Source organism: Apodemus sylvaticus, chromosome 15 (genome assembly GCF_947179515.1).
Source record: "Apodemus sylvaticus chromosome 15, mApoSyl1.1, whole genome shotgun sequence".
NCBI classification, from domain to species: Eukaryota; Metazoa; Chordata; class Mammalia; order Rodentia; family Muridae; genus Apodemus; species Apodemus sylvaticus.
The window spans coordinates 22,177,307-22,321,485 of record NC_067486.1 but is presented as its reverse complement, the minus strand read 5'-3'; the positions used below and the strand labels follow the sequence as shown (position 1 = coordinate 22,321,485).

Sequence of the window (144,179 nt, the reverse complement as noted above, 5' to 3'; positions counted from 1 at the left end):
CAAAGAGGGAACTACCCTCTAGAAAAAGCAAGAAAATAATATTTTAACAAACCAAAAAGAAAAGAGCCACACAAACATAATTCCACATCTAACAGCAAAAATAACAGGAAGCAACTATCACTTTTCCTTAATATCTCTTAATATCAATGCACTCAATTCCCCAATAAAAAGACATAGACTAACAGACTGGATACATAATCAGGACCCAACATTTTGCTGAATACAGAAAACACACCTCAGGCACAAAGACAGACACTACCTCAGAGTAAAAGGCTGGAAAACAATTTTCCAAGCAAATGGTCCCAAGAAACAAGCTGGTGTAACCATTCTAATATTGAATAAAATTGACTTTCAACCTAAAGTAATCAAAAAAACAAGATAAGGAAGGACACTTAATATTCATCAAAGGAAACATCTACCAAGATGAACTCTCAATTCTGAACATCTATGCTCCATATGCAAGGGCACCCACATTCATTAAAAAAAAAAACTTTACTAAAGCTCAAAGCACATACTGTACCTCATACAATAATGGTGGGAGACTTCAACACCCCACTCTCTTCAATGGACCAATCATGGAAACAGAAACTAAACAGAGAACAGTGAAACTAACAGAAGTTATAAACCAAATGGATTTGACAGATATCTATAGAACATTTCATCCTAAATCAAAAGAATATATTTTCTTCTCAGCACCTCATGGTACTTTCTCCAAAATTGACCATATAATCAAAACAGGCCTCAACAGATACAAGAAGAATGAAATAATCATGTGCATCCTATAAAGTCACTACAGACTAAGGCTGGTCTTCAATAGCAACAAAAACAACAGAAAGCCCACATACGCCTGAGAGCTGAACAACGCTCTACTCAATGGTAACTTGGTCAAGAAAGAAATAAAGAAAGAAATTAAAGACCTTTTAGAATTCAATGAAAATGAAGGCAAAACATACTGAAACTTATGGGATGTAATAAAAGCAGTGAGAAGAGGAAAACTCATGCCTCTGAATGCCTCCAAAGAGAAACTGGAGAGAGCATACACTAGCAGCTTAACAGTACATCTGAAAGCTCTAGAACAAAAAGAAGCAAATGCACCCAAGAGGAGTAGATGGCAGAAAATAATCAAACTTAGGGCTGAAATCAAGAATATTTTGAATCTTCACTTCAAAAGCAGAATGAGTCCTCTTTACTCTGAAACCTTTTCAAGTGGAGCACAGGAGAATCAGCAGTGTTGCATGTCCAACATGAATGTTCAATATGCTAAGATCTCAGACTCTTGTGTCCATCTCAAGAGTATAGGAGGCAACCCCAGAATGGTTTCTATCCTTCTTGCAGCCCATTTCTCACCTGAAGTTTCCCATAACCACTTAGCCGCCTTTATCTCTTTTTGCTGGCAATTTGTCTAACAAATAAGCAAATGCAATCAATCTGATCTAATTGATTCCTTTAAGTTTGGACTTCTACGGGAAGGACTGATAAAATAATGTATCCTGTCCTTTGGCCAGATATAGGTAAGGGATATAAATTCATCCCAGAAATAAAAATAACTTGCTTTTCTGTGAAAGAATGGGCAACTACTGGAAGCTTCTTAACGTAATACACATTTTGTTTCAGGTTATAGGTTCTGGAGGCAGTAGTTTCCCATTTCTAAGCATCGCTTACCATCTTTGTGACCTGGGAGAAGCTACTTAGCAACTCTGGGCCTCAAGTTTCTTAATTTGTAAAAGTAAGAAAGAGCCCCCACAACGGTAGTTGTGAAGTATAAATGGGATAATACATTTAAAGATTGTGTAACAGAGTCTGGAATGTTATAAGTGCTCAGTAAATGTTGGCTGCTTTGGTTATGTGGTCGTGGGCCATTTACTTTTGTAGCTTTGAATACAGCACACATGCATAGACGTGCTATTTTATTTAAATAAAAAGAAATCAACAGAATAAATTTTAATTAAGTCGGCTAATGGCAGAGTGTAGATCAGGTAGGAAAATGCAATTACTTCAAAAATTACTTCTGGGCTTGTTGCTCATCAAACAATAAGACTGTACTACATATATACACTTAAAGTGAACATTAAAAACATGATGTTCAGAGAGTCAGGAAAGTGCCAGCCATGCAAGTGTGAGGATATACGTTTTAATTCTTAGAGCCATACAAAGCCAGAGGCTATAGCCTTCAATCTGTAATCCCAGTAGTCCTGTGAGGAACTGGGGATGGAGAGGCACAGAGACAGGAGAATGCCAAGAAGCTAGTAGGCTACCTAGCCTCATAGACACAGTGGTTAATAGCTAGAGACTAAGTATTAAACTAGGAAAAATGGATGCCTGAGGCTGTCTTCTGACTTCTATGTGAATTCCATGTCATGTCCACACTCATAGAGATGCAGACACATTCATACACACACTGACACAGAGATACACAGACACACACACACTGAGACAGAGATATAGACACACACACACACACACACACACACACACACACACACACACACTAGCCAGATGTAGTGACCTACATCTATAACTCTGGCACTTGGGAGGGTAAGGCAGAGAACACTGTGAGTCTAGGTCCATCCGAGGCTATACAGTGAGTTTATGGTAGACCACCCAGGGAAACTTTGCCTCCAAAAGAAACCAAAGAAATAAAAGTAATGTTTAACCATTCGATTTTTGCCAATGGCTGCTGCTATAATTATTTTTAAAATGGATTTTAGTTTAAGGGATGAATGATTTTCTCAAGGAAATTGATAACTGGGCTCAGTCCCTTGAGATCCGTGTGGTGCAGCAACTGCCAGTAGCACACAGGCATTGGGGAATGTTCAGGAAAAAAGGCAGGCTGAATCTTTGAAGTATCCTCAAAAAGGAGAAGGGCAGATTGAAACAATTAATCATAAACAAGTCATTAAAATTAAAAGTGTATTCTTAAATAGTTTCTTGATTAAGAACAAATGCCTCATTAATCTGGAACATATTGACTTGAGAACACAAGTAAAGTCAAAGAGAGTAATGACGGACATGACACGGAACACAGCACACCGTGTGTTCCCATCTCAAGAGCTTGGGAGGAACAGACACCACAGAAGGTCACTGGATACGGTGTTTGAGCAGAGAGCCCAGCATTGCCACAGGCAAATTTTTAAGTCTAGAGTACAGTGACCATTTGCATAACTGAAACACAGGTACTTTAATCTATCTATAGACTCAGGGCATATTCCCTTTACTTTACAAATGGAAACAAACCCAAATTCAATATCTAAAAGGGAAAAGCTAAAAAACATAAAAAAAAAAACATACTTAATATAAGCAATGAGTCAAGAACTTAATCCTTTCTTTGTGCCTCCACTTAAAGATTTTTTCTGTATCCTTGAGACATTTATACATGTGTATACACCTTTACAAAATTGCCTGGATATTAAACATACATCTGATAATAACTACAATCCTTTTGGGTAAGTGAAACAATAAACTGTTTTACAGTATCAAAAGATGTGGCCTATTGTTTGAAAAGCCTCAGTTTCACCTTCTAGAAAGTAATGCTACGTGAAAAAGAGATTTTCCTGTGTCAACTGTTGTAACATTACTTAAGGACACCAGAGGCCCCTTGTGTCTCTAAAGACTCCCTAAAGACTCCATCCGGGGCTGAAAGCTTAACCTACACATAGTTATTAACTTGCGGTCTTTATACTCAGCCTCAGGACTTCCCATTTTTTAGTAGCTCTCATCCATACCTCCTCACTGAGAATAGGATTCTTCACAGTATAGGATACATCCATAAAGTATCACATTTTTTTTTGAGGAATATTATACAAACGTACTTTCCCAAACGCCACTCTCAAAAGTTTAAGGTACAAAATTCGCACAATGTTTTCACAACTAAAATAAATTCTTCTGAAGAACAACAAAATTTTGACACAATTTTCAGTTATAGTCCAATATATAATTGGTTATTTTTTTACTTAAATAAGTAAGTGAAAATGGCAAAGTGGGCATTACTTAAATCATTAAGTAAAAATAATCTTCAATTGCAGACTTCAAAAGAAGGAGAAGAGAAAACTTTTTCTAGAGAGAAAGAAATGTGTCACAAAGAATGATATGAGAATGATCTTTAGCACTCTAAAGGAACTATAATTGGACTTTGTTTTCAGCAATGCCTAAGCCCTTTCTTGTCCAGGGTTTTAATCCCAGGATCTGGAACAAAGGAACAAATGGAAATGCTTTCCCATCAGAAGACACATTTTATATCATTCTCATAAGTAGAATACATGCTGCTTTTCAGGATTTTCAGGGAAAGGAAGCAACAATTTTCAAAAAACGACCAGGACAAAATTAGAATGTTAACTTAAAATCAATGCCATAGAAGTGTTGAATAGACCAGCCAACTTTCCCTCTCAAAACTCATATCTCTAGAATTCTTCTGAATTATTCCAGAAACTATGAAATACCATGTATCATAGTGAAACACTTCTCTTAGGAGAAGTTCTTTGTTTCTGGAAAACCCTACCCAGTACAGTGTCATTTTCAGGGAGAGCACAAGACTGGGAGTTAGAAATTTGGGTGTGTATCACTCCTAATAAACTGACCAAGTCTAATAGAGCATTTTTCTAGTCATCCTCATTTAAAAGATTAGAGGGTTAGAGACAAGAATCTTCAAGTCTTCTTCAGCTTTAATAGAGTCTTGGGGAAGTAGTTGTAAACTCCCACTGAGTACTGCATACACATGCTTTAGAACTAAGCAGGGATAGAGCTCCATGATAGAGCACGTGCCTAGTGCTTGTAAGGAATTGGGTTTCGCCCCCTAAACCACAGAAAAGCCTGCAACATAGAAGTAAGAGGATTAGCTAAAACTAGACTTCGGTTCTCATATCTAAACTCTCCTCGTGTTCTTGCCACAGATACAATATTGATCACTCTATATATGGTTCTCCTTATTCATAAATCTCCTATATGGTCTACAGAAACTGAACAGAAAACACTCATCACAGTACATGGCCCTTTATCAAATCAAGTTTCGTGGGCAGTATTGTACAAATATAACTTTTTCCATTTTCAGAAATAAGTCAAACCTAAGGTTCAGTATCATAATAAAGAATACTTTAGTAGCACCAGGCATGGTGCCAGAAACATCAGAGTTTTGTCAATAGATATGCGATCAACAGATGAACAAGTGAGAGAGCAAAATAAACCACCATTTGTTAGTAGGGACCATTTTCTTCAGATATTATATGTGGTCAAGGCATGTGTACCTACTGCCACTTCTGCCTGATGAACAGAGATCCATCTTAATTCTGGCTGCAGCTGATTGGATGTGAGAGAAACACGTAATGAACAAAATGGTCCCTGTCTAGAAAAGACCTGCTTTGTGGCTCAGCCAGTCAGATTGTCCTTCTTAGGAGCTAATTCCAGAAGACTCCAAGGGCTATAGCCAGTGAACTGTCAGCACGAGAGCCCAAGGCAGTGCCAACTGAGGGCAGCTATATGAAAGGTCTAAATCACTATTCTGTAAGCAGAAAAGCCAGTCTAGTACAGGGAAACATAGAATAAATGCAGTTAGGAAGCAACATCCAGAAAACATGTTTCTAGAAAAGGAGGCATCTTGTATTTATTCAAGTTTTCAAATTCACAAATTTTACTTTGAAATAAAACTATCCATAAAATAATAATACAGCAATGTCATGTGTATCAGTGGAGAGCATGTTTGTGCTTAGCAGCCTAAAAGTTATTTGAAAAGTGGTATTTTACTAGTCTTGTAGAGCTTTGGGGTGAATTTATCAAATCTAACATTGACACAATGCCCAGGCACTGATGAGAGACTTCTAAAAGGCATTTAGTTATGGAGTTGTTACAGGTCTACAATGCAGGGCCAAGGCTGGGCAACATTTTTCCATCAAGCTGTTCAGTGCTGCTGCTACCCTTACCCTTTGTTGAAATATCCTAGGGTCTCCCTGTTGGAAAGATTACCCCAGGTAGGCTTTGGGTGTTTCATGTTTGCTTTGCTTGCCCAAGGCTACATTGTGATTTACACATATCAGTCATATGAGAGATCTGGGTCATCTGAAGTCATGATTTGCTCTAGGAAACTCAGCCGTCATCCCAGGCATACTGAACCAAGACCAAACAGGTGAGTCACAGAGGGAAGAAGCCACCTGGCCCTGTTTAGTGTACTTTGCCCCTGGGAAGCATCATTACGCAAGTGCATGAGGGTACATGCTTGATAAAAAAAATAGGTCCTAGAGTCCTTACTTATTTCTAGCATGGGAGATTAGGAAGTAATGGTCTCTTAGAGTGTGAGTCTGACATGTCCAAGCTAAGAGGAAACAGGATTTTTAAATGACATCTTGGTGACCATGGCCATGAGTAGAAAACAGAAGTCTGTTGGTTCTGTTCTTAGAATATTTATTCCATGAAGATGCAGTAAAATGTCAAAGGAACAGTGGCTTGTTTCGTAAGAATTAATACAAACACCTCAATGGTCTAGTAGATTGAAGAATTTATGCCACAGTCAAAAAGGGTGTTTTGGCCTTGCTCAATACTTATGTACATAGGTAGAATCCATTTGCATCTATATTTTTCAATACAGCACCTCAAATCTCTTATCTCCACCAAAGAAGCCATTTTGGAAAAGCTACTCAAGAACTCCAATAACCAAAGAAAGAACTTCAACAGCTGACAAATGGACTTTATGAAATTTAAAAGGAAACAGTCAAGAGACTGAAGAAATAGTCTACCCAATTGGAGAAAGCTTTCGTCATGTGGACATTTAGTTGGGAATAAATACCTAGAATGTATAAAGAACTCAAAAAGAAAACATCAAAAACTAAATTACCCAATAAACAAGCAAATCAGTTGAATAGTCAGTTCTCAGAAGGAGAGCTACAAATAGCCAGTTAATATTTTTAAGTCTTCACCATCCCATAGGATGGTGGTAGCGCATGCCTTTGATCACAATACTCAGGAAACGGGGGTAAGGAAAGCCTGGTCTATAGAGTGAGTTAATTACAGTATAGCCAGGGCTACATAGAAAACCCTATTTGGAAAAACAAAACAAACAAACAAAAATACCACTGCCAACAACCTCAAAATAATTTTTCCACATCCTTAGCCATTAAAGAACTGTAAGTTACATCTGTTTTAAGATTTCACCTCACCCTTCTCAGAAGGCTTTCATTAAGAAAAAAATCAAATCATAGTAATGTGTGGGGAAAGGAGGACCTTTATATATTGTTGTTGGGACTTTGAACTGAAGCAGTCACTAAGGAGATCAGCCTAGAGATTTCTCAATTGAAAATAGAACTACCATAAAGATCCAGCTGCATCACTTCTGAGTATAGAACCAAAGGACATTAAGTCAACATGCTGCAGAAAGACTGCCCATCAATGCGGACGGACACACTACTGACAACTGCTGTAGCATAGACTTGGCCTAGTGCACATCAGCATATGAAAGAACAAAGGAAATGTGCTATGTATACACAGCCGAATCGAACTCAGCCACAAGTAGGAATGAAATTATGTCATTTATAGGAAAATGTACAGAACCACAGATGATCATGTTATGAGAAAAGAAGCCAGATTCAAGGAAACAACATGTTTTTTTACATACGTGGCATTCACTTCTTATATGAAAGCAGAAGGTGAATTTACTGGTGGAGAGGAAAGAATGTAGGGAGGGTGTTGATAACAAGCCCTGTATGTAAGAGAGGCACAACTATATACATCTGTGAAAATGCCCAAGGAGAAGTCATTATTGTGTGCAATAACAAAAAGTATAGCTTTTATAAAAGATTTATTTATTATATTTATATGAGTACATTGTAGTTGTTTTCAGACACACCAGAAGAGGGCATCAGATTCTATTACAGATGGTTGTGAGCCACGATGTAGTTGCTGGGAATTGAACTCATGACCTCTAGAAGAGCAATCGGTACTCTTGACTGCTGAGCCATTTCTCTAGTCCCTTAAAACAACAGTGGGTTTTTAAGTTTTGCTCATAAAAATCTAGAAACAAAAGCAAAACAGATGAAAGGAACCAAAGAAGAAAACAACTAAAATTGGAAATCAATCAAAAGAATTAAATGATAGAAATGATAACAAACTAGAGGTTAAAGGATTGCCAAGATGTACACTCTGCAGTTAGCTGGGCAAAAAAGTATAGCTTTTTAAAAGCTACCAAAAAAATAAAAAAAATTAAGAATTAAAACACATTGGACAGGGATGGAGAGATGGCTCAGGGGTTAAGAGCAATGACTGCTCTTCCAGAGATCCTGAGTTCAAATCCCAGCAACCACATGGTGGCTCACAACCGTCTGTAACGGGATCTGATGCCCTCTTCTGGTGTGTCTGAAGACAGCTACAGTGTATGTACACAAAAGAAATGAATGTTTAAAAAAAAAGAAAAAACAAAGTTTAAAAAAAAACCACATTGGACTAGAAAAGTAAAACTCAGTTTCAAACAGAGACCCATGGAAACACATGGTTCCTTTCATTTATGCCCTATTTCCTCAAATAATGGACCCAGTACTACCTTCTTTCCACATCTGTGACTCCCCAACGTTCCTGAACCTCGTAGTAAATAGTCATATAGACAGAAGACTTGTAAGACCTGCTTTCTACACATAAAACTCTTATGGATGACCTAATGAGTTCCACCAATGTTCCACCACCATGAAATTCTGGCACTTCCAGAGAGTGCCTTCAGTGGTAAGTATCTGAAAGTTAAGACTGTTTCAGAGCCTGCTGGCTTTTTACCATGGTGTGTGTGGGGACAAGGATCTGCCTGTATTCAGCCCCCCATCATTGAGGAGAACTGTGTCTTACCCACAACAGCTCCAGGCGCCCCGGTTCCACCCAGCAGTGTGGCACATGGTACTATGAGCTCTCCTTATCTTCCTCACTGCATATAAGCTAGCACCTGCTTAGAAATGAATAAAGGGTGTCTAATTTCTCAACTCATAGGAGCTGAATTTTGCAGTCACCCTTTCCAGAATGGAGAACATCATACCCTATTGCTACATTTTCATTTTCTGAAGCCTTCTCAGGCCTTCAGACCTGACTCCTCTTTCACCCTCCTCTCTCTTCCCTTTTCTATACGTCCATATCAGGGTTTTCCCAGATTGCCAAAAAAATTTTTTTGAATGAAAATGAACTGAAAGTAAAGTCTGAGCTGACTAGATAAAATGACTTGATGTTATTCACAGAAAATAATATTAAACAAAAATATTGTTCACCTTGTCAGTCACATGAATAGAACTGGATTTAAAAACTGAAAAATAAGATAATTACCAGCCATGAAGACCATCAACAGAATTAATAGGGCTTTGTACAGCAAAGAAACAATAGGCTGTGGTGATTATAACTATAGGGCTGTGTAATCTATTTTACCTGCATAACTTCATATCATCTGGTATTATGTGTGATAGAAACAGTGTGAAGGATTTTGATATGGAGAGAAACAGCTATTCAGTAGCAGCCGGCTCCTCGGATATGCTGCCAATTGGTGATTTCTGATGGACGTGTAAGAGTGAGCCAACTAAAGATTCGTAAGGGGCGACTAAATCATAGAAGACAGGGAGGTGGATGCTTTAAGGGTGTGCCCTGCAGCTTGAAAGGAAAAGGAAAGATTGAGGCAACAGCAGGAACGTATTGTGTTGAAAGTTAGAAGGGATTATTTCTTCAAAAAAATTATTTTAGAACATAGTATATGTGTTCTGTAAGTTCTCAGTTGTTAACCACAATGAGGATGATTTTTTAAGTAAGTAATTAGAAAACATTTAAATTATCACTCTCCATCTCTGAATTCAAAATTCTTTGGAACCTGTTTTTTGTGATGCTATGAAGATGAAAACTATACATTACCTTGAGATTCTGCTCATTTGAATTCAGATGTGTTGTCATCGTAGACGGAAACTGGGTCATCTGGCTCTGTTTCTTTCACAGGGTCTGAATCAGTGCCACAGTCTTCTCAGAATCAATATCAGAAGATGTTTCCAAGGCACCACAGTATTATGTTGGTCCTTGTTAATCTCTGCATAAGTATTTATCCCAACATGATTACCAGTAGAGTGACAAGGAGCCTTCAGTCTTTAAACATGCCCAAGAAAGGCATGTGCGATGGTATAAAAATTGGTATAAGGCATAAACTAGTGTGGTTAGAAAAGTACCAGAAATTCACCGGTTCAGGTGTTTGGTTCTTTTCAAAATCTCCATACAGGACACTGCAGTCTTGTCCTAAGAAGGCTACCACAAATCAAAGCATCCTTTTGAATTCTTTGGAAAGACAAGCTTCATTTCCTGTGGCACATTCTTTAACTATGTAGTGATACATCTGCATTGTTTAAGCCTAAATTTTATCTGCAAACAATGAACAGTAAGTTGTATGGGAAACAACACAAATAGGAAACGGTAACAGCATGAAGTAACATGGATGCTATAGGTGCTTTCTCTGAGTGTTTGCTTTCAAATGCACTGAGACTTTGTAAGCTTTCAATTTCATTAGACCTTATGCTTTCAAGAATTTGAGATGAACTCTTCATCCTCAGTTTCTAAACTTAACAAGTGATTGTCATGTATATGTATCTATATATTTCATTATTGAATGAAAACAGTACCTCCACAGAACTTAATCATTTATGTTTAGCAGGAAAAATTGCTGTTCAACATTTAGTTTATCAGCAAATGATGAATAAAAATAAGGCTAACCACCTTATAAACTCAAGAGGTATCACACTACAGTGTTAAACTTTAATGAGTTCTTTCAATCTTCTAAGGGAAATTTCAAACTGCAGATACATTGACAAGAATTTTTAATTTTCTTTATATTATTGCATCCTCTTTCTGTCCACTTAAATGTACTATTTTACAACTCATGATATTTAATTGTGACTACTAGTATTTGTACATTTCTCTATGATCTATATAGGACATTTTTATTTTTATTTTATTTATACATTTATTGTTGTGGTCCTGTTGCTCAAGTTCAGGCCTTCTGTAACTGACACACACTCCAGCTAAACACTTTGAGAGTTAGTAAAACAGTTTTGTATCTTATTCTGGATTTTGCATTTGATGTAATACCTTTCTCCTAGAATTATATCAAATGAGCCACCTTTTCTTATGCACAGTTCTGTCACCCTATCACAATGCTTCTTGAGAAGGACTACTGACTCAGGTTTTGTAGCTTCTAGAATAATTGATCAATACAGTATTGGGTTGTAGAAAAGAGTCAGGATTCCCTAAAGTCTAAACAGAACCTCTGGGTTTCAGTCCACTGTCTTTCAACTTTACTATGTAGACAGAGGGATTCCCAAGCTATCCCTAGATATTCACCTTGCTTTCTACAATATATAACATTTATTTTTAAAGTCCAGTTGCATCAAAGTCAAAAGTGATGGAAATAGTACAACTACAATAAAGCAAAAATGTGTAGTAGGGTGTCAGAGTTTAGCCTAGAAGACATTTGGCTGAATGACAATACATTAGCAGGCCAAGTTTTCTGTCATTTTAATGTACAGTGTGGGTACTTTCCCAAAGACTTGAAAGGAAGAAATCTCCCTCGGATTTCGTCTTCTAAGCAGAGTTTTTCTGCATTCACATTATTGGCATCTGAACCTGGGGTTTGGTGGTTTGTATGAGAAATGTCTCCCATGGTCTCTGTTCTCTGAACCCTTGGTTCTCGTCATTGGTGCCGTTGGGGTCAGTTTGGCGGTGCATCCTTGCCGGAGGAATTGCATCACTTGGAATGAACAGGCTTAACCTAGCTCTCTTTGCTTCCTGCTTGGATTTGAAAATATGAGCTCTCGGCTTCTAGCCTTGCTTTCACACCATGATGGACCCTTAGCCTTCTGGAATGGTAAACCCAATTCTCTATAATCTGCCTTGGAAATGGGGTTTTATCTCAGCAGCATAAAAGTAGCTGGGACACCTCGTAATCGTTGGCTAAGGACCAGTGGTGAAGGCTGTCAGGTTGCGTGCTCTAAGATGTTCAGCTGGTCTCTGTTCCTCCTCACTACCCACTTGATGCCACTGATGTTACTTCTCCCCAAGTATGACAACCAAAAGCATCTATAGAACTGTGAAAGTGTCAATCAGAGACACGCCCCCTTCTCTGCTTCCATGGGAGACACGCCCCCTTCTCTGCTACCATTCTGTCTTTTTTCTGGTAACTTCAGCTCTAAACTAACTCTACCAATACATAGAGTGATCGCTTGGTGCTGGCTTTATATAATACAGAGAGATTCGGATCATCATTATTTGTCACGTTAACTCGTTGTTTTACCACAAGTAGGTTAGGGTCCATGAAATATATTTCGATCGGCGTCAAGTTTTACCCACTGACAACCTATGCTTCTTTTAAGCCCTCTTCCCAGAGTTGACAGGAATATTCAGAAGCAAGGAGTAACATACAGATTATCCACAATAAAAATTTAATATGGCCAAATATAGCCTAGCCCAGCTTTATAAACTACATCATAAAGAATATTTGCAGCATCTCACAGCACCAAAAGTTTCTGTAGAATAAGTGGGTCAGAATTACCATCCGGAAAGCTGCACTCAAAATATCTGTGGATTATTATAAGCCAAGTCAAAGCAAGAAGTGCTCCTTTAGACTGAGGAAGCACCCCTTCCAGACTGCAAAAGTTTCAGCAGTCAAACAGCATTTGCAAGAAACACAAATCCGAGTTAACCCCGTGAGCGCCTAATAAGACTTCAAATGTTCTGAAAAGCTGACAGTGCGGCGCAGGGCAGGCAGAATTTTCAGATTCAATCTTACTCAAACTAAGGTTTTAGGTAAGCAAATAACAAACAGATGAACTCCAAAAATCACCAGGAGGAACATTAGGATTTACAGACCATGAAACTTATGTCGGCGCAAAGAAAGTCTTGACTAAAAAAATCAAACTCTGACAGAAAAATGATTTATTTAAAAAAATGCAGTTGCTTTCCCTTTTCCTTGGCAACCATGTAAGCAATTAACTTTTAAAACTCACAAATATAAATACTTGACACTCTGAAGAGAAAAAAAAATGAAGAGAATCAGGCTGTGTGGCAGCGTTCAGATAAGCTCCCTACAGCTTCGCAAGTGCAAATACATTCATTCAATATTCTTACCAAGACAGCATCCATGTGTACTGAAGGCCATTCCAAACTGTGTAGACGTTTGCCTGTGTAAGGAGTGGAAATCTGGCCTAATAGCGCCAGGATCCACTCTTTGCGACCTCTGACAAAATGCATGGTGCCAGAGAAGACCGCGAGAGGACCTGGCTGCTTTACCTCAGGTTAGAAATATAGGAATGAGGAAGGAATGAGTGACAGATTCTGTCATCTTTTGCAAAAGATGCGTCAGAAGGTGGAAAAGAGATACCAAAGAGATCCCATTACCCCTCAAATGTTGACGCTGGCTACGGTTTTATTAACCGCAACTCAGATTTTATTTGCAAGCGAGATCTTTTCTTCAGGGCCTGACACCTCGTTCTCAGCCAGTATTTATTTTCCTGCCATGGGACTCCGTTCTTCTGCTAATTGTTCTTGAGTGCAGCAGCGTATTTTGTAACAACCCAAGAACACACTGATCCAAAACTGATTATAAATAGTTATAATCAAGCACATCAAAAAGTTGAAAGTAAGAGTGGGCTGAAACCAAAGTAGAAAGGCAGAATAGGAGATTGGGTAAAGTGATAACGGAATGAGGGGAAAGGAGTCATTTTTGTGGATGAGGTAGGAGAGAAGCTATTTCCTTAGGGTTCGGGGGTGGCGGATTTCCCACACTGAAGGAAAGGTGATACAGACTGTTCTATGCCCTTTCTGAGTGCTTCTGAAACTGTAATTAGGGTGTGGGGAGCGGAGATTGAAGGCATCATTTCCTTTATATGCACACGTTTACAGAGGCCAGAAGGCAATGCTGGGCGCTTTGCTTACCTGCTTTCCACACCCTTCTTTTACACAAGGTTTCTCGCTCATTCTCTGCCTGACGAGCTTTGGGGACTAGCTGGCTAGCCCGATCCTCTTGTCTCTACCTACGCTGGGCTGAGTCGATACGCATGCGCCGTGATGCCCACTTTTTTGACAAGGCGCTGGGACTCGGAACTCCGGTCCTCCTATCTCTACAGCAAGCATTTTACTGATGGAACCATCATACCAGCTAACTTTGTTTTATAAACATATTTCAGTAGCTAAGAAGAGGTAAGCTTCACAAACAAGGGGTTCTTTGGGAAATTTGAAAAGCCCAAATGTAACAAACAGAAGAATGGTCTAAAAATCATGTAAATTTCATGTCTATAACATGAGTCACGCCCAGCATGTACATCTTGCATAGATGCTAAAGGGCAAATCCCTTTCCTTGTGCTTTCGTGACAAGCATGTGATGAACTCAGCCATCTCTCTAGCCCTCGGATCCTGTTCAACCCCATCATTCATCGTTACTTCATCCCCCATAACGTGCGGACTGTTCCATGTCTCTCTTTTGGGTGTATGGTGGTTTGAATCGGAACGGTCGCCACAGGCTAAATGTATTGGAATGCTTGGGTCATTAGGGAGTAGAGCTACTTGAGTAGGATCAGGAGGTGGGGCCTTGTTGGAGAAAGTATGTCACTGGAAGTGGGCTTTGGTTTTCAAAACCTCAGGCCAGGCCTAGTGGCCTCTTTTTTGCTGCAGCCTGTAGATCAAAATGTAGAACGCTCAGCTACAACTCGAGCACCATGTCTGCCCATGTGCTGCTGTGCTCCCACCATGACGAAAATGGACTAATCCCCTGAAACTGTAAGCAAGACCCAATGAAATGCTTTCCTCTGAAAGAGTTAATGTGGTCATGGTGTCTTTTCACAGCAATAGAATTTTGACTAAGACAGGGTCCTTCAAATATCTCCAGGATAAAAGTTTACAGATGCCTGGAGAAAAACCCAGAGACTGATCTGCTTTCTCGAATCTGCGGAAACGGATCACAGGAAGGCAGATGCAGACAAGCTGATACTGTACAAAGACTATTTTGGGATTGAATCCTAGTCATTTTAAATAACAATCGGCCCAATATAATAGTTCAGGAAAACTTCTATCGTTGAAATATAATTTCTTGGGGGCTAGAGAGATGGCTGAGTTCATCACATGCTTGTCACGAAAGCACAAGGAAAGGGATTTGCCCTTCAGCATCTATGCAAGATTCAGGTGTGGTGGATCATGTTTGTGATTTCAGCAATGAAGAGAAAGAGTCAGGTCGTCTGCTGCTCTCTGGCCTGTCAACCCAGCCCAGTCTGTGAACTCCAAACCAACGAGTGAGAGACGCCTCAAAAGCTCTTGAGGAATGCACCTGAATTTGACCTCTGAGACACACACACACACACACAAACACACACACGCACACGCACACGCGCACACACACACGCGCACACACACACGCGCGCACACACACACACACACACACATACACACGTATGAACTCTTCATCACACATTCATATACATATAGATATCTAACTTCAGTTTCTTCCTTAGGTATAATTTTGGTATTGTTTCTTTAAAAAAAAAATCTGTCCACTTAACATTTTTAATTTATAATTCCCATCATATGTTACTTAAATTATATGTCTGAGAGGTCTTAATAATTTTTACAACTACCATTATAGGAATATTAATTTCAAGATACAATCTGAAACCTTTGGTAATAACTTCATAAATAACGGCTATCTGAAAACTGCAGAGAATAAACACTGGTAATTCACTAAAAATATATGTATATATAGACATTCAGTGTCTTCTTGTATTAAGTTCTTGTGGTCGCCAGATTTCACTGTTAAAGGGGTGAGGGGAAGAGACGATGAGAACAGCTACAAACTGCGTGTGGAAACATATGGTGTCCATCGTGTCAGCATACGGTCCTGGATTCCTTGCCACCTTCCCTGTGCTCAGAGAAGCTGGAGGAGCCACTGGGCAATCTGCCGTCTATTGAGAAGAGAGCCAGAGCCAGGTGGGGCTGACCTCATCCTCTCCGTCTTCCTGCCTGCACCCTGGAAAGCCTGTGCTCTGCGTCCCGGTGCTCTGGAGACACACTCGGAGGAAACCCAAGTGTGAAGAGTGGCTCGTCACACGTGAAATTCCTGTTTCCTCTCTATACGTTTTTGGGTTTTGTTTTTGTTTTTGTTTTTTTCAAGACAGGGTTTCTCTGTATAGCCCTGGCTGTCCTGGAACTTACTCTGTAGACCAGGCTGGCCTCGAACTCAGAAATCCGCCTGCCTCTGCCTCCCAGAGTGCTGGGATTACAGGCATGCGCCACCACCGCCCGGCTTCTCTATACGTTTTTAATGGTGTGATTTTAGAATTGTGAGAAAATATACATGGGATTTTATATTCTGCTAGGCTCCAGCAATCTATTTTTCCAACAATAGCATCTGACTTCAGAAATCCAGTATTAAGAAACCATAAATTGTGTTATTTTTGTTGTTGTTTTTTTGGTTTTTTGGGGTTTTTTGTTGTTGTTTTTTATTCGATATAATTTTTTATTTACATTTCAAATGATTTCCCCTTTTCTAGACCCCCACTCCCCGAAAGTCCCATCAGCCCCCTTCCCTCCCCCTGTATTCCCACCCAACCCTTCCCACTTCCCTGTTCTGGTTTTGCCCTATACTGCTTCACTGAGTCTTTCCAGAACAAGGGGCCACTCCTCCTTTCTTCTTGTACCTCATTTGATGTGTGGATTATGTTTTGGGTATTCCAGTTTTCTAGGTTAATATCCACTTATTAGTGAGTGTATACCGTGATTCATCTTTTGAGTCTGGGTTACCTCACTTAGTATGATGTTCTCCAGCTCCATCCATTTGCCTAAGAATTTCATGAATTCATTGTTTCTAATGGCTGAATAGTACTCCATTGTGTATATACCACATTTTTTGCATCCACTCTTCTGTTGAGGGATACCTGGGTTCTTTCCAGCTTCTGGCAATTATAAATAGGGCTGCTATGAACATAGTGGAACATGTATCCTTATTACATGGTGGGGAATCTTCTGGGTATATGCCCAGGAGTGGTATAACAGGATCTTCTGGAAGTGAGGTGCCCAGTTTTCGGAGGAACCGCCAGACTGATTTCCAGAGTGGTTGTACCAATTTGCAACCCCACCAGCAGTGGAGGAGTATTCCTCTTTCTCCACATCCTCGCCAACATCTGCTGTCTCCTGAATTTTTAATCTTAGCCATTCTGATTGGTGTAAGGTGAAATCTCAGGGTTGTTTTGATTTGCATTTCCCTAATGACTAATGAAGTTGAGCATTTTTTTAAGATGCTTCTCCGCCATCCGAAGTTCTTCAGGTAAAAGTTCTTTGTTTAACTCTGTACTCCATTTTTTAATAGGGTTATTTGGTTTTCTGGAGTCTAACTTCTTGAGTTCTTTATATATATTGGATATTAGCCCTCTATCTGATGTAGGGTTGGTGAAGATCTTTTCCCAATTTGTTGGTTGCCGATTTGCCCTTTTGATGGTGTCTTGGAAAGAACAGGAATTCAAGGCCCATACCTAAACATAGTAAAAGCAATATACAACAAACCAGTAGCCAGAATCAAACTAAATGGAGAGAAACTTGAAGCAATCCCACTGAAATCAGGGACCAGACAAGGCTGCCCCCTTTCTCCTTATCTTTTCAATATTGTACTTGAGGTACTAGCTCGGGCAATTAGACAACATAAGGAGGTCAAAGGGATACAAATTGGAAAGGAAGAAGTCAAACTATCATTATTTGCAGATGATATGATAGTCTACCTAAGTGACCCAAAAACTCCACTAGAGAACTCCTACAGCTGATAAACAACTTCAGCAAAGTGGCAGGTTATAAAATCAACTCAAGCAAGTCAGTAGCCTTCCTATACTCAAAGGATAAGCAGGCTGAGAAAGAAATTAGGGAAATGACCCCTTTCACAATAGCCACAAACCATATAAAGTATCTTGGGGTGACTCTTACCAAACATGTGAAAGATCTGTATGACAAGAACTTCAAGACTATGAAGAAGGAAATGGAAGAAGACCTCAAAAAAATGGAAAAACCTCCCATGCTCATGGATCAGCAGGATTAATATAGTTAAAATGGCCATTTTGCCAAAAGCAATATACAGATTCAATGCAATACCCATCAAAATCCCAACTCAATTCTTCACAGAGTTAGAAAGAGCAATCCTCAAATTCATCTGGAATAACAAAAAACCCAGGATAGCTAAAACTATTCTCAACAATAAAAGAAATTCTGGGGGTATCAGTATCCCTGACCTCAAGCACTACTACAGAGCAATAGTGTTAAAAACTGCATGGTATTGGTACAGTGACAGGCAGGCAGATCAATAGAACAGGATTGAAGATCCAGAAATGAACCCACACACCTATGGCCACTTGATTCTCGACAAAGGGGCTGAAAACATCCAATGGAAAAAAGATAGCCTTTTCAACAAATGGTGCTGGTTCAACTGGAGGTCAGCATGCAGAAGAATGTGAATTGATCCATCCTTGTCTCCTTGTACTAAGCTCAACTCCAAATGGATTAAGGACCTCCACATAAAGCCAGACACTCTGAAGCTAATAGAAAAGAACCTGGGGAAGACCCTTGAGGACATCGGTACAGGGGGAAAGTTCCTGAACAGAACACCAATAGCTTATGCTCTAAGATCAAGAATTGACAAATGGGACCTCATAAAATTATAGATTGTGTTATTTACCCATCGTTTTGTTCTGAGCCCTTGCACCTTTAGACTTTTTTTTCAAGACAGGGATTCTCTGTATAGCCCTGGCTGTCCTTGAACTCACTCTGTAGACCAGGCTGACCTTAAACTCATGCCCACCTCTGCCTCCCAAGTGCTGAGATTAAAGGTATGTGCCACCACTGCCTGGCTAGACTTTATATTTTAAAAAAGCTGAGAATTATTTTTTTAATTGAGAGTATATCAAATGTATAAATGATTTCAGGGATATAGAGATATCATAACAATTTTGAGTCCTCCAGTTTCTGAATATAAGATTTGTTTGGCTATTTTTAATGACTATTAGCAATACCTTAAAGTCCACTCATTTTTTTCTGTTTTTAAAAAAATATCTCTATGCATTTAGTGGATTTTTAAAATCTACAAAATATACTAAAAGTAGATATGTTATGTCTATGCTTTAAGGGGTTTATGAAATGTTATTCAAAGCTTTTCTTTCTCCTTTTCTTCCTGTGGCACTCGGCCCTAGTGGCTCATAAGCAGCCTACCACGGTGCCACACGCCGTAAATCAAATTTGGGTGGTGTGCATTGAAAACTGTCCTTTTAAAAGTACACTTTCTGCTTGTATACTTTTAGCAATTGAAAATAAAACTGATCTTAAACATTAGCCCTAAATATGCTAAGTCATTAGTTCTTGATATGTATGTGTTGAATTGCATTGGAGATTTCTACACTCACACTCGTCGTGCGTGCATAAGAGTATGTTCAATTCTTTATCATCTTCATGTCTCTTTTTTTTAATCGATATATTTTTAATTTACATTTCAAATGATTTCCCCTTTTCTGGGTTCCCACTCCCCACAAGTCCCATAAGCCCTCTTCCCTCCCCCTGTTCCTCCATCCACCCCTTCCCATTTCCCCGTTCTGGAATTCCCCTATACTGTTGCACTGAGTCTTTCCAGAACCAGGGGCCACTCCTCCATTCTTTTTGGACATCATTTAATATGTGTATTATGTCTTGGGTATTCAAAGTTTCCAGGATAATATCCACTTATTAGTAAGTGCATACCATGATTGATCTTTTGAGACTGGGTTACCTCACTTAGTATGATGTTCTCCAGCTCCATCCATTTGTCTAAGAATTTCATGAATTCATTGTTTCTAATGGCTGAATAGTACTCCATTCTGTAAATATACCACATTTTTTGTATCCATTCCTCCATTGAAGAAACCTGGGTTTTCATGTCTCTTTATTCTAGATTCATTTCATAAGGATAAAGCGAGAACTTTATTCCAGTGTTGGATATGTGTGACAAAATAACCATTATGTGTAGATTCTTTAAAGTTTTTCTTTTTCTTTTTCTTTTCTTTCTCTTTTCCTTCTTTTTTGTTTTTTGTTTGTTTGTTTGTTTGTTTGTTTGTTTTTTCAAGACAGGGTTTCTCTGTGTAACCCTGGCTGTTCCTGGAACTCACTCTGTAGATCAGAGTGGCCTCGAACTCAAAAATCTGCCTGCCTCTGCCTCCCAGAGTACTGGGATTACAGGCATGCGCCACCACCACCCAGCCTTTTTTTTTTTTTTTTTTTAAATAAATTCTGCCTTCCTCATGGTATTACTTCTTCATAGTTGAGAAGATTTCTTTAAATATTTATTATGGTTATGATCCACTACGTATTCTCAAAACCTTTCCATTTTATTTCCCTGTTCTTTCTTTTTCTTGTTTATTCATTCATTTGCTTATTCAGTTACTTTTAAGAAAGTGGGCTTTTAAGTACAGTAAAGGAGGGGCAGGGTTGCTCAGTGCTAAGGCCACTGTCCACCTCAGCCTCCCTTGTCTCTGGGAAATGATTTCATCTTCATTTTGGAAGGTCATCCTTACAAGATATGAAATGAAAGTCTGATAACTTTTTGTTTCTTGGCACTTCAGAGGCCTTCCTCAGTTACTGTTCTAGTCTCTGTCCTTCCTGATAAGGAGGTAGCCATTATTCTCATCACTGTTCTCCATAGTCTATACCTGTCTTTGTAAATTGTCTGTGTTTAAGACACTCTGTATTTTTTTCTTCAGTTTCCAATCAGTTGACTATGATGTGCCTAGATAAAGATGCTTTTTATAGACTCCGCTTAGCAGAGACTGGTTATACTTCTTTGGTGTCTTTCAACTACTTAGGGAATTTATTCCCTCATTATGTCTTCTTATATTTCCTCTACTTCATTTTTGTCTTTCTCTCTTTGAGCTCCGGGGGGGACATATTAAATCCTTAGTATTTTTGTCCATAAGCCTGTCCCATTGTTTGAATTCTTTTGTCAACTGCATTTTACTTTAAGTGATTTCTAATGATCAATATCATTCGCCAATCACCTTCTACATTCTGGTCACTTGTCAATAAGCTCCTTAAATGAGATCCGCCTCATTTAGAACTCATATCAAGTTCTCATTTTTGAGTGTTTCAATTTCTCACTACTGCAAACTGTTCACATCTTAAAAAAAAAAAAAGGTCCTTTCTGTTTACACATATCATTTTCCTTTCCTGTATTGACTCTACTAATTTTCCTGTGTGGCAATGCCAACTTTGGGATGTTTATTTATTGTTTTATTGTTTTAATTGACTATATACTGAGGCTTTTCAGCTCACATGCATTTCCTTCTTCTGTTACTTGTCCAGTAGATATTTGTATTGACTAAAATAAAAAGGAACAGAAATGACTAAAGGAAAAGTTTTTCTCCTACAAAAACCATGTCATTTGTCATGTCTGAGTGAGGGTTCCTGAGTTGAGTCAATCTAATACTTGACAAAACTATGTTGTATACTTTTTTTCCAGGTTTAATGAAATTTAGTTTACCACTGGCTTTAAAATTACATGAGAAAAGGAGGCAGGATTTCTTACAATGGTGCCTCGAATTTCAGCACAGATTTTCTCCTATATCTACACAGGACAGGGGTGAGGAGTGGTGGTGTCGTGCTTTCCAAAGGAAGGCAGGAAGGCAGCCAATAACTGATAGGGGTCAGAGTCTCTTCTGCATGGTGGCTTTCAGGTCAAACTGAGGTCATAACACTTGTTCAGGAAGATCCTTTATCCACTGAGTCATCTGACCACCCCCTTATAAGTGTTACTCAGAATCTGGAGTTCTGAAGGATGATGTCTCCCTCCCTTCCTCCCTCCATCCTTCCTCCCTCCCTCCCTCTGTCCCTCCCTCCTTCCCTCCTTCCCTCTCTTCGTCCTCCCTTTCTTCCTCCCTCTTTTCCTCCCTCCTCCCTTCCTCCCTCCTTCCTTCTTTTCCTCATTCTCATCTCTCATCCCTCTAAATTTATAGAATATATATGCATTTTTACTAGGCTTTATTTAGTCTCTGAAATGTTTTATTTGCACTTCTATCAAATTGTCTGACTTTTAACTGCGGACCTGCCCAATACAGATTATTTGACTTGGGTGAAGCCAGTGGGCTTTCCCATCTTATTAATAAAATAAAGGAAAAAGCATGATTTTCATGATAGGAACTTTAAATGTATTAAATAGCTAATACACAGAAGGAGCTAGTAGCATTCCAATTGACCTTGATCTGAAAAGGGTCAAATGTGGTGCAGAAAATCAAAAGTTAATACTTCACTCTTCTCCCTATTGTTCCTATTTTAAAATTGTTTAATCAGCAATAATTACACTATATTTCTACTACAGGGCCATCTCCTTATAAGTAGGAAAATACTAAACCATTCTTATTTATCATAAAGAAGACAGGAGCAATAGGTAAATTACCACTGAGTGGATTGCTGAATGAGTTTATTGTTTGCAGTTTTACTGATTCCCCTCATCATCTAGAAATACACTTTTTAAAAAAAATTGGGTAAAAATGCCAAGAGGCAGGTATCTTGACATTGCTTTGTCATGCATACTTTGTGATATAGCCCTTAACAAAGGTTAGAAATTGAGGGAGAGAAGGGTAAGTCTGTGAGATTAATATTCAGCATCATGCTATCAACCACCTACAAGGATCACATCTACTATCGTAGCAATATAGAGAGCACAAAATGTCTTTGCTCTCCCTGTAACTGCGGTTAAAAGAACCAAGCTTGCATTGTTGAAATTAGACCATATCCACTGCCAAAAGTACATGATCCGGTGGCTAACATGTAATGATGCTATTTCTGAAAAGCGTGTTGTAATTAAATGTCACAGTCTTGCATATATTTCAGACAACTCAGCATGGAAGTCAAGTCGGGTCACTGATAGAAAGTTACTGGTCAATGATCCCATTAAGCATGGGAAGGGATGCTCTATATTCAAAATGACTTCATCTTCTCTAAGGATAAAACCACCGCATAATCCCAAAGGATATATCCTTGTCCTCATGAGAACTCCATTAAAAATTAATACCTCCACCAATTACAATAAACTGGAAGAAGATTTTGCTTTTATTGTGGTTAAACTTTATTATAATGAGAACACTGCTAGGAAATACCATCTCAAAATAGCAGGTTATAAGGTCAAGAAAAGAATTAAAGGCACCTTGTCTTCACCTTATTGCTTTATAGTAAGATGTAAGAAAATATTTGTGACCCAAGATTGCTGCAGTATGTGATTTACCATGCCCATATTTATGAAGATCAGTTCTGGATGCTAAATGAACTCTTGAATTAAAGGGTCTTCTCAGGACTTGGAGAAAATAAAGTATACTTTTTGTAAATCCTTCTTACAAGGACATCCTTTTAAAAGAGGATAGACTGAGTTTGTATTTATATTTTCACTTCACTCAAAATCAAATATTTATTTAGAATGGCAAAACATTTTATTTCAGTATAAAGCAGAATCAGTCAACCACATTCATTATAGGACCTTAGGGAAATGGAGAATTTGTACTATTGTGCACAAAGAGAAGGTTTAAAGCCCAGTTTCAACAGTTTCAAGATTTCCGAGCAATTCAGACAAGAGCCATAGGAGAGAGAATTGTAAGCTGCATCTGGGGAGACAACTTCCCCTATTCCTTCCTCTCTCTGTCTTCTATGCTTGATGACCTTAACTGGCTAGAAAAGAAGGTCACAACTGTGGATGACTTCTGTATCCAGTTCTAGGAATTATGTCAACCTCAACATTTGGAAGAAACATTCATTCTCAGTGTAATTCCATGTGCATTGGACCATGCAACAGAGATTTCAAATACGAAGTTAGAGACATCTAAAAATCTTTAATGTTTTTAAAAAGTCAATAGTATAGAAACAAGATATTAACAGAACTAAGAGCAAGCCCATCTCTATGATAGCTTTGTCAGAAGGTATAAGTCATATAATTAAAAAGACTTACAACTGCTTGCACGTAGAAGTATTACTTAGGGATCTAAGAACTTACAAATGAAAAACAGGCAATGTGGAAATGTTGATATGTGTCCAATAGTATCAAGAACACAGGTTGAGCTGTTAGGTCTTCCTATAGAAAAGTCTTTGTATAGAAAATTGTTTCTATAGAAGATTTCTATGTGAAATGTCTTTTATTGGGTATTTCATTACTTCTTTCCCAAGTTGTAGTACTATCTGAGACAATTGTGGAACCTTCAAGAGGAGAAATTTATCAGTAGAGGGTGAGCATTGACATTGCAGAGTCTGGCTTCACTTTATCTTCACTCTTTGCCTCCTGTTTCACAAAAGTATGAGTAATAGACCCAGCAGCATACAACTGCCACCATGCAGCCACAAGTGACCAGGCCTTCCTCTCAAGGAGAGACTGTGACTCCTCAAACTGTGAGCCCACATAGCCCTTTGTTCTTGCCAACTGCTGACTATCAAGTAACAGAAATAAGAAAAGTTGATATTTGGAACATATTATCAGGCTGTTCAATAAATTCTTGGACTGAAAGATTGAGCTTAAGCATTTTCAGATGAAACAAAACGTTTAGTATTTATGGGCATATTGGTACTGGAACCTCCCATGAGTACCACAATCTACAGACCCTCACAGCTCATCTAAAGTACATTCATATTGCATATAGCCTTTATACATCTTTCTATGTATTTTAAATCATCTCTAGATGTTTTAGAGTGCCTAACAATGCAAACATTTGTTAGAATGCATTAGGGAATAATGACAAAAAGGCGCTATTGTTTTTTTCCCAAATATTTTCAATTAAAGGTTGTTTGGACTCCTGAACATAAAGTATCAACTTCAGTTGTAGATATACAAAACAAAAGTAAAATCTATTTATATATTGTGATAAAGTTAGTAGAATATATTTTTTTCCTTTTTTTAGGGGAATGGATATAGATATTAAGCCTACATAGCAATAGGAAAATACAACCTTTCAAAATTACGATAAAACTTTAAAGAACAGTATTTAGAAAGGCATCTTAGAAAAACAGACAGATGTAAAAGGGTCATGCTTCCCATCTTTCTCTTATGCCTTTGAGACTGATGCCAAGTGTGGTTATTTTCTGCCAAGAATGCACTACCTGTACTGAAGTGTTTGCTAGCCATTTGTCTATGGAACTGTATGATTTTACAATATATGCTGCACCTTGCCAATGCCAAGAAAGCCCTGACAACTTACACATCTCTGAAGCTAAATGAGGTTATTTGATCTACCCCAAGTGTGATGGTTTGAATATGTTTGGCCCAGAGAATGTCACTATTAGGAGATGTGGCCTTGCTGGAGTAGGTGTGGGCTTGTTAGCAGAAGAGTGTCATTGTGGGGGTAGGCTTTGAGACTTTCCTCCTAGCCACATGGGAGCCAGTCTTCTCTTGTTTACCTTTGGAACAAGATGTAGAACTCTCAGTTCCTCCTGTGCCACACCTACCTGGATGCTGCCATGCTTCCTGCCTTGATGAAAATGGACTGAACCTGTAAGCCAGCCCCAAGTAAATGTTGTCTTTTATAAGAGTTGCATTGGTCATGGTGTCTCTTAACAGCAATGGAAACCCTAATTAAGAAACCAAATTATTAGGTACAGACTGTCTGAGTCTTTAGCTTTTTTTCAAGCTAAGTTTGACCAGTGGTTTAGCTGCAGTGGACTTGAAAAGCCTAAATCTCTTCCATTCCAGACATTGCTATCAGGTGGGACAGGTTGCCAACAGAATTATCAAGGTTTTAAAAATATGCTCTTTTTTTTAGATTCTTTCTTTTTATTTGATATATTTTTATTTACATTTCAAATGATTTCCCCTTTTCTGTCCCCCCACTCCCCGAAAGTCCCATTAGCCCTCTTCCCTCCCCCTGTTCTCCCATCTACCCCTTCCCACTTCCATGTTCTGGGTTTTGCCCTATATTGCTTCACTGAGTCTTTCCAGAACTAGGACACTCCTCCTTTCTTCTTGTACCTCATTTGATGTGTGGATTATGTTTTGGGTATTCCAATTTTCTAGGCTAATATCCACTTATTGGTAAGTGCATACCATGATTAATCAAGAAAGAAAGAGGAAATTTGTAGAGGAAAAAAAATATGCTCAACTCACATATTGTGGTACAGACTCCAGAATGAAGGGCATTCCTCTGGATAAGAAATATATCTTGGGACATAGAAAGTAGTGTTCTCATGCATCCATCCAGATATATGTAACAACACATGATACATGCTCATACATGCCAAACTCAGAAAAGGAAAATGGAAAATTCTTTCACTTCCAGTATATTGGGACAGGCATCCATTTACAAAAATAGCAGCTCTTTTCAGGATCTCAAAACAAGAATCCTTGGAAAAGAGAGGACTTAAAACAAAAGCTGATCTCTTTGTTACTCACAAGTATTAGCTTACTTTTGGTTCTGGTCTTGGGTCATACTAAAGACTGAACCTGGGCCCTCATTGCCAAGCAAGCACTTTATCAATGTCCTAGAGCCCAGCTCGGTTTTTCGTATATACCTGCAATGTTAATAGCATTTTTTCTTCCAATAGCTCTATAATTTGCATCAGTTTCCATGAAATCTATAATAGTTTAAAACAAAACCTTCTCTGTGCATTTAATGTAATAAACCTAAGGAACAAGTGCTGTATTACTGAATGTGGTTTTCAATAGATCTAATCCTCAGTTCCATATGTGAAGAATACCTAGACTTTACAGAATGTTATTCAACAGAGAATACAGTGCTCACATGACAAAGGAAATAGTTGGTTTATATTAGTACACAGAAATCCCACAATAGAAGATCTGCTATATATTGAATCTAGTCCTTGGCAATAAAATAAGAAAGACTAGAGTCTGAGTTAATTATCCTCCCACTAAGACCCTTCTCACAGGCCAAGCTTTTGCTGTCTAACAACAAAAAAATTAAAGAAGTAATCAGAGAACTCGGGTACATAGGTGGGCTCTGGGGTCCACATGACCAAATATCATGGGGAATCTGGGTCTGCATGTCCTCCCTGATAGTCCCAGGAATTGTAGAGCTGGCATTACATTTCAAACAGTACCAAATGCTGAACTTCTCGGTGTGTAGAAAAGTAAAGCTGAAGTTGGAGAGGGGCCCACTGATTTGTGGGAGTAGAGCAATCCTACTCCGTACATGTTTGTTTTGGAAGGTGTCCCTAACGCAAAAGCGAGAGGTTTGCACCGAGGGGAAGGTGAGCAGGCTTCACTGCCTCCTAGGCAGAAACATGCACAGGAGCACAGAAATGGCCACAATCATCTTATAAAACACAATGAGGTCTCACTAATACCTACTTGTGACTCTACTCTGTACTGCCCAAGCTGAGTGAGGATTCTAAGAGCAGCAGCTGCCTGCCTCTGATTATGTCTAGATGCAATAATGAATTAGTATGTTAATAATCTTGGCAGTGATCCCATTATGATTTACTATTCCTTTTCTAATGTTTATTTTATTTTTAGTCATGCACATGTATGTGTGTGAGCTTGCGCACATGCGTGAGATGTACATGAAATCCAGAAGAGGCTTTCATAAACTCTGGTGTGGAGTTACAGGTAGCTGTGTGCAGCCTGACATTGGTGCTGGGAAGGGAACTCCAGTCTTCTGCAAGAGCAGTAGATGTTTATAACGGACCCACATCTCCAGCCCCTATGATTTATTTTTAATGAAATTAAACTAAAGCTCATAGAGGTTAAGTCATCAATTAAAGTTATATCAGCTAGTAAGTGGATAACCACACTGTAATGTGGGATCACAGCCTCTAGTGTATGTATATGTGTATGTGTGTGTGTGTATAATATATATGTATATGCATATGTATAAAGGTATATGTATATGTATGTATGTGTATGTGTATGTGTATGTATATGTATATGTATAAAGGTATATGTATATATATAAAGGTATATGTATATGTATATGTATATGCATATGTATAAAGGTATATGTATATGTATAAAGGTATATGTATATGTATAAAGGTATATGCATATGTATATGTATAAAGGTATATGTATATGTATAAAGGTATATGCATATGTATATGTATATGTATACATATACATATAAAGGTAGATTATATATATGTGTATGTGTATGTGTATGTATATGTATATGTATAAAGGTATATGTGTATGTGTATGTGTATGTATATATATATATATGTATAAAGGTATATGATGTATATATGTATAAAGGTATGTGTATATGTATATGATATATGTATAAATGTACTTGTATAACTATGTGTGTGTATATATGATGTATATGTATGTGTATGTATATGTATATGATTTGTGTAAACATTATATATGTACGTATACATACAGAGACATACACACATATATGTATGTGCATATATATATATATATATATATGGTCATGCCTACTATAGTGCTTCTCAGTATTTGGAACTGCTTCTCAGCAACATTGTGAAATAACAGAAATACATGATTTTTTTTCCTTTAAGATGTAGAGAAGAATTAAAGAATAGACTTTTCCTATGGGAGACATTTTAGCATCACAATAATATACAGATTATGAGGAGGGGAGGTGAGCAGAACAATCAAAGCAACAACCAAACTTCTTGCTTCTTAGAAAGGGTGGGGACAGTCCTGCAAGTCTCATCAGGAGCTGCATTATTTATGCTTGGTTGCAACACTGAAGCAATTTTCCAAAATATGATGGGTTGCTTCCAAGATCCACTTATAAATGTTTACATATTCATTTGATTTAATCTTTAAAATTGTATTTATACTGTTGGAAAATTAGCCAATTAACTTAAGAGCCTCCCTTCCCCCCCCCCCTCCGCCACAGTCTCTTCCCGACCAACTGCACCTATCTGTGAGAGAAAGCACAGGCATTTCAAAACCTGGATTCTCTCCCTGTATTTTCCTGCTGTATGTCCCCAAGCAAAGCCATTTTACTTGGCTTTATAATCATAAAGTCACAGGGGGTTTCTTCTACATCTAAAACTCTGATCTCCTAGCTCCCAGAAGCTTGTACAGAGATTCCTGTAACTCCCATGGGTGTTCTGTAGTATTAAAAAAACCTAAGAATACAAACCACATTCATCTTAAGCACAACTGCATTTACAGAGTTCAGGACTTGACCAGTTTTCATATCTTTCCTAAATATAAATAAGGTATTTATTCCTTAAATGGAAAACAAAAACAAAAAAATAAAATAAAATGTTTCTAAAGAAAGTTCCAAGGAGAAATTGATATTTAATTTATAACTGACACTTTTTTTGAGGGAAATATTTGGTAATGATTTCTGCTCCTTCCCATAGATTTAGTTTTTTTAAAAAGGTTGAAAGACCTTTTTGTTTCCAACTGCTCTTGATTAATTCATGGAGTTAGTCAGACTACCATCCTTGTGACAAAACACATAAAATAACCAACCTAAGAGAAATGAGGACAGATGTAGGCTCACGGCCCCAGAGGCTTCTGTCTGGTGAGGCTTGCCCCTGTTATGTAGGACCTGTAGAGGGGCAGGACATTGAGGCAGGAAGCAGAGAGTAGAATGGAGCTACTTACCTGATGACTTCTTAGAGACCAGAAAGGGGGAGGGATGAAGATCCCAAAACCCCTTCAAGCACATGCATCAAAGTCCTGAATTTCTTGTGCTATGCACCACCTGTTCTAGCCTTGGGATGACGAATAAACCTTGAGTCTTGATGGCCATTTAAGAATTCAAATGCAATGTTTGCCAAAGACTAATCATTGCAAATAGACATTATCTTACATAAGCAGAAAATGGGCTTTCTTGTCATCACTACGATTGTCTTTACAACCCCACAGATCACACTGGGCAACTCACATGGTTTTGGATGTGTGCACTGGATCTAAGCACTCCTGCCTAACCAATACCTAGCCCTATACCATCTCCTTCAATTTGATCCACCAAGGTCAGAGGTTGTATACACAAAAAAAGTCAGTAGTGTTCTTGTAATGGTCCATACATCTTAGGGACTCAAGTTGGAGTGGCATGAACTCTTCAAAGGGATTCAAACAAATTTTGTCATCAAATCCAAATGACTGAAAATCACTTATCATCAATTTTAACTCTTCCTCTTTCCTCTGCATTAATGAGAGAGAGAGAGAGAGAGAGAGAGAGAGAGAGAGAGAGAAAGAGAGAGAGAGAGAGAGAGAGAGAGAGAGAGAGAGAGAGAGAGAGAGAGCCTTTAAAAAAAGTATCCCAATAACTTGAACTCAATGATACAGGAACAAAAAAAGAACCGATGTGTAATTTGTATTATTGTGTTTATGAAACATTCCTAACATATGAAGTCTCATGTCTGCAAGGTTCTTCAAACTACTTGTGAGGCAACCCAAACAGGATTAAAAGGGGATAATGGAATTACATCTCAAAAATCAATAAATACTTGTTTTCATATAAGCATTGCCTGCAACGTTACATTTTAATGTGGGATCAAATGTTCTTCAAGATGCGAACGGTAAAACTTCATGCATTTGATTTCGCCTAAAGACTAAAATTTTATAAGTAGTGATATTTACTTCATCTTTAAATGTGTATGCACCACCGCCAAGAATATTACTACTTAATAGCTTCTACTCCGATATATTAAGAAATACTTTCTGTGGGGCCAGAGAGATGGCTCAAGAGTTAAGAGCACAGACCGTTCCTGCGGAGGCGTTCTGTTCACTTCCTAACACCCAAGCAAGGAGGCTCACTGCAGCCACTTTGGTCTCCCTGAGTGAACTGTGATCCTTCTCTCCCTCCTTCCCTCCCTCCCTTCCTCCCTCCCTCCCTTCCACCCTCCCTCCTTCCCTCTGCATCTTCAGGATGCTCACACCCAGGGTCTGAACTGCTTCTGCTTAGGGGCCTCAACGTCAGGCCGTCGTCACTGCCTTACCACAGGTCACCCTGTGAACAGCTTTGCTGTTCTTCACATCACCAGCCTTCCCCACCAAAGCTGAGAGCTGAAATCCCCATACCCTTTCCTTCCTTTCCCCAGGCCACCTAGGATTTTTGTCTGACATTGGTAGTCATTTATCATGAGTATCCTCAGTTTTCTTTCTTTACCTACTAAATGGAAACCCTTTGAAAATAGAAACTAATGTTTTGAGTTTCTAATATATTTTAGGCACTGTAATGAGGGTATTATAGGAATACTATAAAGGTTTATGATGGGTGAATGTACAAGCAGGCATATATTCCAATTCTAGCTATTACTTAAATACATTTTTTTCTTGACTTACAGAGGAAATCTCCAATGTCGTGGCTGTTACTGTCATGGCTTCATGCTTTAACAGGGTTACAGCAGGGCCATGTGTCTCAAACATGTCTTGAGTCTCGACATTCCAGGCATCGTACATATAGCCAGGGAAGGGAGAGTGAGAAAGACTATTTTTGATTATTTTCCAGGAGGTTAGAAAAGCTTCCTTTCTCTTAATCACTCCTGCAGACTTCTAACTGGTTTAAATTTTGCTAAGCAGAACTAGCTCCGAGGGTCTACCTCAGGCCTACAGAGCCTGGAAAGGAGGGCCAGAATCCATAGCTGGATTAGACCACTCGTGAATCATAAGCTTTAGATGAAAATGTGGCCAACTGCTCCACTGAGCTGGGCATCACTGGGAGACATCAGGGAGATAATGGGCAAGCTCCCAATCATGCTCTCTGTGCTCTCGGAGATACTGCAGTCTTCCTGTTGAGCCCAAAGTTACACACACACACACAGAGAGAGGGGGGGGGGATACAGAGACAGAGGACAGAGATGGAGATGGAGACAGAGACACACAGAGACACAGAGATAGAGACAGAGACACAGACACAGAGACACAGAGACAGAGACACAGACACAGAGACATAGAGAGAAACAGATACAGACACAGAGACACAGAATAACAGACAGACACACACACATACACAGACAGAGAAAACCATGCAAAGAAATAAAACTATATAAAGAAGGACAGGAAGTGTGCCTTCCTTGAGGAAGGCAGACACAGATACAGAGACACAGAGAGAGACAGAGACACAGACAAAGAGACACAGAGAGAGAGACAGAGACACAGACACAGAGACACAGAGAGAGACAGATATAAACACAGAGACACAGAATAACAGACAGAGACACACACACAGAGAAAACCATGAGAAGTAATAAAACAATATAAAGAAGGACAGGAAGTGTGCCCTCCGTGAGGCTCCCATTGGGGCGCCATAGAAGGCAGCTCTTGAGTTTGTCCTTAGATATCTTACATGGGATTCCCAGGGGGTGGCAGGGAAGAGAAAAACAAAACAACTTACTTAGGGGCTGATGGAGAGATGTCTCAGCAGTTAGGAGCACTGGCTGCACTTGTGAAGGACCCAGATTCACTTTCTAGCACCCACATGATGGCTAAGAACTGTCTTATGTCCAGTTTTAGGGAATGCAACACCCTCTTAGGGCATCTGTGGGCTCCAAGCACAGATGCTGTGCACAGACATATGTGCAAATGAACAAACAAATGAACTCATATGCATCTCTGAGCACTGTGTCTCCAAAGTCAAATGACGTCTGATTATTGTCTTTGCTTCTGCCCGCCTCCCTTAATAACTGTTTGTACCTCTGCATCTTCCCTAGCGTCCTTTCAATTGATCAGGTAAAAATGTTTGGACTGTATCAACTTAACAAATCACTATTTTCTACTAACACAAAAGTGAAGAAAGTTACCAAATAGCATCCGATAGCTCTAACGGAGTTTTCCTCTTTCGTCATGTCATATCCCGGATATTCCCACCAACATATTTGAGACTTCTTTGATTTATGACTTCCCTCTGCTCTCTGACTATAATAGTTCACCTACCCACATACACATTGGCCATGTTATTCAGAGCACTCCGCCTGAGTCCCTATTCCTGGTCCACAGTCATTCAGACTTGGCCCAGGATGAATTAGGTCTTATTCCCGTGGAAGTGACAGTTATTTTGTGTGGACAGACGGAAAGAGACATGAGGTCCCAAGTGGGAGTGTCATGAAAACACTAAGAGAAAACACTACATGAACTACAAATAATGACCAAATTGGCCAATTCAAACCCAATTGGCCAGTCACAAACTAAAGCAAAACTGCAGCCTCTAAGAAACTAAGGCCACAGAAATGTCACAGAAAAGATAGACCTCCTGTGACTTTACACCTCCTAAAAGAATCTATGGCTTTCAAGGGTGTGGTTGAAAGCTGTTGGTCTAATCCAGAGTCTTCGCTGTGAGAATAAGGAAGCCAAAGCTCAGAGCTATGAACTGATTTCCTCAAGTTTCCTGGGAACTTCACTGGCCAAGACAGAAGTGGAGTCATGATCTCTATTACATCAATATTTTTTTTCAAGTCTCATTTAGGACCAATACGCCCCCTTCCCAAACATTCATCACCACATAACAAGATCCTGTTGTTTCCCTTCTGACCTGACTGTACCCAGTTATGGCTGAGACATTTGTCAGTAATAGAAATGTGTGCAAGGCTTGGATAAGCCTAAGGTAACGCATGCTTAATCACTTGGCAAGCAATTCATTGATGGGAAATTGGTCAAGGAAAATCCAGCATCTACCTTCCCAGGCAAGTGTATCTCTCACTATAGATGGAATGGCTACAAAACACAGAGCCTTGTTTCTGAGAAATAATGCATTCATGAATATTATAGTATCCCAGTCATTGTGCCCACACTGCACTGGGTTAAGATTTTTCTAATATTTGCAAGCCGTAAGGGTTGCCTCGACTCAAAAGATATTATGGAGAATTGCTGTTCTGCTATAGAAATTGATCTTTTCCCCTACTTATTCAACTGAACTGAGTGAAGGGAGGTGCATCCCAAATATTCTAAAAGGCTCTTGTTAGAATAGATCAGAGGAAGGAGGCAGGCAGGGCGCTGCACCCCACAGAGAGAAAACAAATATCTTCAACCAAGAGATCGTTTTGTACTGACCTCAAGGGGTTCCCTTTTCTTCAAGACTCTGAGTTGTTCCCATGGTGCGGGAGACACAGCTATCCCACTTGACACTACATGAATAAAGTGCCTGCAGGACTGTGACCGTGGGGAGTGGAAGGGGCTGAAACTCCCTCAGTCTAAGCATTAGGAAATGACATCACAACTCAGTTTTTGGTCCTGACCCTGGGCTGATGGTTGACTTTGGAAGGGACATGACCTGCTTAGAGCTATTTGGTGTCAAGGGCCACCTGGCATGTTACATGTCACTGAACAGGTAACAAAGCACAAGGAGAGAGGCTGGGGAAATAGGCGGAAAGGTGTATATCGAATTACATTCCGAAATCGCAATCTTTCCCAAACAAATGTAAATCCTTACACGCCTCTGAATCATTCATTTTGAAAGCCCAGCAGAGTCTTTCCTGGTCAGGTAGGACAGATTAAGCAACAATAACCTCTGTTTTGCTCAACTGACTTTCTCGATTGGTCTAACGAAACTTCTCTGGCGGAAACTTGACTCTGCTTCCTTCTGTCTAAAGAATTACAATGCCCCCTCTCCCCCACCATTCTGGTGCCAGAAAAACAAAGACAACTAGGGAACTCAGAGGACAGAGTGGCTGGCAGCTGAAAGGGTAGCTTTGGGACCACACGTTGGTCATTTTTAGTGGTGGTATAATGATACTATTCAGATTTAGATACTCTAGTTTAGTCTAGATTTAGATAATTTAGTTCACCTGTGACTTTGCCAACATCTTGCCACCCAATCTAGTTATCCTTCTGGTGGCTACATATGTAGGACACAAATGCCACCTTGGTCAAGGTGGACGTGGTGTATGTGACATCTGCCACAGATGCCTTGTTGCCAGATGTCCTTTCTGTCATAAGCAGAACGAATCAGCAATCGTTTTTAACTTTTAATCTGTTCTTTACTTTTAAAAAGGCGGAGGACGGAAGACTGAGAAAGTGTATTTTTTTTTTTTGTCTCCATGAGGAGATAAAAGCTTTCTCTCCCTTAACCACTCCTACTGATTTCTAATTGGCCATCAATTTGTTAGTTTGTTTTTCCTAATTGTATTATCTCATTCATTTTTTTTCCTTTTTGTTATGTGTTCACTCACTCTAACTTCTCCTATCTGTATTCTTAACAAAAATCTTTGAGAGTAGAACAGGAAGACTTGATGCTGATCATGAGAGAGAGAGAAAAAAAAATTAAAGCGCATTGCACCTGTCAGATGCTGTGAAGAAGACCCTGGGGCAGATTCGATCAACTGGAACCTCACTTGGGGGTGGGGGGAGGGGGAGGGGAGAGGGAGGCGTCAGGGCTCTGAACAGAGCCAGTGACCTTGAAAACTAGTAAGGAGAAGACAAAGAAAAGAATCCGGGAGGAAGACTACTGTTAAGGAATGAAAACAACAGGCCCAAAGATCGCTATGCAACAAGGTACTAAGCCCTAGTGGACCTCATGAAGCTTCAGGCTAAAAGAAATATTTAGCATGCTCAGAGAAGAGGGTGGACACTCAGGGCTGGAGCAGAAGGTTAAGCAATGGCTAAAGAACCGGAAGAATAGACTGGTGAAGCCAGTTTTTCTGCACACTGGCTTCTCAACTGACCCCGGTAGGTAAGGTCTTCCTCCTCTCCTCTAAACTGCCTTTGTCAAAGCAACTGGTGACCTAATTAGGATGTCTCCAGGGATGAGTCTCAGGGTTTGTTTTACTGTCTTATAGGCTGTCATTGCAACAAAGTTTGGACAGTGAGATCCATGTACCTTGTATATACAGGGAATAAGGAAGTCCCTTCCCTGCAAAAACTTTTAAATTAATAGATATGATGTGATCAAATGTATTAGCTTTTTATGATCACAATGCATGACAAATTCTAAGCAATGCTAGTATAAAAATGCTTCCCCAAACTCCTGTTAAAGAGCATGGTAGTTAGATTTACATTAAAGAGTATTATCATTTATGCATGTTACTCTATGATACAGTACATGCATGTTTACATAGCTATACACTTTCTTAAAAAAAACATTTAACTTTGTTTTTGGTTTACTTGTTTTTGTGTTTATGCTATGTGTGTGCAACTGCCCTTAGAGAGCAGAAGAGAGCATCAGAGCTCTGGAGCTAAGTTTTCACTGTTGTGAGCTATTAGACGTGGGTGCAGGGAACTGGACCTGGGTCCTCTAGAAAAGCAGCAAAGTCTTTTAACTGCTGAGCAATGCTTTCAGATCTAAATTTTTAATAAACATAATTTTGTAAATTCTTAAATATGTCTGATCCATACCCAGGAGTTGGTTTTTCCAGAACCTTTGGTTATTTTGTCTACCCTACTACACACTACTACACAACACTATTACATACTCAACTCCATGTGATCATGACATATAGCTTTTTAGTTTCCTCCTGTCTCGTTTGTAGATGAAAATTAGTAATGAGCTGGAGACAGTGAAACTGGCTTTGGCCAAAGTTCCTCTCCAATCTTGTGGTATGCAATCCAGCAGCGCACAGCCTATGCTTTACAACATATCCAAAGTCAACAATGGCGGCCCAGAGATTACTAAGACAAAGGCACAGAAATAGGTTAATTCTGTCACTTTGCCACCACTAGGAGTTTGTTTTTCGATCTGTATTTGAAATTGGAACAACAAAGGAGTATAAACTGTGAGAAGCCCTTTGTTAACTTGGTAGAAATTAAAATTCATATGTGAAATAGTATACCAAATTTGTATAAAACCCTAAAAGTAGGATGGTGTTCATTTGAAAGCGTGTTTATCTTTAAAACACAGAAAAGATTTAGAAAATAAAAATGATCATAATTCATTTATGTTTTTAACACAAAGGACTTCACCTAATAATACAAATACTTGGCTGAAAGTGTCTCACACACATGCACATACACACTCGGCATAATTATCACACACTGGGCACAAGTGTCACACCCTAGGTCAGGTGTCATGCACACACAACTCTCTCTCTCTCTCTCTTACTCTCTCTCTCTCTCTCTCTCTATCTCTCTCTCTCTTATACACACACACATACACACACACACTGGACACAAGTATCACACACACTGGGTCAAGTGTCACACACACACTAGATCAAATGTCACACACACACACACACACACACACACACACACGGTCAAGTGTCACATACATACACTGGGTCAGGTGTCACATACACACTGGGCACAATTGTCACACACATTAGGTAAAGTGTAACATACACATTGGGCACAAGTGTCTCACACTCACAGACATACACACACACATACCAGGCATTAGTGTCACACACACTGGGCACAAGTGTCACTCACTCACACACACAAACATACAGCAGATACTAATGTCACACACACACTGGACACAAGTGTCACTCACACACATACACCAGACACTAGTGTCACACATACACTGGGAACAAGTGTCATATACACACTGGGCACAAGTGTCCCACAAACACACACATACTGGGAACAAATGTCACATACACACACACACCCCAGACCCTAGTGTCACACAGACATTGGGTCAAGTGTCCTACACAAACTGAGCACAAGTGTCACACACACTTGACATAAGTGTCACACACACACACACACACTGAGCATACCTTTGATCAAGGTGGCATTTAGCAAGTGCCATCTTTCAACATTCTTTTCTTTGGGCTTCCATGATATACATTCCTTTCATTTCTCTCATGCTTGCTATGTCTCCTCCAAGATTCTTCACACTTCATTCTTCAAAACAGAACATCTATCCAGGTTCGTCTGTGTGAGTGACTGCTTCTTAACTACGGCGTCTCTGTTGAAATTATCCTATGTACTCTAAATTACACTGGACTGTAATAATGGTGGTTTTAGGCTACACTGCGGGGACTCCACTTACAAACCTAGTTTGTTTGTTTTCTTTCTTCCTTCCTCCCTCTCTCTCTCTTCCTCTCTCTCTCCCTCTCCCTCTCCCCCTCTCTCTCCCCCCTCTCTCTTCCTCTCTCCCTCTCTCTCTCTGTCTTTCTTGTTCTACATGCCACTTCTTACTCCATTTTGAGGGATAATGAAAACTGCATCACTGTGTGGACCAAACAATCTGCACCTTCTGTTGGGTACCACCCATCCAACATAGACAGATAAATGACTTAATTCATGGGAATAGAAAGGGAACTACCAAATATATTTGTTGAAGAGAAATTAATCTGGGAAGTCATATAACCATATTAATTTCCTACTAGAAACACCAGGTCAGAGAACTTACCCAAGCAGCTATCGTAAGAAAAGAGTCTAACTTCCTCACCTGAACCAATGAGGTTGGAACACCTAACCCTGCAATGGCATGGCGTCACATCAGCCTATCACGTTATACCCCTGAATCAATTATCCAACTTCCCTCAGCTCCCGCTGTTGAATGCCGCCCAACCACCTGCCTGTCCATCTGAGTTGGGACTCCGCCTAGTGATTCTTGCTTCAGACTGTGGTTGGCTTTTCACCTTGTAGCTGAATTCCGCAGCTCCCTTCTCAAGCCTGCCTCCGACCCCAACTCCTTCCAAGAACTCCTTCCAACACCTTCCAAGTCTAGTTCATTATCTTTTTTAACTTAGACTCTTTCTCAGCCCACTTCTGAAACCACTTTAACTTTTATTTATTCTGTAAGCCCCATAGATACATGAGAGCAGGAGCAGGCAGACAGACCTCTGAAAGCCATAGGTCTATTTATTGTGTGATGGGTAATTTGAGAGTTGATATTAGTAATTAAGACTGGGATAAAGTATTTGCTTTTGCCTCAGCCACGCTACTAAGTAAAATGGATTTTTATGACAAATTGCTGTCACTGAAACTGCTAAGGCACTAAATTTAAAAAATTCTGAGATTGTGGAAAAATACAAACACATTTGTCTGTAATTCTGGCATAGGGTGCTCACAAGTTCCAGAGGGATCTCATTGACTCTGGAACTTTCATAGCTGACTGACTGCGAGCTGACAGATCCCAAGACTAAAGCATTGGCAAAAAAAAAAAAAAAAAAAAAAAAAAAAAATCTCTTCCCTGAAATCACTTACTTATCCAACTCTTTGCTGAGTATCTTTTAAAACAAATTGAAACACATCCAATTTAATCATCTGAAACTGAGTTCATTACCTTCATCTCTTGGTCAACATGGAAAACTGGATGCCGTCTTTGGTATGTCCTTTCCCTTCTTCTCTGTTGACTCCTCCATCACCAAGGCTTCCGTACATCTCCCACAAATACTCTTGCGGCATCCACAACTCTGCATTTTCAGTGTCAGCAACTGGATTTACTGGCATATATGTTATTTGCCTCCGTATATGTAGCAGTTATCTCCTTCATAATGGTTGAAGAACTTTTTATAACAAATAGATTGCCCACAGCAACTAACCAGAGTGCCACCATTTAATGACTTCAATATTCCTTAACTATAAGACCTATTAAGATATCTCAGCCACTGTGATAGCATTTCAGTTATTGTAAAATGTTCTCCTCTCCTTCTCCTGGTCCCTGTACCCCCTCCTTCTCCCCTTCCTCCTCCTCCTCCTCTCTCTCTCTCTCTCTCCAAGATCTCTCATTTTTCAGTACTTGGGATCCTATACAGAACCTTTTTTAGGCAGGTGCTATACTACTAAGAGCCATAGAGGTATAGATCCAGACTCACGTTTCAGGTTTTCTGTCTCTTGAGTGTTAATTCTACTGCTTACTACATTTTAAGGAAATACTATTTCCCCTACAAAGTCTGGCTATCATGTTTAGCTTATATGCTTTCCCACTGGACCTTATCTGAACAGTAGCTAATGATGAGTTTGGCCTCTCTAGTATAGGCATAGACACCATCTCTGCTAGTTTTTCCTAGTTATAGGACTTTGCACAGTGCTATTATAAAGTGAATGCTGGCAAATATTTTGTTGGATGAATGAATATATGTATGAATTGCTTTTCCACCAACTAGAGTTTCTCTACGCCATGGATCATGGCTGTTTTGCCCATGGCTTACAACATCAATTGTTCCATCTTGACTTATTTCATTCCTAGAGAACTTTTTATACGTTTTATTATTCATAATCATATTAATGATTTATTTCAGAATGTATTATAGTATAAAAATGATACATGCTAAATGAAATCTGGCAGGTTTTATTTTTCACCCTAAGGCAGGAAGTGGGGGATATAAATACATTTAAAATCCACCATGCAGTGATGGAATACAGGGCTTTGGGCCAATCTTAGAATTTCCCTTCTCATTTTTATACCCACACACCAACAGAGACGATCACTCTAACTTGTTCTTGCTTCCGAACTTCAGGGAAGAGGTTTCAGTTGGACAGTTTCCGATTACAAATGGAGACATACACGAAGCTTGCAAGGCTGAGGCAAACCAGGATGTTTTCTTCATTAGGGTGGGCTCCTCAACAGGCTGAGGGCTGCTGGTTGGAAGGAGACCAGTCAGGGTCTCTCCCCATGCTGTCTATTCAGGCCAGCTTTCCTTTCCCGTTATTATCAACAGAGTAACGGACCCCCTCCCAGCAGCCTGGTGTTTACACAGGGCAGAGGGACCACTGGATACTGTGGCTCCCTGCTAGCTCCAGGCAGAGAAGTCAGCAGCAGGTAACAGGTACCCGGATGTGGCTGCCCAATGGGCCGTTCCGGCTTTTGGGATCAGCATCTCTTAGCTGGCAGAGTTTGAACAGTGGGTATGTTCCAAATGTGTCAGAGCACATTTTTCAAACATCACTGCAGACTCATTTGGTATGTCTTGCCGTTTTTAGACCTTGACGATAAAGGGACAGTTCTCATGAAAGAAGGACAGGGGGAAGCCAGGGCACGCTGATGTTTTATGACATGCTCAGAGCCACAGTGAGATTAACCTAGTTCTTTAGGATCATTGGGCTCTGTTATCTGCGATTCCTTGCTATTTTTTCCATTCCATGACTGCAATTAAATCTCTGAAGGGGGAAGAGTCAAATTCTACTTTCATGTTATGTGCTCTGAATTACCACGGACGTCAAAGTGTTGGCCACAGGGAGGACCTTACCGAAGTACAGAACTCTGAACTGTTATAGAGATGTACATGTATGTTTGTTCATGTGCATGTTTATGGTTGCAGATGTGCAATCTAGCTTAGACTATGCGTGTCTAAGCACAAGCATCTCATCTTTGCTTTATGGTCCACAGGATGCCAAGTATTCAATTCTTACCACCATCCATTTACACAATGGACAAACCTCCAATGGATTTTGTGCATGCTTCCTGGAGCTTGCGCCTAGCGAAGAAAGCTATTTGAGGAATAGAAACAGATTCTCTTGTATTTTGTCTTTATCTCACACAGTAGCAACTGACAGGGGTCCTAGTTCAAGCCAAAAAAAGAATTTTTTTTTCCGGTGGCTTAAAATAATAGTTTTATATTTACAATGGTCTGGAGACTGGTTGTAGGAAATTAATGTGAGTGAACCAACATCAAGGTGACAGCAGGCCACACTCCCCGCAGAGTCACTAAAGGACAATATATTTCTCAGTTCTTCCAGTCTTGGGTGACTCCGAGCATGCCTTGGCATGTGCACCCCTGTTTCCATAGTCCCACTGTTTTCTTCCCAGTGTTTTTTTATAAGAACATTGGCGAACATTACATTTTGGTGCCTTCATTTGGATTATTTATCCTACTTATTCTATCTGAAAATCCCAAACTTAATTACCCCCTACCCCTGAGTGTGTGTGTGTTTGTGTGTGTGTGTGTGTGTGTGTAACCATCTAAGGTAAAATGTGTAGGTTGTAGTGATTTGCAGATAGTTTTGGAGGTCCTACTAACCCCACCGCATGTGATAAGAGCACTCCCTCACCCAAGGAGAAGAAACAGTAGGCAGAATGACTTTCCCAGTATGGCCATGGATCCAGGGAATGGGTGTTTGAGGCACACATGCAAGGCCTGCTAGGAGTCACCCAAGAATGGAAGAATCGTGGAGTACAGTTCAGCTGGGGGTCACTCTGAAGGAACAGTACTACTTAAATACCTTTTCATTCTACTGAGCCAAATGAAATTAATTAATGTACTCAAAGGAAAAAAAAACCATTTACTTTTAACCTTTAAAGTTGATTCTACAAGAATAAGAATTGTAATACTCAACCGAATGTGGGAAAAGACTTTTCTATCAATCGTATATGTCAACAAGAACAGGAAAGTTGGGAACAGGAGGGGGAGGCAGAAGGTTTAAAAGTTTGAGGTCAGCCTAAGAGACAGAGTAAGATAATCCTTTAGTCACTTCACTGAACAAAACATGCACTCACACAATGAGAGGAGAATGTAACTGTACTGCACCACATAAAGAGGTGTGTGGCATGGATTGCATGCCACCAGGTTACGTTGTTGATAGAAAATTATGACAAATATGAGACAGTGTGTATGCAGGATTTAACTGAATGGCAATGTTTATTTTGCTCACAAATCTGTCATTCTGGCATGGCTTTGGGGGGGGAGCAATTCTTTCCATTTCATTTGGTTTTAACTGAAGCAGCCCTAGGGAGGGAATCATCCAATAACTTGCTCTCTTGTGACTGCAACTGATATGTTGGACAGAACAACATCACACAGGCTTTCATTGTGACCTAGCCTTTCTCACAATGAGGTGGCTTGGGTCCCAGGGCTGTTATCTGAAGCATGAGAGCTAACAGAAGCTATTGTGTCACCTGCTATGACACAGTCTACGGGCCAGACAATGTAACTTGTGCCATATTCAATTCATCAATGCGGTCACAGGCTTTGGCCAGGTACATGTAGGATGGAGACTAGGACCCCACTGAAGAATACCATGTGCCCAGTTTGGGAAAACAGAGTCTGCTAACAGCAGAACACAAGCTCCATACACAGCATGATCTTCACAATGTAAAGCACATGCACAAATATTAAAAAAGATAAAAAGAAAGTATTAATATATGCCTATGATGAAAAACATAGGCATGCTTAGAAAATCGAGCAGGTGAACACCACTTTGTCTGACATACTGAGGTCAATGACATTGCGTTCAGGATACCAGGTTTGTTTTCACATCACGAGACTGAAACTCAAGCAGGTTCACTTCAGTTTTGAGAGTGTTTATATTCAAGACTTAAGATTCAAAGGCTTGGGATCGGATCTACTCTGGACCTCAAGGCTTCTCATTGAGATCCGTGGGGAGGGCAGTCACTGTACATCCACTTGAGGGATCATCTCTCTTCTTTCCTTCTTGTTGCCTCACTCATAAAACAATCAGTCTTCTGCTCCATGTCTGCTTCTCTCCAGAACCAGGTGTTGGGAAAATGGTGAATTCAAAACCCTGGAGAAGTTGATAGAAATGCCCATATGGAAGAAAAATTAAGTTTGAGATAGGATCTAAGGAGAATTCTTGTGTAGGAGGGACTTAAGTAGGAACAGCAGGATAAATGGGCTCCTGTTGACTCGTAGCACTAAACTGCATTAGTGAATGTTTATGATTATTTTTTCATGTAAGTTACATAATTTCACTTCCTATCTGTTGGAACAAAGCAAAACAATACTTTGGAGTAATATGGTGCTATGTTTTCTTAAAACTCAGGACCCATTTTTCCATTTTCTCTCCCTTCTGCTATAACTATCCCATTGATAGTCATACGATAGTAATACGCACCATACTGCTAACCTCTATAGTGAGGATGAGGGAGAAGAGAACATCTTCCGATTCAGGATAGACAGGTATCACAGATATGAGTTAGAGCAGTGTGGTTCCTAACTATCTCCTGTCTAGGGTTGTGTAACACTACAAACTAATTTAGCCTATTCTGATTCAGCCAATGAAACTTGCATATTCAGAAACACAGTTAACCGTTCCCTTGATTCCAGGGAAACTGGGAAATTTAAATTACTGAAAGGCTGGGATTTCTGTAAGATGTTTTCCAAAAGAGTGGAGAGACCGGTGTTCTCACAAAAATGTACATGCTAATATTTATAGAATTTTGCATATAATTATCCAAACTTGGAAATGGCCAAAATGTTTTTCAATAGGTCAACACACAAGCAAACTTTGTTATGATTCAGAAATGGGTTGTTACTGAGCAATAAAAGTAAGTGAACTATCAAACCACAAGATGTAGAAAAGTCTCCAGTGCCTATCACTAAATGAAAGAAGCAACTCTGAACGGTTACAAACTGTTAGGTTAGACTGTAGGACGTTCTAGAAGAGGAATAACTCCTGTGCAGTAGGGATGAAGGAGGAAGACATGGGCATAGGGAAGTCTTGGGATGATGAATCTGTTTTATCGGATAATACTATAGTGCTAACAACATAATTCATCAAATTATAGATAATGAATAAATACAAAAATTGAAACTAATGTAAACTATAGGCTTTAGCTATTAATATTGATTCACCAATTATAACAAATGTACTACATTAATCAAAATGTTACTAATAGAGGGAAGCTTGGAGAAGGTGTATGGAAAATCTTGGCTGCTTCTTGCTTACTTTTTAAGTAACTTGCAATAAAAAAAAAATATTTTGATGTGGTAGATACTGAAAAGTCACTGAAACACTGTGATGTGTGTGTGTAATGAACACCTGAAACAATTGTCTTATGTCAGAGAATGGCTTCTTTTGGCTTGTAGATCATTAGCTGGCCCTGTTGCTTTGGGCCTGTAACAGCCCAAGCTGATGGGGAGCACGTAGCAGAGCAAACCATCCTCCTTGTGGACATGAAGAGATGACGGGAATAACATGAAGAGCTCCGGCTAGATAGCGTAACATCTCAGGCTCCGACTAGATAGCACAACATCTCTTCTCAACTGTACCACCCTTTGGGGCCAGTTACTTAACATGTGGGATATGGGTGCCCATTTCAGTTCCAAATAATACCTCACCATGAAGACCACAGTTTCTGTGAGCTTACATTCTTACCCCAGGACAAAACACACTAGAAATAAATCTGATTTAAATGTATGGATTCCCAACAGACTTCTTATCTTTGATGTAGGAAGAAAGATTATCCTTTAAATAGTGAAGATTAAAAGACATCCTGCTTTTCTCAAGCAAGAAAGCAAACCCCCCCTTTTCCCCCCTTCTTCAGTCTAGGAAGTCCAATCTGGAACGTACGGAAATGACCTCACATTAGCAGAGGCAGGGATGCCGGACTTGTAACGGCTGTTCTCATTCTCACTATAGCCATCTGTCCTCATGATCCTTCAGTTAAGGACTAACTTGAAACTATTCCTTTTATGTTCAAAAGCCTTGATGCCAGACTTCCCCTCTCTCTTCCTTACAACCTTCAGCCTTATAATGAGAAGAAATCAGGAATGACTTGTATCAGCTCTGCTTTGCTAGAAAAAGTGAGCTAGTCATTGAAAACACCTACTCATCCTGAATCTACTCCAGATTTACATTTTTCAGGGCCAGTCACAGAGATTCTGAGTCTAAGGAAATTTCAGACAAGACCTTATTTCTTCTTGAGGGATAGGAAATGCATTCTCAATCCAATCCTAGGCAAACAGAACACAGTCGTGAACACATTTATGCCAATCCCGTGGAATCGGAATAAAGGGAAATCATATTTAGCAGCTTAGCATCCCACGAGATGAGCTTTATATCACACCATGTACATTTGTTATGTATGGATCCACCAAAATCCCAGCGATTTGGTCATTAATGGGAAGTTGTCACATTCAACACATTCCAATGGCTGACTGGTGAGCTAGTTAGCATTGGTACTGGTTGGCATTTCTGTACCCATAGGAACTCTAGTTCCTTGGGGGATATGAAGGTTAATATTAATTGTAGCTTCTGTGAAATTGAGAGTCTTTATCATTAAGAACTTTTGTTTATGTGCCTTTTACTTTTTGAAAGGAGTCTGGAGTATATTATTTATTCTGAGTGCAATAAGAGAAATTTACAAAATGTGTTATGCATCTGTAGAGGGCTCAACACATTTATTCCATAGCAGTAAATGATCCTTAGGCAAAGAATGGTAAAGGACTGAAGGTCCTGATAGCATGTAGACAGGAGAGCTCAGAGACAGTGAGTCACACTGCAGGCAGGAATAGACATCTAAGACCTTGGATAAATGGAATAATCTAACTGAATCCACACTAGGCTTTGGCTGTCATCAATAGTTTTGTTTGAATAGCATAGTGGGTTCTTAAGATTTTGAACTAGACCCTGGGAGTCATGGGGCATCTGAGTGTCTGAAATCATTGTTCTTTCCATGGGTCTGTAAACCCCTTCATCTCCTCAGGACCACCCTCCAGATCCTCCGTTGGGGACCCCATGCCCAGTCCAATGGTTGATTGCTAGCATCTGCCTCTGTATTTGTAAGGCTCTGGCAAGGCTCCTCCGGAGACAGCCATGGCATGCTCCTTTTGGAACACACTTCTTGAAGATCATAGTATTGGGGTTTGGTGACTATTTATAGGGTGAATCCCCAGGTAGGGCAGTCTCTGGGTGACCTTTACTTCCAAGGGGGTACACATGGTTCCAGCCAAAAATGTGGCAGAGGAATGACTTGTCGGGCATCAGTGGGAGTGGTCCTTGGTCAGGAAAGACTCAATCGGGAAATCGAGGAGGGGGGAGGTGGGAATGGGTTGGGTGGAGGGGCATATACGTGGAGGCAGGGGGTGGGAGGAGGGGCTGGGGGTCTTTGCGGAGGGGGGAAATTGGAAAAGGTTTTACTATTGGCAATGTAAATGAAGACGATATTCAATTTTAAAAAAAGATTTTGAACTAGAATGTCTTTAGAGAGATGGGAGGAGGAAGGGGAAGCAGATACTGATAACTTGACATGATGTGATAAAGCTCAGAGTGACAGCATAGGAGATGGGTGGGAAGCAACATCCCCTAAGGGAATCTCAGATGAATGATAGCGACCATAAACCAGAGTCAAGGAGGAACACGTTTCGGAGTCATGGTTTTCCAGCATAGGAAAAGGGTTATTAGCACAATCTGGGAAAAAGCATGCACACAGGATTTGAGACTGGGGGCAAAATGAAGTTCAGAAGCGAAGGATGCCTTGCTCTGAGTTGAGGTCGATACGAGACCATTTGTTTTGTGCTGGTCCCTTAGTTAGGGTTACTGCTGTTGCGATGAAACACCATGACCAAAGCAACCTGGGAGGAAAGGGGTTGTTCGGTGTATACCTCCATATCACAGTTCATCGTCAAAGCAAGTCAGGTCAGGAACTCCAAAAGGGCCAGAACCTGGAGGTAGGAGTGGATGTAAAGCCATGGAAGTGTGCTGCTTATTGGCTTCCTTCCCATGGCTTGTTCAGTCTGCTTTCTTATAGAGCCCAGGACCACCAGCCCAGGTGTGTCGCCGCCCTCAATGGACTGGACTCTCCCACATTAATCACTATTTAATGGGCTGTAGGCTTGCCTACAGCCTGATCTTACGGAGGCAATTTCTAACTGGGATTCCCTCTTCTCGGATGACTCCAGCCTGTGCCCAGTTAACAAATAGACAGAAAAGAGCAAGCCTGTAAGTTATGAAGAGGACAGAGTGAAGATGGCTCCTGCTTCCCCCCTCCCCCCGCCACACCCAGAAAACAACTACATTCAAAGGTGCACCCATGTGACTATGAAAGAAGATAATACAAAATCAATGCACAAAGGTTTGAGGTAAAGGCACACTTCAAGATACCACAAGGTTGGCTAACCCAGCCAATGGGCGTGCTCAAAACTTCGAGGGGCTACAGTTAGCTTTTGGAAAGCCTCACACAATGGCTCACAGAGGAAAGGCTTCAGCCTCTCAGTAAAAGTGTGGTTTTCTGATTGTATGAAAAGTACCTCACTGTTGTCTTTGAATTAAACAGTCTTAGGCAATACACCTGGACTAGCCCTCTTCTATAGTGCACTGTTCAGTTTTCCACAGGAACCATACCTGTAAAACACCTGTAAAACACTGCCACTGTACAGTGGTCTCAAAGGTCAAAGTTGATAAATAAAAACGAGACGAGATTAGTAGAAAAAGACTGTACAGTTTTCTCAAAGTTGGTGGGAACATTTCCATTATGTTTGGGAAAACCAAGAGGCAGATGGCAGCTCCTCTTTGTGACATTAAAAAAGCTGTAAAAGGCTCAAAAATTCCAATATATTTGCTTACACATGCTCATAGGAATGGGTCAAGTGTGGCAGAACTTACAGGATTTTAAGACTGCTTCCAATTATTCTGCTAATTTGGGACTACATTGACTGACTTTAGGAGGAGAGGTCTTTAGCCTACTCCAGAAGATAGCATCTTGAAAATGTAAATACTATTGTTAACTACTTACAGAACTTGGTTATTAACTCAATGCTGCATGCTGCCAGCAGAACACCAACCCTTAGGAGACACCATAGCATCATCTTGCCTACAAATTTTGTGGAATAAGAACCAGAAGGGCACAGCCCATTTATGAATTTAACATTTCAAACCTACTGGCTCTAGCCGAACAGGTCAGTTTAGTGATCTCAGTGGCAGGGAATGAAATTTCAATTTGTTGTTGTTGCTATTCCCTAAGCCAATTAAGGATGAAATAGAACCTTGCATAGCATGGGTAATTCTAACTCGATTTGGCTTTGAAGACTTCACATTAAAGACCCTACACTTTATATATTATATGTGTACACACACACACACACACACACACACACACACACACACACACACACAAACTGGTAGTGCTTTTAAAGATTCATCTCAGGCAACTTATTTAGTCTTACCATGTAAATAAAGACATGGTTTTTTCACTTCTCATTTTGATGATCGCATCTACATAATCAGTGAGACAAAACCTGCCCTGCCATTACACACAATAGCCTATACCATAGCAAGGTGTGTCTCTAAGTTCTGGGCTGGGCCTTTGTGAGTGCTAGAGAGGGTTCTGCCTATGACTTGTACCTCAGCCTAAACATCTATAAATCTGTTGAGAATACCTGCTTGAATTGTAAGAATGTTTTAGTGCCAGAAAACAGAATTTGTGGTCAGGAAAATGCCTTCCTCCTCAATTACCAATAGCTCATGAAGAAATATAAACCTTTACTATATCAGATTACAAGAAAAACAAGTGTTTATCCCTGGCCCCCTCTCACCTAAATAAACTGGTCTTAGCTGGGTCTGCTGGCTCAGATCTATACTTTTTAGCTCCTTAGGAGGCCAAAGAAAGAACAGTCTAAGTTCAAAGCTTGTGTGGATAACAAAATGAGCTCAAGGATTCCCTAGGCAGCTTAGAGAGACCTTGTCTCCAAACAGAGAGTGAAAACAGAGCTGCGAATACAGCTCAGTGGTAGAATTCTTGCTCAGATGGAGGCCTTACACTCAGTCTTCCCTACTGCAAATACAAAAGTAAAACGGTCTCCATCACTGATCACACATGTTCACAGGTCACCATGCTCAGCTCCCCTCCTGCACATATGAGATTTTACGTGATAAATGACACAACTTTTTTTTTTCTTGGATTTAAAACAAACGACCCCACTAGAAAAGAAAAAAAAAAAAGAAAGAAAAAGCCTCTGATACAAATCTTAGGACAAAGTATATGTATCTAATTAACTTTATTTTGGAACACTGTACAAACTCCAGTTTAAAAAAAACACGTAGTGGTCATTCATTTACATACTGAGAAATGGAAGACAGACCACAGGCCAGCTGTCATTTTGAGCTATGCTTTAATTACAGGTTTCTAAATATACTAACTTGCTGGTCAGTTGCTCATTTTCCCCCTTCATTTTTCTGAGACAGACAAAATACACGATCTATTGCTTTTGATTTTTTCTCTTTATGACCTTGGACTTTAACATTAATGGAAAACCTAAAAACCAAAGAAAGCCCACAAAAAAAAAAGTCATTTCAAGTTAGAGACAATGCATTTTTTCATTTATTCAAAGTCACTGCAGGAAGTAAACACTAAAAGATTTAAAAAATTCACACTGCAGTATGTACAATTCATGACATCACATAAAGAAATCAAATTTAATAATAAAAATGGCAAATTAATACCACTAAGCAGATTGCATCAAAACTGGCTGTAAACCCAAAGATTCTTACCATGAATGGTAATATGCCTGTATTCCAGCATGTAGGAATACTGAACTATTCCTGTTTCCAATGGATTTTTATGATTTGTGGAGTCACTCTGTGAGTTCTTTAATGTTGAAAGTGGTTGATTAAAAAGAAAAAAAAATTAAGACCCTTGGATTCGAAACACATTTTCTCACAAAGCAAAAGCCACAGAGGTCATGTCCGGAAATGGAATACTGTCGTGCTGGATGACCATCTGACCTGACTTAAGACGTTTTCTGTCGAATGCACAGATGCACAGGGCTCGCCATGCACTCGTCATGCAGCAGGTAATCAAACTTAAATAAAAGGTTTATTTTATACATTTGTCCAGACTTGCAACTGTATACATACATGCACATTTTTTAAACCTGTCTGATTATATTTACACTTAATACATGGAATATACAGGAACCAAAGAAATTAAAAGTTTTTTTTTCTGTTGCATTAGAACAATACAAAATATGTATTTTTTTCATTAAGGAAATCATTATTTACATCACCTTTAAAAACCAATTTTAACATCTTCATGTAACAAGTCAATATATATATATACATTTATATATATATATATATATATATATATATATATATATATAGAAAATATATACTCTCACCAGTTTACTCTTCTGTAAGATGTGGCAGAGAATAAACATGAAATGCTACCTTACTGATGTCAATGAGAGCTGTAGTACCCAGTCACAAATGACTTTATTAGGAAGAAACTGCCCAGATATAGAAAATAGTCCTTGAAAATGTGTGTGTGCCTATTTGAATCTACATATGCAAACAAAGCGAATTTGTGGATGTATATCCTTTCTCTTCTTTTTAAGAGAAGAAGGTTTCTCTAAACAAAACCTGGGGGATATTCTCTAGCAAGTCAGAACAGCATCCTTTATAGTCATATTTATTTTTGTATTACATATTCTCATTCCAACAAAAACAAAACAAAACAAAACAAAACAAAACAAAACAAAACAAAACAAAAGTGAAGTGATGCTGACTCTGGACGTTTCCCTGACCTAAGTGCTGCTCTATTGTAAGAAGACTGCTGCCTCCCACTGAGGACAAACTCCAGCATCCTAAAATACATTTCTAAGGCTCCAGCCCTTTCACCATGACCAAGAAAAATGACTTAGTGTAAAGCTTATTTATATAGTGTAGACAATGAGATTGTCACGGTATAAACATGGAGTAAAGTATCTTCACTGGCCAGTGGAATTTTTCATGGCAGACTAGGCATACGCCTTCTCCTTTCTCTGACGTAGCATAATATACACTCTGATTACCATATAGCACATCCATTAACTATTTACAAATTATCTTGAGAAAAAATAACCATTTAGAATTTTAGATAATTAAGAAATAATGTCCATTTGTAATATAAAAAATCTTAGAAACAACTTCAAGTACATACACCAACTTCAAATAAACTTCTTTCTACTTTTTTTCTTTTTTGATACGTCAGTTGTTAACCTGGCTCAAAATTGAAAAATAAAATATTGTCTGGTGGATGAACTGAGGGCCATTAAAAACTGAACTTAAAAACCAACTTGTTTCAAGACTGAAATTCCACATGGCTCAATTATATATTAAGTTCTTTCAAGACAGCATCAGTATTTCCTTTTAATACCTGTTTGAAATGAATTGAGCTATGAGGTGACTATGTAGGTCCTCTTGTGGATACCTAAGTGCCCTTTGATTTGGTTTCGGGTAATCTGAGTTTGATGTTTTTTTGGGGTTGCATCTGTTAACTCCATAAGCACTGCTGTGCAGAGGACAGTCTGAATAGCAGGTAAGGATGTATTGAAGAGAAGTTTCCCAACCATCCTGGGATCACCTGAGTTTGCTAAGTGGCCCTGTTATTCCACCCCTAAGGCTAATTAAGTTAATCTTACTAATTAGAGCAGATAAATAATCAGATTTTCCTGAGATGTTGACCCAGATAGGAAAGTTGTCCCCTCTACCCAATTTATTTTTTGTCATTAAAAAGTATTCTGAACCCGATTTCCAAAGATATAACAGCAATACAGGAACTACAATATTGCAAATTTTGATTGGATATGTGACTGTATTGGGGGAAAATATAGGCATCAGATAGTTTCTTTAAAGTCCCACGTTCTGGGAAGGTCATAAGCCACAGTTTTCAAACATCAGCGTACAGAAGAAACACATACAGAACATGTCAGGATACAGGCAGAAGGAAGACTCCTGGGTCCACTCAGAGACCTTGTTCTGTAGACCTGAGATGGTGCCTAAGAATCTGCATTTTAAACAACTGCTCCAGATAGTCAGATAGACGGATACAGTGTCTTTGTCCAGAATTAAGAAATCCTGGTTGTAAGAGTTACAGGTCCCACAGGAGTGGTGAGGATTGACTTTCAAAAGAGATGGTGAAAACCATCCAAAGAAAATTCATTTCTGCTTTTGTTAAAAAATTATTTCTAAGTAGTCAATTTTTCAGGAAACAGCCTGAAGGTGAATATTACTTTCTCTAATTTTGAAAAAGGAGGAGTACTAATTTAGTAAAGTAGTCAAAATATAAAAAAATGGAAATTTGCCTTTTATTTTTAAGGATCTATTAAACTCCTGTCTGTTGTAATCAATTGTTACTAAATAGTACAAGGTTTAAAGAAATATATATATTGAAAAGGTCTGGGGTGGGGCAGACACCTTGGGAACAGCAAAACCCCTTCCAAGAGTTAAAAACAATTTTGTTTAGCAAAAGTGAAAACTGTAAGCATTGCTTTTTCTTACTTTTAGACTGATGAGGTGTGACTCAGCACAAGGCTCCCGGGTTTTTCCTAATTTGGTTATCTTCCAAATAGCTAACAATTTGGATGTTACAAACATCTTATGTAGGCTGGCTTCTGAGATGAGAAATGAGCGACACTAATAAAGACAGCAAGTTGCAACAATCCACTCCTGGTGAAGTTGTGCATCTTAATGTATGCCTCTTATTTACGATTATAAAAACAGGTTCATTCGTAGGCTAGTCACAGTTGTTATCTGATGCATACAGAAATATTAAACAACCAACCTCTAGTTCAATAGTTTCCTCATGACAGCTAATGTTAAGCAAAAATTAGTATGCATATTTAAACATCACCAGTGACCAATACTTTCAAAAGGAAGGAGTTTCAATTATGCCATGCTTTTCTCAAACCATGCTCTTATTTATACAGATCTCAAGTTCATACGGACTAATTTTTAAAAAGATCCAAAATGGTATGGCAGGTACACGTTTATTCTGACTCTTTTTTTATTGTGAGCACGCTTCCCAGAAGTCCATAAACGTCTCCATTTGTACTGTGTGCGCGAGAAGCACTATTTCCCATATGGCTATTGTAAGGGCTTCTTAGATTAAAGAAAGAAGCTTTAGTGTCTGCAGCAGGAAGTAGCTCTTCTTTGACTGTAACCTGTGAGAGACTCTCGGCAGATGAAGGCTCCCTCCAGATGTCTTTGTCCTGTGTTTCCTGTGTGGTAACAGAATTGCCTCCTTTCTGGAGCATGTAATAGAGGATTGGATTAGTTTTGGTCAGTCTCGGAGAGTCTTTTTCATACTCATTCTTGTCCACATCTGTGATGACCCACTTAACGGGTCCCTTCTCGCTGGGCATGGACCCAGAACATCCATTCAGAAGCCCAGGTTCTGGCCTGGACCCGCCACAGCCCACGTGCTCTGGGAAAGGAGGGCTCAGACTGGTTTTTACCATTCCAGGGTATGAAAATGTCCTATGATCCACACAGCTGCCGGGCTGAGGGGAGCTATACACCAGTCCATTTAAAGAGGAAATGCTGAATTCAGGTTTGCTACTGGGCACGTTGTTTTTGTGGCCTTTCTTTTTACTGTCGCCTACAGAGTTACTCCTGTGTGGGGACAAATCTCGCACACAGTTCTCGGAGAGGAGCAACTGTTTGAGAACATTGAAGCTTTTGCTCTCTCTGGTCCAACTCCTGTGCTCACCGTCGCTGGTGGAACTATGACCAGCGGGGTATTTATAGTCGAGGTCATTTCTGCTAAATTTCAGCTCTTCCTGATTCAGCAATGACCCATAGAGTCCTTCTGGGCCGCCATGATTATTGGCAGTATCTACGGCACTATTTTTCATCTTTTTAAATGGATTTTCTAGTGGTTCCGCATAGAGCTTCCTTTTCTTGGGGACCATGCAAAAGTTCTTTGATTCCAGGGAGGTCAGCTCACTGCTTCGATGACTTTTGTCCTGATCATCTGCAGGGTAACTCTCTTGATTCTGTCTCAGCAAGCGACTTAACAGACCGTTCTTTGAGAAAGAAAAATCCTGAGGTGAAGCAGGCTCTGATTTCAAGTCCTCCGACACGGGTAAGGCCGCGGTGCTTCTCTGGATGGCGGGAGTCATGCCTAAGAACGGGGCGCTCTTGGCATCGTGGTTTAAATGCACATGCGTGGTGTTGTGGGTCTGGAAGTCATCACAAGGCTCGGATTTAATTTTCACCATGAGTATCTGCTCGTTTCCGGCTCTCTCCGAAGGCTCCTGAGGAGCCTCGTCTCGAGCAGGGGTTTTCTCTTTCTTGTCATTCTTCCCTTTGTTGGAATTTCCCAGGAGCAGCTGGAGGACCGTGCGCCTTTCCAGTAGATTTTCTATCTCACAGCCAGGAAGCCCGGGTTCAGGCCCCGCAGGTTGACCGCTAAAGGCTTTGATCTCTTCAGCTACACTAGCTTTGCTTGAGAGCAGAGGGCTATTTAATCTATCAATCAGCCCGAGAGGTCTGTCTGGGTTTCCACTCAACAGCTGTTTGCCGGGTCTCTGCTCTTCCCCTGGCACGGAAGACTGCTGCATTCCGCACTGAGCCAAGTTCTGTAACAGTTTACTGGCACTGAACGTCGCCGACGCCGACGTTTGTGCACCGTCACTCGGGGCCGGCTTCTCTGCTTGCGATTCTTTGCCTTTTGTGAGGTCCATCAGGTGGCTAGCCGCCGGGTGGGTCAGTTTTGGAGCGGGAGTACTGCAGGCATACGGCGGGGCATTCCACTTGATGACCAGAGAGTGCTGGGAGAGGTTGATGGGAGACTCTGCTTGGCTGCATGTATGGAGCGGTGGAGTGCTCACTGGGGTAGTCCTGCTGGTGCTGGGGCTCTCAATGACAGAAGTCCTTGTGTAATTCTGAGGACTGAACTTAGTCACGTCGCTGTGGACTTCCTGAGGGCTGGCATTCCTTTCCACAGTTTCTTCACTTTTATGGCCAAGCAGCAACTGAAGAAGCGTGACTTTCTGGTGTGAATTCAGCTTGGAATTGGTTGAGGTATCTTGATCTTCTTTGATGTCAACCCCGGGGCCTTTGGGATCCCACGTGTTTAACAAAGACTGGGTTAGGTTCTCCAGCGAAACGGGCCGCTCAGCTTCGGGTTTGTCGATGCGGTGTTTGCAGGACAGGTCTATGGGGACGCAATTGGAGTAGGAGCTTTCATCTCCACTGCTGTCATCGGTGAAGCTAGGGTTGTTGTCCGAGTACTCATCGATCGTGGTGGGCGTGCTGCTCTCAAAACTACTTCCTCTCTCGTTCTGGCTGTGCCCGTTCATCGGCGCGGGTATGGTCTGGCTTTTGAGAAGATGCAAAAGCAAACTGTTACTAGCAGCTTGCTTGAGGTTGTTTCTTTCCAGTGAGTTCTTATAGCTCGTGTTTTTGGGGGAGGAAGGAACGACGCCCATGGGATTCTGGAAGGGGGCGGTGTTATTCTTGCTAGCCACCAGTTTGCTGGACGGCAGTGTTCTGGCCTGCCCATTGAGATGGCCAGACACCCCTTTGGAGAGCTGGAAACTGCCCATGTCCTTCTGTCCGTTCTCTTGCAACCTGGCCATGGCAGCGAGTCTTTCGCTGGCAGCCTGGTGTGCATTCTGCGTTTTCAGAGCATGTTCCCGCGAGTACTGCTGCAGGTGGGCCTCGCTGGACAGGAGCAGCGCTAACTGGCTGCAGGCCACGCTGGGCTTGGGGGAGGCGGCGGGGCTAGCCCTTTTCTCCACCATGCTGGCCACGGCCTGTAATCTTGCAGCGCACGACAAGGGCTCACTCATGACCTTTGCTCCACTTTGTCCCACATGATGAGGTGACTCAACAAAGCTATCTCTGATAAGGTTTGGAGTCACCTCAGGGAGGGCGGTGCCTGACTTCTGCTCCTTAGTTTTGCTTTTCTTCAGCAGAGTTTTTAAGTGACTGGAGGCAGCGCCGTAGCACCTTACATCCTTCTCCACTTTCAAAGGCTCGTGACCGAGGGCATACCCCTGCTCCTTGAGGCTCTGTCTAATCTGCTGTGACAGAGCAACAGTCTGCAGCCTAGAGCTGAATGACTGAAGCAACGAGGCCAGTAATGTGCTATCCTGTTTGCCTTTAGGCACGCTGTCAACCATGCCAGCCAGCAAAGCCTCCTTCTTTACGTTTAAATTCACGATGGAATCGGACAGCCTCTTCCGCTTTGCCGCGTTCCAGTCCTCGGAAGACTGCAGCAGTCTGGCCTTTTTGAGGTGCAGCACGCCAGAACCCTGGTATGTCTGCGTACTGACAGTAGGACCATTGCTTTGACAGGTGGGAAAGGCACTGCCAGAGAGGTTAAAGTTCTGGTCGTCTTCGTTGTGGCCAGCAGACTTTTTGTCAACGGCAGTACCTGATCCCCCTGCAGCCTGATGCATTAGTAATCCTTCTAGGTAAGTTAAAACAATAGAATCCTGATGCACACCAGAGCCAAGCTCTTCTCCATGAGTCATGTTCAATTCAAGTGCTCACAGGGGCTCGGCTTCTGTTCACGATAAAGATGCTTCTCTTGTCTGCGAGATCGGACGACGACAGGACGTCAGGAAGTGAGTGTCAGCTGGTCACCTGCCATTGCAGTCAGGCAGAGATGCGCTGTTACATTCTGACCAGGGTGTCCTCTGGCAGTGACGGCTAAGAGGCCGGCAAACTCCAGTGCACTGATGACCGGCCAGGCAAGGACCAGCCTCACAACTTCCTTTACACAGTGGCAGTAGCAGTGGCACCCAGGTCTTAGGGAATACGCTGTTTTTCTTTCTTCATCTTTTGTTATTCACCAAATGCACATATCAGGATCTAAAAATATAAAAATAAAAATAGTTAAGGAGGAATAGAACTGGAGTCTTACTACCTATAAAGAATAGAGTACAGCATTATGAGTTTCATATAATATATGTGTGTGTATATGTATACACACACATATATTAAACTATGCACACAAGCTCATGACAACCACATCCATTTGGTATGTGATTTATAGGTAAGTAGACTTAAAAGAAATACTTCATTGCACCTGAAGGATGAACTAAGGCCTTGTGAACACAGCACGGTCTACAAAGGGGCTCCAATGCTGTACAATAACACACACTTATGTCTCTCCCTGTTTATTCCTACCTTCTCAGAAAAATGGGACGGCAGGTTAATAATAATCATTTCCTAAATCAGAGACCACACCGGATGTTTAACTTAACATCAGAAACAAGAAATTATATATAGAGAGACTCCTTCATTGTGTTCCTTCTCTATAGGGCCTAAGCTAACTATAATTAGTACACACAGCACACTAGATACAAAACTTTATGTATTGATTCTGGAAAGGAAAATAGTTATTAAAACACGCCTGCATGCATACAACAATGTCCTTGCCCTCGGAAGTTTGGATAAATGTGAACCTGCTTTGAATCTGCACTGTAACCTCACTGGCACTACACAGAAAGTGTGCTGGTTTGCAGATGCTCCTCCCAGGAAGTGGCACTATCAGGAGGCGTGGCCTTGTTGGAGGAAGAGTGTCACTGTGGGGGATGGGCTTGGAGAGCTTCCTCCTCGATGCCTGAGCATGCCCAGTCTGTTCCTGGCTTTCTTTGGAGAAAGATGGAGAACCCTCAGCTCCACCTGCATCATGCCTGCCTGGATGCTGCCATGCTTCTGCCTTGATGACAATGGACTGAATCTCTGAACCTGTAAGCCAGCCCCAATTAAATGTTGTCTTTTATAAAACTTGCATTGGTTATGGTGTCTGTTCACGGCAGTACAACCCTAACTAAGACAGACGTATAATAGGGAATCCTGAGCACACACAACTCTCATTCACACAACTCTCAGATTCCAATCTCCATGGAGATCTGTTTCAGCATTGTGTGATGACGTGAAGATAGGGAGCTATGACAGGGAATAAATACTAGCACTGGGCACTGAACCTTTACTCACATTTCTAGAACAGTCTTACTATGAGGAAAGCTCTCTTCTCCCTGGGCGGTCTCTTTCTTTGTACAAGCCCAATGAACATGGATAGAGCTAAAACGTAAATGTGATTCAGAAAATATCTTAAGACTGCTTTAAAATTTTAAGTGAAAATTTAATAAAAGAAAGACAAATTTAAATCTTTTTCATTTTCTCCCCCCCCCCCCAACAAAGAAAGTTGATAAAGGAAGGGTTCCTATGAGATGGATCAGAATCTGAACATGGAGATTCGTGAGCCATGTGCTCACGAAGGACAATGATGCTGATGATGTCTATAAGCCACACATGACTACCATGTTCAGAAAGTTTAATATGCAGGTGGACTTTCTCTAATCCAGGAATAAAATGAGTGAACAAGGTCACACTAAAGACAACAAGAAACACAGCATTTTCATCCCGTCAATGACTGAACTGGAAGGACTTCATCATTCTGAGTTTTTACTGTCTGGAAGCCAGAACCCCTTCCGTCAACCAAGACTCTCTCAGCAGCCAAAGTTCACACGAGACTCTTCATTAAGTGGGAAAATGCCAAAGGCAGATGCATGAAAAGAGAAGTCAGAAGGAAAGGGATGATGGGAGAATGCGGCCATTTATTCAACTGGCTACCACAGTTGCAGTTAATCTAAAAATGAAAAATATATACCAATTATTAAGACAAGGAAGGTTCCTGCCCTCTATTCAGCATAATTAGCTGTTGAAAGTTTTCAGAGTAACACATTCTGGACCGAAAAATAAAATAAAATATATTGAATTTATCATGCTTAATAAAACTTTTAAGTGTGAGTCTACAGGTAGGACCTTGCAGATATTTTATGTTCTGAGAGATGACACAGCATAGTGGGTGGGTTACGCAACTGGTCTGCAGCTGGCTCTGCAGAGTGAGGATACTTCATGACTGACTCCTCCTGTTCCCTTCCTTTTGTCTTAAGCACAGTGAACTGAGAGGATTCTTAATCTCACCCGCCATCTTGCTGAGATTGAGAAACACCTAGCTCAGTAAAGCCCATCCCTGGGCGTACCTGTGAGAACAACTCTTTGCAGAGTGGATTAACTGAGGAGACCCACCCTGGATTCAGGCAGCACCATGCCATAGTCTAGGAGTGCACGGGAGAAAGGTGGAAAAGAGAGAATGCACAGTGGTCTCTGCCTCGAGTCCACCAGGATGTGAACTGAGCTCCAACAGACCAAAACCATCACAGTGTGAATGCGCATGCCTAAAGCTTTCTGTTCTTAAGTTCCTTTGCTCTAGCACTTCACCATATTCTCATCAAAAAACACCAACACTACTCCCCCAATAACAAAATGGAAAAATACTTAAAAGAACACTTAATAAAAAACCCGCATAGACTATATTATGGACATAATGGACAAAGATGTAATAAAATATATATAATATATTACACATATATAATTATACTCTAGAAATACATTCCTGGGTTGGAATACAGGTCAATGTTAAATGCTTGCTCTCTATGCACAATGTACAGCCCCAGGCCTTGGGTTTGATTTTCAGCACTACATACACACAAACATGTAGATCATTGCAACTTTATAAATTATTTCCATGTAAAACCTTATTATCAATTAATAAATATCCTTTTAAATAGGTCTTTAAGGCCAAAACAGGGTCTAAAGAACCATGACAGTGCTCCAGGGACTAATTCATTTCACAGAAATTTAATGTAATTCTATTAATTTAATGCAATGTGTGTTATTCAACAATATTAAAATTGCAAACAAACCCTGCTTTTATTAACTTAAAAGTGCTTGTAATATGAAAATATCTTTTAGATCTTTTTTTATGAAAGAAATTTTACTTTCTTTAGTTTGTAGTAGAAAAACAGTATTTCTGAGAGAATTCTAAAAAATAAAATATGAAAACATTTATGGAATCTTGATCATGTGGTTAAGACAGCTATTTCAACATAGAATGCTTTAGTGAAACATGTCTCAATGTTTGAATTATAAGAGTATATTTTCAAAAGGGGATGTAAGGAGTTTACATGTAAGCAGCTTATGAATGAACATAATGCTAATTCTTTGAAGTGACTGCATTGTTTCCAAAGCAATGTTTTATATTCTCCATTACTTTTGGTTTAATATACATAATAAAGACTACTATCCAGTTGCTCTTAGATTCAGTATCTATAATGACACATAGCATGCTATTTAAAATAAGCCTAAGCAATGACTTCCAATTGTTCCCATGAAAACTTACCAGTTTCTTCAAAGGCAAGTCATAATTATCTGAGTATTAAATCTCAAGAAATTTCTGCACTGAAGCTTTAATGAACATTTTTATCTTTGATTCTAGCTCATAAAAATATAGAAGGGTTCAAGTATTCCTCCCTGTGCCCCTCAATACAATAGCTCCTTTGACAGTCCTATCTACTGTGGATTACACTTTGGGTCCCTTGAGGGGCTTCCCTTGACAATGAGTTTTTACAGAGTACATTAGAGTTTCATCAAGTATTAATAGAAAACGTAGCAAGAACATCCTAAAGTCCTGCTCACTGACCACTCACTTCATCCAGAGGGATGAAAGCGCTTCTCTGACCATGTGTTAGGGGGAAATCAGAATAGAAAATCTTAACCATTTCACCAGAGCAAGAAAGGGGGAAATATCTGAGATACGGAGCCTGACCCTTTACTAAGAAGGAAGGACTACCGTGATTCCTCTACTGTAAATCGAACTTGACGATGCTGCTGGGGATGAAACCTTAAGAAAGAGTAGAGCATGCATTCCCTGGCAGCTCTTACACACAGCAGGGATGACAACTGGAAGGTAGACCAGAAGCCTGAAATGCAGTTCTGAGTAAACTCTTAACTTCTCATCACAGAAGCCGAAGACCAAGATAACTGTGCTGTCTTTGCCTAAAGATCGACGTGTGGCTGGAGGATTAATGGGCACAGGTATGAGGACACACACACACACACACACACACAAACTCATTCAAATCAGTTTGTTCAAATGACATGCTCACTCTCTACAATTAACCTTTAAAAGCTCCCTCCTCCCCCAAGAGGGTCCACACTTTATATAAATGTCGCACAGAGGTAGGGATCACAGAAGGCGTCCACTGACACCCAAATTCCTCTCTATTGAAAATGGAGGAGGGCGGGTCTTCAAGGCTGCACTTGCTTGCAACTTCTAGATCCACACCTTTAGCTTGCCTATAAGGGGCTTGCACGGGTTTAAATCAGTCACTTAAATGCCCCATTTAAAAAGCGTCACTGGGAGCCACAGCTGCTCGACTGACTGTTTCCGGTGTTCATTAGGGGCTGGACTTACCTCCAGGATTCCAAGCATTTTGTTAAATAGTACTTGATAAAATAACACACTTTTGACCAGAAGGATATGCTGGCATAGGAGTGTATCAAGGAAACAAGTTTTATGGGTTTCATGGTGAACTCTAGAGGAAGGAAATGGGTTTTGAAGTCCACTCAATCCCCTACAGATTATTTCTTTTCACGAACTTCATTTTCTGAAAGTCCCACTATCTTAAACCCCTGTTTATTTAAAAGGTAAAGATGAACTTCTATTCATACAGGAACTTTACTTGTTTCATAATGGTTTTATATACTAAATGAAATGCAAGAAAATGTAGGATCTTTTGAGAACCCAGATAAATGCCTTTCTGGGGTCAGAAATGAGTCTCTCCATGCTGGTGTAATACAATTCAGAACTAGCTTCAGAAAACTGAAAATCAGAAAACAATCACAAACAAATTACTTTGGTAGCACATTTCTTTTCTTTTCTTTTCTTTCTTTCTTTTCTTTTTTCCTTCCTTCCTTCCTTCCTTCCTTCCTTCCTTCCTTCCTTCCTTCCTTCCTTCCTTCCTTCCTTCCTTCCTTCCTTCCTTTCTTTCTTACTTTTTTTTTAAGTCTAAATCCGTAATAACATAGGGGATAAAGCTTTTAGGTTTTCTTTAGCGCTTCTTCAGAGTAACTTGAAACCATTCTTTTAGCTTTCAAAGTCTATTTCCCAATCTCTATCAGAACAACGAACTCCATGCAAAACAAAGCCCTTTCTCTTGGCTTCGCCTATCGGTAACGTGTGCACAGGGGCATCTTGTGAGACCGATGCATAATTTCTATTGAACTCAACTACAGTTTCTCCATCCTTAAAATAGATTTGACATACAGACAGAAGTCCAAGGTCAAGGTCACAGATCAGCAAGAAAGATTACCAAGAGAACTGATGTAACAGCTGGCATCTGATCAAAGCTCCCAGGGTTCCTAGCACACTCCACAGACATTTTGCCTTTACTCACAGGATACACTCTGGTTTAAAAATATTCCTTTCATCTTGAAGACAAGCTCTTCATATGCTTTTTTCATTACAGATCATGATTCTACTAAATATATTGCTTCAGCTCAAGGACAACTCTTTGCATCTCAGAATTGTGAATTTTTACCTGTGCAGATTGCATAGACATACACATGGTTGTGTTTTTGTTTGTTGTAATCCATCTTCTTCATTATAATTTTGAAAGTAAACTTCATTTGCATATCCCCAAACAGACCCTGCTCCTTTACAAATTGAATCCAAATGGGCTTGAATTTGATACTGTCTCACAGTATTTCAGACCATGCCTAGATTTAACTGTTGATAGTTATAGGAACATTTTATAATATTTCAACCACAATTTCTACCTCATATCTGGGAAGAAAATTTAGTTATCAACAATTGGTACAAAAGTGCTTTATAATAAAATTATTATCAAAGGTATAATTATCTAACAAAATTACAACCATGCAAGGAGCAAGGTGCACTTATAGATCTATAATTTCAAATTATCATATCAGCTTCTGATGCACGCTTAACGTAGCTGGGCATGGTGGCACACACTTTTAATCCTAGCACTCTGGATGGAGAGAAGCAGCTGGATCTCTCTCTCTGTGAGTTCAAGGCCAGCTTTTTCTGTAAAGTAAGTTGTAGGACAGCCAAAACTACATAATAAAGACCGTCTCAAGAAAATCGAGAGGGGGCACTTAATATATAAATTATTATCCATTAATTATTTTCAAAAACCACAATCTATTCTGCCAAGAAATGCAAATTACATTGATGAGTTCTTCTAGAAAACAAGTAAAATTCTTTGTAAAATACATCATCTAAGCTGCCTTAGTGAGAATACTTATCAGTTAACGATGTGTTGATTGTTTTCACATACTGCCTAGGTAAAAGTACTGAGTTGCTGTGAATAGACCATAATTTTCCAGAAATGGTAAACATAATGTACCACTGCTCTTTGCAGTGCAGGTCCAGAACACAAGTATGTTTACATTGAAAGTTTCACTAGGATGTGTAAGATCGATACCATTACAGACACAAGCTGTGGACAGACAGGCGTGCATAGTGACTACATCTGCAACAAGGAGACTGAAATAGCCCTGAGTTCAGAAGTTAACCACGGCACAAGGAGCCAATATGCATAAGGTTCTTGGGCAAGTTCTGCTTCCTTAAATATTAGCATGACCCCATCCTTCAGCTGGGATGTGGAAGATACTGTCACACCATTATTGGGCTACTTTCAGAAGATTCCTATTTATTTAAGAAACTGCCAGGCATCCTCTTCTCGGCCCTCTGCCTGGCTCATCTGTGCATATGACCTAGTGTTTGAAGCGATCTCTAGTTGCAGCCAATCAGAGACCAGCTTTACTGCCATTCAAATTTAAGTATGACAGTATCTCCATAGGGGTGGCTTAAGGATAGCCCTCACCATAGCACCTGCCACTAGAAAGTAGATTTAGACAGGGTCAGCGATAGGAAGGGGGATTTAGAAGAGCACCCCCAGGTGTGCGGCCAGAGGAACAGGAAGAACAGTGGTAAGGGACATGAGTCGGGTTTTTGCAACTTTGCATACTGGGCTGAGAATACACCAAATACATCGCTGTTTTTACTTAACAGCGATGAAGACACTAAAAACGACAGAACTTTTGCTCTGTTTATTAGTGAATTAAATTGCGCGTGCTGCTGCTAAAGGACTAAGTACCTTAGCCATATGGAACCCGCTCATCGGTTCCCTGGCCTGCTTCAGAACTTTCAGCAGGGCAGCGTGTGACCAGCAGGAAAGCAACTATGGTGGTGACTCTTCCGCTTAGTTTGTCCAACTCAGAAATCACTTAGATCCCTGCAGCAATAATTGTGAATATTTACATTTTGCTTCCAGGTTTTGTTTTCACTGTGCCTTCCACTACAGCATTTATATACAAAGATAATTTGTGTCATGTTTAAATTCTTATCAGTACACACAAGGACATAAATTAGTGTGCAGGGGCGAAGCGGTGTGGTACAGGAGAGGGAAGTGTGCTCAGCTGTTTTCTTCCCGTGTGTCCTTCTAGTCCCTATTGTCATCCTCATTCCCGCACCAGGTCACTGTTAAGAACAAGCAACTTGCTCCTGCAGCTGGCCCTAACTTGCAGACCGGGGTAGCCTTTTCTCTGTAGCTCCATGGCACACAGGAATTTTCCATCATCTCACTTGCAAAATTGTGCCTATTTTTGTCCATCGATGTATACCCTGCTCCGCAATATGAAGTAATTCCTTATAGGCAAGAAGCAGATCTTTTCATCCTGTGTTCACAGAACTGGGCAGACACCACAATCTAAGAATGCACGAAGACGTCAACCCTTGTGGGGCTCCGTCCTACTAAACGTGGAGCGGGCTATCTCAGCTGTGAAGGCCCTCACTCTTTAAAACCATCCGGGGTTATTTCTCACATCTCGCTTCAAATCAAGACTTGTTACTTCTGAATATAAACTAACAAATATACAAAATTTAAAAGTAACAAGGTGGGGTGAAGAATTTAGCTCAGGGTCGAGTGCCTGTGTGTAGCACGTGTGAGGCCTTGGGTTTAGTCCCTAGTAATACAGAAAGACAACACAAGTCCCCAGAAGTGAAAAAAGAAAGGGATGTGTTTGTCTTAATCTTCCATGAGGGACTTCTACTCTGGTAGAGAACCAGAAGACACATGTGTTTTTGAATACATACTTGTTTTGTTTTGTTTTGTTGGTTTTTTTCGAGACAGGGTTTCTCTGTGTAGCCCTGAATGTCCTGGAACTCCCTTTGTAGACCAGGCTGGCCTCAAACTCAGAAATCCGCCTGCCTCTGTCTCCCAAGTACTGGGATTAAAGGTGTGTACCACCACTGCCCAGCGAATACACACTTTTTATTTTTGCTCTTGTATAAGTCAGTAACAAAGGTCATGTCAAAAGTAAGTGTATGTTTTAGGTTACTGGTGCCCCTCCCCCCTTTTCAATTTTTGCCCATGTAGAAAGATGAGTCACACACATTTGTAATTGAAATATCTTTTGTGAATTTCTCTAGATGAAGACCTACTGGGGGGCTTGTGGAGGGGAAACTGGGAAGGGGGATAACATTTGAGATGTAAATAAATAAAAAAAGCAATTAAAAGGAGTGTCCCATTGAAGGAGTTCTTCTCTAAAACCAAAGAAATCACAGACATTATAAAAATAATTATAATGAGGCAAAATAAAGAAACTTTTTAAAAGTTTTTGATTTTACTGTATCAAGAACAGCTGAGGAAGTACTCCTTATGGCCATTTTAAATATTAATCACTGAAGTAATATTTGTTAATTAAAGAACAAAGATTCCATTTATATTCATGTAGTTGGAGAATGCCAAAGAGAAGCTTTCACTTAGTTTGACTAAATAAAAATAGTATCTTAGCCTAAAGTAATTCCATTTGAATAAGAAAAACTGCTGCTGGGGCTGTGTGGTTGTGGCTAAGAGTGGTTACTGTGCAAATATGAAGAGGACCTGAGTTCAAATCCCAAGAACCCACTTAAAAGCTAACATACCCCAGAACTATCTGTAATCCTACCACTCTACAGGAGAGATGAAAAGGAGAGAGACGTGCAACTCTTTGGAAGTTTGGGAGGCAGCTAGTCTGATAACAACAGAGATGCTGTCTCAATCAAGAAGGTGTATGAAGGACGACACTGAACCTTCTCCATCCGCATATATGCCATGGCATGTACACACCAGCATTCATAACCAGAACATGGGCACACATGTACAGTACATACACGCTGTACACAAGCACAAGTGTACACACACACACCCCACATATGAAACACAGAAGCACTTATGAATATGCACAGATAACAAGTCACACTTTAAGACCTAGATCAGAGAAACTGAAAACCAGTTCATCAAAAGCAGACATTGCCAAGCTGGCCTTGCAGGTCCCAGCAACCTGGGAACTTCCATTCCGGGCCACCCCTCCTCCCACCTTCATCAGACCTGCTGAGCCAGTCAGGAAAGCCTCCCTGGCCCACCAAGCCGGACCCAGATGAAGAGCATTCTGTTTACTGTGTCTTTAAAACACTGGCCTATGGCCATCATTAGAAATACACGGGAAAGCATTTCTGGGACCTGTATTAAAAAGTGAGGGTTCAAGCTCACTCTTGGCAGACTCAGCAATATTATTAAATAAAATTAACTCTGTGATTTGTAAAACTCCAGACGAAGAATTAATTTGTGAAAGACAGTACAGACTATTTAGTATTAGTAGTAGTGTTGAACCTTACTTAAACCATAGGCTCAAGGGTTCAGTGCAATTTCTGGGTCTTTGATTTATCAACTGTTTAACCTTGGGCAAACTAACCATTCTTTAAAGTGTTATTATTTATAAATGCACAAAATTAATAGCTATTTCATACAACCGTATGAGCAATAAATGTACTCAGAAGGAACACGCTTGTTCCGAGAATTTGTTCTATACTGGTACAAATCAAACTGTGAGGGTCTCCTTTGTACCTCCTATTTGTCCCTTTGTACCTGCCTCCCATTTCATCTATTAATTTATTCCTTCTTTCACTGTGTGTGAAAGATGCATGTGTGTGAACACGAGGTCAGAGGTCAGCCTTGGCTCTGTTCTCCTCCGGAGGCATCCACAGTTTCCTTTTCTAAGGCAGGCACTTTTACGCAATCTGGAGACCACAGTTCAGCTAGGCCGGTTGGCTAGTGAGTCTTAGAAAGCTTCCTGTCCTTGCCTCCTCTGTACTCGGATTATAAATGTGCACCACTGCATCTGGGTGCTGGGATCCAACTCAAGTCCCCATGGGGAATGCAGCACTCCTGGCGTGGACTAAGCCATCTCCACAGCAGACGCCCCCCACCCCCCCCACCCCCCACTCCCAGTCTGGTCTGATCACCTGTCCTTTGGGAGACACAGGAAACAATGCTGTTCATGGCAAACAGCAGTGTCACGCCACTGGCTAGCTCTCTTAACCGAATGTCTAGGTGAGACAGAAACATCTGTTGACAGGAGTCTACCAAAGGCCAAAGGGCACAGAAAGAGAACCAATGCTCCAAGTGTTTGGATTCTGCAAAGTCCCTTTTTTGTTTTTTTAAAACAAAATCTTTTTTCTTTTCTTTTTTATTCTTTTTGGTTTTTTGAGACAGGGTTTCTCTGTATAGCCCTGGCTGTCCTGAAACTCACTCGGTAGACCACGCTGGCCTCGAACTAAGAAATCCGCCTGCCTCTGCCTCCCAAGTGCTGGAATTACAGGTGTGCGCCACCACGCCCGGCTACAAATTCTTGACTGGTCAAAATAGCAGTTAAAAAACTCACAGGAACACTGTCACAAACTGTTGACTCTACTAAGCCTACTATGCCTTTCAAAGTTCTGCTTTCCCAAGCCTGTGCTTCAGCTGTATCTCCTGCTCCGAGGAAGCAGCGGGCTGTATTTTCTTTGATTTCCCTTGGGAAGTGGCTGATGTGGTATTTACCTTCATTCACATCTCACCAGGCAAGGGTACCAGTGTTTGCGAGGACTAAGAGACTGGTGGATGGCTTCAGCAGGTGGCTGGCTGGGAACCAAATGAAGGTCCTTGGAATTCCAGCTTCTCCCTACATCAGATTGCTGCAGACAGGATAAAAAGGTGCTTGAGAACATGTGGCCCAGCAGATGCTTTTGCAGCACTTGGGAAATTTAAAGCTGCTTTTCCCATTCTAAAATCTTATCTCTGCTATTCTAATCTCTTAGGGGGGGTTGTTTGTTTTTCTTTTGTTGTTGTTGTTTAAATTATTTTAGAAAGGCTACAGAGAACACTGAGGAGGAAGGCACTCGGGTAATCTGGTTCTTGACTCTAACTCAGGTGAGTAACCCAGGCCAACATAATTGAGTTTGGGCGTCCGTTTCTTTAAACTGTGGAAAAAGAATAGCGTCTGCCTCATAAATACACATATATGTATAGATTTATATATATTTGTAGAAATATTTACTAGTTACCTAGCTTTTCTACACTAGTGTTAATGATTCTGTTACTTATGGATAGATAACATGGCACCAAAACAGGGAACTTTCTCTTAAGTTGTTTTTGAGGCGGTCTTAATATGTAGCGCAGATTGTGTAACTCACAATCCTGCCCTAACCTTCTGACTGCTGAGATTACAGGGATTAACTGCCATGCCTGGCTTCTTTGACTTGTTTTTTGGCTTGCTGGTCACTCCCTATCAGATTCCTAGGCAATGGGTTGACTGCGCGTGCCTTTGTATCCCCATATTTTACAGGTCCCGAAATTATCTGTTGAGTCGTTCCGAGTATTCAATGTGTATGTGGGGGGGAGGGGCACTTGGCTCCATGACAGACTTTCACCTAGGAAATTCTGCAATCTTAGAATCTTTCAATATAGGTTTAAAGCAAGGAGAAACTGCACCTATGAAAGATGGCTAGTATTCCTTAGACCATCTTCTTAAGGTACTGGTGAATCTAACCAAAGCCCTTCTGTTCCTAGGATGCAGAACACGGAGGAAGAAAGTGTCATTAGTTGTGGCCTTGATGAAGTCACATTTCACAAGTATCTAAGAGTGCTCCTGCAGAGAGGGGAGTGGCGGAGTCACACTGGGAGAAGTGTAAGACAGAGAATTAGCCTGGAACAGGAACCCAGCTGCAGAAGCTGTCATGTCCCTGAAGATCTGGCGCATTGTTGTAACCCCCCTGCACTCGAGCTTGGTCCAGCGAGTGTCTGCCCCATGTCTTCACACCTTTGCTGACATAACATATTCATAATGTGGAAGGCAAACTACATCTTTAATCTACGATCCTGAAGAAGTCTGCCAATACAAGTGCTATTTTTCTCACTCTTCTTTAATAACTTTCCCTCATGAGAGGTTAAAGAGCAATACACACCTCCCATTTTCAAGAAAGGAAAGCTAATGACACAAAGAAGAAAATTAGGACGTCCAAGGTCACACTGAAGTTTGTAGGGGCTGAGCTGATGATAACAGCCTTTTGGATATTTTATTCCCGGGGGTCAGCACTAACCAAGAAAGCAGCTGCTTCCCCTGATGGACTGAAAGGCTGCCAATTACTCAAACTGTGTAGAAAACACTGACCAAAACAGGGGTTAATTGGACATTGGTTGTTTTAATTCCATAATCAGCTCTTTGCCTGAGCTACCCTGGGAGGGAATAACATATCTTTTGCAGGAATGGGAAGGAGGCCAGCACAGGCCAGCTGGCTACACATGTCCTTCCCTGAAGTTACCCCCACAGCTGTGTGAAACTCAGTGATGTTGAAGAACTTTTTACTTCAAATGGTTTTTCTATTTCCCTTGTATCCCATTAAATGTATTTAAAAACTTTAAAATTAACTTTATTATATATACACACATATACATATAATACATATATATTACATATATATTATATATAATAGGCATTAGAATCTTTTAGAATCTATGGAGCAACACAGTAGATTTTATACTTCCAATATCGAATATAGTTTTATACACTTATCCATCACCAAAAACAATTGCAAAAAATTCATGACAGAGTCAGATTAGGAAAACATTTATCTTTATGTTCTCTTTCATAACTCGTCAGTACCTGCACTTATTAATTTTTGTCCTATGAAATTTGAAAGTAGATACATTTTTGTTTTCATATGAGCCATGCAATTTTAGTGACTCTGAAGTTACTGCATATACATTAATGGAAGTACCACACAGGTGCAAGGGTGTGTGTGTGTGTGTGTCATGTATTTGCCAGTGCATATGTGAACAGGAGTGGTCATATGGGAGCCAGAGCTGAATTTTATATATACATATATGTAAATGTATAAATGTATATATATATACATATATATATGTATATATAAAATTCTCATATTCATAAAGAAGACAATTAAGACTATTAGCATGCAAATATCCAGGTCAGGCATGGACAATTTTTTTCCCACAAACACTGAAAATATGGGTCCTCCCATCAACCCAAGAAAGAGGGACAATGCCCGAACACGTGCATCCTCCTGCCTTGCTCGTTTCCCTTCACTCACTCGAAGTCACACATTCAAGAGAGCTGCCCAATACCTGTGACCACACAGTGCTACTCAGCATTAGGGAAGCAGATGGTCCTCCTCTTGTATACAGGGTTTATGTGTTGCTTTCCCACTTGATTAATTCCAGGGCTTAAACTCCTGGCATTCAGAACTAGGAAGGCTTCTAACATGAAGTGAAAAGTAGTTGAATTATAGCGTTAGCACCTCCAGCCTCTTTTCCTTGACAAAATAGTATAAACAAACAAACAAATAAACAGACAGACAGACATAACCCTGGGAAATGCTATACTGGGGTGGGTGACTCTTATACATCTGGTTGTAAGCCTAGTCTTTAAAGACTGAGCCATCCCCCCCGACCATGGGTTGCAATGCAGTTAATGCAGTTAAGCAATGCAGTATCCATGCTCAACTATGGGAGAGAGCAGGGTTTTCCAAGCCTTAGATGCTGAGTCTTGAGCAAGGCTCAAGTGAACCCTGGACAATAAGAGAAAAGCCAGCACAGAGGGAACACCTGTACCTGGCAGGCGATCTTGGGGTTACATGTATAATATGTTAGGAGTCCAGGCCAGGAAGCGAAGGTAAGAATCTGAAGGAGGTGCTGAGGCACTAAAGGAGACAATGGGATTTGCACTGAGGGAGCAGGGAGATATGGAAAATTCCAAGCAAAACTTGAAAAAGATGGTTAAGTTGACATGGGCTAGCAAACGCCTCCCACACATTTCTTCCTCAGGTAGTGAGATACATCACGATTTAGCCACCTTGTAATATCCTCAGACAAATATGGTCTCATATTGCACAGAAAATATTCACTGTATCTCACAGCATGCAGTCTTCACTCTATGTCAAAATTCATTGATGTGGAACAGGATGGGGGAGGGTTACTCCGGAACAACTAAGGCTGGCTGTATCTAAGCATTCCAGAAACTTGTCATTTCTTTTGCTACCATAAACCACTACTGGGCCTTTACAAGTCTCCAACTCGTTCATAACCATTGGAAGCTCCTGGTTTATATTATAACCCTGAACGTTGCCAAACTGCAGAGTTAGACGCATTAATTATTCCACAATAGAAGAATTTGGGCAGGCTGACGCAGAAGCTCTATTGCTACGGCTCTCTGGGTGCACCACCCTGTGTTACTTCCTTCCTGCGCCTTGCCTTCTGCCAACAGGTCAAGGCTGGGAGGAAAGACAGAAGCACAGAGTGGGCCACGCGGGCCAATTTTTGAACTCGGGCACTACCAGAACTCGGGCACTACCAGAGATACTGAAGAAAAACAAAACATCTCCTCCGCGTCTTTTGCTTTTCTCATTTAAAAGGAGAAGGCTCCAGAAGAGCCTCGCTAAGATCCCACTGCGTATTTCTGGATATTCCACCTCCTTATTACCAAGGGCTGGCACAGCTAAATCTGATCCCTCTGCCTTTGGTTGGACCGCTCTGCTCTGCAGCACAGACCTTCCTTCCAGGCATAAGCACGCACTGCCCACTCCAGATGGAATAAAACACCTATTTGATCTTCCTTCTGATCTTAACAAAAAAAGGAAGAAGCACTTCTGAATAACACTGCAGACTTTTTGTAGTAAAGTTTTAATGCTAATATATCTGATATTAAAAGGAAAGTATATATGACTCCAAGTTCCCACGATTTCTTCTAATAAAGAAACTAATATAGGGGGGCATGGAAAGATGGTTCAGTGGTCAAGAGCAAGTACTGTTCTCGTAGAGGAGCTGAATTTGATTCCTGACTTTCATGGTGGGCAGCTGGCAACTGCCCATGACTACAGGGGATCCTAGCTAGAAGGGATTCCAACCTGCTAGCTTCTGCAGCATGGGTATTCATGTGTACACACCTACACCCAGATGCACATACATACACATGATTAAAAGTAATAAAATTATTTTTCAAAGAATTAATATACTCTTTTATGGAAAGGAAAAAAATCACACTTCCACTCAATTTCCCTACAACATTCTTACAGGCCATGTGTGCAGGAAAAAGATTTTAAAAGGACACTATAAAGCCAGTGCCATGAATACCTGCTAAGGAAAGCTGCTAACAGGAGTGGAACCAGCCGAAGAGGAAGAAGTGTGCTGCAGTCAACGAGGATGAAAGGAGTTGGAGATCTGAAGACTGCTTTGATATCAGACATGGCGATGCAGAGTTTGGAGTTTGCCCAACATTTGGCTTTTGGTCTTGCTTTGGTCCAGCATTTCCTCACAATGTCGTTTTGGTCATATATTCTATGGTGCTGGAGGTATGTGATCTGCTTTTTGATTTTGATTTTAGAGCAGATTACAGTTAAGTGATTTGATGAATCTAATAAGAGACTTGAACTTTGTACTTTTAACATTGCTGAGACTGATAAAGATGATGGGACTTTTGAAGTTGGACCAAATGTATTTTGCATTATGCTATGGCTAAGTACGGTCCAGACTGACCCATGTGTTAGAGCAAGCCTACAGGGGCCCGGCAGTGAATGTGGTGGTTTGAATATGCTTGGCCCATGGAAGATAACACTATTAAAAGGTATGGTCCTAACCTAGGTGTGGCCTTGTAGGAGGAAGTGTGTCACTGTGAGGATGGGCTTTGAGATCCTCTTCCTAGCTTCTTAAGTCAGTTTTTTCCTGGTCCCCTTCAGAACAAGATGTAGAACTCTCAGCAACTCCTGCACCATGCCTGTCTAGATGCTGCCATGTTTCCCACCTTGATGATAATGGATTGGACTCTGAACCTGTAAGCTAGTCTCAATTAATGTTGTCCTTATAAGAGTTGCCTTGGCTTTGGTGTCTGTTCAAGGCAAAGAAACTAATTAAAGACTGTGAAACTGCAAGTGGACTAAAAAATATTGTTCATTTACATTTACGACAGTAAGTGACCTCATCCATTTTTTTTGTTTTATTTTTCTGTTTTTATTTTTTAAAACAACTATATTTCCTTTGAGACGTTTTTCTTCTTCTCCCTACTCTGAGCAATTTACTCACAATTCTCATTTTGAATATCTTGCAAAATGTAATAAAATTCTTTAAGATAAACAAGAGACAAAGGTATTTCAGTAATCCATAAGTTACTTGAGTATAGTTTATAATAAAATAATGAAAGTGATTACATTTCTGTTTATAGGAAAGAACTTTCACAACCACAAACAAGGCCCTTGCTGCTTCCTCAAATGGTTTTGTGACAAAGTAAGAAAACTCATCTGTGGAGGAAAAGCTGTGTTTACACTTCTCAAGAGGACATATGAGGCACATTGTGTGAGCACATGCATGTCTAGTCCTTACGTGTATACACACACACACACACACACACACACACAATCCCAGGAAACAATGGGTATAGCTGACTCACAAAGGATTCAAATTGTCATGTAAAACAAATGATGGTGTTTTATAAGTGAAATTGTTATTTTTCTTTAAGTACCGTGCTTGCATGCCCCACGGAATTAATAAACACTCCTTTTACAACCAGAATACTGTATGATGAAGAAGAAAAACATTATTTAAACTCACAGGAGTATCTAACATTCCCAGCCTCTTGCCTGTCAGCGGAGCCCACCCAACTGCGATTCCGCTGGGCGTTTATTCTTGAACAGTCATACCGTGCCTATCTTCTCTAAAAATAAAAAGAAACTACCCAAAATTCTATAAATGCTCAGAAATTTCTTCAAGTAAAAGAAGAAGGAAGAGGAGGGAGGAGGGAGGAGGAGGTGGGAGGAGGACAGGGAGGAGGAGGAGGAGGAGGAGGAGGTGGGGGGAGGATGGGGAGGAGGAGGAGGAGGTGGGGGAAGGAGGAGGGGGAGGAGGAGGGGGAGGAGGAGGAGGTGGGGAGAAGGAGAAGGAGGAGTGAGGAGGAGGAGGACTAGGAAGGAGGAGAAGGAGGAGGAAGCACAGGAAGGAACAGGAGGAGGATGAGGAGGGAGGAGGAAGGGAGGAGGAAAAGAAGGGGGGAGAAGGAGGATGAGGAGTGGGTAGGAGGAACAGGAGGACGAAGTAGGAGGATGAGGAAGAAAGCAAATGCTACGTACGAAGTGAGGAAAAAGTCTTTCTCCACTCTGCTGCTCATGTTTCCCCAAACTTCACTGTGCTTCTGACTGAAAGTCATGGTTCACGGGCACACGAGCATGTGCTCACTAAAAATTATGTACAGATTTGATACCTTAATTAAAAACAAATGTAAATAAAAATTATGTGACAGAGGCAAAATGGGCACACTGGGAGACCCATACTATCACTGAGCCACAGGCCTGAGGTCTGAGCACAAGTTAATAGTTGAAACCAGTAAAAATACCAGTAGGGTTTTTACTTCTGAAAAGGAAAATCACATCAGTAACTCTGGAGGCCCAGAGCAGCTATTAGATATATCGCAGTATTCGACCTGGTCATCCTGTTAGTCATAGGAAGAGTGGAATAGGAAAACATCTGGGGAGGCGCATCCGTCTGACATGGGACATGGGACATGGGACAACCCTGAAAAGTCACCATCTCTTACACAATGCTCCATGACCATCCTGTATCTTTTCAGTGGGGGACACAGCGCTGGAGGGCAATTTGCTTGTAAACGTTGCACAATTGTGGGCCTAAAGGTCCCAGGCCTGGAGATTTCCTTTCCATAAAGGAATGGGGTAGAAAGGGTTAGAAACAGTTACACTGACAACCCTATGACTTGTAAGCGACTAGCCTTACCTGTGTGACAGGCTAAGTCCCCCACCCACATGCCCGTCTCCCACTGGTTTCTCAATGCCTCCATGCACAGTTGACTTAGCTCTCTAAAAAAAATCCCTAATTCCTTGCTCATTTCTCCCCTGTAAACACAACCTCGGCACTGATATCAACCCAGATAGATGAAGGGCTAACACACCCATAGCTAAATCACGTTCTGGGGGGGGGGGGGGCTCATCCAGTTCTTACAGTCCACCCCTGAAGCCTCCATAACATCAGAATGAGTACTGTTTCTTGAATTTGACAGCTCAGTATGTAACTGGCCTTGAAGACTCTACGTCTAGCAAGTGCTTCCTCTCTCTGCTCAGAGAGGAGTACGCCACTAAAGAACACAGTGTCCTGAAGTTTTAGTTACCAAGAGACTACAGTGTGTTTATGAATATACTATTCAGAAATTTATTACATGTCTCTATAAAATCATCTTTAAAGCTTTTATTTTTCTTGGGGGTACACAGTACTTTGTCACCCATCCTTGGCATGAAAATAATTCTGGTTTTATAATCTTAGGAGGCAGTCCATAATAGCAAGTAGTAATATGTACACACTGCATGCATACATGTATGTGTGCACGCAGTGCCATTTTTACTTCAATTTATAGTCTACTTAGTCATACACTAATTTAATTGTGACTCCAAGTGTAAAACTTGAATAGTATTAATATTTTAGTAAAATAAATTCAACACAGTTGATACCCTAGGACAGAAAGTTAGTTCCAAGAAGCCAGGTGATGTACGTGTCATGTCCATACTAGGTGCTAAGCTGCCTATATGAAACAACATGTATGAAGCCTGGTGTTCTCAGTGATCACACGACCTCTGACACCAGTTCCTGTGTTTCTGGTTTCGAATGATAAAAAACAAAAATGATAAAGCTCAAACTTGTCTTTCAGTCATGTTCTGCCTTTTTTATTTTCCTTCCTGATGTCCTTGGTGTGGGGTTTATGGTGCACTGGCTCATACCCACATAACGTTAAATGCCAAATACGAACAAAAGCAGACTTATTACGTAGGTTGGGAAAGGTGTCACACACATTATGCTGTTCTCGTGAATAATTTTAAGTGCATAGCTTCGATTAATTATCAAAACTAAATGTTTACTTCCTTCCTAATTACCCAGGGCTCTCTGACTAAAGTTGGCATACAATTTTCCTAAACTTTTAAACTAGTTGATATTAGTTAACAAGCAGGTAAATTCACAAATGAAATCAGCTTTAAAAAATATTTAGTACCACAATAGATCAGCAGATAGGCAGGGGGGAAGAGCAGGTACCTGCTGTGGAAAAGGTCCCCTAAGCATACAACTGAGGGGCACCGAAGTGAGACTTAGTCAGACATCTGAACAAGACAAAGAAGCCAAAGAGAAGAAATGGTGTTGTGTAGTTGGTTCTAAAAAACTGAATTCCTGTTCCTTTAATACCTACAATACTTCTAGAAGCCAAAAGATGCTAAAGAGCTCACTTCCATGGACACAGTGCCAACAGAAGATGGAAGCAGACAAAAGAGAGGAAATGTGTGTGGGAAAGGGTTTCATATCTAGTCTATCTTCAGTTGTTCATCGATTTATTGAGTAGCTACTATGTACCAGACAACATGTAAGCACTACGGATATTCTGAAAAACAAAACAGAGCCTTGGTTCCTTGATAAGAAACTAGAAAATATAAAAATCAAACTTCTCTTTGGTTATCCTTTTATCCTTATTTTCCTTGGCTAATTATGATGGTATATATGTACATATATGCATGATTTTATATATTATATACATATATACACACATATATACACATACACCACACACACACATATATAATATATACATATATATGGCAAAATTAGCCTTACTCTCTTTCTCCTTCTCCCTCTCCCTCTCCCTCTCCCTCTCTCTGTGTATATATATGCACCTGGTATTTGTTCTGAAGGTGGGAAAGACCAACACTCAGAAGGAAGTCTTGGGAATTCTGTTTAAGAAGCCCTTGGCTTTTACACCCAGCTTTCCTCAGCCATGTGCTACCACCCCACCGTCACTGGAGTACAATACAGCAGGCTTCCATGAAGATTTTCCATTCAACCTTTGTTTCCGCTAACCCTCCTCCCTGCTCCCCAAGGCTCTGCCAGTCTCGTTCCCAAGGCGAGCCCATCATGCTCCCAAGAACACTGGCAAATCCACGGTCACACGGTCACTCCTCAAACAACTTGTTGACAAAAACAAAACATACAACAACAACAACAAAAACAAAATGAGAAAATGAGTTGTAAGTGGAAATGGAAGGACAGTGTGGACAAGAGTGGAAGGGAGATGTGAGAGGGTGGGTGGGGTGGATGGGGTGGGGTGGGTGGGGCCAGAGGAACAAGATTGCATTGTGTGACACTGTCCGAGAACAAACTTAATACAAGATACAAGTTTTTGAAAAGAGGGAAAACACTCCAACACTGTAATCAAAATTTTAAAATAATGAGAAAATGTAAAACTAAAAACAGCAATGACTTTAACAACTTTTCTTATCCTGGAAAATAAAATATTGGGGGGCTCTGACTTTCTGTGCTTATCTGTTCATCTTTTCTGATAGTAAGTAAACCACAAACTAGTTGCACTAAAATACAGCACTGAGACCTTCAATGGCTATAATCAATTTAAGGCTAAGTATATATTTTGCCATGTAATATAAAAATTTTTAAAACTATTTCATATCCTCGCCAGCCAATCATTATGGCCTGAAGCAGTTGATATTCATTACTGTCCTATGTCAGAATCTGTGTCTTTGTGTTGGTGTTTACAAATGTGTGAAATGCTCCCCTAGTCACCCGTTTTCCTCTGAACAACACAGGGGCTAACCCCCATCACTGCCTACAGTTTATAAAGCTCTGTCAGTGTCAGGAAGTCTTTATGAGGCCTAGAGGTTAGCATACACAGAACAATCCTGCGTTCATTCACGAAAGCAAGCCTGTAGGCTATAGCAAAGCTATACATTCATTTTGACAAAATAAAAGTAAGCAATGAACCATCTTTAATTCATCACACAGTGAGAGCCACGGATCCAGCACTCAGGCGATATTCAGTAGACTGAGATGTGTGCAGAGAGGACAAAGGGCACCAGGAGACCACGTGAGGTAAGGGGCTAAGACAAGAGGGAGCATGGCCCTCCCCTCACAGGACAGACGTCCACACAGTCAAACATGCAGTGGCCACGTTCAGGAGTACCTCGGACAGATGTGATGCCCTCAGACAGATGTGACGTCCAACTCCTACTGCACTTACATGAATTGCATTTAAAAATTCTACAACATCCATTCAGTTCATGTATCCCAATCCTGAATTGCCCACTACAAGTCCCTATCAGAAAATAAGTCATAGATTTCTTTTTCAAAAAGACACGAGAGAGAGAGAGAAAAAAAAAAGCACCACATAATTCCTTTTCCTACCACAGAACCCTAAGAGTATGTTTATAGAGTTTGTTCTTAGAAGAACCATTGGAAGAACAAACTAGATAACACATTTCTTAATATAGTTTAAGACAACAACGTGGCAGCTTCACTTCTTTCTAACCTGAAAAAAAAATCTCTGACTTACCCTCTGTACGCCACTGGACCTTTAAGGATAGGACATATTAAAAATAATTTCCTAAACTAATTATGTGCATAACAGTTCCCACGGCCCCTCCCACTCCATAGTTGAAATCTCACGGAGTTAGCATGAATCTCATTTTTTGCATGACACATCTCAAGCAAGGAAACACATTAGCGCCTCGAGATTTTCCAGAGTCTCAGTATCAATCAGGTTACGTTCCCAGTGGCTGCCTTTTAGCAAAATTATCTTACTCGAATGAACTCAGGGCTGAAGCGAACTATGCTGTAGCTCCTATACAACTTCATTCATTTCTTTCTTTTTTTTTTATTCTTTCCTTAGACATCCAGCACATGCCACAGAAAGAGCATATGTTAGATATGCCTGGAGTGTCACAATATGTCACACAGTCAAACAGATCATAACCCTACCTTTCCTTCCCAGCAGTGGTGCCGAGCACAGGTACAGGGACCCAGAGCAGTCAATTTGTTCTGCAGACAGTACGGCTTCCATAGCATACTAATGCAAAACCTCTCTTCTTTCTCCTCTGTCTTGACTCCCCAGTGCCCGGGTCCCGGCCAATACAAGGAGGAGGGCGGTATGTCTTCTGCTGAGATAACCACAACTACTAATCAACTGTACATGCACAAGGGCACAGGATTAATCCTCCACCGAGCCTGAATCAGGCTTTGAGAACAGGTCAACACAAGCCCGATGTAGGCAAATCATCTTACACGTGAGTGCACGCACACACACACACACACACACACACACCATATTTTATCATTCTTCAGTTTTTAATCTCAGGGGGATAGATTTTCTCACTGTTCCACCGAGGGCTTCTACCTAACAGCATGCAGAACAACTGCTTTTTCCACTACTGAGAATCATGATCTGTTCTGTGTTAAAAAAGGCTCACTGTTTTCAAAACTGAGACATTCCTACAAATTATGCTATCCAGCACACATCTCACAGATAGAACTTTCAAGTATGATAGGGTTAATAGATTCTGCACGGATTCTTCTGATTTTACGCTTAAAATGGAATAGCTCAAAACTACTATCAAAAAGAGCCCATGTCTTACTAATAACAATGAGAGAATTTCCATTTATCTTGAAACTATTACACTAAGTATAATTCCATGCCATTTGAAAATATGCTCAGGTCTCAGAAGTGGTTTAAAAGAGTATCTGTAACACTTTAGAGTCTGGAGGAGCCGTCCTGTATTTGATCTCTTAAATCTAGAGTTTTGAGGTTCTCTTTAGTTAGCCTTATTTTTCTTTTATTCAACACACAAAAGCTACGCCAGTCATTGGGGAGTGGAATGACAGAGGGGAAATACTTTTATAACAACACACCACACATTACCTCATTTTAATTTGGCTGCGTTAATGTTTGGATACCTTGAGAAGTCCTGCTAGTCAAAGGGCTACAAACTAAACTATAATTAAGAGCAGAATAGAACACTCCATCTAACTGAACAAACTTCATTAGGACGGTGCCCCAACCACGTCTATTTTCATGTAAACAAATGGTCCAGCACAGTAAGAACACTGCTTAGCTCCTTCTGTGCCTTTCCTTTGCACCCAGAGTTCTTCCCCTTTCCAAAAAAAAAAAAAAAAAAAACCTCGGGAGCAATAATTAAGAAATAGGGAATGCAGTGAAGTATTGCAAGAAAGCTTAATCAATACTGATACCTTTGTCCTTGACATGCTGACCATGTCATCAGGCTACTGTCATGTGATATCATGTCATTTCTCCACCTGGCTCATGACCTTGTCCTCTAAATGACCTAAAGCTTCCCTCAAGTAGCAGGAGGCCCCTCCCCGCTGTCTCAGCAAGGTCGAACAGGTCAGCTTGTCCTCATCTATAATCCACCACCATTTGTCAGCAGGGAGGCTGGAGGAGGCAGGCTGGCTACAAGGGGAGAATGCCCAATTAGGCAGCTGTCACACAAAGCATAGGCTGCAAAATTATCCCCTGTCAAAAGAAAGAGCAGCTGCGGGTGCCAATTACAGCAACCTTTCAACCCTTTAGGTACTGGAAACTACACACAAGTAAATGAAGAACAATTAGCGATAACAAATCGATGAATTAGGACAGTAAATTAGGCCGAGTAGCAGGTGAGCTTGGGTCATACATGACATTCAGGGCATACCAGACTCCAGGCAAGGGTAAGGCTTCCCTGCCTACGCACCAAGTCCTTGCATATAGATTCCCTTCTAATAAGTCTCTTGGCAAACCTGAAATCCTTTTAGATATCTATAGCTAAAACTATGTATCTCATGTAGGGCTTCTTTTTCTTTTCCTGGACTCATACAAATGGTTCTTGATGGGAAGAAGATCCCTTACAATAACAGGTTTAGTAAATTCTAGATAGTTCTTATACAATCTATCATGTTATCCACTCAACTTAAAAATGTTAAGTGTAGCTCACAGAATCCAAACTATCTGTTAAAATACTCACACTGAAAATACATCTTTACACACTAGTTGACGAGATTCCCATGCACTCCTATTTGCAGAAAAGCAATAGGGTCTGAATTCTGCAGAAATTCATCTGCCAATATCATAAAACTCAAATCAAATTTCTCTGCCCAAATGTGATTTTCTTCCACATAAAGAAATAACAATTTTAATGGTTTTTATATCTAATATCTATAAAGATAACGACCATAAAATTATTCTCTTTCATTATTGGGCCCCAATACTACACCAGGGTCACGCATGAAGTCCAAGCAGAAGACACTGACCCTCCTGGAGTCTATCCCATTGAGGTACTGGGTACTTAGCATCCCATTGAGGTACTGGGTACTTAGCACTGGTCCACAGCAGAGCACAGACCCTCAGTGGAAAGCGAATCCAACATGGCTGCCAAATATTCATGGTGTCATTAGCCTTAACATGTCAACAGCCCTCAGAAACAAATTTTGTAAAGTCCATTTTAAATCCCTATCAATTCTTGGAAACTTGAAGAACCTGAAAGGTATCAGCTGGTGATTTTAACAAAACAGAGGCTAACATGTCCAGCAAGGCATCTCCATCAGAAATGGGTGTGTCAGGAGAGAAAGATGGTATCAGGGAGATGGTATCTCCTGCAGTACAGTATAAATAAATCACAGCTGCCAGAGAGGGTCATCCCTAGTTCTTCAAGCCATTTAATAAAATTTCCAGGACCCATGTCACGGAAAGGAAACTCCATTAAAACTTTCTCTCAGGATTCACATTTATAAATTATGCTTTGTCTCAAAACATAAACTAGACACTTGGACAAATTTATTTTATTTTAGAATACAACCCCTTAATGTCAGGCATGAAGAATGCAAAGCAACAGCAGGTAGACGGGGAGGAAGGAGTTAATACCTTTAGAATTCAGTTTCCATCATACATGGGTGACTATCTCTTTAAATAATTTAAATCCTCTCCATCAACTACAAAGCTGTTTTGAAGCCATTTAGCTTTGTTCTTTACATGTGTTCTAATTAAGAAATGACCTTGTCATCACACACACCAGAAATCCGGGATTATTTCCTACAGCAAAAAATTCACAAAGCCTCCCCCCACCCCACCCCCCAAAAAAGAGAGTGGATGGGGGGAGGGGAGAGAGACTTCTTCCCCAGTTCCCTCACTGAGGAAGTTGTTGGTTGGCTGAATGCTGAAGCAGTTCCACCGCATAATTTTTTTTCTGTTGTTGTTGAATGTCACAGGGCGGGTTAGTGTGACCTTGAGCCGCTGCTGCAGCTCAGCAAGGGTCGAGATGCCTGCAGGCGCCCTTGTACTGGATTTGCAAGACAAAAACCTTCAAACTGGCTGAAGGACATCTTAAATCTCTTCAAAGGTTTCCCGAACTAATCTGGGCTGCTCTTAGCAGGATCAGCGCCAGTATGAGAAGCAAAATTAAAAACAAGGTCTTTGACAGGATGCTGTCTCCTCTTAACCCTTCCTGAGCAGAACAGGAGACATTACAGGCATTCTAGAGAGATGGCTTACCTAGAGGCACTCTTTCATAACAAATTATGTAAGCAAGAAATCACAAAAAGAAGGGGGGGGGACTATTAGTCCTCAAAAGTAAACACTCCTTCCGCTTTATTTATAATGAATGCAAGCTGGGTATTTTTTTTTTCCTTGACTATACTTTAGTGTCATGGGGAGAAACCTGAAAACTAGAGCTACATCTTTTAGATTTGCAGCACTGTGAAAAATCTCTCCATCGACCCGAATCTAGGACTTTCGGTGTTTGAAAATTAAGCTTCGGGCTGGTTAGATCTCGGACTTGGTGCAATTGCGGATACCTTGCTAAAATGACGATCCAGTAGCATCCTGTGACTAGAGAAAGACCCTGGGAAGGGCCGTCAGCATAGGGAAAGTGGACCTGAGAGGAGTCTGGTAAAGCTAGCTTAGTGCTGTGCTATTTGTCAGGAGAAGCAAACTTGCCCTTTTCCACTCTACTTGGCTTTTCCATGTGCAGGCCAAAGGAGAAAGCCGAGCACACGAGACTCCCTTGCTGTGCCTGGAGTGTGACGCCCCCAGACTTATGTGTTAGAAACTGCATCCTCGGTTTCACCCACTGGTGGTCCTAACAGAATGGAATGGCATCATAAATGTGTGGACCCCATAAAGGAAGAAATCAGCAGGGAGAATGGCGGGGCTCTGAGTACTCTCACCATGTGAGTGCCCCTCCCCCCTCGCTTGTTATCCAATGACTCTTAGAATGTACCATGATACCTTCACCAGGCACTAAGCAAAAGTCAGCATCGTCTTCTCAGACTGCTCAGTACCTGGAACTCCAAGAAACACACTCATTCCTCCTCCAGAGTTCAGCCTAGGGTGTATTGTTAGGGCAACAAAAAACAGACTGAAGAAAAGTTGATGTTTGGTTTTTCCCAATGCAGTGCCTTTGGATTTGAATGTGGAAACTATATATATATATATCGTTGGCAAATTTAAGAATCATTATTCTAAAACGTAATAACCAAACAAAATGATAAGAAAAAACAAAGCAAAACAAAAATCCAGAGCAGGGCACAATTGTGCCCACGTTTGATCCCAGAACTGAGGAGGCAGAGGCAGGGGGATCTCTGTGAGTTAGAGGCAGCCTAGTCTACAGAGCTAGTTCCAGGGCATCCAAGGCTACACAGAGAAACCTGGTCTGGGAACAAAAACAAAAATCAAAAAACAACAACATAAACACACACACACACACAAAAAAACAAACACACACCAGCTCTAGCACTTAGAACACAGTTTCGTGGTGTGAAGTGGGTACTATTGTTACTGGACTGTGAGATGGCTCAGCAGGTAAAACAGCTTGTTGCACAAGCTACGGCTACTTGAGTTTGAGCCCACATAACGGCAGAGAGGGAGAACCAAAACCAAAGTTGTCCCCTGACCTGCATTTGTGCACATCCCATCCCATGATGAACAACAACAAAAAATCACGTAGTCAGCAGAAGCCAAGAGGTTGTAAATTATTTCTTTTTAGAAAACAGAATAAATAAGTTCAAATCTTGCTGACCCTCAACCACATCTCCACTCACATGAATTCAGGTATGTGGCTACGAAAAACACAGGGCCAGGGCTGCAAGACCTAGCACGTTTATAACAGCACTGTTCACAGCACATCTTTTTTTTAATTCTTTGTGTAGAAGGGCAGGGATCATCTGCTGTGAGGTGCTAGACTGGAAGCATTCATGTAACAAGTGTCCTGGACACACGAGTAGGGATAACCTAGATTTTGGTCCTCTGCATGTGGCTAAAGATGAGAGATAGCCCACCACCAGAGAAAGGCGACATTCTAGGCCACAGAAATGGATTTGAAGGCAGAGCAGAGTTGGTGTGACACAGGAAGGGGTAGCTATTTATTGTGACTAGAGATTAAGCTAACAATGCTTCTAGCTCCAAGGACTTTTGAGTCAAGGCCCAGGCAAGAAGCTGACCTTTATCTGGTGAGAATGGGTGGTTTATAGGAAATGATATGATTAAAGGAATGTTGTAAAAAAACAAAACAAACAAACAAAAGAAACTGTGGGGTTGTTGATGGCTTAGAGAGAAGATACGGTAGACCAGTTGGTTCAAATAAGTCAAGAGTCAAAGGGTCTGAGCATCCCAGGTCAACACTGCTTGGAAAATAATACAATCAGGACGGAATATTGAGAAAGCAGTTTGTGGAACATAAAGAGTGCTACAAAATAGATGTTAATTAACAGCAAAAGATGAAAATTCAAATATATTCTCATCCTCAGCAAAGGCTTTGTTTATTATGAAAGCAGTGTGCAACAGTTTTAAACAATGTGAAGGCATATTTCTGCTTTTCTTTCTTTGTTTTTGTTTCTGAGAAAGGGTCTTACATCCTACATAGTCTCAGCTGGCCTTGAACTCATGATTCTACTGCCTTAGCCTCTGTCTGAAGTACCAGATTTATAGGACTGGGTCACTGCACCCACCTCAAAGGCACATTTCTTTCAGCTAGGAGTCAGAAGCTGCAGTAGCAGTCTAGCTGAAATTATTATATGGCTGCTGGTGCTCAGGAAAAAAAATATTTGACAAACATTAACTGAGGGCCTACTATGCTTAGAACAACAACAACAACAACAACAACAACAACAACAGCAAGTAAAAAATAAAAAAGATTAAAGGACTCCCAGTGTTCTGTGGCTTTCTTGCTGTGCTTTCAGATTATCACTGGTAATCACATGAAGACCCAAATTCCAGCTCACGTCATGACATCACCATACAATAAGAGACTATGAGCTGTTAATAAATCAAGAGTCTGATGAGTAGCCATTTTGGGATTGTCATCCAGCCACAAGGTACACGGAGCATTCCCAGAACTCTCAGGAAGACCCAGTACTCAGGGAATTGAGGAGTCGTTAAATACTCTAGAGACTGACTGTCCTGCTAAGACCTCAGAAGGAATTTAACAGAGTGTCAGCCAAGGTAGAGCAGGGGGGTGTGGGGAGCAGGAGTCACTAGGGCCAAAGAAGTATCTGCCAGAGCACAAAGGCAAGCCAGCTTCAGGGGTCAGGCTGAGGCAAGGGCACACAGAGGAAAGGAGAATGAACCACTCGGAGGCCGGCCTACCACTGTCCCAAAAGAAGACATGGACTTCATGGAAGGACTGCGTTAATGAGCATGCTTCCATAATCACAAGAGTGAGATTTCCACACAAGAAGGGCATGGAGTGTCACAAATCATAAAAAGGGACAGCTTTTGAAAGCCAAGGTTACTCAGAGTGCTTGACTAGGAATGACCTTATGAGTATCCACAAATAAAATGACTTCTTGAGTAAGCATCTCTGTCTTATGACTGCCAAGCTGACACTGGTAATAGGTTCCAGGACATTCTACGTCTAGACATTAATAGAAGAATGGGTGACATGGTGAACTCTGTAGAAGTTAAGAAGAAAATGTACAAATGTACAAACACAAGTTAGGTGGCATTAGGAGGAATGTATAGAACAGTCTGCTGGCAATGTGAATTCTCGTAACAGCGGTCGCAGGATATGAGGCAGTGGTGCTCAAGGGTCCTTATTCAGGATGTACAAGAGATCAAGATTACTTTCATGATACAAAATATATGTGGTTAGGGGCATCTTTCTAATGTGTGTACACAGTGCCATTCAGAAGCCACATGCCATTGCTTTAATGGCTACTGAAATGCATCTTTGAATATTTTTTCATTTCAAAATGTTCTCAGTTCAAATTTCTCATAGGTAAACAACAGGTGCTATGACTGACCCTACATAAAATCTCACCTGGATCCCTGACAGATTTGGGATATGAAGTGGTCCTAAGAAGTTCAGGAACCCCAGATACAGACACACTAGAGCAAAAGCCAAGCAACAACATCTTGACTCTCATCAAACAAAAGACATTTTTGTAGTTTCCAGGCTGTCCACTATAACTATGACAGATAAAGAATGATCTCAGCTAGGGGTGTGGCTCCGGGGCAGAGTGCTTGCCCACAGTGCACAAATCCTTAGATAAGTCCAATCTCTCATACCATTGAAGACGACAAAGCAAAGTAAGAAAGAAGAAAGGGGGAGAAAGATATCCCCTGTGTCAAAATTTCCCCACAATCCAGTCGAGGAAGGAAAAGGATGGCAGTCATAAATGAGCAGAAGATGAGAGAGGACTGAAAACATTTCCCTGGCAGTCAGCAACATTCCACACTTACCTTACGGTACGCTTAACAACATGCACAAATGCTGATGGAGAAGCTCAGGTGTGGTAAGAACTAAGGCTACAAGGATAGTCAATGGCATCCTTGACTCCTGAACCGGCTTTACAAGATTTTCAATCAACAGCATACTGAGATCAGAGTTAAACAAAGCCCTGAATAAAACAAGAAAGCACTGAGAAGAAAGAACGAAGCAGCCCGGGTACAGATGTGGCATGGGACCTGGCTCAAGGGACAATCAAGTGCTTTGCCAACTGGAACACTTTAGGGCATGGAGGAACCAAGAGAACAAGGAAGAGGTGCATGCACACAACACAACACTTCCCACACACATTGTTACCTCCTCAAAACACAGATTCTGTCCAGAATTGGGAACTTTCTTAGGCTGTAGTGCTCATATGGTCCCCTTGAGTCTGGTGAAAGACTGGGACATGGGATCTGTAAGCCCTTTACTTAATGTCCACCCTGACAAGACAGAAGCCTCTGAAAAGCCACAGAGTAGGTGCTACTACAGCACTGAACGGGACAGCGTACAGAAGAGAAAGCAGAGTCTTATCGAGCGCTGTACTGGCTGGTTTTGTGTGTCAGCTTGACCCAGGCTGGAGTTATCACAGAGAAAGGAGCTTCAGTTAGGGAAGTGCCTCCATGAGATCCAGCTATGGGGCACTTTGTCAATTAGTGATCAAGGGGAGAGGGCCCCTTGTGGGTGGTGCCATCCCTGGGCTGATAGTCTTAGGTTCTATAAGAAAGAAAGCTGAGCAAGCCAGGGGAAGCAAGCCAGTAAGGAACATCTCTCCAGGGCCTCTGCATCAGCTCCTGCTTCCTGACCTGCTTGAGTTCCAGTCCTGACCTCCTTTGGTGATGAACAGCAGTGTAGAAGTGTAAGCTGAATAAAACCTTTCCTCTCCAACTTGTTTCTTGGTCATGATGTTTGTGCAGGGATAGAAACCCTGACTAAGACATACGCATACTAAAAGCACCAGCATAGAGACCATCTAGCTATGGCAAGGCCCAGTGGCAAGACACTGACTGAGACTTCTCACCACAGGTCACTCAGGCCACCCCATGAACCAAGTGAATGACAAAGTGGCCAACAGGGTTAGAAAATGAGACTGACTCCTGATTCCAGGCAGGGACGTTTGCTACCAAAATAAAGAGTTTTACTGTTAGACACATGCCAAGTTGAGGCGGCCAACAGTGCAGATAAATCAGGACATTTAAGTTAGCCACCCAAACAGAAAAGACCACGATCTGAGCAAGAATGTGACAGGCTTGAAGCTGGTTTGCCAGAGTTTTTCATTGTTTTATTTACGTCATTTGAACCAATCACAGAAGAACAACAATTCTAAGCACATCTGGAAGTTTAGAACAGTAGGGATTTCCCTCCCAAATGACGTTAGTCATATTAATTATTCAGAAGAGTCACGGGAAGGCCATTCTTTATAGATATCAAATGTAGAAGAAATGTTAATTATGCTTTTCCCACTGTAATGATAACTCAGGATTAATTAAGAATGGCTTGTTATTTTCCTATAATCGCTAAGCTTTGAGAATCACTCAAGCATATAATGACTAGAAAAACAACACAAGTCAATTGGAGTTTGGGGGGAAATGTGGTGACTGAGGCACGGGGACAAGGACCTCGGTAAAGACTGCAGGCTTAGCCTCTGAAGTAAGATGGCTGGCCGTGAGGAAGGGAATTAAAGTAGATGGAAGCAATGTTGGAAATTAACAACACTTCGTTTGAGCCAAGGATCTAGATCTCCTTACCAGGGTTGTCCATAGCCAGAGAAGCTCCAAGGGGCAGCGAAACTGCCTGCTGGCCGCCAACTTGACTTATGGAGATTAATTCCAATTAAATTGACTGATCTGGAGTTTGCCCACATCCACTGTGTAGAAGTTTAAATGCTTTCACAAACTGTTCCATATTAAGCAAAGGGTACTACATCAGTTCTACCTGGCCACGGCTTTGCTTTCTAGTTTAAGTCATCTTGGCCCAGAACAGTCACAGTGTAAGATGCATCAAGATAAACACAACTCCACAAAAGGTCTATTATAGCTAATTTCTATATTGTCTTATCATTAGTTATTATTACTAAGCTCTTATTACAGCTAACTTTAAATCAAACATCATCACAGGCATATACATAAACTATGGCTTATTGTACCTAGGCAATTCTGCATTTTACATGATATCAGGCACACACTGGAAGCCTCTGGATCTGAAGGAGTACGATTCTTTCAGTGGTGTTTCTGTTTTTATATATTTATTTAATGTCTTTGCGAGCACAGATGGCACAGTTTGTGTGCGTTAGAGAACAATTGTACAGAGTATGTTCTCTCCTACATGTGAGGCTGGGGCTTGAACAGAAGAATGGGAGACCACTTCCTTACATGCTAAGAAATCATCAATCCCAGAAGGGTTAATTTCTGCATTAGCACATTTTAGGAAGACAGTTCCGTGTATTTTTTTCCACTGACCTTACTACCAACCTCACATCCAATCTCTCGTAACCAACTAAATCTCTGTCCATTTTCATGCATTTACCGAAATTTCTTTCTCTGACATAAATGTTGAATACTCAAAACACTTGCTGGGAGTCGTCCACAATTTAATCAGACTAGGAAAAAATACATTAACATGCAACATTTCCTAGTGAAAAGGCAAATCACAGAAAGCATTTCCTTCTGTAGAACAATTATTATGGTCACATATTTAAACTAAAATGATTCAGAGTCACTTGTCAATTTTATTTAATCATCTTTTTATAAAAAATAAACTAATGAATATCACACAAGGAAAGTGAGTGGGGCCCGGGGTCCTGTACAATTCACCTTAAGGGTAAATTTTTTTTGTGAAGTACTAACTAGAACGACACCATTTCTTGAAAGAACTGAGCTAACACATATGGAAAATCTGGCATAGGGCATTTAAAGCTTCATGTGTTCCAGGTTTTATATAGCTTTGAATATTTGATAATCTAATTGTTTCTTCTTTTCTTCATTCAAAAAAAATCACCATTCTTAAAAGTTTAACCGCTGGTTTCTTTAGTGTGGTTGTATGACAAACTATGAAAGAAAACATAATTTGTCAAACACCGTCTACCACATCTTGCTTAGGATAAAACAGTCCCCTGACTGATGGGAAGGGGGCCTGCTACAGACACAAAGCAGCACCTCTCCACACCCGGGCTTTTTGACCATGGCTCCGATGAACGGGTGCTCGAATATATACTTATACCTACACACACACACACACACACACACACACACACACACACACACACACACACACACACAATATATATATATATATGTCTCAAGTATTTCAGGCTGCCTTGAGATTTACTATGTAAGTAAGCAAGGGTGATCCTGTGTGCTGGTACTACATGCCTCTGCCACCTGGCCCTGTTTTATACAATGTTAGGATTGGACACAGAAGCTATAACCCCAATAATGATAGACACATTTTACAGAATAAAAGCCAGGTATATTCACCTTAAAAATCTTGACTCATATTAAGTATATGTAAAAGATCTTAAATAAAGAAATAAATCATCCTCAATGACTAATCTTTTGTATTTTGAAAGTTGTCCGCTGTTCTAAATAGTCTTACTTTCCTTAGAAGGAAAAAAATCTCCACTGATACCCCCCCACACACACACACACACCTCTTTCCCAGAGCTGGGCTGTCCCTCACTGGCCTGGAACTCAGCACTGTCCTGTCTTAAAGGCTGGTGAGGGATCTGAAAGCTACCACAGCAGCTGAATGCGCTGCCTTGCTACAGAACTTCCAGGAGGCTGTAGTTTTATCTGCTCACCATCGCTGTCACCTGTTCAGCTCCTAAGTGACTGCAACTTCTTGTGACAAGGGTGTTGGCAATCAACAGACTCATTACACCTTCTGTGCTCACTCCTGCTGCTTTCAGGCACTTTTGAAAACAGAACGCTTTAAGGATTTTCTTCTTCGGGAGGCGAGAAGAAAATATAAACATTAAGGAAAACAATTAAGCTAAGCTCACCGCTTGGTTTTTAGACTAGAAGGTGGCTCAAAATGACCACCCTTTCCTCAACTTCACACTGAGCTGCTTTTTCTGCCCAGAGTTTCCAGGTCTCGGACCTGAAAGCGAACTTGTCCCGAGAACTTACAAGCACAATACTGGAACATTCTGCTTTCCCCCAGCTTGGACAGGTTGCTACAGGCCAGGAATAAATGTAACGTCTGAGGCTGCACTTATACTGGAAAAACAGCCGCCGCGTAGATTCAACTGGAACTTACTATTTACCCATCTCTTTTTATTTATTTATTTTAACTCAAACCAAATATTTAATCATTTCTCAAAAGAGCCTTGTAGGAGGTAACCAATTTATACAATTCCAAAATATGAAGCCATCCCCACAATAACCAAACATTTCTATTTTCTTCTCCAAACAATAACTAACTTTGTACATGAGTAGGATTACTCTCGCAAATATCAGCTTTACAACCTCTGAGTCTGGGTAGAAACAAATTATCAACACTAACACTGTCTTCATTTCTCAGACCATCACTACAGAAGGAATCCTCCTATTCATGAGAATTTTGATTTTTGGCTTTTTTTCTTGCCCTTAATCTCTTTCACCGTTTGCTTACATTGATTTGATTCTTGACTGTAAAGTCCTTAGATTGGACCTTATGTGTTTTCTTTGCCTAAAGAGATCATTCATATAGATAAAACACAAAATAGATAGCTGGGAACCGTAAGCTAATTTACAACCAAGAAAGAACTGTGTAAATCAGATTAAAGGCACCAAGGTAAAACCAGAGAGGAGGGAAAAGCTTCTCACCATCAGCCTCGGCCTGAGCCTCTGCTATGTGGCAAAGGAAGCGGAGAAGGTTGTTGAAAAGTAACTCTGATGTCATCGGAATCTTCAGAGCCTCCCGTCGTCCTCAGTCCACTGCGCACCTTAAGAACCGGAAAGGGACAATTTGGCAACCATTCCAAACCAGACTTAGAAACATTTGTGACAGTCAATACATTTATCTCAGAATCTTTCCTTGCTCAAATTCAATGCAGGAGTCATTTGACAGGTAAATATAAATTGTTTATGTTTATTAGTTTATTAAAGGAATGCAAAAGTTCCTTGCTATGGAAGTAATACATTTACTTAATTATTAGAAGACGTTATGCCAAAGTAAACCATCACAAGGGAGTGTTGTTTCTATGAAGTGCCTGTAAACCTACGTTCACAGCAAATTTCCGCATGACCTGACAGACTCAGCCATGATGATTCACCCCCAAAATTCTATGTACCCCTAAAGACATGGCCCAAAAAAGAAAACAAGAAAAACAACTGTAGTTTCTCTCATACTAAATTTCTTCAGTTTCAAAATAGCAACAATTTAACCCTTCCCAACACAATAAGCATCAGCCGTCTACTATGACAGGAGAGAAAAGCTAGAACCAGTTTTGATGTTAACAGTCCTCAAACTGGAGAAGACTTTAATAAACCACGTGGACCAGCTGAGGTGAATAAACTACATAGAGTCCAACTCTATGATGTTATTTATACAATAGTAACAACAGAGAAATTATCTTGTACAAGAAACTAAACAAAAAAACACAAAGTGTAATCCTATTTGCATACACGCCTAGGCAATGCAAATTAATCTACTATGAGGGAAAAAAAAATAGATCAATGGGGTTTCCTGGGAAAGGAGTGTACACAAGGTGGGAATTTAATCAGGTGCTACAATAAATGGTGGTGCTGGATTCATTCTGACTTGAAATGCCACAACATGGTTTATGCCTCTTAATGTTGCAATCCTAATCCTAAGAATGACCTTATTTTCTAAGAAAACAAAGAACATGGAAGGAGATAAAAGTAATTAGCAAAAATAAAAATTTATAATATGTATTATTTCTAACAGCAAAAAAGTAGAAATCACTAATATATATTGAAATAAAAAAAAAGCCTAAAAGTAGCTAAACAATAATCTATTACACCATGAGATACTATATACACAGGACAGCATCATGTACAAAGTCTTACATAAGCAAACTGAGTTCTACTGAGTCACATATATTAAGAATTAAAGAAACAACCACACATTTCATGCAAATACTTTTGCATTAAACCCATACAAAATAATGGCATCCTTTCTGCATTAAGACATATTTTTTCTTTCTGTTGATAAATATTTTGTAATTTTCTTCAATGAACTGATATTTCTAACAAATAAAAGCTGAAAATACCAGGAAAAAGTGGACCTGCTCCGACCAAGTACAGAGGAAGAAGGCCTCTAGGCAGTATCCCAGGTCAGAGGTGGTTCTGCTGCCACCTTGCTCTACCAATGACCTACTAAATAGGGAGGGCTGGGCAAACCAGGGAAAAACACGGAAGCCATCATTAAGCTGCGTGCTTTCCCAGTTACAGAGCACTTTCGTAGGCTCCAGCATGCCTAACCTTTATAGCGAGGTTACAGGAGAACAGCAGACTCGGAGGACGCTCCCACACTGTGGAGTCAAATCAGATCTTGCCCATAAATTCTGACAGGAGTTCTCAGTAAAGTAAGGGGGGGGGAGGTTAATCACTTTTCCTGACTATATATAGAGGGAAGTTATTCACAGGTGATCTTTCAAACAACCACATTTGCAATTATATTTATTAGACTGTAACAGAGACCTTGGGGGATTCTCTACACCTAATTCCTAGTCTTGAAAACTACTCCCAATAAGTTGGCCTTGACTTGGTTGACAAATATCAAACCATTGACATCCTACTAATTTTTCAGTGTTATTACATTTCTTCTTTTCTTGAGAAAAACCATTACTTGGTCCTTAATTATGGAAGAAGAGCATGATCTGACTGTTTAAGAACGCAGCACAGATGGGGCTTTACAGTTCACGCTATATCTTCCTTAGTGTGGTCTCCAAACAGGGATACTCTATGAAGAACGGTACCTGCTCCTGACCAGAGGAAAAGGGAGGATTTGCAGAGTAACATATTAAACGGTCGGTCCATGCCTGCTGACGACGGTAAAGTATAGGAGCCCTTGCAACAAAACTCTTGCTCACAGTCCCAAGCACAGTTACCAGAGTCTGGCACAACGTAAAACCTTCTGTATGCACACGGAAAGAACCCTATAAGCCAACTGTTATCATTTCCCTCTGATGGATGAGAAAACAGAATTTAAGCTACCCCAAGTTACAAAGGTTAGAAAAAAAAAAAGAAGCTAAAGAAGAAATCCTGCTGTGGGGTCGGGGGTGGACAGGCAGATCTCTGTAAGGCCAAGGTCTGTGTAGTGAGACCTGTTTCACAAAAAGAAACAAAACAAAAGAAAAAAAAGAAGAAACCAAATTCTGGTAACATTTAACTTGAAAAAAAGAAAAACAGTCCAAGCCTTAGAAATGATGTGTTAAATTAATATAATACAATACAATACAATGTAATATAATTATAGAAAATTATATAATTATAATATAATATATCATTATATTATATTATTTATTTTATATTATATATTATATTATAATATATTATAGTATATAATATAAAATACTTTTAATAAATTATAATAATATAATAAAGTAATAGTCACCCTTCTGTAGTAATATCCATCTCCAGGCCTCTCAAACTACATGGATATTGGAAAACACTGAAGCAGGTGAAATCTGTCTCTTCCATGGAGGAGATAAAATCAAGCCTACATCTATGTGGACACTCACTACATCTTAGAACTATTCATTTCGATAAATTCTACTATCCACCAGTGTTGTTATACATCTTTTGAACTATATTTAAATGTAACATAGAGTAACAACTTCCACAGATGAACATTTTCAAAGTTCTTATGTAAGGAAATGTATAAGTTAGTCTCAGCCAGTGACTCGGTGGGTCAGATGTGGTTTGAATGAGGACAACAGGACAAGTCTTCTGAGGAAAGCCTTCGTCCACCAGCAGGCGTGGTTCTGGAGCACCATCTGCGCCTGCCTGGCCACCCTTGGCTTTGCTTTCAGTCACTGGCTTTACACTGTGCTGGACATCACCAACTGCTCTTGCTACAGCTCCTGAAGTCATGCGGGTGTGCCCTCCATCCCGTTACTAATGTGCATTACAGTTTGTTTCAGAGTTAAAACAACCCTTCCTTGCTGGTGTTAACACAGTTAACACCAATGGTTAAAGACTTTGCTGCCTACGAGATGCTCAAATACCATCTGCTCAATGCAAAACCCAAGCAATAAACATGAAAAGACATAGCTCTGAGCAAATTACAGTCAACCTTACTGTGTTGCTAAAGAGGTGACTCAGAGGACAAGAGTGCCCGCCTTCCAAAGGACCTGGGCTAGATTCCCAGTACCCAGTCTGTGGCTTCCAATCATGTCTAACTCCAACGTCATATCAGAAGCTCAACTTTTTCTCCATGGTACTCAACTGCCTTACATGCAAGTGCCTAGAAACACATGCAGGCGTGCACCCATACAGAAAAATATTTTTTTAAAACGATATCCTAAGTGAGCAAAAAAATACAAATTTTTAGAAAAAAAAGTCCTCTTTGTCCGCAGGCGGTGTACTCTTGTATGGCATCTACCACATTATCTCTTAAGATTAATAAAAAAGTTTACAAAAGTTTATGACAGACGATGATGAGACCCGGAAGAAAAGAACCCTTTCACAGGAGTCATCCAAGACCACTGTAAACCACAGGTATTTACATCACGATTCATAACAGTAGCGAAACTATAGTTATGAAGTAGCAACGAAAATAATTTTATGGTTGGGGGTCAGCACAAAATGACGGACTATATTAAAGGGTCTCAGCATTAGGAGAGTTGAGAACCATGGCTTCAGGGGACCTAACATCCATTTTCTGGCTCCTGCAGGTACCTGTGGTCCTGGTCACCCACCCACCCAAGCATGCATGAGTACACAGTTCAGAAACCTTTTTAAATGTGGTTAAGTTTAAACACCTAATGCCCAAACCTACTCTAAAACTATTGTGAGTGGCGGTGCATTCCCATGTTTCTGATAAGAACACAGGAGGCCTGTGGAGAGAGCTGGGCAGTCTGGGACAGTTACACGCAGAATGTCACAACAATTTCACACATAGCTATTTAAGGAGGAGAAACCAAAGTACCTCCAAAAATTGTATGCAAATAGGATTGGTGTCAATCCTCTTAGCCAAGATGGAAACCAAAGCAACCATCCCCCAAGATGGTGACAGGATAAGACAGAGTAAGCAAAAGCAAAACCAAATGCAAAGCAGGATCTCTGCAACAGAAGGGGAGGGGACACCAGAGGGAACTTTCAGACCCATTGTCCGTTTACTTTTTAAGAAAGATGCCACCGAAACTCAAGGGAGAAAGTACAATCCTGTCAGTAAACGGTCATAAAATCCTAAGAACACCTGAGCAAATCAATGCGTATCATCCTCTCATTTACGACCTGTTAAACTAATTATCTGGTTCACCGATTGAAGCAACACAGAGAACAAAACTTGTAGAAGAAGAGCAGGAGAATTTAGGTTAGAGAAAGATGCCCATATAAAGCAGTAGAAGCACAATACATAAAAACTGAACCATGGACTCTCATTAAAGTCTCCAAGGGACATTGGTTATCAAGCCAACACCAGAGTGGGAGAAAATGTCTGAACCCATAAATGATAATGTATGTATATATGTGTGTAAATGAGATACGTGGCACATATTAAATTCCTTAGAATTCAAGAATGAGATAATCTAATCAAAAACAAATTATAAAACTGGATGAGGATTGAAACGGTTCTTCAAAGAAGGCGGCTTAGTCATCACGCAATACGGCGATATCATAATTCCTCATAAGAACTTATGAAGTGACAGAGACCACAGCACTAGCAATACAATACCTACCAGTTGTCATTTGAAAAGAAAAAGTCGTCATTTGGAAATGATGGTGGGATCTAGTGGCACTAATTCACTTTCTATTGCTGTGATTAAACCCCAACAACAATAACAAAAAACCACACTGGGGAGGAAGAGGTTCAATTCATCTCACCACTTACGGCTCCATAAAAGAGAAGCCAGGTCAGCAGCTGGAGCTGCAGCTGAAGAGGAAGCGATGGAGGAATGCTGCTTACTGGCTTGCTCTCCCTGGCCTTCTCAGCTAGCTTTCCAACCTAGGGCTACCTACTCAGGGGCAACACCGCCCACAGTGGGCGAGGCCCTCCCAGTGATTAAAGAAGAAAATCCACTCCATATTCCTCCCATTCCCCTACTCCCTCACCCACCCACTCGAAACTCCACCCCATCCCACACCACACCCCAGCTTGCCTATTGGCCTAACTGGTAGAGACTTTTTCTGAACTGAATTTCCCTTTTCTCAGAGGGTTCTACATAGCTAAGGTCAAGTTCTCTCTCTCTTCCCCTCCCTCTCTCTCTCTCCCTCTCTCCCCCTCCCCCTCCCCTATCTCTCTCTCTCTCTCTCTCTCTCTCTCTCTCTCTCTCACACACACACACACACACACACACACACAAAGTGACCAACAGACTCCTCCACTCCAGATGAGAACATAAGGGGTCTGGCCACTTTGGGAAAGAGCTGGAAAGCTTGGTACAGTTACAGCACGTATACATTCACTATGTCCCAGCAGTTTCACACACAGTTATTTAAGGAAGAGAAACCAAAACAAGTCTAAAACGTGCATGCAAATGAGATCAGTATCAATCCTCGTAGCTAAGATTGTAAGCAAAGCAAACAATCCAGGCAGTGATGGACAGATAAGTGGTAACTAGAAACAAAACACAAACAAAAGGGAAGGCACTGTGACTGCCGACCAAGGCTCTGAGCAGAAGGATCCGAGATGGAGGAAGGCCCCGTGTTGTAATGGAGGAAGCCCAGTGTTGTACAGCCGTATCCCACGTGGAGGGGGCAGCTAGAAGAGTGGAACTGTGGCAGGGAAAGACGATCAACTCCTAGCCAGAGAAAGGATACCACTGTAAGTGAGCAGGGGATGCAGGTGAGACCACCATTTTCTAAAAAAAGACAGTTGCAGGGACTGATGCCCGGAAAATTTATTTGAAACCCTCAAACTCAATATCACCAGTGTGTGAACTAGGTGGTGTGTTCAATAACAGGTCTAGCTGGAGCAGAGACTTAAGAAAACACACACACACACACACACACACACACACACACATACACACACACACACACACACACACACCAGCATTTAGAAAATGAGACAGTCTTAAAAGGAATCTCTTGTAAAAAGAAGTTAAGCTTTTTTTTAAAAAATTTCCATTATTTAAAGAAAAACCACAATCTAAGATAAACCAAACATATGACAATTAGTCCTTGGAGAATTCGGAAATAGCCTGAAGTTTCATTTCCCTCACATGCTGCAGAGGGAATGTAGTCTTCTGCATAGAAGCTATGAAGAGGTAAACAGTTCTTTAAAAAGTAGCAGCTAGTATACCACGGAGAAATTCTACTCCTAGGTATATCGAGACAGGATGTGATAACTTGCTCTACACAAAAATTCTCATGATACAATCACTGTCCATTATCCAAATGGTAAATAACATGTTAAATAGGACCAGTGGAATATTATTCAACTATTTAAAAAAAACAGAATAAAGTTGGGCTGCATTCTACAAACATCTCAATTTTATTACACTTACTGAAAATAGCCAGTCAACAAAAAGTATGTATGTATGGTAAAAAAAAAAAAATAAAAAAAAATAAAAAAAAATAAAAATAAAAAAATAAAAACCTGACATGAAAACACTCAACAACAAAATATACTTAAAGAATACAAGTAAGTTGTGAATATCATCTGCTTTTGCTGGGGCAAGAACATTGGAGACATCATCAGGAGAAACTGAACAATCTAACTTGCCCCATGCAGACTTGCCCCATGCAGGAAGCACAATAGAAGAAAACAATTCTTCTCCAATCAAATCAATACATTCCCCACGGTGTCAATCTAATTTCAAAAGGCTTTATAAACTGACTAAACCGATCTGAAACAGCCAATCTCCTTACTGCATCAGTCCACGGAGACTCCGAGAGGGGCCTTGCTCTGCCAAACACCAGGACTCACTCTCTATAAAGTTCTAGAAGCTAAGCAGTTTCGAGCTCTAGAAAAAACAGACCCCTGACATCTGAGCAACAGCCATCACAGGTGACGCAAGCTGTGCTGTAGGTCCCGGAGCCATTCTGTGTCCTGAAACAACCCGTTACCCACTGATGGAATACAAGGAACTGACGTTTCACAGAGGAAGACAAGAGTCTAATATTTTTACGAAGGATAAAGAGATTGAGAACCCCAGGCTGGGCCGTGGCACAGGTTGAGGCAGGAAGTTGGGGAATTAAAGCCACCCTCAGCTACCTAGCAGGTTCAAGGCTAACGGGCTCCTCTCAGAAAAGGAAAAAAAGAGAGAGAGAGAGTGAGATAGAAAGAAACTATGAAAAGACAGGGAAGGCTTCTTGAGACACAGAAAGAACTAACTAGAAAGCAAAATAAAGTCAATTTCATCAACATTAAAACCTTCCATCCGTTGGTAAGTAAATTTTATTTTCAAAATGTTGAAGATGCAGAGAAGGTAGCCTAACATAGTCCTATTATTTGTAATGCTAAGGCTTGAACTCAGGACCCTGTCCATGCTGAGCAGACACTATACCAACTGAGCTGCAGGCCCCACCCACATATAAATACTTCATGGAAGAATTCGATAGGGAACAGTGCAGTAAAACAATGTTTAGAAACATTTTAGAAACAAAGTTAGAAAGCACAGAAAAGCAAACTAATATCAAAAAAAAAAGATGCTATCTTCAAGAACACATTTGTGTGTGTGTGTCTCTCGGCCCTCAGGATATCTCCCCCATGCCCCTCCCTTCTCAGTCCTCCCTCCTACACCTGCCCCTGGGCTCCACACAGACATACACACACACACACACACACACACACACACACACATACACACACGAACACACATTCATGTACACTCACGTATATACACGTACACACACGCACACACATATATACAGACACATGTACACACACACATGCACACACACACGTACACACACGTACACACACGCATATACACATATATACACACGTACACACACTCACGCGCGCGCACACAACACACATGCACATGCACACACACATACATACATACACGTGCACACACATACACACACACACACACACGTACACACCCGCCCCTGGGCCCCAAATAGTGACAGGATTTGGCATGGCCGTGGCTGAATGACAGCTTCTGATACTCTTTACACTTCTCTTTCAGGTATGTATTCTAGAGTCTTACCCGGTGAAAACCCATAAAAGCAATGTTGATTCCATCAATGCTTTGTAACAGCTGTTACATATATATGGCATTAAGTGTATCGTACGTGTGTCTGAATATGTCAGCTCCTGCAGTCTTGATGTGTCTTACAAAGACTCACATAACCGTACACCCGGTTCCCGGCTGGTGGTACTGTTTAAGGAGGTTTTGGAACCTTTAGGTGGCTACTGAAGGAAGGCGTCACTGGGGCGGGCTTAGAGGATTCACAGGCTCCTCCCACTTCCGGTGTGCACTCCCTCGCCCTCGGTTTCCTGTGTATAGATGAAAGGTGACATCGGCCAGCTTCCTGCTCCTCCTGCCACTGCCTGCCCTTCCCACAATGGACTCTAACCTTGGAAACCACCGCAAGCCAAAATAAACTCTTGCGTCAGTTGATCATGGTCTTGGTATTTTATCACAGCAACAGGAAAGTAAGGAATACCAGACCACACTGAAGCAAGCAAACGAAAGCACCCACATATCAGCCAACAAAGGAACAAATACATTCACACAACGTAATATTAGCCAGCAGAGAAAATAAATGGACCATAAACACAGCAGTATAAATGATTTCCAAAAACCCACAATGAATTCAAAAGAACAAGTCTCGGGAGACTACGTTCAAAATACTATGATTTCACAAGATGTAACAAAAGCATAAAATTAACTAAGGTAGAATTTTAAGTATCCAGGTGGGAAAAAGCAGCAATATTAAGAACAACATAAGAGACTAACATAAAATTCAGAATGGGTCCAGGGTTGCAAACGAAGCTGTGTGGGTAAGGATGGCCACTGGTTGATTGAAGGATCACATTTAGTGATGCTCTCTTTGCAGTAGGGGTCCAGTTCTTGGTATATCACTTCAGTACTGCATAGCCATACACAATGTAACCAAAGGCGAGCAGCGTTCACTTGAAAATCTGAAATGCAAATGTTCCACAACCTAAAACTTCTAAAGTCTCTTGACATGATATCAAAAAGCTTCAGGTTTTAGAGCATTTCAGGTAGTTGGGTTATGAGTCTGGAATATTTCATGCAAATATTTATTTATTTATTTTATTTTTTTACTTTTTTATTTTTTTGGTTTTTCGAGACAGGGTTTCTCTGTGTATCCCTGGCTGTCCTGGAACTCACTCTGTAGACCAGACTGGCCTCGAACTCAGAAATCCACCTGCCTCTGCCTCCCAAGTGCTAGGATTAAAGGCGTGCACCACAGGAACTGTAAAGTATGAAGCACCTCAGACAAGTGCAGCCCCATTTACAGTAAGTGAGACAAAGTGAGAATAATGAGCCCTTGTGCTGGGGCGGACAGGTTCAACTGGGCTGAGCCACTGTCAGCATATGCATTTCAAAAATGTTCACACATGCACGGTGATCTCTAGGAAGTAGATTTCCCCCCTTAATTAACAACAAGTAAAAAAAAAAAAGGTGGAGTATATTAAAAGATACACACATTCACAAGACCATGGAAGCAGACTCGCAGGTAAAAGCTTACAGCTCGCCCAATCTAAGGGTGAGGCAAATTCATCAGCAGTCACTGAGGTCTCAAAAACAAACAAGCAAAACAACAACGACAACAAAATGCTTGCTTGTGGCTCAGGAGATGGTGGCGGGGGTCACCCAGTGCACTCCAAGAGCTTAGGGGTCTTCATAGGGTTTTTTTCCCTAAGGGTAAAGGCCAACAGTCATAGATCGGTCATGATTAGCAAAAGGGTCAGGAGAAAACCCTAACTCACCCTTCAAAGCAAAGTATTTGCTCAAACGTAGAACTCCTTATATTTGTTATATATTGCTTTTAGCTCAAAAGCAATTAAAATCACCAAATGATGCAGCTTCAGCTAGAGGTGGGGCAAATAGCTAAAGAAAAACTGCTGTATGAAACCTAGTATTCCTTAAGACTTTAAAACACAAATTGCAATCATGTTCTAGATCAAGTTTTCTATTTAAATATTTTCACAGTATCTACCATGGGAAAGGTACTTTGGAATGCTCTGAGGTCGTAGACTGCACACTCTGAAGTTCTTCACTGCTGGCCTGGTGTCGTTCAGATGAGTGTGGTATTCTGACTTCTGGGACCAACTCCTCTTCAGGAGAGAGGAAAGCAAAACCAACCATGGATGTGAGGCATTCCAACATCACATGACCATAGATAGGGCACTGATCCATCCTGATAGCTTTGAGTTGCATTCAACTGTAAGTTGGCTGTGAACTATTGGCCATGAACTACAGGAGTGTTGTGCGGCAAAACTCTTCCAGGGGAGTCACTACACTGAGCTCGGTGGATTTAACCCCCCTCTGAGCAGCCTGGCTGGGGTCCTCATCATCCAGAGTCTGAGTCTTTGCAGGTTATTTTTGTGAACGAGACTCGGTGGGTGACTATCGTTGTCCACTTCCTCCTGCCTGGCATGTGGAATCGTTGCACTGGGTCCACAGCTGTTGTGGATAGCCCTGGTGCTGCTTGTATTGTGATGTTAATTCTGCTTACCCAGGAGGCGCTGTCAAGTTCTTAGGTGACTTATGAATCGGCCCCCAATGAAGAAAGGGACCAATCACTGGGCGAGTGGGCGGGACTTCCGGGTTGGACCAGAGGAAGAGAGGAAGTAGGAGAGAGTTAGGGGCTTTTTGGATGAAGATGGCGAGAGGGCCAGAAGTAGCTACTAGTGTCGCTTGGCTTATATGGTAAATCTGCCAGGATTCACCACCAGAGGATTTAGATTTAATATGGCTTACAAGATTAGGATTCAAGTCGTTGCGCCCAGCGATTGAGTTATCATTGCTTCTGAACGAAGTCTGTGTGGCGTTTTCCTTCACGTGGCTGCTGTTCGACTGGGTTCAAGAGAGAAAGGTAAGTGGGCAAAGTGTGAGTTTGCCTGATGTGCACGACAAAAGTGGGGAATTTGAAGCACGGGGCTGGGGGTGGGGGTGGGAGCGACCCACCAGTGCGAACTAGCGAGCTGGGGGGAGAGAGTTTGGAGTTTTGATCAGAGGCTCCACTAGGTAAGAACTGGCCGGCGAGACCGCCCGGAGCTGAGAAAAGCTGGCTGTAGCGCGGGAACTTGCCGTTCCCTTTTTAATATTTCTCTCAACACACCGCCAAGCAGGAATATTGGTGACAGCATTCTACCATAAGCCTGCGTGGCTGCTACTAGCACTATAAAAGCCAGCCACCTAGGTGGGAGTTTCCAGTTCTGGTTCAGATTAATTTCTTCACGTCCTGGAATCAGAGCATGTACACGGCGTGTCTTTAGCAATAGGGTTCGCAATCTCGTAACCAGCAGCAGTAACAATATCCTTTACAGTTTCGGGGGCCTCAGGGGCTGCCCTCACTAACCAACAGGACGTAGCCCACCCATGGCCGGCTGCAGGTTTTCATCCAGTCCCCACATGGCTTCTGGGTGTGTCCTTTTCCACCCGTCAATGTGTTTTTTGCATGTTGTTCTTCAAACAGCCCCAGTAGGTGGACACACCATCACACCCAATGTCAGCCAAACATTCAGTTCAGCCTTACATCATCTATATGAGAAAACCCTTCTCTAGACAATGTCCAGACAAAGCTACATGCTGAATGAACCACCCTCCCATACCAAATAGTGGATTACAAGGGAAACCCAGGGAAGCTCTCGAGGTCTGCTGTCATCTGTTCAGAGCAGTGTCGGGTGACCCCAGAGACACACAGCTAAGCTGATACAACAGTGGAGCATAGCAAAGACACATGCAGCACAGAAAGGTCCCATGCATCTGTGTCGGTTGCTTCATCACAGATCAAAGTGAGTACAAAGCATGGACGGGTGTTTTTTTTTTTTTTTTTTTTTTTTTTTTTATCTTAGCTGTGTAACCCTCCTTCATTCTCTCTGAGCCAATAGGGTTCCATATCCAACTCTCCCATGGAGTGCCCCACCCCGCAGAGTCTGACTTTAATTCACTTAGACCTACTCAAGGCCAAGGAGTCACATGCCCTGTTTTCCCCTGCTGCACCTGCTGGCTGCCTGGGTTGACGTGGCCCTGGATTGGCACATTGGCTGTTGCTTTCCATTTACCACCCTTGGCTGGTGGGGGAGTTTCTGGCTGGGCAAACCATTTCCACCCTGGCACAGCCTCTTCGTGGAGAGAAATGCAGCCTTCTAACGTTGGGGGGGGGTGGATATGAACCCACTCCTGGGATAGGCTTAATCAGATCCACCATATTGTTCTGTAAGAGGTGTCTTCGATGCTGTTCCTTGGGTTTTCAAGCCTTCCAGCAGCTCTTTAGAACATAATTTGGCTTTCTATCAGTTCTTTCCGTAGGAACTCCAGCTCCACAGAAATCTTTTCACATGTGTTTTCTAGTAACCCAGACAGGTGCCTTCCTCTGTTTTACCCTTTTCTTATCTCCTCTGAGATCATCTCTCACTTTCCCATTTCTTTGTACACGCAGGTCTAAGTTACTGAGACCACCAAAGCCTATCCTACCTTATAAAGATCATGCCCACCAACAGACCCAGCATAGCCATTAATGCTCTACCATTAATGACCTACTACACGTGAGGTCCCTGCAGGATCAGCCTTTTCTTTAACTTTTCTGTGACTACAGTTCTATATGGCCCAGTGGACCAGGGTTCAAACATGGCTTCCCTTATTCCTGGTTCCCTTCATAGCATCCCCCACTATAGCCCCCCAGCCCCTGTCGTTTAAGGAGACCTCAGATGGAAATAAGCAACTGTCCCTAATGGAAAGCCAGCCCCATCAGGGACTGGTTTCACTCCTGTTGTCTCAGGTTATGAGCCTTTGTCTTAAGGAAGGATGATTGGTATCCATCACCCAGGTTTTCTGCATCCTGGTCAGTCTGAATGATCGGTTCCCAAGTCCCACAGCCTCACAAGTCAGGGTATGACTCAACGCTTGTTGCTTGTTTAAGTCTTTTCCCATTTCAGCAATTCAAGTATTGAGAATTTCCTGATTACCCAAGTTTCTTACGTGGGGCCATTGTAAAGGCCAGTTTCTGTACATTGGACTACAGATTTTCCCTCTGTTTCTACTTAAGGATAGACTTGAGGGGTATCACCTACTGTTGTTACTCATCCTCTTGTTTGTCTAATGTACGTGCCAAACCAGAGGCCAACACGGAGACTCTCCCTCACTTACTGCAGCTGTTCCTTTACACCATCAAGTTCCTGTATGGTCGCCATCTTGTCCACAGATGAATTTCAACTGCACACAACAGTGGCCAGGCAACCTCTGCTGCTGTTTGTTGACAACCCCACCCCACCTTTGTGTGCTAAGCTTAAAGACATCAAAATGTCCTCCATACCTTTTACTGTTGCCAGGGTAGCTCCATATTCATGTGATAGGCCCCACCCATGCAGTAGGCATGCCACCCCATGCCACATAGATGAAGACTGGTACCCTGGATTCCTCCCGCAGACACTGCTAATCCTGATGGCTTAGTCGTACTTGCAGATCTCACTACACATAGCAAGAAACCCGCAACCCCTGTCATAGATAGCACAATGGCATATCCATGTACACCTCGAGGTCAAAGAACTGTGTTGGAATTTCCTCAGTGGTTGCTCCTGGCCCAGGCTGCTTGGCCTTGCTTGCCTTGGTTGCATGCATGCCTTGCCACCCCATAGCCAGGACTCACTCCTCCCGACTTATCTGTGGCTCTGCTATGTCCTTGTGCCCTGTTCTGGAGCCAATTATGTTGTGTGACATGCAGTCTGCTCAGCCCAGAGTAGACCCCACCACCGTTCAACCTGATGAACACTAAGTCCTACTGTGGTTACAGGAGTGAGGGTGAGGGGCTCCTCACAGCAGCAGAAACCACTCAAAGTCAGCTGCTTTCTGTCTTTGGCCCGCCCCAGCATGGGTGACAGCTCACGAACACTCTGGAGCAGACAGCAGGCAGCTAAATGGGGTGGAGCATGTCCTTTCCAGGTGCTTCAGGGTAAGGGTTTTTTCTGGTTCAAGGGCGTCTTGGTAGTCGAGAGCCAAGGAATACCATGAAGTCACACCACACAACAAACCTCACACAAGGGGTATTACCAAGGAGAAGAACAGGATGGCGGCTGTCTCTGAGGGGGAAGACATATGGCAGATTGCTAAATGCAGGGGAAGGCTTTTATAGTTCTTGGAGCATGTGCATTGAGCTTAGTAGGAAAATACCCTACTCTAGAACACCTTGTTTAGCCATTATCCCTGAGTGGGGGCGGGAGGGGGAGGATTTGGGGGTGGAGATTCCTAATTCCAAGTCTCAGAACCTGAAATCAAGCTGGGGCAGGGTAGTTTTCCTTTAGCTTAGGTCCTTGGTGTAAAGTCAAGGTTGGGGTGTTCTTTCCTGAGCCTTAGGCTCAGGGTCAAGTGAGGGTTGGGTGGTCTTTCCCTGGTCCTTTGACCTTACACTCAGTTGGTCTAAACTTCTTCCAGACAGCTTGGCTGGCTTTTGCTTCTCCGAGGGACTCAGAGCTGTCTTTGCAGCTTGTCTTGTCTGAGGGACTCATAGCTTTTAGTGTTTACTTTGGCAAGGAGGGGTCAGTTTTAGGGACTTCCTGAAGCTATTTGCATTGTTTACCTGACTGCCTAATAACCGCCCCATAAGAGACTGTTTCAGCCTCAGAGGACACTGATGATAACACAACAACTAGGAAGCTAGGGTGGGAAAGGTTATCTTTATACAATTTAGAAAGCAGAGTGCCTCACATAACTAAGGAAAATGATTTTTAAAACAAACAAACGAAAACAAAGCATGCTATTGGTTCTGGGATATACTGCTTATTAAAATCTACCATGGCTATTTCAAGGTGTGTGCCTTCAAAACTGAGACACTGATTCAAATAAATACATTTAATATGTAAGTTTAAAGATGGGCATCAAATCTACTTTCAGCATCTGAATCCCTTGCTCTAAAAGTTACTCCGGAATACTCACTCCCTTTTAGTTTTGATTATTTATGTTGGATTGTTTTGCAAATGTATACTGTAGATTTGTTTATGGTTTTGCACTGCTCTGAAAATGACCCAATAAGATGCTGTATCAGGTCACTCTGCCATGGCAGTCTAACCAAGGGCTTTCTTTCCCTTCCTCCCTTATGCCACGTGACTCCACTCCCCGAGCAGCCACAGGTCTTCTGACAGCAATAATCCTGTGCAAAGCGCTCGCTCTATCTCTAACTCCCAACTTCCATCTCCCAGCCTTCCAGCAGGTGAGACCTTCAGAATCACAACCTAAACTTGCCCTTATTTTCTGCCAGGTCTCCCTGCTGCATTCTCAGCTTCCATTTCTATCTAGCCCTTAAGAAGACATCACAACGTTCAACTGCTTTGCCTGTCTCACCAACAGGCACACTCTGGGAACGCCTTTTGTTTCTGAGTTCTCTACCACAAAGCACAAACAAACACTAGAAAATAGTGTCGCTGCCTGAACATGATGGTGTTTTGTGATCACACAACACAGATTCTAGAAATCAACAAAACTGCAGTCTTCACAAAGGGCAACACTGGTGTCCTTCCCCGACTAGCTTCTAACATCAGGCAGCTTCTCTCCAATTAAGTCCAACTACGTGTATGTGGAGCTATCAATGATTGACAAATATTATTTTCTTTGATCATAAGGGTCATAGCAGGAGTAGGTAATGAGACTTTGCCCCTTGAGTTTACTGGGAATTGTTTTCTCTCTCGAATAACAAGCAAACAACACAGGCAAGTGGCCATGTTGCAACTTGGATGAGACATCAACATGGCAGGACACCAGGAGGAAGAGCATCTGGATCCGTCCCGGCAACTAATGTCCACTGCTCACAATCGCCACGTGTGGGGTGAGGACCACTTAGCACAAAAATATTTTCAACTGCACAAGTCCAACAAGGTGCTAGATCAAACTAAAAGAAAAGGTAGATACATTCACCTGAGGGACTTGAGCATTTGTTATGATGCATGCTTATAGAACATGACCCACGCCAAAAAGAAAACAAGGTATTTTAACATTAATCCATTTTCTCCTGGCAATGTTAGAAATGTCCCCTTGATATAACAGAAAATAGGGCTGACCCTGGTGATACATGCCTTTAACTCCAGCACTCAGGAGGCAGAAGCAGGTAGATATCTGTGAGTTCAAGCCAGCATGTACCTGGTCAATCAAGGATACATAGTGAGACCTTGCACCAAAAAAAAAAAAAAAAATGCTAACAAACAAGAACAGAAAACAAACCTATGGTCACTGCAGAGGCCTCCAAATGTACTATTTAACATGACTTAAATTATAAGATCATGCTCAAATCCCTACGTGCCTAAAACACTTCAAAACGGTTAAGTGCTCACCCAACATGGAGAGGAGGCAAGGAGCACTATGTGTAAGAACAGAGGAGGAAAGGTTTCAAGGCCAAATACACGAAGGTGATAATGCATTAGGCAAAGCTACATGCCGTGAGGGTGCAGTCTTCAGAGTGCAGCCCAAAAGCACACACTACCACTCCCCATATATGCCACCCTTTACCCCAAAGAAATCCTAGACTGCAGATGCGGTGGGAGAGAGAGGGTAAATGTCAGTGGGAGTCAAAAGGCCCTTTGATTATTAATTTAAAACTAAACCACAAAACCCAAACTATCTCTTTAAACTGAGAACTTAAGGTCTCAGAACTGTACCATCACAATGTAAGAAAAGTCTTACAAGCTTATATAATTCTTATAATAGCAAAAAAGAACGTACTCCGGGTATAACTGGATCAAAATAGGCAACATTACGAAGTTTTACTATAGACTCAACTTGACTCTACATTTATGGTATCTGTAATTTAGGCCATGGCTAGTTATCAGGATTAGGTCTGATTTTAAGAAGATGTTTGATTATATTTTATAGCTAATTGATTATATTTATTTGTGTATTTTTGTGAGTATATATAAAGAGGGTACATAAGTGGAGGTCAGGAGAGTTTCTTCTTTCCATTCACACCATGTGGTTCTAGAGACGGAACTCGGGTCATTAGCCTTGGTGGCAATTGCATTTACCTGCTGAGTCATCTTGCTGGCCCTTGGCTAGCATTAAAAAAAAATTTTGGCTAACTATGGTGCAGAGAAAAACATAAGGGCAATACTTAACGGAGATGTTTCCGGCAATATTTTCTCATTAGAGTCCCTAGGAGCAAACAAATAAGTGGAGATAATTCTGTAGCATTAACACAATCACTGAATCTGTTTTGAAAAGTAGCTGGGGAAGCCATGGGTAACCAGCCAGTAAAGAGCACTCCATCGTGGCCTCTGTCAGCTCCTGGCCCTAGGTTACTGCCCTGTCTGTGTTCCTATCTTGATGTGGAAGCTTAAACCAAATAATCCCTTTCCTCTCCAAGTTGCTTTGGTCATTGTGTTTCATCAAAGCAATACGAACCCTAGCTATGACAGGACCAGTCACAATTATTGCCAGTAGTGCTAAGTCAAGCACTGATTCATTTAACTGTAAAATGGATAGTAACCAAGTGTAGGGAACGAGGCTCTGTAAAGTTGGGTAATTCGTAGGTAAAAGGTGGAGCTGGGATTTGCATGTGAACCAGTTTGGTTTTGTATGCAAGTCACAGACACCACAAACAGGCCCTCCATGTTATCTCACCAAAACTGCCTGTATCAGCCAGTCCCCCCAGTCATTCATCAGAGATGGACAACCTATTCAAAAACCATGCATTCGGTGCCTACATCTGTGTCACAGACACAAACAGATACATATCCAAGTCCTTTATGAACCAGATAGACACAACACAAGTAAGAAAAAATTATTAGGTATTTTGGCCTCTGACAAGTCTCAGCTGCAAACTTACCAAAGGCATTGCTTCTGTTACTACCAAGGAGTAAACACACCCTGGATTTTTCTTACTGGAAGGAAGCTGGTTAAAACATTTTGCAGGAAAATCTCCAAAACATTTTTTTTTTAAGTATAAAAGAAAGAAAGGGAGAAGGAAGGAAGGGAAGAAAGTAAAAAAGAAAGTCCTGAAAAAAAGTTGATATTTTAAAATAAATCTTGACCCAGTAAGAATGACAGGGTCTCTTACTTTGTGGCAGTGGGTGGAAACTATCACCCTGTAAGAACAAAGACAGTAAAGTAATTAAGGACATGTGCTTTGAAGCAGCCCCATGTGTGGTGAGCCAACTTCCAAACTCACCCTTTACAGTGAAAGACTTCTATTAACCTGGATATGCCAAAAGAAATCACTTTGAAAACCTACAGCCCTCCATGAAACGAAAACCAAATCCAGGTGAGATCTGACTAATTATTTACCTGAAAACTATTTTCTGGGAGGAAAAATGAAAACCATCGTGTCTAATACACTGCTTCGTGTGGCAGCCCAAAGTCACGAAACTGTTGTCCCTAGCCCTCCCTGTGCCACCTGGACATTTGCAGAAATGAAATTTGGACTGGTTTACACACTGCACACACAAACCCAAGGGGCGCAAGGACAGCTGAGGAATTGGGGCTGTCGGCAGTTGGCAGTCCCTTTCATGGTCAAGCTTAAGAGGGATTAAAAATCAGAGTCGACAGAGTTGGGACAACTCTTAAATGGCCAAGAAGAGAAAGAAAAGCTGGTGATTGGTAGAAGAACAGTCCTGAGTTAGAAGGACACCCAACTGAATCACCATGATTATCCACAATGCCAAACACCCAAGGCGGTCTGCTGTATTTTCCCTACCAGGACACTGAGGACCACACACTGTTTCCTTGTTCATTTCTTACAATGTTCCAGTGATGTCCACTGTAGCCTCAGATTGTAATCAGCAAACTGAAGAACAGGTTAGTAAAGAGGCTTCATGAAGCACTCTGGGCTTAAATGTAATGCTTAGGCCCTTAAGGGATGCATTCAGCATGCAGCTAAATTAAATGTATCCATGATGTGGTGATCCCACACATCTACACAGGTGGTGACTTCACATGTCTACACAGGTAAAGGAGAAATACTGTTGATGTGCATCCACCCGTGTATAAAGGTTTAGACAAATTGGATGGAAAATATTTAGAGAGTAATGACATTATTGTTATATAGTGATGTATAACAATATTAATCATATGAATATTAATAGCATAATAATACATTATGCTCCAAACTTTACCATATACAGATATTAAATATCATTTATATTCTATTTGTGTATATTCTAGAGTTGTCTTAAGATACAGTCAGAATGAAGTGGGCTCTGTGCAAATGCTACAGCAGTTCATAAGAAATATGAGTATTGGGCTGGAGAGATGGCTTAGAGGTTAGGAGCACTGACTGTTCTTCCAGAGGTCCTGAGTTCAATTCCCAGCAACTACATGCTGGCTCACAACCATCTGTAACGGAATCCAATGCCCTCTTCTGGTGTGTCTGAAGACAGTGACAGTGTACTCATCTAAATAAGTTCTTTAAAAAAAAAAAATGTGAGTATCTGTAGATTTTCATGGAAGGTCCTAGAACAATTCAGAGTTGGCTTCCTGTGGATTCAGTTTTCTAAGATCAACTATGGTCTAAAAACATTAGTTGGAAAAGTGTAGGTAGATATAATGACAGACCACTGTGAAGAGTGTGATAGACTCTTGGCCCATTTCCTCAAGCCGAAGGGTGCTTTTGCCCAGCGTGTCCACTTTGTATATGTTACCTGCCCCACTACTCAGGATCCCACCATTTATCAGGGTCATTGTCAAGAGTATCACATTATTTACTTAATGTGTCAAATAAACATAAAGTGCTTCCTTTGGTGAAAACAAAAAGTTCTTTACTTCATAAGAAAAACTCATATTGAGGTTGCTGCAATATTTGTAGGGAAGAACAAACCTACCCATGGAATTGTGAAAAAGAGAAAATAAATGTCTGTTAGTTTGGTTGCAACACTTGACACTGCAGAAGCTGTACTTACAAGCAACGGTGCTTAAGTAAAAGAGAAAGCAGTGCACTGGACCGGTGTATGTGCAGAGGAAGCCAGTACACAGAAATCAAAACTAGTCATGAGGCATCCACTGGAGGTTGGGACAGATGCACCGCAGACAGGGGGAACTGTGCTTGTTCTGCGGGATTCTGGTGTACCAGTTAAGTTACCATGATAATCCCCATTTGACATCAAAGTAAGCAAGCTGAAGAGAGGCTGTGCAGTGAATGGCTAAAGGCGTAAGGAGGGGCCATGCTCTCCAGATGGAGTTTCAGTCATACGTGACTTTCAACAAGTGCCAGAAGGCTGCTTTGCACTCTGCACAGGAGCTCGGGCACACCCATGGAGCGTGACAACCAAGGCACACACGACTCAGCGCTCCCAAGGCAGGATGTCTCCATTACAGAGGAAAGGTAGACTTCGGTGAAAAGAATGTCTTCTAACTAAGCAGTGATTAAAGGAGCCTTGTATAGCGTGTCTTCAAAGACATTACTTGGAAACAATTCCTATTCTGATTTTTTAATAGGGGCCGTCCACTTTACACTTTATTTCTCTGTAATGGTGTCATCCAGGTCAAAGCTCATCAAACACACATCTTCTGAGATAATGATACAGTTTTCAGAAATGGCTTGAAAAGTGAAATTCGCTAAGTGATGGTGGCGCCCGCCTTTAATCCCAGCACTTGGGAGGCAGAGGCAGGTGGATTTCTGAGTTTGAGGCCAGCCTGGTCTTCACAGTGAGTTCCAGGACAGCCAGGGCTATACAGAGAAACCCTGTCAGAAAAAAAACCAAAAGAATAAATAAAAAAAGAAAGAAAGAAAGAAAGAAAGAAAGAAAGAAAGAAAGAAAGAAAGAAAGAAAGAAAGAAAGAAAGAAAAGTGAAATTCTCTTTACTACTACAGTTGAATCCTTCTGTTTTTAAATGTGTAATTATAATAGTTAATTATTATCTTCAGTTAATAAAAATGATTCCAAATTCCTTAAAAATCCACATCTTATTTTTCCTGAAAATCCAGTAAAAATTCCAAGAATTTCTCAGAGCGAAGCATCCTAGGATGAAGCTTTCTGGGAAACAAGGCAATGAACACCCCATCCTCTGTATTCACACTGCTTGAGAACCAACCAACTGAAATCACAGAGAATTCCATATTTGCTGCGTCCCATGGATATGAACTATGAATCTTCGCCTAGTGAATTCATTATTGATTGTAGCCTTAGCAGATGCACACTAGATTAACTATATTTGTGTGTTCACACATCATCTATTTCTATTCCAACAAGAGAACCAGCAGTGTGGTTTAAAGGAGACACATACAAGACAGGAGAAATGTGAAAGCAGACATTAAGAAGGAAACCTTTTCATTGGGGCTTGCAGATAAAGTGGTCCCCAAAAAGGTTTATTCACTAAAGACTTGGTGTAGCTCTCCAGGATCTGGATCAGGAGGGCATTAACTACATGAATGGATTGAACCTCTGATGAATACACAATTGAACAGGTAACAAGGAGGTTGGGCCTACTTAGAAGAAGTAGGGTGCTAGCAAGGCTTCCAAGGGTGTATCTTGTTCAGAAAGATTTCAAAGATTTTGCTCCAACACATCCCTGACCACCATAACCTGCTGCACCACGCATGCATCACAAGCCAGGAGATAATGGGTCTGGATAGGATAGGCTGGGACAAATGTCAAGCTGGTTTATCAACAGATAAAAGTTAAGGAAAATGACAGAACAAAGCATAATAGTCTCATGTTCCTATCACTGAAAGGATCAACTATAAGTAATTTATTTTAGAAATGGCGTAACGAGACAAAGTGCAGTCAATACCTTTTGGGTATTTTCTCCAAAATGTTAAAATAATAGGTCCTGAGAATGCCTCTGCAGCTGCTCACAGTCCACGCCTTCTGAAAGAAAGAGAGATGCATGTTACTTTGAGTGTATGAAATAATTTCAATAATGTGTTTGAAACTGGAGTATTAACTGTAGACTAAAGTACGCTATCTCAAAGAAGCGACAGATGAATGTATTTTGAGAGAGTCTCATTAGGCTCGCTTCCCTTGACTGTGCCTGCTGACCACGTCTAATGAAAACCACTTATGCTGTAGAATTACTTAGAAGCCTGTCTTCATCCTAACAATAGACTATCCCTTGTTAAGATAGAGATGAATTTCTGGAGAAAAACACATCAGAAGTATTTGCCATACATCCAAGGGTTTGAAACACCTAGCTGCTTCTTGCCCAGTAGGAACATGAACTTAAACTCAGAATTAGAACCATCCTAAGCTCAGAGTGGCAGAAACACGGAGAAGGTTGGAGGTGTACCCAAACTTTTGAAACCACAACTCAACACTATCACCTTTTCTCAACTCAAGACCCACACAACTGAGCCCACCCCACCCCGCTCTTAGTGCTTAGGGTTTTGTAGTTCTATCCATAACTATATAACTCTGTTGGGATGCAGGCAGCCCAAAGGCTACAATGGATACGCTTGGCCAATGGATACGTTTGACCAGAAGAGACATGGCCTCCACTGAACAGGCATTGACTTTTAATGGTTATGCAGTCAGTCAGTGAGAAGGAAGGTATGGCAGACACACCCTGATCTCACTACAGCACTGCTCCACTGAACCCACATAGAGTTTACACTGTTGGCCTCTTCACTATGTAATCCATAACTTAGGATACATTTTCCAGGATGATAACATTACAATAAAAGAAAATCTATAAACCAGAATACAAACCTACAGACTGAAGCTATTTCACCTTCATTTTACTAGGACCTTTTAGTCTCCTTATACAGATACATGATTTCTTGGTGTTGTGCTTTTCCCCCACCCCTCCCCCATGCTAACCAAGCAGGCTTGGAGCACTACATCTCAGGTAATGTTCTCTGTGTCTACTTATTGTTGTTCTCATTGTGTCTGGGAGTCATTCGTTTTTCTTTTATCTTCCCCAAGTATCTGTCATGTCTGTTGCAAAAGCATCTAGCTGACTCTCAGTAAATAGCTGTTAAGTAAACACGATCTTTAAATCCTGACTCAATGAATTCAACATACCTTGAAAAAAATCACAAAAGGGGAGAGAATGGTACTTATTAATTTTCTTTTCATTGCTTTATATCCACACGGTCACACTTCAGCTCTTTCTCTATACAGTCTCCAGTGGCTGCGTCAGTGTTCTGTATACCCGTGTTGTGGGACTGTCTTTTCTACAGTTTAAAAGTCCTGTCCACCTGCCTGGTCATCGGCACAAGTCTTCTAAGGACATACACTAGGAAACCCAGAGCCACCTCCGCCAGCAGCCATGTTGTCAGCTTAGGTGTACTCATTACCCCAGAATTATAACTGAATCTGATGTCATGATGTCAGGAGTCGACAAAGGCATCTCCTTGAAAGTACTATTTTCTACAGAGAAATAATCAAGCAAACAAAAAACTAAACTAACAAAAATTTAAAAAATGAAGAAGGCATTCAGAGAATTAGAGGGGAAAAACATGAGTTTTCTTTTATGACATTTTTTTCATCAGCTTAATGAAAACATCCCTGTATCATTTTGTGTAATAAAATTTAACCTTATTCTGACCTTCCTCATGAGGCCAACAAAACCTCCCTATCCAGTAAGGTTCCATCTGAACTACATACGATCATAAGCAATACCTTAATTGCATTCATTTACATGACTTTGAAACTATTCTGGGCTGAAGTCATGACTGCAAGGTCATAGAACTCGAAAAGTAGAATGTGTACAATTCACCTAGGAGAAATGGTCACTGAGAACTGGGTGACAGTTGCAGTCAACAGGTGCACACGTTGGTGCACGCACACCCGTGCTGATTTTACAATCATATACAAAACAATAAGAACATGTTTGAATAAGCCCATCACATACTCTGGCTCTCCTACTAAAATGTATCTGCCTAAAATTGTAGCAAAGAATAATTCCATTTACCTTAGCAGCATTAAAAACCAAAAGTGCCTAATATAGCTGAATTTTTTTTTACCATTACACAAAGATTTCTAGAAACTAAAAATAATCTATCAATGTGTCTCTCTCTGTGTGTGTATGATATCCCAAAACCATATATGTGTTATGTATATTAAAATCCTAACTCTTTAATGTATATAACACCCTTTGTTTATAATTTTTTCCCTAATTGACATATATACAACACGACACCCTTATCTAAGGGTCAAGGAACATTATGGAGGAAGGAAGCACAAAAATTATAAAAGACAGAGCACAGGAAGCCCTCTGTGAAACTGTATCTGACAAAAAGGACTGAGAGGATTCACCCACGAATCCCCAACAATATGTCTGGGTGAACAAGGTCTGGACAGTGACACTACCTATAAACAAGCAAGAATAGGGGAGAGGGCTGGGGGCTCTTACAGGACCCTACCCAAAGACAGAATTACAGAGAAGCTAAGAATGAGAGAACTCGAGAAACAATCTCACAATAATAAAGGGACTTGCCATGTTGTTTTTATATATGTTTTGCATTTATCTACTTATTTATTGACAACTACTAGAATAAAACAGTCCATGAATTTGAACGGGGACATGTGGGAGTTACATGGGAGGGGCTGGGAAAAGCAGGGGGAATTGATGGAGCTATATTTTAATTAAGATCTTTCCTCCATAAAAAAAAAAAAAAAAGATCTTTGAGGCTGAGACTGTAGCTCGGTGGCAGAGTGCTTACATAACATGCACAAGATCTTTCCATCTCCAGTTTAAAAAGAAAAAGCCGAGAGTTTCTGTTTCATTTTTAATAAGTAGAACAAGCATATGTTCCACTGACCGGCTAGGACCGTACTTCCAATGTCTCGGGTCCTATCACACCACATTAATAAAAGAAAGGAAATACCATGGGTTGAAAGAACTCCACTACCATAAATGACAGGGCACAGGGAGTACTCTGCAAATGCCAAAACATATCAAGATCCACTGAAACAACAACCCTATAAAACAGTTCCTACCATAATAAAATGCAAGTCTAAAATAAATATCACACTTTAATTTACCTAAAGAAAAAAAACTACATAGATGGGCTGTAAAATACTAATATATGTATATGTTATCATATATTAGGTTGTTTTATACACGCGCGCGCGCGCGCGCGCGCGCGCACACACACACACACACACACACATGATATATTAGCAGCAACATAAACCATCAAATGCTTGCTTGTTTGGGGTTTAACATTCTATCCCAGGAAATTGTCCCACAATGCTTCTCTCTGTTAAACTAGGGAAATCTATATTTAATTTGCTAACCAAACCCTTTGCCATTATGCCACCTAAGCCAACATTTTGCAGTTTAAACATGACTTAGGGGAAGAGAGACGGCGCTATAAAACCTGTGCTTCTTCACCTCTCTCTGTAGAGAAGTGCAAAAATGATTAGCTTTATAAGAGGAAATTCTCGCTCATACTTTTTTTCTTTTCTTTTTTTTAAAGTTTTTCGAGACAGGGTTTCTCTATGTATCCCTGGCTGTCCTGGAACTCACTCTGTAGACCAGGCTGGCCTCGAATTCAGAAATCCACCTGCCTCTGCCTCCCAAGTGCTGGGATTAAAGGTGTGTGCCACCACTGCCTAGCAGCTCATACTTTTTTTTATCAGGAGAAGCATGAAGCTGAGTTCAACCTCCCAGCACTGCCTCCAGTGGTCTTCCTACATGTTTTTATCTGAACTGACACCTCTGATGGCATTGGGCCCAGCCCCTCATCAACCTAGGAAAAACATGGAGCGAGTGCACACTTACCATGACATGTCTAAACACGCTCCAATACCATGAGATCGCATATTTAACCTTTTCTTTTTTCTGGATGTTCATCCACATGAAGGTTGGAGGCTGAAGCTGGTGTCTATCATATGTTCTGAGACAGACTCTCCCCTGACTGCAGAGCTCACCAATCCGTTGTGCAGGTCTAGCTGGGGCCCATCTCCACAGCCCGAGAGTTGAGACTGCAGATTCTGAGGATCTAATTCCTTGGTCTCATGCGTACACAGCCAGTACCTCGCTGACCGAGCCTTCCCTACCCCCACTGTGTCCTTTTAAAGTAATAAATTAAAAGGCTTTATTTGTATCTATAAATTAATTCACTTTGGATGAGCTTCATTTTGAAATACAATTCAAGGTCAATTTTTAGCTTTATAAAAGGAAATTCTCGCTCACATTTTTTTTATCACAAGGAGTATGCGGCTGAGTTCAAACTCCCAGCACTGCTTCCAATGGACTTTGCTACATTTTTTTTTTATTTGAACCAACACCTCTGAGAGAAAGGCCACATTGTTTCTCTCCACTTCTTCAAAGCCCACATCACTGACAGTGATTTAAGTGCCTTAGCAACATTGATTAGGAAATTATCCTAAGTTCTAAAACAGCCACAAAACGTCGGGATTTTTCCATTCCTTGGACATTAGAAAACATAGGTGCCAAGTTTTATAATCACAACTTAGCCACCATTTATTGTTAAATATTGGTATAATCTTGAACTAGAAACCAATTAATAGTATAGCATAGCTTTCCGGAAAGAAAAAAAAAACATCACACAAAATAAAAACAAACACAAGGAAAAGTGATCTGGTATTGGCTCATACTTAGAAATGTAGTATTAACTATGTGCTCCTCTCTGTGTTCCTTGTGGGGAAGCATCGGTGGAAGAGGGCTGGGCCTGTGACACACTTAGACTGAAGTTCTGGCCTGCCTCTGCAGAGAGAAGGTGCGCAAGCGCTTCCGGCGTCTCATTCTTAGATGACTGGAGCAAACTCCACCCACAGCGCATGCATGGGGCTCATACCGTTTTCCTTTTCTGTAGATCATGGTGTTTCAACATCGTAATGATCTTTTTATCTAAAAGACTGCCCCCTTGGAACAGCAAAGGACAGACACAATGCCACCATGCCTCTGAAATGCACAGTGATCAATCAAGATCCTGCCCCCTCTGTGTGGTCCACATGCAATATTGTTCTGCCTACTTTACACCATGGAAGCAAACTAGGATGATTCCTGTACATCAGTTCTCCATCTGTAGCTAATTCAAGGCTCCTATGTAATATCAGCTATCATGTTGTTATATATAAGATGTAGATCACTAGTGCCTAGCCATTGTCTTCTCTAGTCTTAAATGCAGCCATTTAAGAGGACCTAGTTGTAAAACTTGCTTACTGTGGCCAGCCCTTCACTGCTGGAAGCCCCAATAAACGCCTGCCCAGTCTCCTCCCTAGCTCCTCCTGGGGTCTCTTGGCAACACTGTTGCTTTCCCACACCACCATGTCCTGACCTGACCTGATGATGTGTTCTGAGAAGCTTTGAGCACATAAAACTTTTTTTGAAACTTCTTTTCCTGAGCCACTTTCTGATGTCCCTATGGCCATACATTCCTACGGAAGAATAGAGTGCGTGCAGGGCTGTGGAGACTCCTTTTATTTCTCTCTCTCCACCTTGTAAAATGCATACACCCCTCTGTTTGCAAAAGAGTTGCCTAAGTAATGACGCCTATCAATTCTGTAAGCAAAAGGAAATCCTAGACGGACCAAGTTCTAGAGAAAATGCATGCGACACCGACTCTAAAGGTGAGGTCAAGAGACCTCCGGAGTTAGAGGCACCTGCTACAGCATATGTTAAATGGTCATTTCGTCTAGGAAACACTCCCCTCACCTGCTCACCCACCACTGTTGCACTCAGCTCCATAAACAGCAGTTATCCCCCATTATAAAACAGTTGACGGTTAAAGGAATGAGCCAACCAAGAAAGTACAATCTTCCATAACTGACATTTACAGCATCGGCCTTGGACTTCTAATCTTTCCCAGACGGGCACACAAATCAATCCATCAGCTCATAAAGGTGTGCTTTTTTAACCTCTAAATCAGATGGGATTGGCCAGAAGTGTCTGGCATGTCAAACTGCTAATCACTGCTGCCCTTTGCTTAAGCTGAGGCATGGTTGCACTGTAACCGACATCGGTCTGTGGGAAACCCATTTAACTGTCACACACCCCTGCCACTCCTGCTAGCCCTTAATTAAGCCTAATGCCTTATGCTCTGACCCTTTGTTCCAGCCTATTAACCCTATCCAGTACAAGTTCAATTACGTTACACTAAAAACTTTGCTGTAAAATATTAAATGCCAAGCCCCCAAAACCATAAGGGGCATCATCTCAACTTTAGGTTCTGGGCACCTTGATACTCAATGCATTTAAAAGGGAAAAACGAAAAATGGAGTTCCCTTCTGAAGCCATGCTGATGTTTACAGAGTTGAGAAGAACCCTACCACAGATCTCAACCAACCTCCTTATTTTATAAAAGGATCAGTTCAGAAAACATTAACTGACTCACTCACCCATTCCACAGTGCTGCCATGGCTACCAAACACCACGGTGTCTGCGAGTAACAGCTAAACTACATGAACAGCATTAGGAAGACAATTTTACTTTTCACTATGCTTTAGGATACGTCATAGATGATGGATGGATGGATGGATATTCCTAAAACACTAAACCACAACTTCATTATAGTTTAGAAGTAATGTCTCCGTTCTCTTCCAAGTCTTCCCCCTCTTCTGGTGCACTTCTTTTGCCTTTTATCATATCGCCATGGTCACCTAAGACTGCCAAGTATTGCAACACCCCCACGGTGATATTCGCAAAGGTAATGTTTCTTTAATGTTTCATTGACAAGTTTGATTGAGCCTATAATTTGAGCTATAGAATGCAGTATCACCAGACAAACATACCGCTCATATATATTTCTGAATAGATCTTTTCTACACATGGAAATGTGTATTTCTGTTCAGTTACAAGAATCTCAAAAAAATCAGACACAAGAAATGTTAGAACTTCACAGCAAGATAAATCAAATGCAGTCCACACTGGCATGCTTGTTTTATCACATAGTAATCTGTTACTCATTCTCCTTCTGTATACCTCACGCCACTACAAAAAAAAAAAAAAAAAAACTTTATTGCTTTCACTGTAACATAACAATTAAAACACAATCAATGCCGTAAAATTTAAAATGTCTGCAGAAGCTAGGATAAGTTTAGTTTTGTGGGGCTCCAGAGATGATGGCTCAGGGGTTAAACCTGCTTATAAAGAGGTTTGGTCCTAGCACCGCATCTGACAGCTCACAAGCAGGGACAACTAACTGCAGCTCCGGGATCTGATGCCCTCTGGCTTACGAGTACCTTCATGCATGGTGCATATAAACTCACACAGACACATATGCATAAACATGAGTAAAAATAAATACAACTTAACTTTACCCTATCAAAGGATTAAAAACAAGATTTTACCATTTTGTTTGCTGTCAAATGGTATTTTGAAGCTGCTTTTTTTTTTTTTTTTTTTTTTTTTTTGGTTTTTTGAGACAGGGTTTCTCTGTGTAGCCCTGGCTGTCCTGGAACTCTGTAGATCAGGCTGGCCTCCAAATCAGAAATCTGCCTGCCTCTGCCTCCCAAGTGCTGGGATTAAAGGTGTGCACTACCACTGCCCAGCTAAGTAATATTCTTAACTACTTCTAATTCTCAGCCTCATAGGTTAACCTACTATTAAATGGAACAAGTATGTCTGCAAAAGCAGTACCATTTAATGTGTGCAAACCAACTAATACTACTACTATGAAGGAAGAGAGTTGTAAAGCGAAAAATAATCAGGGGAGATATTCATGTTACTAGGACAATGCCCTCAGAGAAAGGCACTACTGGGAGGGATCTACCAGAAGGAGTAAGATGTGAAGCTTGTGGATGAATAACTGACTGAACTCAAGACACACCTGATGCTCACTGCCAGGTACAGTGAAGTTACAGCCACTAAAGGCTTTGTGAGTTGGCTCAGCATGTGCTGCCAAGCCAGACAACCTGAGTTCAACCCCTGGAACCCAAGTAGTGGAAGAATACCAAGCACAAGTGTGCCCCGACCTGTTGGCTGGTTGGCAGGTGTGTGCACAACACACACACACACACACACACACACAGTTTTCAAAAAAAACCTTGTCTTCACAAAACACGAACCAATGTTAAAATCATTTTAAGAACACTTTTAAAGATTAAAGCTAACAACAATATAGGTTTCAATAATATGTACATACCTAGGAAACGAATATGTTTTGTTTAGCATTTGAAACTAAATCTCTTGGCAGCTAGATATATCTGAACTTCATTTCCATATAATTTTAAGTTTCCCATCAGCCTTATTAATTATCAGTCACACAACAACACTATAGTGTAACAGGATTCATGTCCTGAGAAGAACAGACCTGTCTTTAAGCCGTACGAAGGACTGTGACTGCTACTGACATCCTACAAAGTACCAGACTCTGTTTAGATCACCAACCATTCTTAAAATATTAACTTTGTAAGGCTATTAAAAACCAAAATTACCCAAGTGTGCTGGCTATGCCTTTGATCTCTGTATCCAGGAGACAGAGACAGTCATATTTCTGAGTTTGAGGCCAGCCTGGTATACACAGGTAGTTCAAGGACAGCTGGAGCTACAGACGGAAATCCTGCCTCAAAACCAAAAAGGAAAAAGAAAAAGTAAGTTCTGTCCCACTGACTGATGACCACTATCCCTCTCTCAAAATTAAGCCTATAAGTTTGCCAGGTGTTTTTGGTTGGTTGGTTGGTTGGTTTTTGATTGGTTGGTTGGTTGGTTGGTTGGTTGGTTGGTTGGTTGGTTCAATGGCTGGCTAGCTGGCTGGTTGGTGGGTTGTTTGGTTGTTTGGTTGGTTTTTCTTGAGACAGGGTCTCCCCCTCCTCCCTGCTTCCCTCTCTCTCTTTGAACTGACTTTGTAGACAAGGCTGGCCTAGAACTCACAGAAGTTCCACTTTGCTCTGCCTCCCTTGTATCACCGCAGTGCATCTGACTAGAAATAAAATTATAAAACATGTTTCACAGATGCATCCATCTTCCCAAACAGTCAAATCCACAGGATTAAACATGGTCAGTCCTTGTAGGCTACTAGAAGTGAACTAAGGAAACTTCTTAAAAGGTTCAGAAATACTGTTTCATTTCCTTAAAAAAAAAATGTTAGAAAGTAATGTCTGCAGATTTTGCTAAACATATTTTCTAATCTAATTTGAATAATTTGAAGACATTTAATATTTATTATAAAACACATTCTCATTTAAACTGTCAATTAATTACAATGTCATCGACAGCTATGCTCATTTTTTCTCTGCCATATATAACTAAAAAGAAGATATATCTTAAGCATGCAATATTATTCCTTTTAGAAGTGCTAATTTAAATAGACCAAAGAAATGCAGAACAAGTATGGTACATAAGTTCTTCAGAACCAAATGTCATGAACCAAAGATTGAGATTGGTGCAATATTCTAGTCAACAAATATTCCTGGACTGGACAATCTCCTCTGCACAGGCCCTAAGGCACTAACAATCTTTAAGTGGGCATGCATGGAGTTTACTGTCCACTGAGAAGAGACACCAGACAAAGGGGGTTCTGGGATGAGTGACCAAATAACAGTGTGAGAGAAATATCACACTTGAGGGGCTCCAGGAAGCTTCTGGACTCTCGCCCCCACTGTCACCATAAGCAGGTCTCTTCCAACGTGCCTTCCAAGGCGAGGAGGCACAGTCAGTTTGTGGCCTGTGGAAAAGGCCACACACAGTTCTGTTTGCTGTCTCCCTGTCTTCTAGGAGTGCAGACTAGGGTGTACTTGGTTCAAGGCACATAAAAATCACACATTCCATGCTCAATGAACTAAAAGGATCCTTTGGTAGTTTAGAGCCTTGGTCATCAGTAACACAAGCTGGTCCAAAGTAGTCTGCTCACACCAGTCAGCTACTGGGGCCAGGTTCCACTGAATCTTCAAACAGGAAGCTCTCCTGTTGTGTTTTAGAACTATTTGTTTATTGTTTTGTTTTTGTTTTTAAGATTATACTATAATTATATCATTTTTTTTCCTTTTCTTACAACTCTCTTTGAAATTTCGGAGCCTCCTTTTTCTTAATTGTTAAGTTGTGTGTGTGTGTGTTTGTAAACATATAAATTCAGCCTGCTCAGTCCATATAGTGTTACATGTAGTGTAGGTACCTTCTCAGGATTAGCTACTTGGTCTTAGTTAACCAGCGAGGGTGCTCTTCTCTGAGGAAAACTATGTCTTCAATTGTTAGCATTCCTTCCTTAGTGGCCTGTAGTTCCTTGTCTAGGGGAACCCAGAACCATCACATCACTAAACCAGCAGAATCCCTAACTGCATCCTAAATATTTGTCCTCATAACCACATTATAGTCTCCCCTTCTCACCAAGAAAACTTCTTGCTGCAGACTGAGAGCATCACAGGAAACAACAGTGTATCCAAATATGGAATCCTGCACCTAGGCCTACACCTAAGCCTCAGGAAAATGGGTTAGAAAGAGCACGAGCCAGAGGATCCAGCAATTTGCTATGAGATAGTGTCTCCTAGGCCGGGCAGTGGTGGCGCACGCCTTTAATCCCAGCATTTGGGAGACAGAGGCAAGCGGGTTTCTGAATTCAAGGCCAGTCTGGTCTACAGTGTGAGCTCCAGTATAGCCAGGGCCATACAGAGAAACGATAGGGTCTCCTAGATCCTGTCACAGAAGCCACTCCCTGAAGTCTCACCAACAAGACTTACTAAAAAAAAGACCTGAAAATGGATGACACTGACATGCTAATGTGGAAGGAATATAGCCCAGGAAACCTCAACCCTGTCACCACTCAGAGAACTGAAAATGCCTGAAGACAGACATACCTGTACTACAAAAAGGCCTACAATTATATTTCAAGTCAGAAGACTATGAAAAGAATCCAAGGCTACGCTGAAGACCCCACGAATAATGAAGTCCCAAGGCCACAGAGCTACACCTGCCCACCACTTGCCCTCAGGACCCAGCACTGAGTACAGATTAGAAATCTCTCCTACCCAGTCTTCATCCTCTTTCCTTCCTGACCACATCAAGATGCCCCAGACAGAAATACACTTAAATCAAGACGTGAGTTTTCATCCTGGGTCTACCCAACCGCCAACTACATAATCTCTATAGTTAAATTCATACAGGCTCAGTTTTTCCTTCTGGAAATTTTGAAGTTAACAACCACAAAAACTATGACTAGATTCAGTTAATTGGTTGCCCCATTGTATCCCCTGGATCAGTTGCGGTGGGTAGATAAGAAATTTGAAAGGTAAAGGTAGGCAATATGAAACAAAGTATTTGGATGGAGGGAAAAGAGATCATTTGTGAGTACCAAGTATTCTCGAATGCTTGTACTAGAAGAAGCAGGGCCGGACTCCCTCCACACAGCGCCTAACTTCACCCATCCACAGCTGCTGAGTGTGTCCCAGGTTTTTCCTCCCAGCCCATGCACTCAGAAATAAGACTCAGATTCAAAATATATTTCTAATGCCTAGGCCTTGTAGCTAGGCTCCACTCTGACTAGGTCATAGCTAAAATAACCTAATTATTTTAACCTACATTTTGCCACATGGCTGGTTACCTGTGCTCTGTACCATGAGCATCTCCTTCCATCCTCCCTGAGGCTCTCCACAACCCCTGCTCCTGGCTCTATCCCAGAATTCTTTCTCTTCCCAGATGTCCCACCTTCTATTCCCTGCCTAAGCCATAGGCCATCAGATGATGCATCAGGTGATACATCCATCCAATACACAAGATGGTCTCTCTTCCAACAGCTTTCTATCAGGTCCCCTTCCGACGTGATGATATACCATGCCATTATTTCAATTTATGAAGGTTCAAAATTCAGTACTGGTTCAAATGGGGGTGGGGGTGGGGGGACCTCCCCAGAGCTATGCCAGCAAGGTTTTGCCTTGAGGGTTTTGCCTCAGTGATACAAAGTATGTGGAGACTAAGAAAGTACCAGAGGGTCAAATGAAAACTCTCAACCTAACCCTGTTTGCTATCACACGGATTCAGCCCACTTCACTGAATTCAGTAAAGGCATGGGCGGGTTAGAGAAACAAATATATAATCTGAGACAGAAGATAGAGTCCTCAGGTTGCTCACTTAGAAACTTCCTCTCCTCTCTTATTTAGCTATAATAAAATAACTATTCTCTTAATAAAAAATAGAACCAAAACATTCTCTTGCAGCTTTTATGAGAATCCTTTATTTCCCAGCCTTTACTGAGCAATTCAACATCCCAAGCACACTACAAAATATTATTTATGTTGCTTTCTGTCTTACTCTATGTGTACAACATAGTTTCAACTTGTGCCTTTCGGTGTTTGAGGAACCACTCAGTTGAGTGGTTTGGGGTTCAACATTCCATAATGTTAAACGAGTCAGGTAAAAAAAGGGCATGGGGTGGGGAGGTTTATAACTCCACTCCTCATGGCCTTGACCTTGAAAGCGCAAGCTGGTGTGTACTTAAAAATGTACTCTGTGCCCCGCAAGCCTCCTTCCTAATTCAGACAGCTCCCTCCTCACCAAGGCCTGCCACCCAAGTGAAGCCAACTCTTCCTTATCTCTCTCTTAACAAACTCACAAAAGCCTTATCCATTTCCCATTTGGAGCTCTCCAAGACTACTTCAGTCACATGTCATAGTCTTTGAGAAAACTATAGTGGATGAAGAAAAGGTAGTAAAAACAAATCAAAATCAAAAGGGAAAGAAATCACATTAAGGATAGTCAGGAGTTACGATTCTGCAACCGGGCACTTTTGCCACAGCAGTCCTCTGAAGTGGACAAACACAGTTAGCCTTGGGAACACCAAGATTAAGACCATGACAGGCTATTTTAATGAATTATATCAGGAAACACAGCGGTGTTCGTTTTCCTTGAAGAACACTGCAGTAATTCTGTGGTATACTTCACGAGGGCTAGCACTGGCGGGAGAGTGCCCTTGGGAACTAAGTTTGGGGGAAAGTGGCCAGTTGCCCTTGGGAACTGAATTTCCCTCTGCCTAAGGGTAGGCAGCTGAGGAGACTATGGAAGAGGGGCCTTCCCAGAGAAAGCAGGCTGTGAGCACCAGGCTGCGAGGCTTGTCCTTGCATCCTGGGTTCTGTGGCTATCAGGTAGGAGAGCAAGGTTTCCTTCTGGCTTCCGGAAAGTCAGCTGGCAGCTAGCTTCCTTTTCCAAAGATGGCATATTCTCGTGGAAAATGAAATTAGCTGTGTGACCTCAGGCAAGTGACTCTGGCAAACCCAGTGGGCTGGGTTTCTGTATCTAGAAACTAGAGAGGAAATAATATCTACCCGTCTCTGGGGCGGGGGTGGGGGGGCGAGTTGTGAGGATTAAAAGAGAAAAAAAATGCCCGTGAGCCAGAACAGCACCAAGCACAAGCAGGTGCCTCCTCGGGATGAGCTGACTTCCTTTCTCCTTCCTCTGCTCCAGCTCCTCCTGCTGGGCGGGCAGAGGGGGCAAAACAGTAAAAGACACAAACCGGTGAGGCTTGTGTGCACGCCAAGTTTTCCTCCAGGCATCTCCACTTCTGCGCATGCACAAGTTACCCCCCTCCCCGTCACCTCCACTCCCCTAAAAGCACCAGTTTGAAATCATGCACAGCAACACGTCCTAACACACAACAGCGGAACCTCGGAATTTAAAAATCACTTCTGACCTCTCCCGCGATGGCTGCCGTTGTCGAGGGAGACAAACGGACTTCCCTTTTACCAGAACCGTAGACTGATTTAGGAGAAGACTACACAAGAGAAAGAAATGTAGAGTGAAAAAGCAGAAGTGCTATTTTTAATGTCCTTTCGCAAAAAAATCAAACCCTACCCTGTCCGGTGCGATCCTTCGTGTGAACGATCCTTCTGGGGAAACGTGGAAAGGGTGATTAATTCATTTGGACTTTTCCGATGTCTCACAATGTTTTGTGTACTGCCCCACCTCCATCCTTATTTTGTTTCCTTCCCAGTGTTTAAATACTCTCTCATGATTAGATTACGAAAAACTCAAAATTCAGAAATCGAAAACGTAAAACCTTTGTTTTTCCGCAATACAGCTATCATTCATTGCTTAGACATAGCATCTCTTGGGTCGCAGGTGTGCTTCAGTGGTAGAGCACAGACATGCCTACCACGCATGTGCACACTCAACCTCTCTCTCTCTCTCTCTCTCTCTCTCTCTCTCTCTCTCTCTCTCTCTCTGAGCCATCTCTCTCAATTTCTAGAGAAATTCCTCAAGAAGTCCCATTTTGTGCAGAACTTCCAAATCTCAAATTTTGATGGCTACAGTGTGCGTCAGGTTCTACTAATACTAGCCCACATCAAAAACCATATTATAGCATTCATTCCCACTTAAAGCTTGTATCAAAGCTCAATTTCCAACCTCACTCTCCTAATGCTAAGTTAGCATCTGACATTTTTAATGAAGTGATATTTAACGTGGTCAAGTGATATTTAACATGGCCGCGTGTTATGTCTCTGCAAATCCAACAATTAAAAGGTCATGACCACAAGCAGCCAGCTTCACCACCATATGCAAGTCTATTGTAGCTACTACTATCAGCCTGCCTCCTGACTTTATTCTAAGGGCATTTGCTGCTATGACATACCTTCAAGAAACTGGTGAAGAACAGGAAACAAAATACAGCAAGCTCCGAACAATACCAGCTGCTGACTCCTTAGCGCAGAGTGGCCCACAAACCTTTCCAGCAGATGGAAAGTGCAGGCTTCAGAAGGAGTAGCCCTGCTTATCATCACAGGCTTTCCTAATTAGCAGACTAAAGGTGAGAGAGGTCTTTACACCGAGCTCTCAGTAAACACCAGCAGGGGCTGCCAGTCCTCCCCTTCTGGTCTGCGTGGGTGGGAAACTGAGGCTGAGGTCTTAGAAGCCCGGCTACTAAATCCATGTTTGTGGAAATCTGGCCTAGTCACCCCAAACTGAAGGCAAACAAACCGTAGTTTCCTTCCACCCTTAAATGTATTCGAACAAAAAGAAGTGGGTTTTAAATTGGAGCTTTTCCTTCCTAGCGGTGCCACTTGGCCACTGTGCAAAGGGAAAACTGAGGGACGAGGGAAGCAAGACTGTGATGGGACAGGTGGAGATTTCGCCCAGGACAACTATTCACGCTATCAGATGCTAATTCTGTTGCCAAGGGTGTGAACAAAAATCCTAGGTGTGCCCCAGTCCTGTTAATTGAAAGACAAAGGAAGATTGAAGGAAAGAAGAGAGGTCATGGATGCACACAGGGATGTCACAATTAACCTTCCCAGCCTCTGTCAGGGTAAGCAGCTGCCTTGCTTAGCATTACCTCAGCCAAAACAAACAAATGGATGAATCATAACTTCTAATTATCCATGTGATTATCTTCAAGAATAATCTCTTAAAAACCAGCATAACATTACAAATATTTTTTTAGCCTTACAGATAGTATGCTTTTCCTCAGAACCCAAGTCACTTGGGTTCTTGTTATTTGGGGCTGCCAGCCTTCTGAATTCTTCAGGCTTGCTTCTCTCTATAGCACTCCTGGGGTTCTAAGCTAAATACTTATCCCTAGAATGATTCAAAATCCCCATATAACTGTAAAATGGACCACGGTTTTTAAAGAGTCCATGCCTTCTCCACTGTGTGAAACTGACGAAAATTGTCTTGTTTCAGGCATATTGATGATCAATAGAACTACAAGTTTTATAACATTTTATTTGTCCTGTCTGGAAGAAAGTAGGGGTGGGGGTGGGGGTGAGAGTCAATTCCATTATCAAGGCCCATAATAAGAGCTACAAAAAAAAGCATTTAAAAAAAGCTACAAAACAAAACAAAAGTTTTGTCTGTAATAAACTGAGACTTAACTTTTATAATTTCTACACATTTACTATACATACAGATTGAACATTAAATATCAATAATGAAAAGGTAAAAATGATGGGCAGCTATGTCAGTATCCATAATGAAACCCTGATGAGATCTCTGGTCTCTCCACTGTCTGTCCCCCTGGGATAACCAGACAATATACTTAAAGCCCGCTTCCTGTAGTCAGGTACGCCCAGCCTTCTCCATCATGAGATTCTGCTAAAGAGCTCCGTGCCACCATCCAAACCTCAGTACCCAGTTCCCCATGTCCACAGCAAGACTTACAGAACTTCAGATCTAATAAAAGAGCAAAAAAAAAAAAAAAAAAAAAAAAAAAAAAAGAGAGAGAGAGAGAGAGAATACTCATTTTCTGCCAAGGACCGACGTCCTGGTACCCCATTTTGACCTTCCAGTTCACATACACGTGAACATTCAACAACCAAATGTGCCTCTGCACAAATGGAGGACCTGTCATTTCATTCTCTCGAACAATCACTATTTATATAATATTGCTGGCCTCATAGAAGGGAATCCATTACCATCAGCAATTCCCATCCTCACTTCAGCATCAGATGTAAACAGGAATGGGAAACAGGATCTGTCTCCTCCATCCACTGTTTGCCCATCCCAATGACTGCAAGGATCCTGGCTCCATCCCACTGGCTGCCTGGTGCCCTCCCTGTCAAGCCTGGCTTTACCTTCCTCCTGTCTCAGTTGGGTCTGATGTTAGGTTCCTCACTCTTGTTACCTAAAAACAACCGAATGTGCATGCTCAGCCCTGGGCTCTTGAAAAACTACAACCGAATCCAGGAAGGACCCTACCACATTCTGCGCAAAAGCAATTCACTATCTCTTTAACAGAAGTCAGGATATTTTAAAGAAAAATGTTGTCTCCGGTTGGAAGATAAGGGCACCTGGGGTTTCTGCTATGAACAGCAAGTGCTTTTTCCTCAGTCATTGTCCCTGCATGGACATAGCGTCATTCGGAGATGCAAAGCCCACTGATGAGGGTGTATCGGTCACCTGGAATGAAAGGTGGGAAAGTACAGAAGAAACCTCACCCTACCACACACACAAAGCAAAGCCAGCAACTTAAAGCCGTCTTCATGGTCAGGAGGGAAATGGCTAAGGATGTGGAACTTGTTTCATTTAGAGAGGGAGGATGAGTGGGGAGGAGCGGGGAAGGGAGTTGGGGGAGGGGGTTGGAGAGATAACCCTAGTGACTAGCCCATGCTTTCAAACCTGTGTCAGGAAGCCTACATTTTAAAACATAAAAGAGAAAAAGGGACTCGTCACAGTTTAAAATGAGCAATTTCTTTTCCTGATTAAAATTTCAATGCCTTAAAACATATTTTTAGCTGAATGATCTTTTAACTTCATATATCAAAGTGTTATTGCTGTTCTGGAAAGACAGGAGTTGCTTGCTGTCTTTAGACTTACAAAAACAACAACAACAATAATAATAATATAATAATAATAATAAAATCTAACACCTTTAACCTCCTAGGTTGTCCTAAGTCACTCTGATTTAAAAATGATATCAATGTCATGATCTTCTTCTGCTGGTTTGCAATGAGCTGTACTTGATTACTGATAACCTCCTTTTTCTCTCAGCCGTCTAGAGAGCCAAGGATGGCATATCTATCCTGATCTCCCTCTGTGTTCCGCTAGATTGACATATTTTGCCTCATCTGTCACCTTCCTCAAAACTCTGCTTTTGGATATGAGTTCATTCATTTTCGGTTGTCCTCAATGTTCTAAAATAGTGATGTCTGACAGAATTAATACAGTGCTCCAGTTCTCTCTGTTCGGCTGATATTTAATTAAAGATCCTGGAGGCCATCTTTCAGGCAGTGCGGTTTAAAGGAGGAGGGCTACTTCCTCCTTGGACAAAGTGATAAGCCACACGCCACATGGCCGAGGCTGCCTCTGACAGGCCTCCTGTTAACAGACTGCTTTACTGCACATAATCTTCCAGCAGGGCAGGTTATCTATGCCTTCCCTTCACGCTGACAGTATTCTCAAACACCTGACCCCACGCACAACTGCCTACATTCCCTCTAACCTTTTCCACAGCTAAAATGTTGGGAGTGGCGACACTCCTCCCTCCACTTTTTTTTTTATCATTGCTTTTGTCCCCCCCAGAATCCCAAAAGGCACTAAGAACACTTCTTTTGTAATATTTCTTGAATCTCTAGTAACATAGACAATCTTTACACAGTCAGAGCCACCTTGGAGCACAAGCTAAAACAAGCTGTCTTAATTTTTTTTTCTTTCGAATTAATATCTTTTGGAGACTAGCCGACTTGAGTTGATATGTCATAATTTTCGATTCTGAAAGTGGCATGGCTAATTTAAATTGGCACTTGCTATGCATTACTTAAATAATTGTTCTCCGGGATGGCCTTTGGAAAGCCTGAATTTCCTAATCATGTTTTGACTATACAGTAATCATGAGGGACATGTCAAGGTAAGCTAACTCCAAGAGCAATAAACTAACAAACAGACTCTAGGTGGTGGTATAGGTTATTTTTTTATCACAATATTTTGCTCTTAAAACTGGAGAAGTCGGAGCCTGGCCTTATCCACACACATTTGGCCATTGCCAACGCACACTATTTTCAGATATCTCAATTAGAAAAAAAATTCAAGTTCTATAAAGTTTAGAAATGCAAATAGGTGGTTTTAAGTCTTCACAAAGCCATTACAGCCTAGTTTTCAACTATCTTAAAGGCACTTCAAGGAACTCATCTGTATACAAACAAGCAACAACCGAACTGCCCTCCTTAGAGTTTGTATGTATAGGTTTTAAGTGTATTTTCTTCACGCTCCTTGCCCTTGAAAGGCTAAGTGTGGAGAGAAGTCTCCCCAGGAGAGTATGAAACAGGCCACAGTTAAGGATCCAGTTTGCAGGTACTGCTGGCCAGCTTCATGACCGACTCTCCTTCTTTGTCTATAGTAACTAAGTCCCATCCAGAACGTTCCTGTTGGTGTTGAAGTCAGGCTTCCTGAATCAGTTAAATCTTATGGACATTACCAAACTGCCGGGCAAAACCAGGGCAACTCACTTGGAAGTGGAAGATTTCAACATCCTCCAGACAGCAGCCACTCTTAGGGGCCGTGCGCAGGAAAACACCGTTTGTTTAAAGTCGACTTATTTCGCCGTCTCTTAGACAAAAGGTGGCAACCTGATGATTAAACACTGGATAATTGCATCTGGAAGATGCCGCCCACTTGCTAAACCTATGATTCACTAATAAGCGGGTTAGGTGTAATTCATAACTTTAAAGAATGAATTACTGAAGCCCCTGCTTTACAAAACCCAAGGAATACAGACTATACATCATTTAGGCATATATTCGTAGACACAGACAGACAGACAGACAGACAGGACAATCTTGTTTTACTTTTAGTCTGTGCCTCTTTCTCTAAATACATGGCTTTCCCTCAGTGTCACCATCAGTTTACATGAGCAGACAAACTCGAGCCTGGTGCCACCAAAAATGAGTTAAAAGTTCTTGCACCTAAGAATGTCCAGTCTCCCGCCCCCCCCACCAAGACCCCAACTAAAATGACCCATTAATTTAAAAAAAAAAAAACCAACAACCAAAAAAGTATTTTAATGTAAAATTACCCAACGCTCCGTTCTTCGTTTACGACCGCCAGAATCCAATTAAATTACTGACATGATGGAAGGTAGAAACTCGTGGAATGCCTCAGAGATCAACATGTGTCAGAATCACTGCCTGTCCGCCTCTTAAACACAGTGGATTCCTTTGTTCCTTCAGTCAGAATATCGACTCCTGATTAAAATTTGGAAACTACTTTGGAAAGGATGGGAAGGTCTGGGGAATGTTTGTGCATTAGACGGTTTCTTCTATCAACAATAGTGAGGACAGTGGCACCAGAGAGAAGAGCGGTCTCTCAGGACTTCACCAGGCTCACACTTAAATGTGAACCCCCTCTCGGATGCTGGGGGAACAACTGAGTTGAGGCCTCGGTGCAAGGGGCCTCCGCCCTCCCTCGGCGGCCGGGGAGCCCGTGCCCAGCAGGCCGGACCTGGGGCTCAGAGCAGTCCTGTCTCCGGGTCACTTTTCCCGGCCAGGAATTCAGCGAGCACCGCGCAAGGGAGACACTGGCGATAGGCGGGGAGCTGCGCGGGCGCCACCGCGAGCACCGCTGGGCGGCAGGACCGAGCGGCGCGGCAGCCAGCGCCCGGGGCTCGGGGCCAACGGGGGCAGCCTGGCGGGTGGGCGAGCTCGACCGGAGCCCCGCGACCCGGCCACCCGCGTGGGTCCCGGCGCAGAACACCCAGGGCGGCTGCGCCCCTCGCGCCAAGCCTGGCACGGACCAGCCCGCGGCTGGGAACTCCACAACTTGGCGGCTGCGCTGGCCGGGCCCGCGAGTTCCTGGGGAGAGCCGGAGCGGGGCGCGGCGGAGGGCTGTCCCCGGGATCCGTGTCCCCGGCGCCCCCCGCGGGCCTCCCCCGGCCTCCGCCTCCACGGGCCGCGCACTCAGGCCGTGCCCGGGCGGTGCGGCGTCCGCTCCCGCGAGCTCCGCACGGAGCCCGGCCCCGATCGCCACTCACCGAGGCCGCCGCGGGCTCCGGGGCCGCTGATCTGCGTCGCTCCCTTCTTCCCAGGCTAGCTGTGCCTTGCGGCCGCGCGAGGCCACGGGCGCTGCGCACGGGCGGGCGGGCTGGGGCCGGCTCGTCCTCCGCCTGCGCCGCGGTCGCCGTCGCCTCCCGAGTTCGGGGCTCTGCTGCAATGTCTGCGAGGCTGACTTTGAGCGCCTCGCTCGCCGCCCGCCCGCCGCAGCCGCGCTCCTCCCTCCGCCGCCGACTTCGCGGCGGCCGGGTCCCTCCCCTCGCTGCTCCACGCCATTCAGCTCTTCAGCCAAGTTTCTTAACCCTTTTCTGCCCCTCCCTCCCATTGTCACCCGGGCCGAGCACGCACCCCCGCGGCTCGCCGGAGCGGAGGAGCTCACCAGGCATCCGCAGGCCTCCTCTCCGGGGACTCCGGGTGGGGGTCGGGGCCGATCGGCCTTGAAGTCAGAGAGAGGACACCATTGGACCCGGAGAAGGAAGGGGTGCTGTGTTCCCGGAGCCGGCGCCCTGGCTTCCCAGCCCCGTCCAGCCAGCGGTATGGACAGATAGATTCCCCGCTAGGGGCCAGGCGATCTCCCTTGTCACCCATACCGGGGCAAACGCTGGGGGCACCAGAGGGGAGTCGGGGCACCTTAACCCTACCCCAGGTCCCCCACCTACAGGGCTGGCACCTTAAGTATCTCCCTTTCTCCCGTTTCACCCCATAAGCACGCGTTCTCTTGGCGCCCTTTACCCACCCTCGATTTCCACCTCCTTCAAATCTGTGTCCCAGGCTTAAATCCCGGAAGCTACAGCGCTATAACTCTAGGTCATTTTGACCCCATGCTCAGCACGTAGTAGGACCCAGGAATAAATATGGCAGGATTCCAAGCAGAAAACTGAGAAGGAGACCTGAGGAGTGCTCAACTCAGCTCCCTAGACGGACGCAGGACCCAGGAACCCGCTTTATCTTCAGCTGCTTTGTCACTGCGAAGTCTCCTGGCAGGGTCTGCCCTCCAATCTGCACCACCCCCAGGAAGGATCCGACCCGACAGGACTAGGAGATGGGCTGTCACTTCTTTAAGCAGCTCTTGCTGGGTTCAGAGTCTCAATAAATAACAATTACATCACGAAGCCAGGGTGGCAGTGCAGCGAAACCTGGGTTTCCTGCAGCCTGGTCTCGCTGAACCCGCCTCTAAATTTGAGGGGGGCTAACAGATTGGTGAGGCGAGAAAGTGAAGGGAGGAGAGAAGAATACGAAACCATGATCTCTTCCTCTCCTTGTGTTTTGTGCTTTAAAAGCCTATTCTCTCTACTGCCTTCATATCTTACTTGCGAAGCCTCCTTTTAACGCGCCCCCAGATGTCTCATTTGTTTTTTACTCTAGAATCTTGCCATGAAAAGAATTACCTGCGTGAAGACTGTTGTGGTTGCAGAAGTTGTTTTTGTTTGACATAAAAAAAAAAAAAAAGGCTAAAGTACATCTTCGGTTCACCCTAAACTCTAAAGCGCTACGCCTGCCTTAAAATACCTACTAAGCCAATTTCTGATGAAGCTTTCTGCTCTCGTGCACACGTTTTCTTATCTTTAAGAATTTCGGTAGGGTTTGGGAGCAGTTATTGATGCATACTGAAACCAAAAATTATCCAAGCGACCCAACTGTATTCTTTACTGTTATATAATAGCTATATGCTATAGCTATTTTTTTCAGATGTTTCAAATGAACAAGGTCTGGAGTATCTTCCTAATCTTTAAAGTGAAGGCAATATTTCAAATTAATTCTTAATAAACCTATATCCTAGCACAGACCTGAGCACATACTAGAAATATTTTCCTTAATGGTGATGGTGGTGCATTTTAAAATACTTATCGTCTCTCCTTCTAGTGACTCACCTGTGCAATCCGTTGTCATCTAGTGTAAATCTCATGTGGCAGCATATCACTTGCATATGCCACTGTTCAAAATCTGCTTAAAGTAAATCAGCAAAGGCAGTATTTATCTTGGGCGTCATTATCTTTCGGGCATCATTTATCCGGGATTGACAAAAAAGCAAATGATTGCAAATAAAATGACCACCACGATTGTAACTTAGCTCTTTAGTTTTTTTTTTTTTTTTTTAATATTGTCCAAAGACATTCTAAATGTATCCCCATTTATTGGGCCTTATTTAGCTTTTTTTCTTCTTTTTCGTTTTCTTTTGAAAACCCAATGTCAGTTTTATTAAAAGTCATCTTTTTTTTTTTTTTTGGTAGATTACAGCAGATTTAACAAATACTTTCAGTTTACCACCATGGTGCTACATTGTAATCCCAGCCATTGGGAGGCTGAGACAGGAAGTGGGAAGTTGGCAGTCATCTAGGACATTTAGCAAGTTCAAAGATGAAATTCCAAAATGAGACCCAGTTTTGTAAAACTAAGATAGGGAAGAAGCAAAGAGATACAGCAGTTGACCAGTATGTGTAAGGCAGTGGGTTCAAGGCCCTGCAATACACACACACACACACACACACACACACTGCATTTCAAACTTCCCTTACCAATAGGCAAACATTTTCTTCTCTTTTGGCAGTTTCTTTTCTGGAACAGACTAGGAGCCCAAGTAGCCTGTCACAATTAATATAAAGTTAAACTATGTAATAAATTGCATGTAAGAGAATGAAGCTCTCACTGAGGACCACAGTGACAGACTTGGGGACAGATATTTGAGCCCACTCAAAATGTCAGCCTGAAAAACATTATTCTCAACTTTTAAAGAGGTTTTAGACCTCTGAGGTTGCCCAGCAAGCTAAATCTTGCTCTGTTTGCCCAGTATCAGGGCTAAAATTCCAACAACTCTACGTCAGATGATGAACCAGAGCTGACCACTCCCACCCAATGTATTAAGTAAAATCCCGGACTCTTCTTGATAAGACACACATATTAAACTAATTGCATACCTCAGGTAGAATTGCTAATTGTGAGGTCGTTTTATGTTTATTCTTTCTTTTAAAAAGAAGACCATACCGGTACCATGCCAGTAAGATGGCTCAGGGATAAAAGCACTTAGTGTACAAGACTGGCCACCTGAACTTGATCCTAGGAATAGACTCCATGAGACTCTGAACTCTACACATGCACGTAGCACACACACACACCCACATACACACAATTTTCTCCTGCTCCCAGGAATGGCGCCTCATTTGTGCTGGCTGGTCTTCCCTGTGAACTCCATCTCCTATTGTTTACAGAATAATTTCATGTTTAAAAAATATAAATGTCCTAGCTAAGGGCTCATTATGTGGATATTAAGGCATATGGGATGTGCAAATGTCTCTGCAGTGATTTGTATTTGGAAGCCAGTTCTCACAAGAAGCGTGTGCAAGGTGAAAGACGTCATTCAGTTTATAAACCTAAACATACGTGTATAAAAAGTCCATCAGTTGGCTGTAGAGAGATGACTCAGTGGTTAAGAACATTGACTACTCTGTCAGAGGACTCGGGATCAAGTCCCAGCACTCACATGCCAGCTCACGACTGTCTGTAACTCCTGGATCTGACACCTTCACACAGACATACATTGCAGGCAAAACACCAATGCAAATGAAATATAAATAAATGATTTTTTTTAAAGTTTCTCCATCCACTGGAATTCAATATTTGAGTTTATCTTCCTATGCATATCTTCTACCAGTCATCTGAGATAGATTTTTCATGCATTCTTTATATGTCTCATGTCCAGCATCCTTCAAGCTAGTTTTTGTAATGTTCAACTTGTCAATGGTCCCTTCTAGAATGAAAGTATGCAGGAATAAGTTCTAAGCCCCGCCCACCCCTGCTCACACTGAGCTACCCCCAACACTTAGCCTGGTGATCAGCAAAGAGTAGGCATTCAGTAGGTATTGGCCCAGTGACTGTCATACCCTAGAGGACAGAGTTCATTTTTAGCTGAGGTATGGATATAGCCAAGGGGGAGTCAGAAAACAATTTATCAGGAAAATGGGGCTTCAGTGGGCTGATGAAAGGTTAGAATTTCCTAAGTCAGCAGAATGAGAAAAGGGTCCTCAGGAAAGAAATAGGGTATTAATAGAGTTTGACCAATAGAAAGTTATGAGAAAACAGAAGTGCGTGTCATGAAGACTTGAACGCACGGGAGCTATGTGTACGTGTGTAACTGATCACACACTAGTCATTTGCTTCGCCCCAAAAGACATAGCATGAATCACAAAAGTGAGTTTCATGTGTGACTTAAAATTTACAGTAGCTACATCTCATAGGTACAAAGAAATGCTTTTAGCTTGAATTGTATTCCACAATTAATTCAATATATACAAACCATTTTAACCATCTTTTTTTAGAAAAACAAAAACAAAAACATGTATTGTTTTGTAGCCCTGGCTGGCCTCGAACTCACAATGAGTGTTGAGGTTATAGGTATGCACCACTATACTCTTTTGAACACTAGGTTTCCAAAATCCAGTGCCTTCTCATCTCACAACACCCTGCAGTTTAAACTGCTACCATATTGAGTCCTACAGTTCTAGACCAGGAAGACTGCAGGAAACTGTTAATGGTATCAACAAAGCAATCTGTTAAGGGAAAAACCTAAAGCTTGTTCAGCACAAGACTTCGTTTGTCAGTTACTGGTGTTTACACTGTGTTATGAAGCCCACTTTGAGGTGTGGAGGCTTTGATACCAATCAGAGAATCAGCAGAGTTGACATTTTATGTACTGTGTCTTCATTAACCATACTGCAGTGACAACTGTTCCTATTTCTGTTAACTTTGGGTGGGAGACTGTAAATGTAAACAATTTCCAGAAGAAATAAATTGCTATAAATTTTGAGTTGGAATAAGTGAAAACACACAAACAACAACCAAAAGCAAGAAAACAAAATAAGACAAAGCAACAACAACAACAACAACTTCTCTAGAACACAAGACTACCTCTGGACTAGTTCTGGTTGAGAGTCTTCGTGGCTGTAGAAGCTGGGGGATTGCCTCTACCAGCACTTCCACATGGACTACAGAATCCAGCCCAACCATCCCAGCCTTGGTGGAGGAAGGCACCCACCCCCAGCCGCCTGGGAGAATGTGTGGCAGCTCACTGAGATGGAAAAAAGATTCTTGAAGGAGCAAAAATGAAGACATGTAGCACAGGGGGAAAGTACCTGAACAGAACACAATAGCTTATGCTCTAAGATCAAGAATTGACAAATGGGACCTCATAAGATTACAAAGTTTCTGTAAGGCAAAGGACACTATCAAGCAGACAAAAGGGCAACCAACAAATTGGGAAAAGATCTTCACCAACCCTACATCTAATAGAGGGCTAATATCCAATATATACAAAGAACTCAGGAAGTTAAGCTCCAGAGAGCCAAATAACCCTATTAAAAATGGGGTACAGAGCTAAACAAAGAATTTTCACCTGAAGAACTTTGAATGGCCGAGAAGCACCTTAAGAAATGCTTAACTTCCTTAGTCATCAGGGAAATGTAAATCAAAACAACCCTGAGATTTCACCTCACACCAGTCAGAATGGCTAAGATTAAAAACTCAGGAGAGAGCAGGTGTTGGCTAGGATGTGGAGAAAGAGGAACACTCCTCCACTGCTGATGGGAATGCAAATTGGTGCAACCACTCTGGAAATCAATCTGGCAGTTCCTCAGAAAACTGGGTATAACACTTCCGGAGGACCCTGCAATACTACTCCTGGGCATATACCCAGAGGATTCCCTGGCATGCAATAAGGACAAATGCTCCACTATGTTCATAGCAGCCCTATTTATAATAGCCAGAAGTTGGAAAGAACCCAGATGTCCCTCAATGGAGGAATGGATACAGGAAATGTGGTATATTCACATAATGGAATACTACTCAGCAATTAAAAAGAATGAATTCATGAAATTCTCAGGCAAATGGCTGGATCTGGAAAATATTATCCTAAGTGAGGTAACCCAATCACAAAAGAACACACATGGAATGCAGTCACTGATAAGTGGATATTAGCTCAGAAGCTCTGAATACCCAAGACACAATTCACATATCAAATGATTCCCAAGAAGAAGGAAGGAGAGAGCCCTGGTCCTGGAAGTCTTAATCCAGCAGTGTAGGGGATTACCAGGACAGAGAAGTGGGAGGGAGTTGATCGGAGAACTGGCGGAGGGAAGAGGGCTTATGGGACTTTTGGGGAGGGGGGAACCAGGAAAGGGAAAATTATTTGGAATGTAAACAAAGTATATAGAAAATAAAAAATTTAAAAAAAAAGAAGACATGTAGACACCCTGGCTGCAGGCATCGGGTGTAGCTTTTCCCAGTGGGACTCCAGCCCTTTTGCTTTCAGTGAGACTTCTGTTCTCACGGTCTGTTTCTGCACTAATACGGATCCCAAAAAGTTAATCTCAAAGACATGCAAGTCTGGAAATGATTCTCTATAAGCAGCCCAAAGTGTGCATGGAAAAAGTTGGACACTCCTATGGGCTGTGTACGATGGTCCTCATTCCTTCCCAGTAAGGAAGCAGATACAATGCCCACTGAAGCAAGGGAAGCCTGCCAAGGTTGATGGCAAATCAGTTTACTGAGTCTAAACAATTAAAGTAAATATTATACAAATGTCCATTTTCAGGATCCCACAAACATCTGTGAGAATACAATGTGAAAGACTCAGTTCAGGAAAAGCATAATCTTTTTGATTTCTGGACATGTCTTCAGATTGCCTTCAACTAAATAAAGTACACCTCTCATTTTCCAAATTATTCAGAGGTCTAAAGTGATGAAAGCTGTAAGAAGACTGCAGAACCCATGCTTATTACGTGTGCAATTGTTTGAATCCCCAAAGGAACAGGAATAGGTAAAACAGTCTCTGATGTAAGTCATCTCTTCACAAAGCCAAGCCAAATCATCTTCATTCTTGATTTGCAAGCACACCACATAGCAGGCACATGTGCGACCATCCCTTCCTTTATACACGTCAATAGAAAACTAACTTTTCAACGAAGGATGCTGGGACATTTCACATACACATATGCAGGTGTGTCCATGAAAAAAATGAAGTCGGAGCCATTCTTCATTCACCTCATATCCAGAACAAACCAAAAACTGCACCAGAGATCTAACAGAAGAACTAATCAAGAAAGCCCTGGAGAAAATACAGCTCAGTAAGTCCTGGTCACCTAAGTCCCCTAGTGAGGCAAAACTATGTGAGGCATAAACAGAAAGCACTTGTGACTGTAGAAAACGCGTACTACATGAACATACTAGACCTAAATGGACAGCTAAATTAGCTGTGGTTTTAGGACATATAAAAATACAACACATAGAACAGTGGGAAGCATTTTTAAATGTGTGTGTGTGTGTGTGTGTATGTGTGTGTGTGTATGTGTGGCATTTGTTATGCAGCAATAAGGCATATGTATATATATATATGTGTGTGTGTGTGTATGTATATATATGTGTGTGTGTGTGTGTGTGTGTGTGTGTGTGTGTGTGTGTGTGTGTGTACATATATGGGGATTTTTTAAGAATATGTAAAGAACTCTTACCACTCAAATATACAAAAGGAAATACATTTCTTTTTTTTTTTAAATGAGCAGTTTCTGGATAGGGTTTTCTCTGAAGAAGAAGATAACACGAAACACATGGGAACATGCTCCATATAATTAACTATTAGGAAAATACAAATCAGAACTTCACATGCAGCAGGAATAGCTATAATGACGGGCAAAGATGCTGTTAGAAACTTGGGGAGGACCTGGAACTCTCGCTTTTTATTCCTTATTGCTGCATAACAAATTGCCTCTAAATGTCGTGGCTTAAAACCATAGATAGTGGAGGCGGATCCACGGGCAACAGATTCAGGGTCAGCCTCTGCTCCAGTTGCTGGGGAACCGCATGAAGACCAAGCTGCACTTCTGCTGCACAGGTGCAGGGCAGGGCTAGGTGCAGCTCAGGCCTGCTCTTTGGTGATTCAGTCTCTGGGAGCTCCCAAGGGCTCAGGTTAGTTGACTCTGTTGGTCTTCCTATAGAGTTCCTGTCCTTTTGGGGTCCCTCGTTTCTTCCTCCAACTCTTCCAAAAAACTCTGTCTAATGTTTGGTTGTGGGTCTCTGCATCTCTTTCCATTGGCTGCTGGGTAGAGTCTCTCAGAGGACAGTTATGCTAAATTTCAGTCTGCAAGCACGGCAGAGTAGCATTAATAGTGTCAGGGACTGGATCTTGCCCATGGGATGGGTCTTACGTTGAGCCAGTCTGTGGAACCTAACTGAGCCATGTCATCTGACCTCAGTGGGAGAAGATGTGCCCACTCCCGCAATGACTTGATGTGCTAGTGTGGGGTGATACCCAGGGGCCCTTCCACTTCTCAGAGGACAAGAGAATAGGTGGAGGATCTGGGGAGCCCGAGATTCAGATGTAAAGTGAATAAACAAATAAACAGAGTAAAGACTGAAGGGGGTTAAACTACAAATGTTTGTCTCTAAGACTGTGGGGATAACAAATGCAGGAACTTCTTCCTTCCCTGCTCCTGTAATACTCTGTCTCTTGTAGTTGCAAAGATGATGCTGGCGATGATACAGGTATCTGAAGGTTTACTTGGGTCTGGGGTACCCAATGGTAAGATGGGTAAGATTTCCTCACTTGACTGTTGGCAAGAGGATTCAGGTCAGGGCAGTGAGGATGCGTCCACAGGTTGCCTGAGTAGCATCACCTTGTGGATGTGAACTTCTGCTAAAGCAGGTTATCCAAGAAGAGTCGCGATGACGCCACAGTGTCCTCCATGACCTGGTCGAATTCACACACAATTACTTCCATTTTATTTTAATTAGGAGTGAGTCACTGGGTTCATTCTAGACTCAAGGGGAAAGTCATCCTGAAGGGAGGAGTGTCAAATAATGTGTAGACATATTCTTAAACCACCACAGTTAGATATTGGGCATTTGTTCTCTGGTCACAGTCCCTTTGGTTTCCCAAGCAAACATGCTTGAAGCAGACTCACTGTCACCTTTAGGAAAAAGACTTGAATCCCTTCGATACGGCAACACATTTATGCCTGCCCCAGACTATAAGACAATATTCAGTCCTCTGTGAAAGAACTGGGTCAGGGTGCCTTATGAGATGGCACTCAAAAATATGGAGATATTTCCAACCACCAGCACACTTAAATTTTCTACGGTAGAAAAGGAAAAGAATCTTCATAGGAAAGCGCTCCGTTTGGAGAGGGAAGAATGCACCATCATTCCATAATAATTAGCAAAACCTACCGAGCAGGAAGAGCAGGAATAGCCAAGACTCTGCCCTGTCTAGTTTGACCAGTTCCACACTCACCAGTTCTTCCTCCCAGATGTTCTTTGTCTCTTCCTCTCTGCTGTCCCGGGATCTTCCTTTGGGACATCCATACTTGACAAACTTCCTCAAGGCATACCCTTGAAACAGGCACTTGGGGAGGGTATTTGCTCTTGGAGAGCTCACAGATTTTAAAATATCATGACATGACGACGCAGGCTTATTTAAGTTTCCACAATAATGAACTGCACCAGATGAAGTTGGGGATTTCTTTGGCAAGATATATTCAGTCGTATAGCCAGATTGATTTGTTTCCATGCCGTGGACAAGTTACCACAGCCGAAAGCCTTGCCAGGCATGGCTTCTCTGTAGACTCTCTGCTTTTATTTAGTAGGCCCTGGACTCTGCCCATCCTTCCAGTCCTTAAATTAATGGTGGCTACCTTGAGATCATCTGAAATAATAGGCTTAGGTGGGAAAGCAATACAA

At 41.5% G+C, this 144,179-nt stretch overlaps 1 protein-coding gene across 4 annotated transcripts; it reads right to left on the bottom strand.

Annotated features, from left to right (window-relative positions):
- Positions 1–49,417: 49,417 nt before the first annotated feature.
- Nrip1 (nuclear receptor interacting protein 1) lies at positions 49,418–135,519 on the bottom strand. 4 transcript variants are annotated; one of them, XM_052158034.1, is made up of 4 exons: positions 135,347–135,519; positions 113,938–114,011; positions 91,778–91,896; positions 49,418–57,019 (listed from the first exon to the last, which is right to left on the bottom strand). In XM_052158034.1, exon 4 carries the CDS (start codon positions 56,677–56,679, stop codon positions 53,185–53,187), a length of 3,495 nt encoding a protein of 1,164 aa, XP_052013994.1. In that variant the 5' UTR covers positions 56,680–57,019; positions 91,778–91,896; positions 113,938–114,011; positions 135,347–135,519; the 3' UTR covers positions 49,418–53,184. The 4 variants fall into 4 exon arrangements, with proteins under 4 accessions (XP_052013994.1, XP_052013992.1, XP_052013993.1 ...); XM_052158032.1 differs by lacking the exon at positions 135,347–135,519 and adding an exon at positions 134,438–134,678 and having other exon boundaries at positions 113,938–114,014; XM_052158033.1 differs by lacking the exon at positions 135,347–135,519 and adding an exon at positions 134,438–134,678.
- Positions 135,520–144,179: the final 8,660 nt, after the last annotated feature.

Bases quoted from the DNA above. Each gene is read 5' to 3' on its own strand.
- Nrip1 (XM_052158034.1), bottom strand. From the start codon at position 56,679: ATGACTCATGGAGAAGAGCTTGGCTCTGGTGTGCATCAGGATTCTATT.